Raw genomic sequence first — 144,179 nt, 5'->3', positions numbered from 1 at the left:
TTTTTTCTCTTTTTTAAGAATGTTTCAAGTCCTTAGACACTGTATTATGGTTAAATTTAGTCTCTTGGAAATGCTGCAATCTGGTAAAATTGACACAAATATGCTATTAACACAGAATTTATTGACTCACTTACCAGAAGATAATTAATAAAAATAAATCCTCATTGCATCTTGAGAAGTATTTTGTGAAAGAAAGGGTACATTGTTAGAAAGACTTTAAAGCTAATTGGTATGATTGCAATGATTTCAAAAGGCTGTTTCACAAAATCATTAAGGTTAGAAATTAATCTTTGAGCTATATTAGCTCAGAGTCTTGCACTTTCTTCACACTTTGCAAGCACAACTGAACTGCCATTAAGTTCAAGGTGCCCTCCATGATACTTCATCAGAAAAGTGAATTAATTTAAGAGGTTTTTTTCAGCACTATGTAGCCATAGACAGAATAGTACCCTATCAAGATTGGCAGATTAAGTGGCTTCACAATGGTTGTACATCCACAGAACTCAGAAGATCTGCAAGATAGCAGGGTTCAAGGTCACAACTAACTTTGTTATTGCAGCACTGTGCTTATGTCTGACTTAAATAGTTCCTCTTACATGTTATTAAAATGAATACACATGCCTTAATTGTGCTTTACTTAGGACAAACACCAGTCCTTTGAATTCCTCTTCTGTGTTAGGAATTCTCACACTTCTTATCTGCCTCCTCAGACACATTTTAAGACTTTTTTCCAGGGCCACTGTTTTACCTGTCTCTAACCACTGCTACTTTATCCCCTTCTGTACATATTTCTTTAGAGATGTACAACATTTGCTATAGCACCTCTTCGCATGGCAACTGATAGAGAAATAGGTAGCTGCACTGACTGATCCTTTAGATAGTGGCTTTGTGCTACCACCATTCTGGCATCAAATTATCTAGACTTCCCCTGTTGGTTTTTCTTCACTGGTAAACTAAAAACATATTTGAAATAAATATAAGTAAGTCTGTTAAATAAAATAATGGCAGAACCAGAAGTAGAACTAGAGAGAGGTATGACACAGTCAGAATACTGGGCTAGGAAAATAACACCTGAGCAATGGTAGAAGAGGAGGGTGGTTTAACGATTCTTAGAAATAGACACAATTGCTAAGATTGCCTATTTTAATTTGATTTAGATGTTTTCAAGAATCCTTTTTAGTCCTTAACCACTAGCTTTATTTTTTTCCTTACTGTTACTGTAGGAATATTATTCTGTACTTTCTTCCCCTGTGGGAACAATTTCCCATCTGAAAGAAGCCATCTGATGGTCTGGGGGAGGCTTAGGAATTGAGGGAGCTCTGTGAGCCACCCTCTTTTCATGTCAATAACTTACAATATTAATGCAAAAATGTATTCTTTTCCCTATGCTTTCGGTCCTCTGTGACAGTTGTATAATACTAGGTCAAAGAAGTTTTCTAGGACTTTAGGAAAAGTATGTGTTTTGCCATATGCAAGCCTGCAGAACTACAGTTACCAGTGGTTTTTTCTTCCATGATGTTTTTGCTAGCAAATATTGGCATTTTTCTAATGCTATTAATTTTGAATTTTATTTTATTTTATTTATTTTTTTCTGATTTTTCATATCTAGAATTTCCTCCTGGATGTCTATCCACAAGTCGACAAGTTTCATAGCAAGACGGGAGGGCAGGAAGTATGCACTAGTGCCTTCTCGGTGGCAGTGCTCAGTGAAAAAAGAAGCCAAGGCAAATGGCCCAGAGAAACCACAAGGAATGCTTAATTAAGAGCTCACTACTTAGATGCTAATGGGAGGTGATCTCGATGTCTTTGACTCACAATGACTATTCCTGTAACCAGTGAATGGATCGAACTAAGGAAAATGGCTAGGAGTTTGTAGCCCTTTAACTCGTAGAAGGCAAGGAGGAGAGAAAGGAAAGGTGGAAAGATAGATGAGAAGATAGAACAGATATATCACCACCCTTGGCTCCAGTAAGGTCTTTTCCGGAGTGTTGTCCTGCTCTGCCACCTTCCAACCTCAGGGATGGCAACATACAGTTGAGCTTCTGTACTTGCCCCAGGTCATCATTCTGGAAAGTTCTGGGGTCCACAGCTGCAATCAGACATTCCAGAGAATTCTGGAATGGGGCTGGGCAGAGGAGGTGGGGGCAGCCTTCTTCCAAGTTGAGCTCTTGTGGTCAGCACTTGTGCAGAGCAGCTGCTGGAAAATTACCAGGGGAGGCAAGCTGGAGAGGAACGGGGCAAGGGGGATAGCCTGCCATCCCACCTGCACTGTTCATGCTTGCCTCACACAGGACTCCGTCTTGAGTTGTCTGAGACACATGGTCTTGCTGGTCACCAGACTCTGAAAACACTACTGATGAGACCTTGCATAAGCACACAGTTTGGCCTTTATATTTTCCTTATAGTATCTCACTTAGTATGTGCAAAATGCAATCAATTAATATTGACTGATAACAATAATAAAAATTGCAGATAAAGATTAATACAGATGACATTGGATATACAGATTCAATACAGATTAAGATACAGGTTAATTTTACATAGTAGCTGAACATGGTGATCATAAGACTGGCTCAGGCATGCATGAGTACTAAATTAATTGTCTGACAGACAGTGATGTGAAAAAGGCAAACCTGATAGACAAGCTCAAAATAACCTCACTGAGGACCTTTCTCCATTACACAGTCAGTTATAAGAAGGTTTGTCTTTGAAAAAAAAAAAAAAAAAAAAGTTTGTGTTTTCTAAGTCTTTACAGTGCAATTTAAAGCTTTTGTACATTTTGCTAGTCTGCTGTAAGGTGAATTGGCTCATTTGTTGCTTGGATATAGGTTACCCAGCCAGTAGGGTCCTCTTCATGGGCCTAACATGGAACTGGATTGCTGTGGGTTGGGCCTTACTCTATTCTGCAAGGTTCAAAAGTGGGCTACGCAACCTCAGTATCTGTCAGTAGATTTGTGGGATCAGAAACCTAGAATTCAAATTTATCCTTGCGTTAAGCCTGATACTTGGGGATTTTTGGCTCTTCCCATTTCTAAAATGAGAGGAGAATTTCAGCAAGAATACCTTTTTTCCTTTTTGTAAAACTGCACAGGTATCTCATTCTTGATCAATGTGCCCACTCGCTGTAAGTTTTTCTTTAACAGAGGTGGCAACAAACATATTGTCTCCAGTTGCTTTTAAGATACCAGTCATTACAGCAGAAAATAATGCAAACAAATTCTTCTTAGATGATAAAATAAAAATGTAGGACTAGCATGCATATATGATGATAAATTTTTTAAAGTCATCAAAAATGCATGCTGACACAGAAACTACACCACTTATTAAAAAAAATTAACGGGATAAACTAACTGAAATCTAGTTAAAATCGAGTAATAAAAAGTATATATAAATAGATGTATAAAATAACTATACATCATTGTTATACATATGTGTTATATTGTTAATTTCTCAGTAATTATATTTTTAGGGAAATGCCTGTCATATTAAACTCTCATCTGGGGTTCTGAGATGAACTTTTGGACACAAAACAACTTTGTAATCTTGCTTGGTACTTTCCACTTCTCTGCAATAGCAGTTGTGATTATTTGTCCAGATAGTGTAATTTATTTATTTTTTTCTTTTTCACTACTGAATGCTGGTTAAAAAGAGAAAAAAAAATAAAGTCCTAAGAAACTAGCTTATGTTATAATTCTTTTTATTAAGATGATATTAAAATATATTCTGAAAATTTGTATGATATAGACACTACCTTGATATTTACTTCACTGAATTCTAGATCTAGAAAATGTGAAGCTATGTTTTAACAGACATCTAAGGTTATTCTGGAAAAAAAAATAGACTTATTTATATACCTTTTCAAACTCTAATCTGGAAATTGAATTATTCTGGGAGCAAATACTCTTCTTCTGTTTCCTTAGCTTTAGGTGCTTAATTTTAGACACTACATTTTGGCAGTTTCTGTAAGTCTATCATTGCTGTAAACCTACAGTTTTCTACATGGTCTATAAATAGAAGCACTGGCTGTGTGGATTTTAAAGGCACTCATGCTACTGAGATGAATGTTTTTATGCTGTCTTTTAATCTGATTCCATAGATCTCTATTTGGACTCCTACATGAGTAAGGACTGTTGTATTAGAGTAAATATATAATATACACAGAATTACAGTGTGTTATTAATAATAACTTTGTTTCTCACTGACTCTAATTACAGTCAATGTACGGCAGTGGCATATTCCAAATTACATCACCCAAGAAGGTTAGTGAAAATCTTCCAAAATCTGTGGAGGTGCCTCTGTTTTTGTATGTCCATTTTGATCTACCATAAGGTTCATTGTTTAGGAAGCACTTAATATCTTTCAAACTTCATTTTGTCTCTTCATATGTAAGCATTGCAATGGAGTTTTAAATTACACAGTTGCATGTTATTTTAATGGAACCTCTACCTCGATCTTGCTGTGGTCCAGAAACCCTAGCAATTATTGAAAAGACTTCCTTAGTCAACTGGAAACAGCATAACCTTATGTGATGTTTATTAGCATTTGAGGTTATGCTTGGCAAACACAAATGTTGTTGCTACATATGTAACTTCATCTAAAAATAGGACTCTTTTCCACATTCTTCTATATTTTATGATGGGTGTAAAGATTACAGAGTAGATTACTGATTTTAGTATCAACCTACTTTAGCTTCAAATGGGAGTTTCAGAATGTAAAATTAATTTACATATGATATACTCCGAGTAAAGCCAGTGTTTTGTGGGTTTTTCGGGTTTGTTTGTTTGTTTGTTTGTTTTCTGATGGTAATCTGCTTCTGATCCAAATATTAATTATATTTATTTTCTGTATACAGTCTCAAATTCATACTGTGTTCAAATTTCTGTGTGTTTCAGCATGAAATGGTGCAAATTGAAGACAACTCTCTTGTTATTTTGGAAGGAGAGTAAAAAAATTTGTTTGAGTAAGGATGGTAAGAAGGAAAGATTCTGATTTCAGAGCATGATGATTTGTATTTAATTGGGTTTGAGAGCCGGACAAGTAGTTACTGTGTAGAATTTCACAAACACCGAACAGTCCTAATATTCTCCATGGCAAAAAGGTGCTGTATTGTGACCCAGGCCATAGCCAAACACAGGTATATTGGATGGGTATTTCCAGGTATCCATCAACTCTTTTTTTGATGTTTGCCATTTGATACAACACATGACATACGTACATGACAAAGCTTGCTATAATGGACAAAAATACTTCAAATTATGTGTCTGGAATATATGAGTAGGAGAGTATTTGGCAATTAAACTTTTTTCTGACTGAGGCTGTGGTTTCAGTGGGTAATAGTTATAGCTAAATTCTTACTCTTTAGGGTATATCCATAAACAATAAATTGATTGGGAAAAAAAATTGAGTCAGTTTATAAGAGAGTTCTTGTTATTAAAACTTTTTTTCTAACTGCTACTGAGTTCTATTACTGAGCAATAGGTTATCAATAAAGTGCTTTTCTGTCCTCATTTTATAGAGAAGTACAAATACTGATAACATTCTTATTCTTTGTAATGGAGCAAAGAGGAGAATTAATGGGAAAAGCAAAGGGGTTCACGTCTTACTGGATGCCTTTAAATGCATGAGGATTTTTTTCTTGAAATACAGGTTCTCATAATCTTAATATCATAGGTTATCTCCGCCTAGCTATGGGATTATATGTATACAGTCATCTCAGGAAGTCTAATGTTAATCTCACTTTTTCTTCTGGGATTTGAAATTTAGATCAAAAGTAATGTTAGAGTGATCTACTGACATTCAATTGGAATTCACCTCAACAATATATTTTGTCTAGAATGTTTTAGAAGAGTACCATGATGGTTGATAGATTTACTTGTATAAAAAACAGTGAAGAGAGAATCCCAGATCCCTATCATTAAAATCTTTCCCAATAAAACCTGTCTATTTAGTGTAAAACCTGTCTTTTACACTAAAAACCCTAACACAACCTGGAATTACTGAAAGAGAAGTGCTACAACATAAGGAGGAAAGCTACGTCACTAGTAACCAAGACAATAACATGAAGTGTGAGCTTCTGGATTATTATTTTTTAAAAAATTGAAGTTAACTCTTAATTTACTTTCAGTATTGTATGCACTCAACATATGGAAGGTTTGTGTTGCAAACATGTGAAAACCATCAGGAGAGAGTACTCTGGCCACACACTTCTTCATTTATATGAACTCATTTTTTTTGACAATACAATATAAAATTCCTAGTAATTTGTTCTTTGAGGCTTTGCCCCATTCCCTCAAAACCAGGGAAACAGCATTTGGAATTTTCTGAGTGCTCAGAAACTTTTCAATTAAGTCTGAAAGCTAACCAAATGAAATGCCTATGATAAGGACCAATATATTTGACTTTCCTGTCTTGAACAGTCTTCACAGCAGTAGCCGATTTGGCCCTAGTGAAGTCAGTTTTGTTTGAGATTTATCTGGTAATCGTTCTGTAGAAGAAACATTTAACATGGTATCTCAGCAACAGTGACTCAGTGAGCTGCCAAACAGGAAAGAAATTTCAGTAGCTTTCTTTATGATAGAAAGAGAAAACTGTTTCTGAAGTTATGTGATTTAATTGCTGTTGAAGACTTATGTCTTAAACAGTCTTACTTTCAGCATAATGACTGTTTTCACTCTTAAGTTAAACTCAGTATTTTAGAAATGTCATTAGAAGAGCATGAGAAGGAAAAATATATTTTATTTGTAGCTATATATTTGAACAATGTGGATAGTACAGATTTCCTTAATGTATAGACTTGTTACTTAACTGTATCATAACGTGTGGACAACAGTATTTGGGGAGCTATTTCATCTTCTTTGGTTATTAGCTGGATGAGCTTACAGTCTTGTCAGAAGTCAGTAAATTTTGAGAATTTTTAACAGTTTTTACACATGTGATCACTAGTCTTTCAAAATCTAACAAAATTTAATGAAACTTATTTGTGTATTTTGTCTTTTAAAAATTCTTTCATATATCCTATAAAATTGATTTTATTCTGGAGATATGACAGGGTTTAGCAATATTCTCTGGTTGGGTTAAAGGCTGCTACTAAAAGCATCATTACATCTTTAATAGGAAAATGAACTTTACAGCCTGTCTATTGTAGGTTGGTATAAATGACATAAATAAACACCTGTTTCTTACAGTTTCTAACAGAAAGTTATAGACCAGAAACTAGTAACATCTTAATCACTTCATTTATTTTGAAGAAATTTAAAAACAGGGATGCTGTGTCAATAAATTCTAAAATCTTAAAAGTACGGCAATGTTTAGTCCTTTATTCCAGTATCATGAAACACAACTAAATATAGTTAAATAATTTTACTGGGTTTGCCTAAAATACAATCCACCCCCAAACACAAAGGTCTCAATGTGGTCTCAATAAGAAACTGAGTATGATTTAAAAAAAAAAAAAAATCTTTAGGGCAAAAAACCATGTATTTGACTGCCTCTACCTCCTGGACCATCAGATGCATTTCAGGAAAGAATCATGTGAACAAATGAAAGAGGGATTATAGCAGGCAATCAAGTTTGTGTTGATACAACCATAGTGGAGTAGAATTTTGTTTTGTAGAATAGCTAGCTGATTATAATTAAATTTATTTTTCATTACAAGTGTATGTCTGAACTCTAATCTGTATTTTAACTATGAATTTATATTTCTAGGCTGGAACTTGATCTTAAAAGCTGCTGTTCTTCCACATGCCATGTGCTGAAATCCTCTTTGTTCTTTCTGTAATAAAATGTAGAAAATTCATACATTTCTGCTGCACCTTTTGAATACAAATATCATTGCTACTGTCTGACTACATCTAGCTTTAACCTTTTTTTCCTTTTTTTTTAAAAAAAAAACAAACAAAGCAACAATAGCAAAAGAATAATGTTATCCAAGTAGCTGTTGAATGCACCAAGGTTAACTTACTCAGTGCTGGATATGTAACAAGCTGAATATACGGGTGTCACACTTCACACATACTGGTAACAATTAATTCAGAGCTATGCGCAACTGTGGTTGATCTAAGCTATGGTTATTTTAAAATAGCGAGATTCTGGTAGGCAAGGTAACAGAAAGCACTTTGCTTCCTGAACAGGCCAGCTGCTCACAAACAAGTGCTCCATAGGGAAAATAATTCAATTCATGTAATCATCACTGGCTCAGGAGTGGAAATAAAAGAAGAGAAGAAAAAGGTGATGAAAGTTAGAATTTGGGGGGATCAACAGGAGGTTGGGTGGCTTTGCTAACAGCCACAGAACATTGATGGCACTTGTACATCAGTCTTTTTTTCATTCATTGTTATAAATTTTTAAAGAACCGGTTATATATTTAATTGATAACAGTGAAATGTGCTTTTATATTCACTCTACTATGCTTCCTGTTGCTTTTTACATTTAATCTGCATGTTCACCACATATAGTTATAAATTTGGAAATCATGAAGTTGTTGTCTAAGGTAGCTGAAAATGCCCAAGAGTTTATGAAGCACCTTTGCTTGTCAGAAATGCTGTTTGTATACTCTAGAAGGAAAAAATCAGGGAAAGTGTAGAAATGGAAAGATAAGGAAGGAAACTTGACATAAAAGAGCAAAACTGTCCAAGCAAAGGCTATTGAAGAGTCTGACAGGAGAATAAAATAGTTGAAACCCTTGAGAGTTCCCTCCACATGATTTGGAATGCTGGAACATGTAGAGACAATCTTATAATTTCCTGTGGTTTTATTCCACTTCACACAACTCCAATGTTTCTGGAATCTTTAAAGTTTGACTGCATAACTTTGTATTTTTTCCTTGCTTTGAATATCTTCATACCAAATATAAATCAGGCCATATTTCTCAGCAAGAAGTCTCTGTAGATCATTCAGCTGGGCTTTCCATTTGTTCATCTACTCTAGATGTGATGATTAATGTCTCTCTCTCATCGACATTTTCAATAGGGCAAACATCATCAGTAACAGTAAGGAAACCACAATAATTCAATCTGAATGAATGCTGTCATACTGCAGAAAGAGGCACTATAATTTTGCAGCTTGCACTCTTCTTGATCGTATATTATTTAGATATTGCTCCTAATTCATATCAAATAAGCTATTGGTGTTGTGATACTACAGCCATCAGCTTATGCTACAAATCTTGAACATGTTCTGTCAGAAAAGTCTCTCAGTTAATTTTTGGTTTTCTCATCATAGATAGCTTCTAGTCTATGCAAGAATAAAGACAGGCTAATCCAGCATTCCTGAAAGGCTGATGACACTTTAAATTAAATGTGGGAACTAGAGAACTTGTGTTCCTAGAAGTGCTCCAGGTTATTCTCTGAGTTGACATCAGGTAAAATTCACTAGAATAATGAATAACTGCTTAGTCGTCTATTTAATTTACCTTCACTCATTTCAGTTGCATACATCTTTTTCTCTTTTGCTATTTTCTTCTCTGTAAATGCTAACGATGAATTGGAATTTTTTTTAATTATTATTTCTTATGAATATCTGTGCAACAAGTAAGAAAAAAGCCTTCCATTTACTTGTATTCAAAGAGATAGACTGAACTGGTTATTAATGGAAACAGCAACCAAATGCAAACAAATAAAATGTTTCAGAATGGACATTTAAATAAATTAACATCAGAAAAAGATAGTGGAGACATTGCTAGGATAGGTGACTTCCAGGTTTGCACTGAATGTTTAGCTCCTGTTTTACTGAGGATAAGGTGAGGAACTGAAGGAATAAAGATCCTAGTCTACTTGATTTCCAACACTGTAGGTAGATATGGGAGATGGCTGCAACTCGACCTCTGAAGAGTAGGCTAGAAATTGTCTAAAGATCACAAACACAGTAGAAAATAGCACTGCAGACAGAATTGTTAACACGCTATGCAATGTCAGTATCTTACTTTATACTTCAGGATATGTTTCTACCTGAAAACCTGAATAGATTGTCCTTTCCCAAACCGGCTCACTGTTTTATAGGGGATGATATAATAGGATGTGGGGAAAAAACCCTACATTTTAAACTTATACGTGTGTGTATGCAGATGAGACTCCACGTATCTGGGAGCTTTATTTTATAAAGCAGCTCTCTGAACTTTAGCTGTTTAGGAGCAGTAGAGATCAAAATTGAAAGTAACGTAAGTACCTTCCCTCTCCTTTAATGCTCTTCACTGTTTCTCAAGAGTCTGATGCAAAAAGCAAAACAAAACAAAGCAAAACAAAACAAAGCAAAACAAACCTGAAAAAAAAAACAACAAACACAACAAAAAACCCCTCCAAACAAATTAAAATTAATAAATCAAAATAACTCCAAAACAAATATTGTCCACAATATTTCCCAAAGAATGTATGATAATTGCTTTTTCTGACTACAGCTATGGAGGCAGCAAGGAGTTTTCTAACAGTAATAAAATGCCTGGAACTTTAATGAAATGCCTGCTGAATAAATGCTGTGTTTTAATAATATTTTACATTTGGCTTACTTACTGATAAGCTGAAAATAGGGGTGGGGAACAAAACTAATTAGGATAAAATACTGTTTTGGTTTGTGTTGTTGTTGTGGTTTTTTTTTTCAAATCGTGATGAAATCTGTTCATTTTGGGAAAAACAAAGGAGAAGTTATAAGCTAAAATTTCTACATTTCAACAAAATGAAAAGAACATCTACATTTGAAAAAATGCTGTATCTGCACTTTCTTTAGTTTGGCATAAGAGTGACTATCCAGAGTAGGATAACTCTCCATACTATTTATTTTTAAGGATATTTCAACACCCATCTTGCAATCTTCAGTTTCACTGTATACTGTTATAATTAAGTTGACATTATACTCTGAAATTGTTTTTTGCTTAGCTGATCTTGAAGCCTTTCCATTTTGTATAAATAAATTTGCTTTTATTTAGCTTCCTCTCTCAGTCAATGAAATCACTACATTGCTGATATAATTATGACCTCTAAGTTCTGCCTCAAACCTCACTTAAAAAACAGTCATAATCCAAAGGCACAAGGGGAACCCACCCACTTGCAGGGTGATTGCCCAACAATGCTGATGTGTTGACTGCATTCAGCTGTCATTCAGGAGGTTATGTTTTGGGGAATGTGAACTCTTGCAGCCTCATGAATTGGATAAAGAAGTGATTGAGGTAGATAGCTGGCCACACAGGCTTCTTCTGCATTCAGCCGAGTTGCAACATCATACCTAAAAGTTTGGTTTCTGGGATAAATATATTAGCTGGTTTGCAGCAAAGAACTGTGACCTTCTGTAATACACACAACCATTATTTTTTTCTGATTAAATGCTGTGTTTGATATTTGAATTATTTCTTACGTCTTAGAAACAAGACCTCACAGTTAAAGGGATTTATGCTCTATTTAGTAGTCTGCTCTTACTGTTAAAATAAATAAATAGCTAAAGCTAGGAATCTAATTCTTGCCTAAGTACTGAAAAGATGACCTATTTACAGGACTGTAGAGTGCATATGTCTCTCACTAAAGTAAATAGGTAACTCTTAGTGTTCAACACATGAAATTGTGTCCATCTTCTTGATTTCTGAATGATATCTTTAGACACGTATCATCTCACAAACATAGCCTGAGATAACTTGGTATTGCTGTGATTTCAAAATAAAACAGTAAAAATGAAGTATCTTGTTTTCAGTTACCTTTATTGATATTGATTAAATAATGTATTTTTTCATAGGCTCAGTGAGTTCTAACACTTACTTTGCTGATTGCTCTGCAGGCAGGTATTCCCCTGCATTCAGCCATCTAATTAGGACATACACAGGAGTGTGTGCCTTTTAGGATAAACTGGGTAGTTCATTTTGCAGCTGATTGAGTACACATATACATTGCATAATACTTATAAATTGTTTCTGGTTTTGTTTTGTTTTGTTTTGTTTTCCTTCTCTTAGACCAATCTCCTACTTTGAATTGCAGCTTGCCATTCAGATAGACTTTACAATTAAGTTAACATTTCCTTTTGAGAACAGTTTTTTGCATACTTAGGGTATAAAGAGTAAAGATATTTAAAATGTTTTTGTTCTGAAAGTTGTTTCAGTGTTCTCTCAATGCAATAGAAAGCCATTTCAGAGAACACTGAAACAAATTTGACCATGAAAGCATTTTGCAATAGACCTTATATAGGGATAAGAGTTTTCTCTAGATTGATGAGACCTTAAAGAGCCAAGTTAGAAATCTAGTTACTGAGTAACAAATAAGTTTTTTAAAAAACACAGTTTATCACCTTCTTCCATGTTTCCGGTTGACCTTGTTCTAGCTGCTGATTTGAGTATCAGTCACAGAAACATTTTTTCAGAAATAGCTGTGATGACTAACATGGCATTAGGAGCAGATAAGTAAGTCTCCAAAGGTTGAACTAAACTAGTAAGTATTATATTAATATGTGGGACTTGATCTGAATGGTATAAATGTCACACTGTGGATTATAAAAGAGTGGTAATTCTTAATAAATGTGAACAGTCAAATCAATATTGTGCATAATTTTGAATGGATATTAGTTAAGATAAATTTTAGAAATTATCATTTCAGAGTATTTATAAAAGAAAGAAGGGCAGTGGGCTGAAATCTATGCACAACACGTTTCCTTCGGCTTTTAAGAGTTCCTGTGATTTCTTTGAAACTGTCTGCCAAACCTAGCCACTAGGGGGCAGATATGCAGCACAAACCGCATAGAGGATACATGTAAATATGTCTCACCACTTCAAAAATAACATTTTTCTTTAAATGCTACTAACATTTTGACAGTATTTCAAACTCTGAAAGTATTAGTTCTCAGAAACCAAAACCTTCAAGCTTTCATTCTGTAAGTTAATATTTGAATAGATTTCTATTGTATTCTGTACTTGTTAGCACATACGGTTTCTAAATACCTATTAGACTTAAAGGAAGGGCATGAAAGGTCAGGTGCATTGCATGTAACCTTGTAGTTTAAAATAGTAGTTTTACAATGGTAGTGTTACAAAGTCCGGCCTGAGGAAGAGGATGCTGTAGCACCTTTACTAGTGGAAGCAGGGCCAAGGAATTGTTCAGTGGTTATTGGAAGCAAGAACTAGTAACTAGTGAACCTCCCACCTACAGGCATAATTTTCCTGTAAATCACTCTTTCATACTTACAACTTTTATTTTTTTGTGCATTAACACTGGAAACAAAAGCACTTTTTAATCCTATTGTTTTTAAGATGGGGACATGCTTATTCCTTGATAAAGAACCATTTGTTTTTGGTGCTGCACAAGATAAAATTAGACAGTCATTTGTGCATTGACAAACTCACAGATATCAAACACATTTTTGTAAATTGTAATTTTACTAGAAATAATAAATACTGTCATTGATTCCCAGCAGCACTTTTTTTTTTTTTTTTTTTTTTCCCAAGAAGAAGGGAAACAGTTCCAGTATAAATGCTGTAATTCATTTGCACTGTAGATGTGAAATAAGATGTCTGGCCTTGAGATAAGAATACATATGTTCCTTGACTATTAATCCTTTCCATCAGACATTTTCTTTTGCAGTACATTATCCAAACTGTTCCAGCTTTTTTTTTTTTTTCATCCTAGAACACATCTGTTGCTATTTTAATGCAATGTTATTCCTTCTCTTTCTAACTGCTTTTGTTTTTACAGACCACACTTGCTGCAGTGCTCTTTTCAGCTCCAGTTCTTGTACAATGAACCCAGAAAGGTGCATACTTGCTGTTACATAGACAGCCTGCCTTGATTTGACCTCTGAGTGCCATGCAGTCCTCTTCTCATGAGCCTTCTTTAAGTCTTTCTGCCACCTTGTCTTGTCCTTTTAAGGACACACAGTATTTGAAGTGGGAAAAATAAGAATTTTGTAACTGTCACCGTTTGACTCAGGTTCAACAACAACGCTCTCGATTCCCTCCCGCTCTCACCCAGAGAGGGAAGAAGAGAGAGAATAAGAGAGAGACTTGGCTGGATTGAAAACTAAACTACACAGCTTTAATTAAACGCTAATGGTATAAGAAAATACATACAATTATATACAAATGTGTTCAGGTACATGCAAAAGCCTCTCGCCTCCCCTCACCCCCAGCAGCTCCCACAGCATCTCCTTAGCTGCAAACAGTCCCAAAAAATCCTGGACTGCTGCTGGAGAAAGCACAGAGTGATGAGGGTCAGGAGAGCTTGAGCCTGGGGTTCGACAGTGATGGATGGATGGAGTCCTCCCCAGATGCTGGCCGTGGACGGAAGAGAAGGGAAGAAGAAGCAGGAAGGAAGTTGTCTTCTGTGATCTCTGACCTTCCTCTGAGCTTATGTAGAGGTATGGGATGGAATATCTCTGGCCAGTTTTGCTGTCTGTCTCCCCGTAGTGTCTGAGCTGGCAGAGTGAAGGTGCAACCTTGAAGACCCAGCAGTTAGAAAAACATTTCACTCTTATCAGTCTTAGTTGGAACACACTGCTACTAGTTAAAAGAAAGCTTACTGAAGAAAAAAAAAAATCAGTAGAAGTTAAATTGACTTCATCCTGGCTCAAACCAGGACAATAACTTTCCAAGACCCAGTAACACTGCATTTCAGCCAGCTAATGAAATACACTAAAAAGCCAATGAGCATCTCTTTACACATACTTTACCCCTAATGTCTCTTAGTTTTGCAGATTTAGCAGACATAGCTTTTCTTAGTTTTCCTTCAGCGTGTTTGATATTTGATATTTATTTGTTCTTATAATTAGTCTGCTCTGAAAACATACCTCTTCATTTCCCTTCCCGTGTCATTGTGAACATCCACAGTTTTTTTCAGACTTAGACCCAGGAGTAATGTCTGCTTATGTCTATTTGATTTTGATTTTTGTTTTTTATTTGTTTGAGGTTTTTTTGCCTCTTCTTTTCCTCTCTTTTCAGGAATTCTGTTCCTCTCAGATCCTGCTGAACACTTGAAGAAACCCCTTTTCACATAGGTTTGATCTTGGTGACTATTTTTTTGCTCTGAGGTGTTCATACTTGAATAATATATAGCAAGTTGAGGTGTATGGCCTTGGCAGTGTATGACCCAGCTTATTTTTGCTGAGATCACTTATATCCATACATTATTAAATTACTTGATTGTGCATATTTGGACTGCCAAAAACAAATACGCAGCTGAAAATTTCAAATAGCCAGACATACAACATAAGCATTGTATCAGCTGATGCCAAGAGAAAGTTGTTTTGGTACCCATATGAGAGAAATGCCTGTTAATGACTATGCGATTGCTCAGTAATGGTACTAATGGAGTGATTAAGGTTTTAGGATGGGGTGCTGCATCGTGCAAGCTTTCAGTACTTGCTTTGATTGTGTACTTCTGTTCCCCCGTTGTTGGAGGGAAAATTGGAGTTTAAATTTTTCAACCCCACTGGTTCTTCCAACATAATTGCTGACATCTCACTGAAAAAATCAAGATTATAATCTAGACCTATAATAGCAAAGTCTGGAAAAAGTCATGTAGGGTATGCAAAAACTGTTGTAAAGTTTAAGCTGATTCTTAAGTACTGCAACACTGAAGAAGACTTTGTAAAGAAAGTCACATTATTTTCTGCCCCCTGCAAGGCATCTTTCACTGTAACAATCAGGCCCTGAAACTGAATAGAAAATCAGGTTATTTCATTACAGTGATGCCCATGATCCTAATGTCTAGCCACATTTTTTCCTGCCTCCTTTTTTTGCTCTGATAAAAAGTGATGAGCTGTTGCTTTAAATGTCATAAATATGTTTGGAGTTAACATCCACTGAAATAAAAGAGTTTGTTTTCATAACTATTTTTTGATATCCACAAAGTGATGTAAAATCATTCATTCTTTGTATCACTTTTTTCCAATGTTTTCTTTACAGTCCTGAAGATTAAAATAATAACAAATTTTTTGCTATCCAAATACAACAATCAGTTAACAGACTAATAAACTGGCTTAGTGAAGAATGTTTCTACTGGGAAAGTTATTGTGGAAGGGCTCATGTGCTTGACATTCACCCCTACCATTCTTTCTGTTACACCCATATGTGGCTGGATACAGAGTTTATCCATAGAAATCCTGGAAATGCCTGGATGAGAATGCGGTGTAGAAGAGTTACTCCTACCTTTTAAACTTTCATTGTCTTGAATAGGTCTATAGGGAGGACATAGACATACTCAGAAACCATGTTGGCATATGTAGAAATACTTTATTTTCTGCAGTTTATACATCTCAAATATTCTAGGTTTTTAAAAAATTATAAAATAAAGATGGATAATTTTATCGTGATATTTCAATGTTCAACTTGCAATAATGAATTTTCTGACACTTAAAAGAAAGAAGCCACCTCATGCCCATAAATGAAACAAAACTGGTTACAGTTCAGTTTTGAGATAGAGGAATGTTTTAATCTTTTTTTCCCTCACTGCACTTCACATTTTTCTCAGTTATAAATTGGAATAATCTCAATAAATAATTTGGCACTGATCTTCGGTGTAAGTTTGCTTGTCTGCTTTGTTATAGAAGCCTTTTAATCTTTCTTTCTCTCTATACATATACCTCCCTCCTCACTTTTTAAAAAGATAATTGCGCTGATGTTTGTTGTGAAATGCCTTGTTCAGTGACAGCTTTGGCAGAAAATGTGACTTTCTGTTTGCTTGAGTAATTTAGATTTGGATATCATTCTTTCTTGATCATAAATTAATTTCAAATCCTTATTCTCCACGATTATTTTCATGTTGTTTCTTTCATATCTTTCCCTCCGATCATGTCACAGTTATATGTTACTGACTTATTTTTTTACTTATTATTTTCTAATTTTTTTTTTTTTTTTTTTGTCTGCTTAGGATCTATCCTTACTCAGTCAGTTAAAAACAGCCATAGCATACCTGATAAGGAAAGGACAAATGTTTCTTTTACACGAAAACTGAGAAAAAACAAATCTGTGTCAGGATTACTTCCACTTGGAGTAGATGTTGGCTGAGTGACCGTAGAGTGTTTAACTAAGAATTTATTGGTGTGTCTACAATATCATGTCATGTTTCTTGGAAAGATGCTCTAGTGTTTTTCAGCATTGCTTAAGAAATACATGACTCAAATGTTGTGATTTCACCAAGATTATTTATACTATAGTTCAGTGGTCTCTTTCGTGTATCAATACTACCAACAGAAATTGATTCCTTTCTCTCTTTTATGCTACTTTAGTTGCTCATGACTTTACTAGGGGAATTACCTTGCAGAAATGATTAGAATTGAAATGTAACTTTTAAAAATAACCGAATACCTGAATATAACTTAAATGGCTTTATTGATCTTGTTTACCTTTTTATTTAGTTCTCTGACTGATATTTTTACTTGCATGAAGGAAGCAACAATATAATAGTACAACAGTGAATAAAAAAGAGACAGAGGAAGGGTGTCTTTTTAAACACGTCAATGCCACATTTAAAGACTTTTTATATTATAGGCATATTATCAGACAGGTATTCCTGCTTCATGGTGCCCCGCCAGAGTTTTTTGCATCCATTCACAGGCTATAATTACCATCAGGGTCTGTAGTAGGTTATCTTAATATAACTGAGTAACATACAAGTTCACTGTTGGGACTCATATATTGAAAATTTGTGCCTGTATAGTCCTGATCCAGAGTTTTTCTGTTTACATTTTTACATGCTCCCGGACTGCAGGTTGTAAATGCAAATTAACTCCTCACTCCACCTCCACCCCCACCTCCCCCCTTTCCCCCCCCCTTGAACCCAGGAGCATTTGAGCAAGTAAACACTGTGGCCATGAGGCCTTTGGATAACAGTTCATTCACGTCTGCAGCAGAAACAAACGAGGGAACAGCAGCCCAATCTGTCAGTCACTAATGTACCCTCAGAAACACATTTACTTTAAGCAGTCAATTGACACTTTCATCATTCAAGAAATGAAAAAATGACCCATTGCCAATGGATTCAGAAATGGTGATTTAAGATATAGTCACCAAAAAAACTGTTGGAGGATTTTGGGTTTTGTTACAAATAAAAATAATTACCTTTAAAGGCTGATGTAACTGGAAAGCTAAATACCTCACTGTGAATCTGAACATTTAGCTCTGAATTCTACATTTAGATTAGTGTTAAGTGGTTAAAATGCCCACACTTGAGTTTTCTCAGAAGGAGTTTCTCTCTGTTAGAAAGTTTAACTGTAAGTTCCAGCACCATTCTTCAAATCTCTATAATTAGGCTTCATAGATTTTTAATACAATTCCTCATACTATAGAAAATAAGCTGTTTCTGTAAGATTTTTTTTGTTGTTATGCATTTAGTATCTTAAACTGAAATTAAAAATGCTTTAGACAGGGGGGCGGTGAAGATAATTTATGCTCAGAAAGCAGGAAATATCTGAAAAGCCTGTGTTCCAGACCAAATAATCTGATTTTGCCATGCAGCCATCAACTTAGCAGCTGAGATGGCTTGGAGCAGTTGTTTCGGTATCTTGTTATAGACTGACTTACACAAATATATGAACACATGTATTGTAGTAATAATTCCAACCAGAATTTTGTCTTTACTTTGTATGTTAAAAGGAGAGGTATGCATAGAAAGCATACTCATTGCATGGTGTAAATAACTATAGACTTTAGACTGCAAAAATGTTTCAGCTGTAGGATGACTTTGGTTGAAAATAATTTTTCAAGACTGTCTGGTTCAAGTCCCTACTCAGAACAGGGACAGCTTAGACTAGGTTACTCAGAGCAGTCCCTTACACTGCTTCATTATCTTGCAACCTTTTGTTGCTTGCATGGCTCCTATGTGAAACTACACAACTCTGGCAGTCCCATTGCCACATACTTACATAATATGTTCATTAATTTTGTCTGGCTACACCAATACAGTGTTGCAGAACATTTACATACTGCTGTTTATTATGTCTATATTTGGACTCAAAGCAAGCTAATCTTAGCTACATCCTGATAAATACATTTATAATTTATAGGAATTGTAAGCCTCAGCTTCAGATATAGAACCTTTCTCAATCAAAAATCAGGTATCTCCAAGGATGGAGTTTCCACAACCACTCTGGAAAACCAGTACCAGTGTTTGACCTCCTTCATGGTGAAAAAGACTCTCCTAACACTTGTTCATTGCCACTTGTGCCTTTACTCCAAAGGGCTGCTGAACTTCAAGACTAATGTAATCTTCTTGTATTCATATTAAGACAAAACCTAGAAAGAAAATGCAAAAGTTGTAGTCTTTGTTTATAAAGAAGGGACTCAATCACTGGCATCACACTGTGATATCTGCTATATTGTATGCTCATTCATATGTATAGAAACAATCACTAAAAAAAAAGGGTGAACAGCTTCTGAATGCTTCACAGTTACTCAGGGAAGAATACAAATCCAGTAGTAAGGGGATGCAGCAGGATACTGAGTGGATGGGTCATAGGATGCAGATGGAATCTAGTGTCAGTAAACACGAAGTAATGCTTGTGGACAAAACTACCCAACGAATTTACCTTGATAGAATCCCAAATTAGACATTACCACTCAGGGAAATTATCTCAGTCAGAGCTGGCAAGTTCTATGAAAACATGAGCACAACATTCAGCTACCAGTAAGAAAAAAAGCTAATCAAATAAATATAGAAATTAGGAGGGGAAAAATGGAACACAAAACATAAACAGCAAAATGCCTGTCTGGAAGTCTATGCTGGACCTGTACCTTTGATACTGATGTCACTGCAGTCTACCTTATACATTTGAAAAAAAATAATGGGCAGGGAAAGTAAGAAAGGTAGAAGAGAAACATGTAGAATTATTTCACTACTAGTGGGATTAAATAGGCCATTATGTTAAATAAACAATAAAACAGATCAACAGACACTGCTAGTTACCAGTGCAGAAGACAGAGCAGTGACAATGCTGTTAGACTGAGAGCACAGTAACAGTACCTAGCTGTGTGTTTGCTTGTTTAATTTTGGTTTTCCTTCAGTTTCTGTGTATCTTGACTAGTATTTTTTTTCCCTTTTCCCTTTGTTGATGAGAGGAAAGCTTATGAGGAAGAGCCAAAAGAGGGAAGAAGTAGATGATGTGAGATGGGAAAGGGGTTCACATCAATGGAGAGGATGCTCATTTCTTTGGCTGGTCTGCATAAGGTGGTGTGTGCTGTTTGTGCACAGGTTTAGTAAGATGACAGTCATGGTCATATTGTAAGTGGGAAGTTTTAGGCAAAAGCAGATGAAGTACAGATGAGGAGACAGCCAGCCTACAGCAGACAGAGGTATAGTTAATAGCTGAAGTGGAAAAGACCCTGGTAGATTCTGGTGGAAACAGGTGGACCAAGAAAGGGAAAAATCAGGAAAAAATCTGGACTAAGAAGAAAAAAAAGAGGAAAGTGTTTAGACACAGTATTAAAATATCTACCTATTAAATAGCTGGAGAGGAAAGGATGCTGATTTATTTTGGCAAATTGAAGAGATGTGAGGATGCCGACTAGTGAGACAGAGTGCTCAGATTTGTACAGAAGATGTTGATTCTTCCTTTTCCTCCCTTTACTCCTTCCCCTTCTTTTCTATATTTGATGATAGCAATGTTCACACAAGCAGCCAAAGGCTCAGCAGTTTGTGTGGTATTAATAGCAGAAGCAAGATTTTAGCAGGAGCCAGTCTGCCTAGTCCCTCCAGGCAGCATGAAATAAAGTCAGTAAGCACTTGGCTAGCTCTTCTCAGTAAAAAAAACATGGAAATTTTCTCCTTTACTTCTCATTTTTGGTTTGGTAGATAGACCTTCTGTTTAACCTCATAAAACAAACAGTTTTATGTTCATTAGGAAAGTGTTTGAACTGCAGCATGGAGTACCTACAGGACATTGACTAAACAGATTAAAAAAGCAATTTCAGGGTTTGAACTAGTCTGGCAAACTCAATCTGATAGAAATAAAAATTCTAGACCTGCCTTTGTCCTTTATGTTCATTGTAGCTTGGAATTATCCTTGAAGTGAACTAAAACTGTGATTCATGACAATGTAATCTAAGTGACCAATCTACTTAAAACTGTTTGCAAGTAACCCAAAAAATTTTGTGACAAGTTTTCCAACCTGCACACAGTATTCAGGGATTACTGTTTTCCTGTGTTGTGACAATATGGCAAGTTTTCCAGGTTTACTATGATGAATTATTTCTAAAACTACTGTGATTTTGTTAGAAGGATTTTTGAAAAACATTCATTGAAAAGTAGTACAAAACCTATAAAGTCTCACAGTAATTTCCAGTTTTTTAAAATTAAACTTCTGCCATGTACAGAATAAGGAAAAGCTGAGAGTAGACATTTTAAAAGACATTATGTCAGAGTTTAGTGAAGTCTGTATTACTCCTTGAAATCACTCATCCTACTGAACTACTGTTCAAACAATAGCATTTTGAAAGGCTGAGAGAACTGGGTTTGTTCAGCCTTGAGAAGGCTTAGGGAAGATCTTATTGCCAGGTGCCAGTACATAAAGGGTAGCTACCAAGGAAATGGAAACTCCTTTTTTACAAGGAGCCACATGGAAAAGGCAAGGGTTATTGGGTTCATGTTACCCTACAGAGATTCTGATTGGACTCCGGAATAAGTTTTTTCACGAGAATAGACATTGGAATAGTCTCCCAAGGGAAGTGGTGGATTTCCCTACATTGTACAGTTTTAAGACTCAGCTTGATAAGGTGCTGAGCCATCTATTAAACTATTTATTACCTAGAAAGTTCAGACCAGATGATCCTTGAGGTCCCTTCCAACCTAGCAGTTCATGATTCTATAATTTCTATGATTTCTTTTCACAGAGCAACCATTTTATTATATTCTAATAACTAGGATGATTGAGGTTTGTAAAAATTAAAAACAAAAAACCTTAAAAAACCCAAAAAAGTCTATCATTTAAGTTATTCATTGAAATATATGAAATTAACAACAATACAAAAGTACTTGAGTTTTTGCTCCTCTTAGCATCTATTCTGTAAGTCTCAGGCACTATATAACCCTTAAAAATAAAAATGTACATGAATTGTGCATAGGTTATTTGGCATTGATACTCAGAGTGTCTTGAAACTCTAAAACTCAGAAAGTTGTCAGAGACAGAGATGCTTGGAAATACAGTATTATGACTGTTTTATTTTATTAGCTGCAAAACCACAATTAATAACTATCTTGGCTATTATTTGCCATAGTTATATCTTAGAGTTTGGATTTATAAGAAGTATTATTTAGGAGAACATTATTATTTCTTATAATAAAGGCAGTAAATAAATATAATTAGTTCATATTACTGTGTCTAAAATGAAATTTAGATTACTAAAAATGTTATGGGTAATCTTTTCTAGCTTTGGATCTATCTCCAGCAAGCTAAGTGTGTATAATATCTTCTTTAGATCTGTTTTTTTATGTTTTAACATTCCAGACATTTGCCCACAGTATACATGAAAAGACAGGTATTTACTCCAAGACTGTGGGAAGGAGGCAGGTCCTCTGTGTTTTTATGTACATATTTGTACAAAATATAGAATCATAGAATCATAGAATCATAGAATCTTAGGGGTTGGAAGGGACCTCGAAAGATCATCTAGTCCAACCCCCCTGCCAGAGCAGGGTCACCTAGAGCACATCACACAAGAACGCATCCAGGTGGGTTTTGAATGTCTCCAGTGAAGGAGACTCCACAACCTCCCTGGGCAGCCTGTTCCAGTGCTCTGTCACTCTCACAGTAAAAAATTTTTTTTGTATATTCACCTTGAACCTCCTATGCTCCAATTTCCACCCATTACCCCTTGTCCTATCACTGGTCATCACTGAGAAAAGCCTAACTCCATCTCCCTGACACTCACCCCTTACGTATTTGTAAACATTAATGAGGTCACCCCTCAGTCTCCTTTTCTCCAAGCTAAAGAGACCCAGCTCTCTCAGCCTCTCCTCATAAGGGAGATGTTCTACTCCCTTAATCATCTTTGTAGCTCTGCGCTGGACTCTTTCCAGCAGTTGCCTGTCCTTCTTGAACTGAGGGGCCCAGAACTGGACACAATTCTCCAGATGCGGCCTCACCAATGCAGAATAAAGAGGTAGGAGAACCTCTCTTGACCTACTAACCACACCCTTTCTAATGCACCCCAGGATGCCGTTGGCCTTCTTGGCCACAAGGGCACATTGCTGGCTCATGGTCATCCTCCTGTCTACCAGGATTCCCAGGTCCCTTTCTTCTACACTGCTCTCCAGCAGGTCAGCCCCCAACCTGTACTGGTGCATGGTGTTTTTCTTCCCCAAATGCAGAACTCTACACTTGCCCTTGTTGAACTTCATCATGTTTCTCCCCGCCCAACTCTCCAGCCTGTCTAAGTCCCTCTGAATGGCACCACAGCCTTCTGGTGTGTCAGCCACTCCTCCCAGCTTAGTGTCATCAGCAAACTTGCTGAGGGTACATTCTATACCCTCATCCAGGTCGTTGATGAAGATGTTGAACAACACCGGTCCCAGTACCGACCCCTGAGGGACTCCACTAGTCACACACCTCCAACCAGATTCTGCCCCATTGACTACAACTCTCTGACTCCTTCCTTTCAACCAGTTCTTGATCCATCTCACTACCTGATCACCAAACCCATACCTGATCAACTTATCTACAAGGATGCTGTGGGAGACGGTGTCAAATGCCTTACTGAAATCAAGGTATACCACATCTACCGCTCTACCATCATCTATCCACCTAGTAATTTCCTCATAGAAGGCTATGAGGTTAGTCAAACATGATTTACCCTTGATAAAACCATGCTGACTGCTCCTGATGACCCCCATATCCTTGATATGCCTGGAGATAGTGCCAAAGACAAGTTGTTCCATCACCTTTCCAGGGATGGAGGTGAGGCTGACCGGTCTATAGTTACCCGGGTCCTCCTTCTTGCCCTTCTTGTAGACTGGTGTGACATTTGCTATCCTCCAGTCCTCAGGCACCTCTCCTGTTACCCATGACTTACCGAAGATGATGGAGAGTGGCCTAGCAATGACCTCCGCCAGCTCCCTCAGCACCCTTGGGTGCATTCCATCTGGACCCATCGATTTATGGAAGCATACAGATATCTATGTACATTCCATCTAGGAAGATTAAGCAAGATAAAAATACCACAATGTTATGCTATTAATTATGCACAATTAGCAGTAAGAATTTCTGTTGTTTTAACTTTGGTCTGTTTTGTAGTTTAATCTAGAGTTGTCTTTCTTATGTATTCTCTCTCTCAATAATATTTTGGGTAATGTTTTAGTATTTTCATCTGTAAGGTTAAGGATGGAGAACTGATACATAGTAATGCCAGGTGAGAAGGGAGAAAATGCTTTTTGGCACTTGGGTCTTGCACTGGACCTAGAGCAAGGGACTAGGACTTATAATGACATGAGGCTAAACAGATTTTTTTCTCTTGTCAGTAAATATCAGTGAAACCTGCTGGCAAAATACATACTTTTTTCCCTTCTAGTTACAGTACATCTCGAAGATGGCAATCTCTTGCTCCTGCAGGTTACTGAGTTAGCTCAGGTTAAGTTTGCCTAGGACTTCACTGACAATCTGACAGGAGGTGCTGGAGTTTACGTGGAAGGTCTTCTCATTTTGACTGATTCTTTTTTCTCTTCCCTCCCCCCCCCCTTTTTTTTTTCTTTCTCATTTTGAATCCCAGAAAACCTAGTGAAAAACAGTACGTGGTGGTGTATTTAAGATTCTGTCATATCATTAAAAAAAAATAAAAAATAAAAAATACTAAATTAAGTTTGGAAAGGATTCACTATATTAATATATTTTTTTAAATGGTTATGTAAGCTTTTTTTTTTTTTTTGAAAGACAGTGCTTTTTATATTGTTTTAGAAAGCATGCTGTATTTTGCATTTCATTTAATTTCCCTGGATACATTTTTTCATATATAGGTTTTTTAAATAGGCTAAACTGAAATGTTAATTAAAATGTTATGAAAAGTTGAGTATTTCAGCAAATATTTTTCTGTAATTTGGGTTAGTTGGTTTTTCCCTTAATCTTATAATAAGGATCTGATTTTATAGTCTAATCAGCAAGAAAATTCAAGGGGAAAATTACAACAGAATTTTGTAGAAACTCAAGGGGTTTTAGCTGGACTGTCCTGGTAAACCTAGACACAACTCTATTATCAGTTCCAGTTTGAAGGCATAGTCCTTTTATGTCTGCAGTATTTCTCCTTCATTTGATACTGAAAGAGTGTATTGTGTCCTCATTTGGGATGGAAACAGAACACATCATGTCCAATGAAATCAGGAGTTTTAGTTTCTGCACAGGTCTGATTAGTATGCAGATATGAAACCTTAAAAACAATCCCTGCAGCTTTTTTTTTCTTTGCAGTCACCATACTCTAATGTTAGTAATGAAAACACAACAGAATAAGAAATGCCCAGTTTATCACCAGTAAATGGAATAAACCTTCACATCTGAAGAAACTATAGATTTATTCCCCAGTCAATTAAAGTGACTGACCATGTCAGATTTGCAAAGCATAAAACACTGCACCATAAGATATAGAAATAAAACATTCCCACTTGTTTTTCTGTTATTTTCATACATTTCCTTTCAATTTTTCATGTTTATGTATTTTTAATGTTGATTCTCAAACGACTTATTAGCTGAGAGCAGCCCTAAACCCAAACAGATCTTTTGAATCTTTCTCTATCACTTGCAAGTTCTAATAGCCAGAGATCTAATAATGCCTTATTTGGCTTTATCATCTTAAGAACTGGATATGTTGATAATGAATAACCATTGTCAAGACAGTTCATAACACATCAGAAGACCAAGGTATTAAATCAATTGTTTTATCCTGTGCACAAAATAACAGTCTGTGTTAGGCAGCAACTTTGCCAACTGTTTTGTCTTTGATAGTGGCCAGAGGTGGATGCCTCAGAGGATGTGTGAGAACACAAGACTGTTGGTGCAGAATATCCTTCTGCTTTCAGCAATCTGTTAATTAGGAAATTTACAATTTTCTGAAGAACAGGTTTCTATAATTAAAACTGAAAAACAAACCAAAACAAGCCACTACCAACAACAAACAAATTTAAAAAATCCAGTTTTAAACTATCTTCCATTCATTGTAGATGGCGTGTGGTGTAAATAAGAATGTGAAGAGGATCTGAATTTGCTCTTACTTTTTTGAGGAAGCAGATTCCTTTATGCTGGATTTTTACTTAATTAAGGGCATTTCCAGCTCACAGAAACATGTATAATTTTGTTACAGTGACACCTGACATTAAATTAGAGGAATTATTTTGTTGGTTTTACTATTGTTGCTTTTAATCTTGTGTGTAGATGTGTGTGTTTGTATTTTGTTTTGCTTGTATTGGGATTTAGTTTCCTTCATCTCCCTTCACACTCCTTAGAAATCATTTAGACAAGACATTCCATCCAGACACATGGGATTAAAATCTGCTTCTAACCCAGCTACTGAGTTATCCTCCAATAGAGAAATAGATTTTAGGTAACCAATAAATGCAAAACTATTTAACTTAATACCAAACTATTAAGCTCACATCCATTGTATTTTATGTTAAAATTAATCTGTACTCATAATTATTTCAGTATCTGAGTAAACCGGAAGGTATAACGCAAATGGAAAAACTAGATTTTCTCTTACCTAAATTTACTTAAAAGCAGTTCAGAATATTGACCTGTAGCAGCAATTTATGGAAACAGAACAATGGTCTCTAGGCATTAAAATTATGAAACTATGCCTTTGCCAAGCATGTCATACATATCACCAAAATATGAGCATTGACAACTTCTTCACGGAATGTGATCTGTGAAAAAACAAACAAAAAAAACATCCCAGACCTGCCAGGTTTAATACCAACTACAACAATCTGTTTAAAAATGTATGAGTTTGAACACAATTAATGAAAATGCTTAGGTACTGCTTTGTTCTCTCTGCTCAGAATGCTTTCAAATCTTTCCCCAGTTAATGAAGGACAAGGAACTACTGGAAAGAGTCCAGTATGGAGTCACTAAGATGATTAGGGGACTGGAGCATCTACCATACAAGGAAAGGCTGAGAGAACTGGGTCTGTTTAGCCTGGAGGAGAGGGAGGGGGGAATCTTGTAAATGCTTATAAATATCTAAAGGGTGGGTGTCAGGAGAATGAGACTGGTGGTGGTCAGTGACAGCACAAGGGGCAATGGCCACAAACTGGAACACAGGAGGTTCAAGCTAAACTTTGCTGTGAGGATAACAGAGCAGTGGAACAGGCTACCATGAGAGATTGTCCAGTTTCTGTCTCTGGAAACATTCAAAACCCATCTGTACATGTTCGCATGTTGATTCAAGTGAACATGCAGTGAAAGAGTTTTCAGTTCTTGGAGAAGCAAGAGGGAGAGTCAACAGAACTGCCACCTGGGGCAGATTTCAGAGGGCAGATTTTGGCCTGTTTTGGAGCATGGTTGAGATAGCCTCTCTTGGCTTCTCTGACTTCAAAACTCTGCAGGAATTGCTGTCTTACCAGTTTAGCCTAAAATGTCTTTCTTGCAATTTAGAATCTCACATTATATACTGAGAGGGAGCTGTAAGACCCTTACATAAAATATCTTCCTTTGAGGATGCTGCATATATTGATTGTTGCACTCCTAATGACTTGTGCACTTGGTAGGGGTTGGGGGAGCCAACTCTCACTGGAGTTGGGCTGCAGGCTATTGTTGCAGATGATGTCTGCTCAGGAGTGGAGTAGGAGCAGCAGTGTTTCCATGGGTGAAGAGTCAAGTTGCTGCTCATTAGCTGATGACTAGTGTATTTCCTTCATGCAAGCCATGGATTTCCAGGGGAACTTTACACTATATCCTTCATTTCAGTTTTTTGTTGTTGTTTTTTTTTTAATCTCAAGCACAAAGAAATATATTTGAATTTTCAGCCATTTTGTCAATAGGAATGTCATTAATAGATCTTCAGAAACTGGACAGACTCAAACCATGCTATGAACTATAAAGACTATAAAAAAAGGGGTGAAATAATAATGTCTAGAAAAGGTCTCACAAGACCAAAATTACCATTGACCAAACAAGAAAAAAACTGGATCAGAGGTAACGATGCCCAACTCTTCTAAAAGCTCCTTACTGGAAAATAACGTCCTCATAAGGAAGGAAGGCTATGACATTCCTGAGTGAAACCACAGGCAGCTGCAGGCACCAGTCCGGTTTGGCTCTGGCTCGGGTGTTAGGCTTGGGCAGGCTTAGGCCGGGCAGTTCAAGCCAGGCAGGCTCTGGCGAACAGCGATCCCTCAGGGAGCGGGTACGGGCAGTACCCCCTTCCCTCTCGGCTTCTCCAGGCAGTGGTTACTGGCATTCCAGGCAGCTTCTGGTACTGCAGCAGTGTCTCCCCTTGGGCAGGCAGAGCCCTGGGCCTGCAGAACTTACTCTCTTTTATAGATCAGAAGTCACTGTTTGAGTAAAGTACCACTGTTCAAATTAGCCAGTTAGCACTGGCCAAGTACGTACTCTGCCAGAGGCATCTTTAACCTACTGTCCATTTTTTTTTGCCAGTTATCATAACCCTTATGCTCTTTTCTTGCTGTGGACTTATCTGGTAGACCAAGGGGCCTGTTCCAGTCCGTCCTTGGCTGAATCAGCAAAAAGACGCCACTCTTGTTTTGCTGGCTTGAAAGGCATTTTGTTTAGTCTTATGGGGGGGAGAGAAAATGGACGATTCCCCACACTCTCTTGAATTGAGGTGCCCAAAACTAGACACAATACTCCAGGTGTGGCCTCACCAGTGCTGAGTACAGGGGGACAATCAGCTCTCTACTTCTGCTGATCACACTATTTCTAATAAAAGCCAGGATGCCACTGGCTTTCTTGGCCACCTGGGCACACTGCTGTCTCGTATTCAGCTGCTTGTCAATTAGATCCCCCAGGTCCTTTTCTGCCAGACAGCTTTCCAGCCACACTTCCCCAAGCCTGTAGCGTTGCATGGGGTTGTTGTGGCCCAAGTTCAGGAGCCAGCACTTAGCCTTGTTGAAGCCCAGACCATTAACGTTAGACCAATGATCTAATCTATCCAAGTCTCTCTGTAGAGCCTCCCTATCCTCATGCAGATCAACACTCCTGACAGCTCGGTGTCATCTGCAAACTTACTGATAATACATTCTATGTCCTTATTAAGATTGTAAATAAAGATGTTAAACAGAAATGGTCTCAACACTGAGCCCTGAGGAACACCACTTCTGTCTGGCCCCAGCTGGATTTTACTCCATTGACCACCACTCTTTGGGCCTGACTGTCCAGCCAGTGCTTGATCCAACAGATCGTATGCTCATCCAGGCCATGAGCAGTCAGGTTTTTTATGAGAGTTCTGTGGGGAACCATGTCAAATGCTCTTTGGAGGTGATTGATACCAGGTCAAATATGTTTTAACATCTTCATGTATTACCTTGGGTGATGGACAAGAGTTGTACTTAACTTCAGTAATTTCTCAGTTGATAACCACTGGGAGAAGGGGAAAAGTGGTGGATAGACCAGATGGTTGTGCTGCCCTTCACTGGGAACTTTACAGAGTGGTAAAATAGCTGACAGGAATGTCATTGCCCTGATTTGAGCCAGGAAAAATAGAATTTTATTTTTACTGATTCTTTTTTTTTCTTCACTGAACTCTCTTTTAAGCAGCACACTTGCTGAAAGTAACAGCAAGTTTTCCAGCCAGTGGACTGATAATGCTTGAATGTTTATAGTTACTGCTGAGAGACCAATGACACTTTGCTCCACTTGTTGAATCTGCTGCTTTGGACACTAAAGGAGCAGAAGTGTTGTATCTGCAACCCTCCTGTATGGAGAAGTGGACCAGACAGATGGCAAAATAGGCCAAACAGATTATTCCATCCCATATATACATCCCACTTGGCATAAATTCAGGAATCACAAGTCAAACTCCTTCTTCCTTTCTCTTCCATTCATGGCTGGTGTCTGGGGAGGACTCCGTCTATCCATCTCTTTCAATTCCTAGGCCTGTGCATTTCTGACACCTTGTATCTCTACCCTTAGCTCCTGTGTATTCTGCCACAATCATAGGAAGTGGTCTGGAACCTTCTTGGGACTGTCTGCAACTCAGGGTAAGTGCCATAGGAGCTTCTGGGGCTGGGGGGAAGCAATAGGGGGTTTGAACATTTCTGCATGTATTTGTATATATTTGTACATATTTTATTTTATCACTAGTATTTCATTTAATCTGTCCTGTTTAGTTTTAAATCCAGAAGACTGTCTCCTTATTCTATTATCAGAAAAAAAAAATTTACTGTGAGAGTGACAGAGCACTGGAACAGGCTGCCCAGAGAGGTTGTGGAGTCTCCTTCACTGGAGACATTCAAAACCCACCTGGATGCATTCCTGTGTGATGTGCTCTAGGTGACCCTGCTCTGGCAGGGGGGTTGGACTAGATGATCTTTCGAGGTCCCTTCCAACCCCTAGGATTCTATGATTCTATGATTCTATGATTCTCTTCTCTGTCTCCTTTCCCTAACTGGGTGGGAGAGAAAGGGGATCAAAAAGCATTATTGTCATTCATTTAATTGCTGATCCTGTGCTAAACTAGGACAGTAATTAAGTTAAAAAAAACACAAATGCCAAATCTTCCTGGGAACGAGTAGCCCCCTGTAGCAGTACAGGCTGCAGACCAAGTGGCTGGAAGGCAACTTTGCAGAGGAAGCCCTGGAAGTTCTGGTGGACCTGTACTTGATCATGAGTCAGCACTGAAAATAAATAAAAGAGTGTCATGGAGTACATTAGGAAGAATGTTGTCAGAATGTCAAAGGAGGTGATCCTTCCCCTCTGCTTAACCTTGATGAGACATATCTGGATTGATGGTTCCAATGCTGGGCTCCTCAACACAAAAAAGATAGAGGTATACTGGAGTGTGTCTAGTGAAGAGCCATGAAGATGATTAAGGGCTCCAATCATCTGTCACATGAGGAGAGGCTGAGAGAGCTGGGACAGTTCATTCTGGAACAGAGAAGGTGAAAGATCTTGTGAATGTGTGGGTGTGGCTCTTCAGGGCATGCTCTAGTGGTTTTCTGTGGGTGTTTTTTGGTGGAGTGTGTGTGGGTTGTTTGTTTGGGGTCTTACTGTGTTGATGGTTGGACTCTGTGATCTCAGAGGTCCTTTCAAGCCATGAAGATTCTGTGATTTTGTAAATGTCTCATGGGTGGAGTAAAGTAGGAGAAGGTACTATGCCCTTCTTAGTTGTGTCTAATGAAAGGACAAGGGCAGTGGCACACGCTAAAATACAGAAAATTACATTTAAACACAGTATTTATTTGTTTGTTTGTTTATTTATTACACTATCATGATCGCAGTGATATGTGGTGCACAGTGAAGTTCTGAAGCCTCCATTCTAGGAAATATCCAAAACCCAACTCGTCATGGTCAGGAGCAACCTTGTCTGAGCAGGCAATTGGACTAGAGGATCTCCATATGTGCCTTCCTGCCTCATCAGTTCTGTGATCCTTTGTAATGCATTTACTCATCCCAGGATGAACCATGCTGATCAGTAAAATATGTTTGGAATAACAGCATACAAGGTGGTCAATGTGAACTCAATTTCATTACTTGGTTATATGATTTGTGTAGAAGACAATTATAGATTAAGTAGCTGCAAAAATAAAATTAGGAATTTTTAGAGGTGAAGGTAAAATATCTCAGAAAACCTGGGAGATAAGCAGATTTACAGAATGAATATTAACCTTCCTAGATCTTCTGTCATTGATACAATAGTATTTTCAGTTATATAGACAAAGGAAGAAAAAGTTTTACTCCTTCCAGTTCTACTTACATTATAGCTTTCTAGTTCTAATTGTAATATTTCAGAAATTAGAAAGTTACATTTTTTGGACTGTAAAGGAAAGTACTACTACATAAAACCTGTTAGTAAAGTTGTAGAATGGATGGAGACAATGGAGTTTTTTTCCTGCTAAGGGATTATCTAGCTTTTTAGTCCCTGTCTCCTTGAAATGGCAATCCTATTGTGGGGACAGTGAAGTAACAGAGCAGTGAAATAAAAAAAAACAAACATATTCCACATTACGTTATGGGGTTTAAGGCTAAGGAACATAACCACTTTCAATCATCTCCCTGATGCCCAGTTTGTATAGGGTGAATTTCAGTATAGTGAAACATTTCTGATACCTTGTTTAGAGCTTTTAAAGTTTATTACACCAGATCCCTATAATATTTCACAAATATATTTATTTTCTTTTATAAACTTTTTAAAAGGTCTTCCCATCTGGAAATAAACTTGATTATAACCTTTTCAGGCTAAATTAAGATTAGTTCATTTTGGTAATTTTTTATTTCACTGGTAATGTGCTATTTAGTCACCAGATAATGGGGTTTTTCATAGATGATGAGAACTCATTATCCCAATCTTCTAATAGAAATGCATCTTATCACAGGTGCATGACTGCTATTCTTGATTTCATTTGAGATCATGTCTGACAAAATACATAAAATATGGTGTCTTCTTTGTCCGTGGGGCAGCTTGTTAATAGACACTGTCCAAATCGTTCACTGTGAAGTCCAGATGTGTCCTGTTTGTCCTCTGCTGAGAACATGAAATACAAGTTTAAATATCTAGTCATAATAATGAAGAAGTCAGACCTTATCCCTTACTAATCTTGCTATTACAGGACCAGAGACATTTTGTTGGAGATTTATCTCTAATTGGGGTTATTCTTAATTACCCAGGGCTTTTAGAACTTTTTAGTTATTACTCTGTTTAGAAATAAATGACAGAGAGATGTATCTTTAACTGTGATATGCTGATAGAAGGACTTAAAGCCATTCTAATTTCAGAAAAGGATTTAATGTAGTATGTGAATATACCTGAAAAAAAGGTCTGTCCTCATAAGTTGTACACAAGATAGATCTATTCTACCTGAGCAAAAGCAGCTGTTTTTGTGAAGAAAGCAGATTTTTCTCTAGAATAATAGGAGAATGATATTAGATTATTTTGGGGATAGCTGTAGATAAAGCAACTTTGTTGTGTACTACACGATTTGTATTGCATGCAATATGCAATTCTTAGCATTATGGACTTTCAATAGTTCCTAGAGAACATTTTACATTTCCTAGGTTTATCATGCTGCAGGAAGTAACTGTCGAGACCAGGATAAAATGAGGAATATTGCATTTATAACAGTGAGTGTGCACTGTGGTTTTTGCAGTCTTACTTGTTTTCATGATATTAAAAAAAAAAAAAAAAAAAATCAGGAAAATATTTTTAGAGGCAGTCTTCCTCCTTTATGCTTTGCTTAGACTTTCACTTGCTTGAATTTCAATCAACTCCTCTTCCTTTAAAAGAATTACAAGTATCTTGTCATGACCATTTTCAGTACCATTAACTTATTGTGTCTTTGGCTTACTTGAGTACTGGATTGAAGTTGTACTTGCTCTGTCAGTTGGAGAACATTTCTGAGTCTCCATGCTTAAAATTAAATTCCTCATTTTAAAAACATTTGGTAGATATGAACAAGCAGAGACATATGAAGAACAAATAAAAACTTGGAAGGAGCTGTGATATTTTAGATACATCAGCTGAGTATACATATATTTAATTAAGAAGTTTATTAAGATTTTGAGCTCAGAAAATTGTTTAGTCTAGAGCGCTCATTGTTGTGGGGTTTTGTTTGTGTGTTTGTTCTTTTAAGTGATGGCTTTCTGTTTTTTCTTTGCCACTGTTTCTCAATATGTGTGGTTTTGCCTTTTTATTTTTTTTTTTCTTTTAACTTCTCCAAGAGTCACCTCTACTTTATCCTCAGTGAATATAGGTAATGTATATGGATGTTCACTTCTTGCTAAGCACTTTATCACAGTAAGTGTGTAACAAGTGATGGACTATTTGTAATATTCTTCACATATTTGTCTTTATTTTAGTTAATTATTCTTGCCATATCCCTTTAGTCTTGCAAAAATGGTAACAGATAAATGTACTTACAGGAAGAAATGAGCATTATATTATATACCAAATAGCAAGGAAGGGAGTATATTACTGTGCTCTGGTAATACCGTTGGTATCTCATTTGCTGATTATAAAGCTGTCCCTGCTCTAAGCTGGTCCTGCTCTGAGCAAGTGTTAGGACCACATTACTCTAGAGGTCCTTTTCAGCCTAATTACTCAATTTACTATGAGGGTGATGTCATGTCCCACAAAGTGGGCATGGGTAGAGTTGCCCAGAGATGGGGGTCAACTCATGGAGATTTGGACTGGACCCCCTTGCTTTCTCGACTCCTTCTTGGAGAGGAGCCTAGATGTAGCTGGATTCAATTGTCCTCTCTTAATTAATCTGTTTTACCAACCCAGTCAGAAAGATTAACCTCTAGAATTCTCTGCTTGGTATTCTAACAGTAAGACCATTACCTAGGAGGCTTATATAAAACATTAATTTAAGTTGAGTAAGATTAGAAAGCTGTAAGGGTTCAAAAACAAAACAAGAGCTTTGAGTGGTTAACCCTCCCTCTTTGGCTTTACTTGATACCTGTTGCCCCCTCTCCTCCCCCCTCCCATGGGTAGTATGTATTCTTGCTCAAAAAGGGAATGAGAACACTGAGTGAGGGGTTTATATGTGCTGATACTTCATAAACAGAACAGGGGTGTACAAATGTAAATATAATAAAAACTACTGATAGGGTGCAAAGGATAGAAGGAAGATGGTTATGATAAAAGGAGGTGATTTAGAGTGAGTCACAGTTTCCCCCTGTTGGGGCTGCTGTTGTGCGTGTGAGAATGGGGAGTGAAATTTATAGAAGGAGAGTTTTGCCCTCTGCAACAGAAGCTCATTCGAGAGAGAGTTAAACTCCTTCCCACATATTTTGGTGCAAGGTGTCTCTGCAAAGGCTGTTTCCTTGCAACAGAAATTGTGTGCGTGCAGGTACATATAACGGATAGGATTCCACAAATCTTATATGCCAACAGCATTAATGTAATGTGTCCCATGGGCTGAAACCCATTTACTTGTATTCAGCACAATTTTTAACTCCTTAGAGATTCAAGCTTTTTCACATTTCTACAGTCTTTGCAAGTTTCTCACCCTCATTTTGGAATACAAATCTGAAGTGTTGATTTGGTGCTAATAGAAGGAATGTCTGCTTTTTTTTTTTTTTGCCTTTTTTTTTTCCTGTGTATAGTATGGTTTATTCCATTGAGAGTCTAAAGCATTTTAAATTAAATTGAGAAGACATTGACACCTTTCTTCTAAAACTTCAATATTCTTTATGGTAAGATATGACTTAATAAAGAAGACTCAAAAATAGAGGTGATGAAGCGTAAAGGAACTGGTTACTTCATCAGTTAAGGAGTTGGTTACTTATTTAGCAAAATTAGTGTCCACTTAATGCAAGACAGGAAAAAAACCTAAATGCATGTCTCTAATTTAAGAGGTATTTCACTTCTGTAGATACCCCTATGTTTATTCTTTTCTGGGATATATAAGGGCTATAAGTTCCCAGAATATCCAAAGCAGATAGGAATTTCCAGTGGAAACAAAAAGATTTATGTGGAGTATAAAAGCTAACCATCTGCGTGAGGGTTCACAGTTCTGTAACAGGAACTACAACATACAACAGAGAACACAAAATGGTGTGCTCGGTGCTATTAGTGGCAGATCTAAAGCACCCATGATTTTCTCTGAGCACCTGCATTTACATTCCATAGTATCACAAGCATGTCATAAAACTTGAGAAATACTACATTTCATTTTAGGCTAACTCAAATGTGTGTCTGTAGGAGACAAAAAGAAACTGAAGAGGCTCAACAGTTTTAGGTGAACAAAATTTGTACTTTGTTATTTGCTTCTTGCTGCTAGAAAGCAGCTCCGTGGAGGACCTTGGAGTCCTGGTCGACAAGTTAACCATGGGATAGCAATGTGCCCTTGTGGCAAAGAAGGCCAATGGTATCCTGGGGTGCATTATTGATGACCTGGATGTGGGGATTGAATCCACCCTTAGTAAGTTTGCAGATGAGACCAACCTGGGCGGGGGGGAGTGTCAATCTGCCGGAGGGTAGGAAGAAGCTGTAGGAGGACCTGGACAGTCTGGGTTGATGAGCCAAGACCAATGGCATGAAATTCAACAAGACCAAGTGCAGGGTGCTACACTTTGGCCACAATAACCCAAGGCAGCACTAGAGGCTGGGGGAAAAGTGGCGGGAGAGCAGCCCGGCAGAGAGGGACCTGAAAGCACTGGTTGACAACTGGTTGAACATGAGCCAGCAGTGTGCCCAGGTGGCCTGGAAGGCCAATGCCATCCTGGCTTGTATCAGAAACAGTGTGGCCATCAGGAGTAGGGAGGTAATTCTCCTCCCATACACAGCACTGGTGAGGTCTCACCTTAAGTACTGTGTACAGTTCTGGGCCCCTCGCTTCAAGAAGGAGATTGAAGTGCTGGAGCAGGTCCAGAGGAGAGCAACAAGGCTGGTGAAGGTGACCAGAGGGAAAGTCTTATAGGGATAGGCTGAGGGAGCTGGGGTTGTTTAGCCTGGAGAAAAGGAGACTAAGGGGAGCCCTTATCACTCTCTTCAACTACCTGGAGGAAGGTTGCAGTCAGGTGGGGGCTGGGCTCTTCTCGCAGGCAACCAGCAACAAGACAAGAGGGCATGGCCTGAAGCTGTGCCAGAGGAGGTTTAAGTTGGACATTAGGAAGTACTTCCTCACTGAGAGGGTGATTAGACATTGGAATGGACTTCCCAGGAAAGTGGTGGAGGCACCATCCCTGGATGTATTCAAGGAAAGGCTGCATGTGGCACTTGGTGCCATGGTTTAGCGAATGTGGTGGTGTTAGGTCATAGGCTGGACTTGGTGATCTTAAAGGTACTTTCCAGCCTTGGTGATTCTGTAATTCTGTGAAGAGTGTGTCCAGCAGGGCAAGGGAGGTTCTATTGCCCCTCTACTCTGCCCTAGTGAGATCCCACCTAGAGTACTGTGTCCAGTTCTGGGCTCCCCAGTTTAAGAGGGACAGGGATTTACTTGAGAGAGTCCAACAGAGGGCCATAAGGATGATTAAGATACTGGAACATCTGTCTTATGAAGAAATGCTAAGACACCTGGGACTGTTTAGTCTAGAGAAGACTGAGAAGGGATCTTATTAATGCATCTAAATATCTGAAAGGTGGATGTCAAGAAGGAGGGGCCGATCTCTTTCCAGTCACGCCGTGTGATAGGGCAAGGGACAATGGATACAGGTTAGAGTACAGGAAATTCCACCTCAACGTGAGAAAGAACTTCTTTACTGTAGGGCTGCAGAGCACTAGAACAGGTTCCCCAGAGAGGTTGTGGAGTCTCCTCCTCTGGAGACTTTCAAGACCCATCTGGATGTTTTTCTGAGTGACCTGCCCTAGATTCTGTGATGGTCCTGCTCTGGCAGGGGGCTTGGACTCAGTCTCCAGAGGTCCCTTCCAACCCCTACCATTCTGTGATTCAGCTTTTTCCCCTAAAATTACAAACCTACCTTTTAAATAATTTTTTCAATTCAGTGACAATGCTTTAAAATAGAGGATTAAAAAGCCCACCTTTGAAGTACATTAATTTAATCTCCTATCTATAGGCACATCAGATCTCCACAATTTTTTTCTATTTTTAATATAATTTTTTTTTAATATGTAGAAATGTCCCACAATCAGCAGGATTCTATCATACCTCTAAATTGTAGTTTGACAGCTAATAGCTAATTCCAAAGTCATGATTTCTCTGCATTTACCTAGATAAGCAAACATTTTAATGGCAACACACTATCTTAATTTTTAATTACTTAATTTAAAAATGTAATGTTAATATTATAAGTGAATATATTCTAATTTCTTCTTGAATTCTATGAAACAAAAGGCAAATATAGCCTTTAAAAAAAACAAACAAACTTATCTTTTAAAAATTTAGCTGTGTTTCTATTTGATCCCTGACTCACTCTCTTGCTATCTGTCTTTCAGGTTGCCCAGAAATGTTGTGTAGTCGTCTTTCATGGAGGCATTCAACAGCCATCTGGATATGGTCTGGGAAATCGGCTCTAGACGACTGTGTTTGAACAGTGCATTTAACTAGGTTATCTCCAAAGCTTCCTTCCAGCCTTAACCATTCTGTGATTGTATGTGTGGATCACAGTTACAGTGTTTGGAGTGGTAAGAACTACTTGTGTTTTTATTCTTCAGACATTTCCAAACATTTTTGCCATCTTTTCTATAATTTAGCACTTGATCTTTTCCCAATTCTTTTATATTTATCTAGTTATATAACCTGGTCTATCCATTTAATATTTTTTTCATCTTCAGAGATACTGAGTGAAAAGCACACAGGTTTACCTCAAGGATTGTTACTGTTGCATAGGTTTCTGTAGTTCAGATGTTATGAATATTGGTCATTAGAGATTACAGATTCTTACTGTTTTGCTTTTGGATTATTTTCCGAAGTTACCACTTCTGTAAATAACAAAATGCCTAGTGTTTACTTAATAGGAATTTTGAATTTCCAGATAAAAACATTAATCACAAAAAGAGTGGTTGTAATGTTCAAAACTAATTCAGTCTCCTTAGAGGTACCCTGTATGTTTTATACAAGTGCAGAAATTAGGAGAAAGTTTATTCAATATTTGCCTTCGATATCTAAGTCTTTCTATTTCTGGCTCACAGTCCAAGGCATTCCATATTTTTCCTTCAGGTCTAGTTCTTACAATGTATTCAATAAGTAAGAACAATTGCATTATTTCTTTTTATTCTTGTCTATGAATAATAGATTGTTTTTGCTTGAGAGTGGACAAAGTATGCTGTTTTACCATAGGCTTTCTTTCTCTCTACTGGGAGTAGGTAACAAGATGGTGGTTTCCCACTACCTATTTTTCTGCAAAAATAACGAGATTTTTCAGAATTAGACAGGTTAGTAGTGATTAGTGTATCTTCCTAGGACTCTTCAAAATACTGCATTTTTAAAGTCCTGGCACCTGTGTATTCTTTTCTTACCTTTTTTTCTCTTAGATCTCCTTTGCTGTAATATCAATCTGCTATGAACATTTCCTGGAAGGGACCATAATATTCTGCTAAACTACTTAGTACATTTTGGCTTATCTTCCTGCTGTGGCACTGTGAATTAAGGTTGATGTTTTTGTATTCAGTATTAATGCAGATGCTTAGTAATTTCTTTCATATTCTGCCTGATATTTTGCCCTACTCTTGTAGCTCCCTGCATACTTTTTTGCCAGCTTAAATTGATTCATATGTAGTGGAAGGTCACAAGTAATTAGTGAAGTTTTGGGATTTACTATGAGTACTTGAGTTTAACCCTAGGTTTTATTCTATTCAGACTCTCTTGGATGTTCTCTTACCATCTTTTTAGTTTGTCCTCATTAATTTTTAATTTAAATCCTGTTTAATCTTCTCACACAAAGATTATGTGTCTACATTGCCTTAAAAGTTTTTGAGGATTTGGTAGATAGCTTTAAAATAAATCTTTTTGGACAACATATTCTGCTTTCTTGATTTTGTATTTTTTTTCGTCTGTGTCTGCATCTTGTAATGTCAAGGATATGAAAGTCTTCATTATATTTATGACATAAATGCTATCTGTTGAAAGAATACAAATGGTGTTGCAAGAAAATGAAGGTTCAATTAAAAATATCATGCTCCCAATGGTGACTAGTAAATGTTTTCAGGAATAATAAGTAGGGTGATCTTTTCTCCAGTATTCCAATACAGCAGTCAATTATTTGGAAATTATGGACCAAATGATCCAACTATCACAATTATAACAGCCACTGGTGGCTCTGAATTCACCTAACTCTGCTCTAAGCATATGTTCATTTGGCCTCCATTAAACCTGATGACAATATTTTCTGCAGTTGAATTACACACTGCATAAGAAAGCACTTTGTGTTAAAATACTGACGGGTAATTTCAGTGGTTGTCTCTGAGAGAGGATCAGCTCCTCCCTACTCATATTTCTGCCCTGGTTATGCTGAAGGTGGGCTTATCCCTTGCCTTATGGATTGTCCTTGGATTTTATTTGTTATTTGGCTTTTGCATGATGCTTGCTGGACTAGTATTAGGACCCATTGCAGTCTTTGTAGGGCCTTGCTGGTCTGCCTCTGGTGCTCTGGGTCTCTGTCTTGTCAGTGAGGACATTGCCATCATGGTTGTCTTTGGGTCCAAGCTTGCTTTCCATTAGGTAATATCCTGCTTTTGCTCCCAGACAAGACATACAATTAAATAGTTTGCATTATAGGATTAAACATAATGGTGTGCATTATTTTGTATTGGTACCGTTAGATATTTCCAAGTTACTCAGGAAGAGGATGCTCCACTCATTCTAGTGGCTGTTAAGAGGCTGCCTCTTGCTGATCATCAATTTTCAATTGCTGTTTTTGAGTAAGCTGTCAACAGGCATGCCAAAGGTTCTGGATTTGTGCATGAAGTCAACAGTTTCATATTCAAACAAGCCTATAGAATCAATCATCTTTAAGTGCCATAGTGACCGAGTTATCAGATTTAAACTTAATTTTAATGTCAAGTCAGCTTTGCTTTCTCATCAACCTTAGCATTCCCCATTAAGAAAACACAGATAAAATACATGGCTTTCTGGGACAGAACAGGAGAAAGGAAGTCATACTTAACTGATATTACTCTCTTAATTTAGTATTTATTTGTAAAAGTATATTAAGCACCACAGCAATGATAGTAAGTGATGATAAGGCCTAAAGTGCAAGAGAATGGGAAGAACTATATTACATATTCCCATGAAATTATCGTTAATAAAGGGCAAAGGAAAGTTTTAGTGTTAGATAAGAAGCTGAGGAAATTAAGTGGTGAATAGTATAAAGATATATAAAATCTTCAGAAGAATGAGACTCTCTTAAGTTCATCTACCTTAAAGGATATAGCACTGTCAGGATTCTAAGAGGGTACTGGAGTGGCTAAATTCCCCAAATGAGGGGAATTTTCATTTTCAAACAGTAACATTAAAGTGACAGAAAAGCCAGTTGTGATTTCTGGTTGTCTTTCAAAATGAGAACAGAAATCAGACGGAGACCATATTGCTTTTTTTCTTCTCCCACTTGCTCCACATATTTTTTCCTCCTACTTCTTTAGAGCAAAAGCAAGTGACTATCTAGTTAATGCCTTATAACTCTGTACCAACTGTTCCCTAGTGTCTATTCTCTGGTTCCTCTAATTGTCTACATGACAGCTGCAATCTGTCCTCTTTGAACTATTTAAATAGCACAACTCAAGTAACCATTTTTACCCCTTCAAAAAATATTAAATATGGATGCAGATGCACAGCAATATATGCAGCTAACAAAGAAAAAGATAAACTGTGGGATCTCACAGAAACAAACATTCATATTCAATATTGCATCCCAAATAATTAGAGTAGAATTACATGGAAGTGTGATTTGTCTGTAATAGGTGTCCCTGGGATCACAATCTGAATAAAAATCTGGCCCTGTTAGAGTTGTAAAAAAATAATAATTAATGACTCAAAGTGGTTTTGTCCTGTTAGCTTGGGATGTTTAAGTGATCATAAGCCCAAAAGCCTCATTTCTAATATACAGAAGCAGGAGAAAATACAGTCTTGAGGGGATGAATAATAATACATTAATTCTGGTAATGCAAAACCCTAGAAAGCGTACAGTATATGCTTTTGGCTTTTAAGTTCTGTTACTCAAAGTTTAAGGAGATAGTAAGTCAAAGGTAATATGCGAAAAAGAGTGAAAATGTAAAGAGGCAATAAGGTACAATTACAAGGGTGAAGAAAAGAAGGAAATTAAGGAAGTTAATTAATCTTATTCAAATCCAGCTGTCATTTTTTTCCTTTAGCAATTTCAGTCAATGATTGTTTAATCCCCATTCAATTTTCATGCTTTCTAGATAAAATGGGCATAGTGTGGTAGAGTGGAAGGTTGTTCTAGTAAAGCTCCTAAGATTGTGCTGCCAGTTTTTAGATCAAATTGCTCAAGAAATTTTAATTGTATTCCCATGTTAGGTACATTTCTTTCCTATTAGTAGTTCCCCAAACTTATTTTCTTACTGTAAATAACTAATTTAGCTGAGATTAAGTATTGGAATTTAACCCTAAGTTGTCATCTGGATGCATTATATGCAGCAATAGCTCTACTGGCATTAAAAATCTTATGAAAGTATTTATTTTCCAAAAGTTTTCATTATATTTATAAGTTGTTTGATAGAAAAAATTAAATGTCTTTTCTAGTTAACTTGGTCTTAGGAGATGATAAAAAAATACAGTACATTCTCTCCAATGGCAGCTAAGCCTTGAGAGTTAATAATAAAGTCAATGGAGTGTTTAATCCCTTTGAAGATGATCTTGAAGCTGTGGCAGAAGTACTCTATGATCTCTTGGTCCCTAGTATAACAGATCTGAAATTACTTTCTAATACAAGTAATAACACTGAGGAAGTATTTGTCTAGACAATAGCAGCTCCATTTTTCTGAGCACTGAAAGCGTATGGACATTCAGTAGCCATTGTAACTAGCAAAAAATATTTTCAAGTAGGAAGTTCAGAAAAAAAAAATGTACATAAGTGGTAAACAAATATATCACTCATGATGAAATATTCTGGGGTTTATGATCCTGTCTGGGTCTGATTTGCGTGGTTGTGACAGAATCAAGACAATTAATATTTAAATATTTGTGAAATACTAGATGTGCTATTGCACTCTTCTACACATGTAGTGTCTTCTTCTTCGCTCTTTTATGTTAATGAGTTATTTTATCAATAGAAGTAAGAAGCAGTTGCTGTTTATGAACATGTCTGTCTACACTGATGATTATAATTCACAGTTAAATACATAAACACCGGTGTGGGGAAGGCTCCTCAGAGCTTTAATGTGATGAACATGGAAAAACAATTTATAACCTCTTTTATAGGTGGGATACCAAAAATAAGAAAAGTGTGACTTCACAAACTTACATTCTAAAGTTTAATACCAAAAAGAGAGCATAGGTAGGAACGTAAGCCATCCTGTCTTTCTCAAGACAGAATGTAATATTCAGTAATACCTGACTATATTTGCCTAAATTATGCAGAGGATCCATTAAGGCAAAGTATTTCCCTTTCTGAAACAAATAAGGATATTCAGCTCATTCAGGAGCACTCCCATCACAGTGGTGCTTGACAGGAATATAAATAAATATTAAAGTGAGCTATTTGAAACACCCAGAACTTTGAGATAGAGTTGAGAAAATGAGTTCATGATCCTTCACCCTGTACCTTCTCTAATTTGCAGCCAAGAGTCCCACAATTCAGTATTTCAATGATACACTAATAAATCAGTGAATGGCTACCACATTATAACCAAATTGAAAGTTAGTTACATCAGTGCCAACCCATGAAGGGGTACTACTTGCCTCACAGTAGTTCCACAGTCATAATACAGTGCAGAATTTTTATGAGGGACTGACGTGATAGTTTGTAGAAGACATAAGTCTCTGTTTATTAATGTTTCCTATTCAATTCTCAGTTGTAGTGTTTAGAATCAGAGTATCTGAGACCAGAAGGACTGTTAAATTATATTATCTGACCTCCTCTGATCCTATTCCATAGACAGCAATTTTTTGATGAAAAATAAAAATCAGGAGGTAAAGCACATTTTCAAATGTAGGGAGTACTTGTAGACATTTAAAATATTAAAAAAAACCAAACCAACAACATTTTGACTTTTAATTTCAAAATTGAAAAATCTTGAATTAAGGTAGAAACAGAAGGAAAAATTGAAAGGGTTTACAAAAAGTGAGGCATTTTGCATTGGATTGAGTTTCACCTTTTGCATTTTAACAAATACATGTTTCTCAAAAACAGAGGAGAAAGATGCTGGAGAGAAATTTGTTTTGCTTCTAACAGGAACTCAAATTAAATCACAGACAATTATACTAGATCTCGTTTAATTTAGGTGACAGATTAGAGGAGGACCAATATTTTATTACTCTTCTGGGAGATGTAGTTTGCTTACTCCATATTTGAGACATCAAATGAGAGCATTCACAGTTTCCTTCTAGTTTGTCACAGAGATTAATCATCCTCACTGTGTACCTGACATACTGTTCTTGTTCATTAGAATGTATGTGTATGCATCTATCTAACTACCATAAACATAGTAATTTCCTATGCTTAATTTCTGAGATAACCTAGGCTGTTGTATAGCCTTAAGAATTTTTACCAATCACAAAATAACTTTTATCTATCAGATCTTCATTTGGTTCTTTATAATCTCATTTTAGAATACGTATTCTGTTAGGAATAATTATATTCAAAGAGTTTACACAGTATCCCATTCCCTCCTTATAGTTATCATTCTTATTTTGCTGTATCATGTATCTGTCCAAAACAATAAGACCCTGTCTTCATTTATCCTATATCCAGGCCTAAACTGTACTCTCACCCAATGACCCCTCCCCATGCAAGAAAGGGAATCAGAAGAGGAGAGAAGCCTCATGAGTTGAAACATAAACAGGTGTAATGAACTAACAAGACTCATACCATAGTAAAGTATATAAGCTTATATACTTACATACTTAGCCTAAATATCCAGGATTAAAAGAGGAAGCAGCAGACAATGAAAGAGAAGCTCCAGAAAACAGAAACTTTCTACACTCGGCACACCTCTCCCTCGTGAGCATGAGGTATACACATGATAGCTTGGGTCAGCTGCCCTGACTTAACCTTCCAGCTGACTTGGGGCTACTAATAGCCTGCCCACCATGGCTGGCCATGAGTCTGTCCTGTGAAACCAGGACAGACCCTTAAGATTTTTTCCAGGGTTAAGACTGCTAATTATACCTTGTTTATATCTTCAGAAAGCTCCAAAGCGTACCTCATTTAGTGGTACTCAAATTGATAAAAAAACTGCGTCTGAGTTCCAAATTTTCATTACTCCACCTTCTATCCATTTCCAACTGTTCACAGCCATATTAATTCTTCAGACTTAAATTATACAATGGCATGCTGGCCTGTATTAGAAATAGTATGACAAGCAGGACCAGGGAGGTGATCCTCCCGCTGAACTTGGCACTGGTGAGGCCACAGCTCAAGTACTGTGTCCATTCTTGGACAGCTCAATACCAAAAAAACACGAGATGCTGGAGTGTGTCCAAAGAAGGGCAATGAAGCTGGTAAAGGGCCTTTAGAACAAGGCAAAAATTGGCAAATTGGATTAGATTAGGAATTGTCTGAGGTTTTCATTCACTATACTTCCCAGGCAATGCAAATTCATCAACTGAAATGTTTCATGCAAAGGATGTTTTTGCATACTGTGTGTCCTTCTTTGAGTCAGGATGAAGCCAGTTTTCTTTTTACTTTTTTTTCTTTTCTTCATTTTTTCAATGAGCTCTGTTTTAAACAGCACATATGCTGAAACTAGCAGCAAGTTTTCCATCTAGTGGACTGATAACACCCGAATGTTTACAGCTACTGCTGAGAGACCAAGGACGCTTTGCTCCGCTTATTCAATCTGCTGCTTTGGACACTAAAGGAGTAGAAGAGTCATATCTACAACACTCTCATAGGGAGAAGCAGACTAGACAGATGGCAAAATTGGCCAACCATACTATTCCATTCATGTATATATGTGTGACTTGGTATAAATTCAGGCATCATGGAAGTCAAGCTCTTCCTTCTTCTTCTTCCTTCTGTTCTGTCCATGGCCAGCATCTGGGGACGACTCTGACTATCCATGTCCTTTGATCCCTAGACCCACGCCTTCCTGACCCTCATAACTCTGCCCTCAGCTCCTGTCTGTTCTGCCACTCTTGTCGGCACTGGTCTGGGTCTTCACAGAACTGCTCACAGCTAGAAAGAATGCTGTGGGAGCTGCTAGGGTTAGGGGGAGGTGATAAGGATTTTGCACATTTCTGCACATACTTGTATATATTTGTACATATTTTCTTTTATCATTAGTATTTAATTAAAGCTGTATATTCTAGTTTTCAATCCGGAAAGCCTTTCTCCATATTCTCTCTCTCCTTTTCCTCTCTGGGTGGGAGAGGGAGGGGATAGAGGGCATTGCTGTATCTCCTCAAACCAGGACAGAGGGCAACAGGTAATGGATTAAAACTGGAAGAGGGGAGATTTAGGTTAGACATTAGGAAGCAATTCTTTAGTGTGAGGGTGGTAAGGCATTGTAACAGGTTTCCCAGGGAAGATGTGGAGGCCCTTCCTGGACATGTTCAAGGCGAGTTTGGATGAGGCTCTGAGCGACCTGATCTAGTGGGAGGTGTCCCTGCCTATGCAGGGAGTTGGAACTAGATGACCTTTAAGGTCCCTTCCAACTCAAACCATTCTATGGTATGATTCTAGGATATCCCATTTGGAACCAGAAAAATGAGTTAGGTTATTTCAAGTGAGTTATAGGAAAAACTAATACTTTAACAATTATTAAATAAAAGTTTTGTGACATGGATATGCCAGGGTAGGATGGTCTTTTTGCTCACATTTAGGATATTTCTGAAGTTCAGAAGTCCAAATTTGTAATCTCTAAATGACAATGATGATACATTCAGAGTGATATTCTACAGTTCCTCACAAGATTCATGACAGCTGAAAATGAAGGGGTAATACTATATGTAATATGACACCCCAATTATTGTGCATGTTCCATCTTGAAAACCTAGTACACCTGAAAATAAAGGAAGATTGGTTAACAGAGTGGCTTTAATGCCTTTTATGCCTTTTTTTTGTTGTTTGTTTTTGTTGTTTACAACTGTAAAGGACCAGCCCTCAGGACCTATACTTGTAACCCCTCTCGTTTGCATCCCAAAAGGCCTGCCTGAGAGCATAGAGGTAATGATGATGGCCTGCATATGACCTGTGGCCTGCATGTACAGAGACTGAGATAAGGATGGAGGAGTGGAGGTCTACTTCAGCTGCTCAGTCTTATGACTCGATCATGCTTGTGCATCCTTGTGAAACAAGGAAACTAGGCAGGTAAAAACAGGGGGCTTCAATGGTGGGCTGGGGAAGCCTCACTGACACCAACTCTCTCCCATTGGCTGGCCCAACGCTGGATCCAGGACGGGTGATTTTCTATAATCTGAATTTTTCTTCTACTGTCTCTCTCCTTCTCCCTTTCTAAAATCAATAAGTAATGTAAGGCCTAACCACGATTTTTTTCTCAGGTTGTACAGCTTAAGCATACACGTATTTTACTGTTGTGATTTAAATGCCAGCCTTTATGATCTTGCAGCCTAAGATAATAATTGAAGTATCCATATTCCTTCTATAGTTTTAATTAAACCTAATATTAAAATACAGTCCTTGTGTGTCATTTCACCTTAATCTGATCAAGGGGTGTTGGACAGTCGAGCATTTCCTTGGACCATGACATTTTAATCACTCATCCTGGAAGGGTCAGGTCTGAGACAAAGGTTGGATGCAGCTGCCTCTAGGCTCCTGAGTCTCCCTGGTTTGCCCCACCCGGGTCCTGACAACTTCCCCCCCACAAATAATGGTATGATATTAACAGATATTGATTTTCCTTTTTTATCATTTCAGGATTTTTGTTTGTTTGTTTTTGTTATTCTATTACTTTTCTTTTGTAAATAGTAACAGATAATTTCCAAACCTTGATGTCTTCTGAATAATTGAATAATTTATATTTTACAAAGACAGAATTATGTAGGCTCTGTTGATGATCTGATTAGTGCAGAAAGGTCCATTAAATGTCATTTGTGGTCTGAGCTGTCTAGAAGTCTGACAGCTCTTACCTGGTAACAACATTGCTGTGTGAAAACAACACTGCGATTTCACCAGGGTGCGTTATTGTCGTCACTGTTCAGTCACATATCCATATGGTTTTGAGATTGCAGTAAATGCCACAAAGAATACTTGGGAAATGGTCAAAGGGTGGCTGAGCTTGCCTTTAATAATTTTGTGTTCTTTGACTCTGCACATATCCTTTGCACCAGTACAGAGATGCATCATCCATCTGTTTCCAGATGTACACTTTTTGAAACAGCTTTGTTACTTTTTAGCTAAACCATTCTGTACCATTAAGAAAGTACATATATTCTATTGCTTCCTCTTTAAGCCGACCACCTGCCTCTGAAACGTGCCACTCTTTAGAAATATGGTGTATGGCAGCATTAAATGGGGTATTAGCAGAGTTTCTGCAAGGTACTTGCATCCCACCCCCCTTAGCTCCCAAACTGAAAAAACAGTCACTTCCCATTCGCCCAGTAAAGACAAATATATGGTTTTGACTCCTGTGTTACTTGAAATGACAGAGGGACAGAAACAAACTCTCTTCATGTGTTTCCCTGAGTTTGTAGACATACAGTAAGTACTAGAGTCCCACAGGATCTTGACAGACCAAGTAAGTATTAAATGTTGAGGAATGGTCAAGTACAGAAAAAATGACATTTTCTTCCATGCCTTATAATTTGTGTGTACACCAGCTGTCCTTGAACTATATAAAACCCTCTAGTTTTCAAATTGCCAGCCTGGAAAAACAGTCTCAGTTTTTAGTATCATTGCCTTAAAGAACAGTTGCCATGGTTTAAATCCAGCAGGCAGCTAAGCCCCCATAACTGCTCACTCACTTCCACACAATGGGATGGGGGAGAGCATTAGAAGGGTAGAGATGTGAAAAATTGTGGGTTGAGATAAGACATTTTAATATGCAAAGTAAAAGCCATGCATGCAAATTCTGGACGCTTCCCCCCTTCGTCTGTCTTTGCCAGCTTTCATTACTGAGCATGATGTCATATGGTACAGGACATCCCCTTGGTCAGCTGGGGTCAGCTGTCCCAGCTGTGTCCCCTCCCAACTTCTTGTGCACCTACCGCCTACTCACTGGTGCCGTGAGAAGCACAAAAGTTCTTGACTCTGTGTGAGGATTGCTCAGCAGTAACAAAAATAATCCTGGGTTTTGAACACTGTTTCAAGCACAAATCCAAAACTTAGCCCTGTACAAGGTGCTATGAAGAAAATTAACTCTATCCCAGCCAAAACTATCAAAACAGTGTACTACCAAATTTTAAAGGAATACAAGTTTACAATTGATTTGATCTGAAGGCCATTTTTTTCAGTAATTTAAGAGGAATTTTTGCCTTTCTTTCTCTCTTTTTTTTTTTTTCCTTTAAAGTTTTCTGTGTCCAGTTGTACTTCCATTATTCATATATTTTTTCACCATTCAGCTAATCATCTAATATCTTTGTCATTTATTTTTTAAAATGTTTTAAAGAGATATTTTGAAGTGAAGGTAACAGATGAAGACACCTAATATAAAATGTGTTCTTTAATTGACAAGTATTTTTACTCATCACTGTGAGAAACATTCTTAGGGAGACACACTCATAGGAATATATAATTTCCAGTTAATTGTTAACATTAGCTATGATTCTGTGCTTCATTGTACGAGTTTCTAATCTTTTGAGATCCATGCATAAAATTAAAAGCACCTGAGATGCTCATAAATAAAGTGTAATATAGGGGAAACAGACTGTATTTACTGGGCAGCTTTTTATATATTACTATTTTAATAGTCATGTCAATAATTAAAGTTATCAATACATTTTACCTTTTTCTTGCCTATCTTTCCAAGCAATATATGATAAATGTAAGAAAGAGAAAGCACTTAGCAGATGGTGTGTATCAGAACACTAATGAAATCCAATTTTATTTTTTAGTTTTAATTCCAGCATATTTCTTGTTGCTTTTATGATTTTCTGTACTTTTCCTTTCATTGGAGTGAAATCTTGGAGTTCATTCCTTCACACTGCAATCCATGATTGCCTGCCCATCTGAACCAATACTTTACTTTCTCAAGGGAGTAAGTATTTTAGGAATCTGCCTCATCCCTTGAGATAACTGTGGCTAGAGTCAGTGACTGACAGCTGTCTTGCCAATATACTTATTTAACAGTAGGGAAAAACAATAAAAGAGAAAGGAGAGCTTAAAAATGTTAATATTTATGTGTCTCTATCATACATGAGATATTACGAGCAAAACTGAAACTTACCGTTTTGTGCATGATCCCATGAGTTCTTGTGTCCTGTGCTTTCTTTTTCCTGCTGATTTCCCTCAGGAGAATTTGTGGTTTTAGTAGCTGTGTATGAATTTGTTAATCCACTTAGAAGTATTTTAATCCTGAACTTTTTCTGACTTCCTTCCTCCAGCATATTGAGATAGTTTACAGGCTTCTTAGAAGAGCAGAGCAAACCCCTTAAATTATTTTGTCTGGCAGTGTCTCAGAACAGTCCTAAAGTATTGGCACCAGGTGACTATGAGAAAACCATCCTGCCTAGTAGAGATGTTGCTTCCTTGGTGAATCTCAGTGGCTGGTCTTCTGAACACCTCACTAGTAGCAGCTCTGAATAAACAATAATTCAGAGCTTTCCTTGAGTAACATATTAATAACATGTCTAGGTTGAGTACCTGCTGTTACAACTAATGTAATTAGAACCAAAATTCAGAGGAATGTTAACTATACTGCCATGAGCAACTAATAGTTTTACTTAGTAGTGTTATAAAATAAAACACTGCATAAAATGTCATTGAAAATGTAAATTGTGAATGTTCTCATCTAAAACATTTATGTGCCTACAGTCCAATGTTTGCACCAGCAGACACTTGTCACAACAGCTTCTTCATGTTTAATCCATGAAAGTTGACCTGAATTCCTGCTTGACTCATGGTGAACATGCATAAAGGTTAATTTTATTAGAATTATGAGTAACACATTGCTGTCTGTCTTATTTTTTAGAAATTGAACAAGGTGTTGAAGTTGTTACCAAATATTTCAATACTTTACCTAATAAAAAAAAACCTAATGGGAAGTTCAATGAGCTTCTATTTTAGGATTGTGCATTATGATTAAATAAATCAGCAAATATAAAGCACAAGATGATGATTAATATTGATATATTAATCTACTTTTATGTGACAAACAGCTTATCATAGAGTGTAAGCCTCAAAGTGAGGTCTTTGCCTGGGTAATGTGCATTGATAGTAAAATCTTAATTGTCGGTAATCTGTCAACCCATTCTCATCCAATGTATTGCGAGAAGTCATACCCATAGATAATTATGATAATTTCACATTATTAAGATAAATTACTGTAAATAATTTTTCTAGATAAAAGTAGGGGAAGTACTGAGGTCACTTTGGACAATTAGATAATCCTAATTAGATAATATAATTAGATAATTAGATAATATAATAATAATATATACACACAAGAATTCTGCTTATTAATTTGGAAAGCTGAGGATAGATTTCACTGTGAAAAACAACTAAGCCAAAGGCTTCTATCTCCAAATGTCTTAGAGAAATTGCTGCAGAAAGCTATTGGTCTTGTAAATTTATTCTGAAGTAGTAGGTAAAGGAGAGGAAGGCAAGGAAGGGTCTGTTTTTCAGAGATTGATTGTATGAAGGAAATGGGAAGTTCAGGGGCAACATCTGCAGAAAGCAGAGAATTTTTTATAGAAGTTAAAGTATTGTTACAGCACAAACACCTTTTTACATATTCTGGGCATGAAATGAGGTTATTTCTTTGCACGGTGAAACCTAGAGAAGAAATAATGAAACTCAAACACTTCATAGAATTCAATATACAGGATACAACAACCTATTTGTTATTATCTATTAAAAAAATTCCTTGATCAAAAAAAATAATATCATACAACAGTCTGAGAGCTGATGTTTAGCACAGATAGTCTTAAATATCTGCTTAATGTAGGAGATCTAGAGATTTCAATAAATATCCTAAATATGTCAAGAAAAAAATGTGTAGGAAGAATTTCACCTGATGATGGACCAATACTGCATCAATATGGGAAAGATCTCAAGGGTTACTTAGAATAGAGGTGGAAGGGAAGGGACAGCATGCTAAACTGGAAATATAATCTCTTGTGGAAACAGGCAGGAATTTCCTACTCTGGACTACTTTGCAGATAGCTAGGGTGTTTTTTTTTTGTAAAGGGAATGAGACATGGAACTCCATTTTAGGGATCATAAATTCTGTTATTAAAAAAAAAAAAAAAAGTATTTTTTTGGGTGTGTCTGTGTATGATGAAAATATCTGCAACCTTGACTTCTGAAGGCACCTTAACTTCATTTGCTTTTAAGTCCAGCAGAGCTCAGAAGCCAAACAATAGCATTATAAATCCAACAGATTTGACAGGCTCTTTACAGAGCTCACTTTCTATTGCTGGAATTAATGTTAGCCAAAAAAAACATAAGTGTGCCATGCACCTCTGTCTAGAAAGCCAATCTGAGGATTCTGGATAATTTGCCTTTCTTCGGATGTGCATTGAAAACTTAGACAAAGAGTTGGAGGAGAGTTATTAATTGTTTTGTTGTTACTGTTGGGTTTTTTTTTGTCATTATTCAGGTTCTTTTTTTCTCCCCAAAATAGTAAAATACCATGTGTTTTGAAGAAATATTTCTGGAGAAATTTCTTTATTTGTGGACTAGTTATGATGAAAGTGAAGTCTGAAAGAACAAAAATTATATGCATGATGAGTAGGGGAATGCAGAAATTAATGAAGAATACTGAGGGACTGATCAGTGAATCAGTGATGCACCTGACTGCAAAGGGAAAAGGCGAAAAGGAAAAGTAGGAAGACAACTGCAGACTAAGATTGTTTGGAGGCAGCCTAGCAATTTTACGGCTCATTGATTAAGGATTAAGTATTACTTTATATGTGATTTGGTAGTACATAGTTTGGAGAGTAAGTCTGATGTTTTGTTACTGCTAGCAGCTGTTCACTTGCTTACTAAATGCAAACTAATGATATTTGTATTTTATTTTTTTTAATTAATGAATTAAACACAGATCTGTTTTGTTTATCACTTTATAAAAATAGCTCTGCAGAAATTTTACCTGGGATAATTTCGCTTCCATGAAAACATTCTGACATTCTCAGAGAGTGCTCAGAAAGTAGATGAGAAAAAATTATATAGCTATATGTATATATATAGTGATATACCATATGACAAACCAATTCTTAGGTATACTATGCAGGTAATTACATTGCATGCCTGCAAATTGTTGGAATCACTTCTCATATTGTAAGGGCAACAGATATAAGAATGTACAAAGCTAAGGTACCTACAATAGGAAAAATTGTACAGTAATAATAAAATCAACACATTTTGCATTTTTTTTAAAAACCCTGTTTTTAAAAACCCAGGATGATAAGAACTGATGTGCAAGCACAAATATACATAGTATACAACAGACAAAATTAGTAAAAATACACTTAAAAGTTATTTTAAAATACTGTAATTTTCTATTACTTTTAGAAAATAGTTTTTCTAAGATCCATTTTTCTGAGTGATCACATGTTTTCAAAAAAAGAAATTAAAAATACTTTATCTGAAAAAAAATACTCTACCCTTTTCTTACTCTACCCTTCACCAACTTGAGAAAGAAAGGATTTTTTTCCTTTCTGCTGTTGTGGCATAAAGGTACAATAGAGGGATATATAGCTATATATTGTCAAATTATCTAGTTGAATATCCCATACATAGCTTATATGTACAACATATGTACAGGCAGAAAAAGAAGGAAAACATTGACCCACTGTAAACAGGAGGTGTGATTGTCACCAACAATGCTGAAAAGGCAAAGGTTTTAATCAATTTCTTCACTTCTGTCTTTACCAGCACTGTTGGGCCCCAGGCCTTGGGAACCAAAGGTAGAGGGTGATGCAAACACAAACCCATCATCTGTGAAGGAAGAGTTGGTAGGCAAACTACCGTAGGGGCTTCACGCGAACAAACCAATGGGCCCCGACAATATCCACTCAAGGGTATTAAGAGAGCTTGCTGATGCTGTTGCAAGGCTGCTTTCCATAATCTTTGAGAAGTCATGGAGATCAGAGAACCCCCCAGAGGACTGGAAGAAGGCTAATGTCACCCCCATCTACAAGAAGGGCTTAATGGAGGATCTGGGGTATTACAGACCCATCAGTCTTACTTCAGGCCCTGGAAAAGTTTTGGAACAAGTCCTACTGGGAGCTACCACAAATTAAATGTGGCACATGACTAGGAAAAGACAGCATGGATTCACCAAGAGTAAATCATGCTTGACAATCCTGCTTGCCTTTTATGACAAAGTAACCTGCTCGGTTGATGAGGCAGTCAGTGGTGGACACGGTATACCCGGGATTCTCCAAGGCTTTTGATGAGGTTCCTCATAGTCTTCTCTTAGAGAATCTGATCTCTTATAGTCTAGACAAGTGGAGCGTGCAGTAGGTGGAGAGCTGGCTTACAGGTCACACTCAGAGGTTGGTGGTAAATAGTTCTTTTTTAGTCTGGCCACCTGTCACAAGCAGAATCTCTGGGGATGAATAATGAGCTCAATGCTGCTTAGTATCTTTTTAAGTGACCTGGATGATGGGATCAAGTGCACTCTGATGGGCAATGATACCCAACTGAGTGAGGAAGTGGACACTCCTAAGGGGAGAGCTACCCTGCAGGAAGACCTGGATAGGCTGGAAGAGTAGGCTAATGTCATGGTTTTACACTGGGCAGGCAATTAGTTGAATGACAGATACTATCTGTTAATGCCTCTCCCTTCGCATCTAGGGAAAGAAGAGCGAGTGACTTGTGGGATGGAAATTAAACTATACAGCTTTTATGAAATAGTAAGGATGAAAAGGATAAAAATGAAATATTTACAAATATATACAAAGCCACTATCACATTCCCCTCCTTCTCATCCAGTAGTGCTCACAACACCACCTAGGCTGCAGGGCAGGTCCTAGCGAAGTCCCAGACTGTGCTGCTGGAGTCAGCAGCAGATAGGAAATGGATAGAGGAATGCACAGATTGAGGAATGCATAGATTGGGATCAAACGTAGGCAAATGGACAGAGTCATCTCAGGATACTGACCATGGATGAAAAGAGCTTGACCCTCATGATCCCTCAGATTTATTCTGTGTATTATGTATTCTGTGTATTATGGAATATTTAATTTGGTCAAGTTTTGGTATCCTGTCTGATCATCTTCTCCCCAAAGGAGGGTCACAGATGCAACCCTTTTACTCCATTTTGTTCCCTAAGCATAAGATATTTAGTAAAAGCAAGCAATGGCCTTGGTTCTGCATACCATTCTCAAGCAGTAACTATAAACGTAGAGTGTTAATCAGTCCCAGCAGCAGACACTGACTGGAAAACACATTGTTTATTTCAGCAAGTGCAGCTACTTAGAAAAGACTTAACTAAAAAGTAAAATTACTGTAAGGAAATTGGCTCTATCCTGGCTCAAACCAGGACAGCTAACAAGAAACTGATTAATTTCAACAAGGACAAGTGTAGTCTTGCACCTGGGAAAGCATAGCCCAGCAATACAGAATAGCCTGGGATCCACCTGTCTGGGCAGCAGCTCTGTAGAAAAGAACATGGGGATCCAGGTGGACAGCAAGCTCAATACCAGTGAACAGTGTGCTGCAGCAACAAAGAAAGGCAACAGAATGCTGGGTTGCATAAACAAGGGCATCACCAGCAGAGATAAACAGGTAATCATTCCACTCTACTCAAAGCTTGTCAGGCCACACCTGGAACACTGTGTTTGGTTCTTATCCCCTCTATACAAAAAAGATGTGGACAAGCTGGAGAGGGTCTGGAAAAGGGCCATTTAGATGATCAATGGAGTGGGAATCCTGTCCTATGAGGAAAGGCTGAGAGAACTGGGTTTGTTCAGCCTTGGGAAAAGAAGGCTTAGGGGTGACCTCATCACCATGTCCTAATATCTGAAGAATGATTACAAGGATGATGGAGACAGTTTTTACAATGAGTCACACGGAAAAGATGAGGGGCATAAGCTACTCCTGCAGAGATTACAATTAGACACAAGAGAAAATTTTTTCACAATGAGAACAATCAGCCAGTGGAATAATCTCCCCAGGGAAGTGGTGGATTCCCCAACATTGTACCCCATTAAGATTCAGCTGGACAGGGTACTAGGCCATTTTGCCTACATCATGCTTTTGCCAAGAGAAGTTGGACCAGGTGATTCTTGAGGTGCCTTCCAACCTGGTATTGTATGATTCTATGTTAGCATCATTGTTATTAACATATGGTGCAAAAGCAGAGGCTATCAAGGAACAAGGCATAGAATTTGATATTTTGAACACTATCCAGTGAAATGATGCAATGGTAAAATGGAGAAAAAGGCTGTACAGAGAAATTATGGTCCCTTGTCTTAAACTCTGGGAAGATGTAACTGAGAAAATGTATTGCTTACCCTGAAAAAGCCAGAGGTTCTGTATTTTTCTTCAAGATTGCTGGCATGAACAGAGAGGCGTACAGTATGAGTTATATTCTGAGGAATTTTCTGGACATTGAAGCAGCTAATATTTATCCATATGCTATCCTGGAATTTAAGTTACCCTCAGACATATTGTCTCAACCTGTCATCTCATCCTTATTGGAGCTAACAATGTAAAGTGGGAGATACTTTGAACAGAATGTAAAATCCATCTCAGACAAGCTGGCTGTATTCACTGTGCTGACAGCTTCCAGCTGAGGTGGTATCACTGGAGCAGAAAAATTCTGGTGCTGGTAATAATGACCAGGAACTACCAAAAGAGAGGATTCTAGGCAAGATTCTTACCCTCATGGATGACAGAGATAAAAGAAAAGGAAAAAGGAAAAAAAAAAAAAAAAAAAAAAAAAGGAAAAATATATTGAAAAAAAGCATGTCTTTTATATTTATTTTTAAGAGAGGCAATTTCTGTGTTTTTGAGGGTCAAAACTGACTTCCACACACAAAGAATAAAAAAGAAGAAAGCAATATTTACCTCCTATATATATATGTATGCACACTTTTTAGTGTGGCTTTCTACAGTATTTTTACATTGAAACATAACATCTTTATTCTTTCTATGCAGTAAAACCACAAAACTTTCATTGCACTCTGTACCTGAAGCAGCCATGTACAGAAAAAAAAAAAATAAATATATACACTTTTAGAACAAGTGAAACAGAAATTAAAAAAATAAGTTTCAAAATATTTTGCAGAAAAAAATTTGAAAATTCTAAGATAGGATAATAGCTTATGTTGCATTTATTATGTTTGACTGGTCTTATGTTTCTTTTTGTCTTACATTGAACACTTTTAAAATTTGCTTAGACAAGATTTCCCTGCAGTATTTGAACCTTTTCAGCACTTGTCTTAGTCTTTCTATACATAGTGCAAGACACTGAAATGTCTCTGATTTTCAGAATATACACATTACTTGAGCTGCAAATGAAAGAGTGGTGCATGGTCCCTGCAACAGTTATTTTAAAATAAGTCACCATATCACTAGATTGAAAAGGATAAATATGTATATGTGTGTGCACATATATATATATATATATAAATATTTCAGTAGGAATGCTTAGGAATCTGAAAAACAAATAAGAAAAAAGAAACCACTTGAGAATAAGAATAGTTAGTTTTATGTGCAATCAGCTGGAGAAGAGCTAAGATATGGGAGGTCTGATAAACTAGGAATATCATAGTAATCATGCTTATGGGTGGATTTTATTCTTTTCTTCTGGTTTTGCATGGGGTGAAAAATACCTGCTGGTTTTCATGCTCAGTATTCTGAATTTCAATAAGCAAATAAATAATTAAATAAGAAAAAGGTGGTGTTTCCCCAAGAGCTGCCTTGTCACTAAATGAAACCCATGTTTATCTCTGTCTCAGGTTCTGAGCTGTGTTACAAAGGAAAAGGAGAAGAGCAGAAATATTGCAGAGAAGAACTTACAGCTGAATTGCTAATGTATTTCACTAAAAACCTCAAATTTTAAACAGAATTTCATTGTCATATGTTGAACAACTAATAGACATTGCCTTGGGCATAATTTTAATACTTTTTCATTTGTTCTATATTGTAGGTTGAGTTAGAGACCTAGCTCACTTTGTATAGTACATTTGCAGTAGTGGCATGAGTTATTGACTTTGCTTATTTATTTAGAACATTATGTGCCAGAAAAATCTCAGTATAATGAATGTATATCAATTCTATACCCAGTGTGAGAGGTAACATAATCAGGAGTAGAAAGAATATTACAGATTGCGATTTACAAACAGAGAAATATATATTAACATATATATTAAAAACCATTTAATTTTCCACAATAAAAAAGTGAAATACAAACAAGTAAATAATGTATTAATGAACACAAAGAGTTACGAATAAGCAACCTGTCTTTAAAAATTATTTGTGTCTACACTTGTAGTCTGACTATAGAGTGGCTTATCTGTGTTTTGATTCAGAAACAGAAATTACCCAATGGTATGAACTAACTGCTTTAGCTGGCTTTTGTGGAGAAGGTATGGTGTCAGAGGCTTTCTCATCAGATGTTACCTTCTTTTTTTTCCCACAAAGACACATGAAGCTGTTCTAAATGACAACCCTATTACTTGGCACAGGTAAAAAGAAATGAAAGTTGGTCTGAAATGATCTCACATAAAACGTTTTTGCTAAATATGATCAATTATGGAAAAAAAATATTTTTTTGTGTATCATATATAAAACTTTTACAAACAGAACTTTAGAGAGAATTTCTGGTCAAGGCAGGGTCAACTAGTCACTTCAAAGATGTCAACAGGGGGAATCTTGCCTAGGGTATAAAAAACCCCCTGCCTCTTTGTATGTGAACTACACAAGCATAGGAAGAGAGAACTTAGGTATTGTACCTCGATGTAGCTATTCATGTCTATGGATAATGGAGTAAAAATGTTTGTTTTAATTAATATGTACATGATTAAATATATCAAATCTCACTAGTTAATTTTTTTGAGTGAGACTCCTTTCAATGGGAGAGAAAAAAAATGTATCTTTTTTTTTTTTTTTTTCTTCTGTAGGCTAGTCAAATATCCAGTGGTTAAAGTATTTAGTTATTCTGTATAAGGTACTCAAGATGTGAGCAAAAATGCAGGTTTTTTCTTGATGTGAAGACAGAAGGTTTGACATTCACTTTGTTTCATCAGGACTCTGACAGAAATAACAAAATGAGTTATATAATGTATATTCCTCCCCTCTCCCACCACCTTTTTTAGAAGAATTTTTTAGGAGCTCTTGGTTTTATCCCAGAGAAAACTGAAGGAACAAAATATTGGGATATTCTATAGGATAAGAAAATGTCTTCCACTGGTCTCTAAGAGTAAGTCTTCTGAACTCTTCAAAATGAGTGAAAAGTGTTCTTCTGCAACCTTTGTAGCATTTCCTTACCATTCTTCTATCCAAAAGCATTGCAGGATGACAATGCCAATTTTTTTAATGGGATAGTTTCGTAATTTTGAGGTTGAAAGGAAAGAATGAGACCCATTTTACTTCACACAATCAACATGAAGAAAATGTAAAAGTCAAATAATCAGCTGTTATTGCAGCTTCATGCATTGCAGAACAACAAAATGAATAGTTACTATCAGCTATAGTTAACCTAAGAATGGGCAGTGAAGCAAAGGCAGAAACTAATACAATTAGGAAAAAATTGATCCAATTGTTGTTTTACTCAATGAAGCACATGCATTCAATTAAACAGATAATTTAATGTAATCAGTATTAAGCATCACAGTTTATGGAAGCCTCATTTGTCTATGAGACATTAAGATTATACAGATATAACAAGAGTTGCAAATCTTCTATATACAGTTGTATAATAGAGGCATCAGATTTCTTATTAAAAAACCCTCATACTTTTGAAACACTCATCTCAAATAGATCAGACTCATTAAGTACTGTCTATACTAACGATTTTTTATGTTTCTGGTACTACAGAGTCAACATCAAATTTCTATGTTTCTATGCATTTCAGAAGTCTTTCTAGCACTCGGAGCTCATTACTTTAAATAAATCTTTTCAGTATCTTCCATCACACCCATAGAAACAAAAAATAATACTTCCCTTGGAAATGTAAGTCCTGTTCTTTAGGTTTACTTAATGATATATTTCCAAATAGATTTCTATTATTCTGCTATTCTTCTGCTTTCTTCACTTCATTCATTTAATATTTTTTTACGTACCAGAAAGATGGAGTAGGAATAAAAGACATGTCTCATAATTGATGAATATCTCTATCAGAGTTCCAAAGGAGTTTGTTGTGGGAGACATTCATAAATAGTCAGGGAAAAAGGTGAGCAATAAAGTGGCAAAATTTGCTGATGATATTAAGTTATTGTCTAAGGACAAATGCTGCTGATGAAAAATTGTCAAGACGCCTTATAATACAGAGCAGCTGAGCAGTAAATGGCAGATGAAATTCGGTGTGTGGGAATGTGATACACATGGGGAAGAGCAATCCTAATTTTACTTATGAATGCTATGTAAAGCTCTAAGCTGACTGTTACTATTCAGAAGAAAGATCTTTATGTTAAAGAATACAATTCTATGAAAATGTCAACTCAGTGCACAGAAGCAGTGAAAAAATAAAACAAAGTATTATGACTTACCAATGCTTTATAAAGGAAAATTCATTGTCACTGAACTGTAGAATTCCTAGTTTGCCCATACCTAGAATACGAAAGTATGGTAATTCCCCTTATCCTGATTCCTTCACCTCTAAACCAGAATAATTAAACAGGAAATATTCAGAGGAAGCTGACAAAGATACATCATGAAAAGTAAAGAATGTCTTTTGTATGAACAAAGGCTGAATAGGCAAGGACTGTACAAGAGATGACTTGGAGGACAAAATAAAGGTCTACAATGTATGAGATATTAGGAAACAAAATTTAGTTGTTCACATCCCTTTCCAATGTGAGCAGCAAGACTCAAAATAAACTAGTCAGAGTTGATTCAAAATATACAACAAGTGGTTCTTCATGTACCAGAAAACAGGACTGTACAACTCATTAAAACAATGTAACATAGAGATTTAAATTAATGAAGATTGCTGGTAAGACTGGAAAAAAAAGCATAAAAAAAAAAATTCCAGAAAGACTTGCTGAATGAGTAAGACTACTCCTCATCTGGGAGAATTTACTAAAATGAAAATTATTGGAAGCAAATAACATTTTTACCAGAAACATTAAGTATTCCTGTCTACACTTTTCTTTCCCTTGGTATCTTTGGTTAGGTATGACTGGGGAAACACATGGGACGGGATAGACCCTTTATCTGATCCGGTGTATTTTTTAACTTTCTCTTAAGAACATTGAAGCATATTGTTTAATATTTTGTGCCATCCTTGAATTTTGAGTTAAGCCTGGTAAACAGGTATTTTTAGGTAGTTTTTGGCTGCAAACCTTTCCTCAGCTTCCAAAAACCTAATGAGGAGGTGTCTGGCTGTGGCAGGTAATGTTTAGGCTATTCAAGACATCTAGGTTTAACAGGAATTAGATTATCAATGCTAAGCTGACTAAACACTGTGGAACATATCCTGGAGCAGCTAATATTTCTCTGTCTCTCACACCTATGAAGTCTGGGAGTATTACTGATGGTAGAGCACATTCTGAAAACTGTCGTTGCATCCTGACTCTGTGTGTGTGCACATATTTCATGATGTTTTGGTTTCTAAGGGAGAGAAACCTTAGGTATACAGATTAAAGGGTCAGTAAAAGAGAATATAAGGAGGTACCTTTTCATACACTTGCTGCACAATCAATGCATAGCTTTGGTCTATACTTTATTTTCCAACAGATATCTAGGAAGCTTCAGGACCATTAAAACCATATTCTGCTCTTTTGTTGATTGGTTATAATGAAATAATATAAAAGTTTTCCATCCACTCAGCAGATATATGCAATCAATGTCTGACAGAACTAGTCATTAAAGAATGATTTTTTGTCCTCAGTACTTTCAAATTGACAGAATAATGGGGAGAGAACTGATTTAAGTTGTAGAAGTATGAGATACTGAAAAAAGTTCCGTTACGCTGGAGGCACCTCACATTTGGCTTAGAAAACACATGAACAGCTATTGCAAATATGAGGAGTTAATACAACCTGTCTCATCAAGAATGTTTGCCTGTCTATTTTATGTTTAGAATTTCTAATCCAGCATTTGTTAATCTTCTCAGAGATCATTTATTTGGAACAACTGTGACATGCTTGTGTTCAGTGTTTAGTTCATAAAACTGTTTCTGTACCAAGCTGTTGATACAGGGTCTAGGAATTTATGTCTTGTTGTCAGTTTTGTGTTTCAGGCTACACAGAGCATCTGTCAAAGACTTCTACACATTTTAATGCATGTAGTAATTCTGCTACGTTTTTAAATTTAGTTAAGTTTGACTGTATTGTGTCAACACATTCAGAGGTGAAATAACAGGTTGACATGCAATCCCTTCAAAGTGCTCTTATTTCTTGCCATAGGAAGAGCTCCCATAGCATTCCTGTATTAGTTATAGAATCATAGAATCGTAGAATCATAGAATGCATTAGGTTGGAAGGGACCTTGAAGGTATGCTGGAGAGGGTGCAGAGAAGGGCAACTAAGCTGGTTAGGGGTCTGGAGAACAGGTCTTATGAGTAGAGGTGGAGGGAGCTGGGGCGGTTCAGCTTGGAGAAAAGGAGGCTGAAGGGAGACCTCATTGAGATCTCTACAACTACGTGAAAGGAGGTTGCAGTGAGGGGGGTGATGGCCTCTCCTGCCTAGTGACTAGCAATAGAACAAGAGGAAATGGGGTCAAATTGTGCCAGGGGAGGTTCAGACTGGAGATTTGGAAAAATTTCTTCACAGAAACAGTGGTGAGGCATTGGAACAGGCTGCCCTGGGAGGTGGAGGAGGCACCATCACCAGAGGTGTTGAAAAAACAGGTGGACATGGTGTTTCATGAGGTGGTTTAGTGGTGAGGGGTTGTAGGGCAGATTGTTGGACTTGATGATCTTGAAGGTCTTCTCCAACCTTGATGATTCTATGATTCTATGAATACAGAAAAGTTATGTTTAAACAGCAATTATTTCTAGGCTAATATTCCTAGTTGACTGCTTGGGCTAATATATTGAATTGCATGGTGATGCAGATAGTAGCAGTCAAGTGGGCAAGAAGAGCTCTGTTGCACCTTGGTGGAGGCTGATCCTCAGTCCAACCATGTTGCTGTCTCCCATTTTCCTGCACTTTTATTGGGACTTTTCACTTTCATCTGAAGTCTTTGACTATTGCTCAGTCTAACCTTTAGTTTATGCAATTTCTTATAGTTTGTCATTTGTCTCAGATGTCAAGGAAAACATCTACCTGTTCAATAAAATTGTTGCAGAAATGTGTATGTAGTCTCTATCTGCATAAAAGACAAAACCTGTGAAGTCTGTATAAATACGTTTTTTAACTCTGTATCCTGCAAACATTAATGAAACATTAATTAATCATCTTTCATTATCATCTCAGTTAATACCTGGACATCTCACCACACCTGGGAGGATTGAAAAAATGAGTACTTGTCTAAACTCTCAGCTGATGATAGCTGAGCATATGACTGCATATTCTAGACTATGTTATGGTTGTCTTCAAGTTTTGGATTAATGTGAGGATTTTTTTGTAAAATGGCTGGAAATTTGAATTCCATGCTATGTGTTAAAATTTCTTGGAAGTTTTTTTCACACTGTCATCAGAAGCACATTAGCTAAGAATACAACTTTATAACTTGTGGCAATTTTCCAGTGTACATAAATACTTCAGTTTTGATCTTAAGATGAGCTGGGTACTATTAGTTTAAGAAATTGCTTCCTTTTCCCTGCCATTCTACTGAAAATGCTGCTATATAGAACATCTCTATTAAATAGTGTTGCGATGAAGCCAAAAGTGTTTATTGTGTTTGCTATGAGTAGTTTTGGAATTTGAGAGGATTATTTTTTGTCCAACAGTCCACATCTGCAACATACATGACAAGCTTTATAGTTACACTAGTGTTGCAAATAAGAATGAGAAATGCTGGTATTCCAGTTTGCTGAGGTATTAGAAATGTTTTCTTTATTATTATTTGTTTAAAGAATGTAGAAGTATCGTTATATCTGTAAATTCTTGGTAGATCCTTCATTTCTAAAAATCTGATAGAATAGTGAAATAAAATGTAGTCTTTTAAATTACTTCATATTTTTGCTTACAGAATCACACACAAAATTGCCATGGTTGGAAAAGAAAAAGATCTTCAAGATCACCTAGTCCAACTGTTCACCCAGAGGAAAAAAAACACAGGAAAAAAAAAAAAAAGCACCCCACAAAACCAACAGCACATAACCCGCAAAAAACCTACTATGCCCACTAGAGCATGCCGAGGAGAACAGCTCCAGTGCAGGTAAACCCTCATTGAGGGAGGAATTTGTGGCAAAAAAGGCCAGCAAGGGGCTCTTTTTGGGGCATTTTGAAGACTGGAGAGCAGCTAGCTTGTGCCTAGTGCCAGCAGCTATTGGGTGGGCTGCTGTGTTGCTGCAGGTGGAGCCAGCACCACCCACGGTCTCTCACACTCTCATAAAAAGCTGCTTGAGGGAGCATGAGAGACCCAGAGGGCAACGAACAAGATGGGCAAACAGACCGTGGTGCAGTAGAGTTCACATAGGCAGGGTGAGCGAGGAAGGCACTGAAAGCCTGCTAACTATGGGCCAAGCAGCAATGGCATCCACCCAGCAGAAGATAATGGCATCTCTCAGCTCTGCACACTCCAGGGCTGACACAACTTCCCAGACTGAGCTCTCCTGGGAAAACACCACCACCTAGGTGTCAGGCTGCAGGGTGTGCCCAATTCACACCTTTGTTGGATGGTAGAGGTGAGCATGCCTGTGGAAGGTGTGCCCAGGTGGAGGAACTCCTCAACCTAGTAATAGAGGTCTTGGAGAAGGTAGGCAGGCTGAGGGCCATTAGGAAATGTGAGAGGGAAACATGCTTGGAGTTGCACCCTACCTCCCATGATAAAAACCCAGCAGGCAGAGAGACGCTGCTACAGCAGACTCCTTGTCCTCTTTCTCTCTCTGCCTCACTCAATGTGATACCTTAGAAGACAGGGGGCAATGGCAAGATGTTCCTGCCTAGTGCAAGAGGTGCCACAAAGGCGTTTGCCTAACAAATGCACCACTAAGTAGCAGGTACAGTGTTTTGCAAGTGGAACAGAATAATGGTGAGAACAAAAATTCTTCCAACTTGGAGGTGTCATCGAGGTCTAGTTGGACCACCCCACTGATCAAAACATCTTCAGTAAACAAGTAAAGACATGTCCTCGTCCTAGGGGATTAGATTCTGAAGGGACCAGAAGGCCCAATATGCAGACCAGACCTGCTACATAGGGAGGTTTGCTGCCTCCTTGGGGCCAAGGTCAAGGATGTACAGAAAAAAATCCCTACCCTAGTTCAACCCTGAAACTACTACCCATTAGTGATTTTTCAGGTACGCAGTGACGAAATTGCTACAAGAAGTCTAAGGGCAATGAAGAGAGACTTTAGGGCCTTGGGACAGCTTGTTAGAGCACAAGTAATGTTTGCCTCTATTCTACCTGTTGCAAGGATGGATGAGGGGATAACCAGGAAGAGACTACAGATCAACACCTGGCTACGTGACTCCTGTCATCAGCAGGACTTTGGGTTCTATGGCTACAGGCTGCTGGCTACAAGATGCCAGGGCTGCTGGCAAAAGAGGGGGCATATCTCCCCCAAAGGATGAAAAGGATCCTGGATCAGGAGCAAGAAGCACTCATAGAAAGGTCTTTAAATTAGATTCAAAGGGGGATAGGGATAAAACCAGGCTTACTAGAGAGAAGCCTGGGAGCAGCAAGTCAGTACCAGTGGGAAAGTGTAGTAGAAAGGTCCTACTATCTACTGCCTCAGGGTAGATGAGGGACAATAGGCTAGCAGCTATGGAAGCATCTGCAAACTGTCAGGTGGGAACTGGGGCTTCTCACTTCAAAAAGGTGGCAGGACCATTAACCTAGCTGAATTCCATTTATACCCATGTACACACTGTGGAGAACAACACAATGAACTAGAGATCTGTGTGCGGTCACAGGGCCATGATCTCATTGCAATTACTGAGACATGGTGGGATAGCTCAGATGATTGGAGTGCTGTCATGGATGGCTACATACTCTTTAGGAAAGATAGGTCATCAAAGTGGGGTGGTTGAGTGGCTCTTTATGTGAAAGAGGTCCTGGAATGTATTGAGCTCTGCCTAGGACATAAGGAAGAATGTCTCGAGAGCTTATGGATGAGAGTTACAGGGCAGGCTAATGTGAGTGATACTGTTGTGGGTGTTTACTACAGGCCACCTGACCAGGTTGAGGAGGTTGATGAGGCCTTTAAGAGGCAGCTGAAAGTATCCTCAGGATTGCAGGCCCTTGTTCTCATGTGGGACTTCAATCACCCCAATATTTGCTGGAAGGGCAACTCAGCCAAGCATGCATAATCCAGGTTCAACAAGGCCAAATTGGTTGGCCCTGGGTTGGGGCAACCTGTGGTAACAATATGGGATTGGGGATAAATGTATTGAGAGCAGCCCTGTGGAGAAGGACTTCAGGGTACTGGTGGATGAAAAGCTGGACATGAGTCATCAGTGTGCTCTTGCATCCCAGGTAGCCAAGCATGTCCTGGACTGCATCAAAAGAAATGTCATCAGGAGGTTGAGGGTGGTGATTCTTCCCCTCTACTCCACTCTTGTGATACCTCACCTAGAGTACTGTGTCCAGTTCTGAAGTCCTCAATGTAAGAAAGACATGGATCTGTTCAACTAGATCCAGAGCAGGGCCACAAAAATGATGAGGGGGCTGGAGCACGTCTCCTACGAAGACAGAGTGAGAGAGTTGGGGTTGTTCAGCCTGGAGAGGAGAACACTCCAGGTACACCTTACAGCAGCTTTCCAGTACCTGAAGGGGGCTTTTAAGAAAGATTGCAACAAAATTTTTAGCAGGGCTTGTTGCAATAGAATGATAGAACGGCACGTCAGAAGGGATCTCAAGGATCACCTGGTCTAACCTTTCTAGGTAACAACACAGTTCAGGTGTGATGGCCCAGCACCTTGTAAAGCTCAGTCTGAAAAGTGTTCATAGGCAACAGTGTATCTAATAGGACAGGTGATATTGGTTTTAAACCAAAAGAGGGTAAGTTTTGACTGGATGTAAGGAAGAATTCTTCTACAATCATTGTGGTGTGATACTGGAACAGCTTGCTGTGAAAGGTGGTAAATAACCCATTCCTGGAAATGTTAAAATTGAGGTTGGATGGGGCTCTGAGCAACCTGATCTATTTGAAGATGTCCCTGCTTGTTGGACTAGATGACATTTAAAGGTCCTTTCCAACCCAAACTATTCTATGAAAAAGGATCTTGTCTTAAGCTCTGAGCTTGGACAAACTTGTTCTTAGTGGAGAAATGTTACACAGAAATAATGACATATTTTCTTTATACCTTAAAGGCTGCTTCTAGTGGTAAGTCAGAGTAACAGTTAATACAAATATATTCAAATATATGTGTGTATAATTAAAGAAAAAAAATAAATCTGCCTACACTTCCTTCTATTGCAACGGTTTATGTCTGGTTTTCTTTGCATCTGATAGAACAGACTGAAAGGAACTCTGAGGAAATGTTCTGCAGTATTATTTTTCTTATAAATGCAGAGGGGAAGGTAAATGCTGCAATTATCATGCGCTGTAATGAATGTTAGTGATCATTTTAATGGAATTTCAAGCCTGGAAGAAGTGGAGCAAGCTCTGGTAAACAAATTTCGGATAGAGATACCAGAAATTGTAAAGAGAAACGGCTTTTGGAGGGAATACCTCCAAAATACAATTAAGAGTGCATATGGACTAAAATAAGGTGAATGGTCCACTATTTTACTTTACTTGCAGTCTTGAGACTGTTTCTATGTCTGGGGGTTTTGAGATTTAGAGGTTATATATGTTTCTTAAAATAAAATTCAATTGCTGTTCTAACACTAGCATTTAGATTTGAGATCTCTTGACACTTAAGTGCTGGTCTTATGACAATATTCATAAATCTTCCATCTTCTTTTTTTTATTTTTTTTTTTATTTTTTTATTAGGTAATACTAATTGACTCCTTACAATATCAGAATTTGACCGTAAACTGTTGCATTGTTATTTTTTTTGACACTACCAGCCAAGAATGGTGGAGATTAGTAAAATAAGACTTACCTATTAATTGCCCAATTATGAACCTAGTTATTCCTTTTGAACCCTGTATATTTGCTTCTGGTGTGTATTTTACTCTTTTCAGCCCTGTTTGATCACTGTGGAACTTGCAGCTATAGCATAGGAAAATTTACAGCTGAGCTTGAAACACAGAAATAGAAAATTTCATGGACGCAGAACCCATTGAAGGGTATTAAACTATTAAAAAAAATATAACACACCTGAGTCAGGAAATGAGTAAGACTCAATGTAGCTGAAGATACAACTTACTGCAATAAATGCTTTCTCTTTCTTGCACTCGTCTTTAAATATGCATCACTGACCATGTGGTTAGACTTTGAACCCTGTGTGTCTATTAAAAAATAGACAAAAATCACTTCAACATGAAGTATCAGCTGACAAAACTGCTGTGGAGTTACTGAAGGTGAACTTTACAGACCTGGGGGCTTAGGAAGAGGCAAAATTATTTGCTGCAATTTTCCTTCTGATTGCAGTGCTTTTGAATAAATAAAAATACACTCTCTGTGAAAAGCATTTTATTATTTTTTTTTGCAGTGAGTGTCTGACACTGTTTTCACCACATAGTAAGATCTTTCACCAGCAGTGCCATTGAATGTATGTAATACAAAGGAAAACCAATTTTGTGCACTTTGAGTCACTCTGGGCTACATTTTATTAGAAAAAAACCTACTCAAAAAATATTTTATCCACAGATGTGACTTACTTCAATTTATTTTATTAATCAATTGAATATTAGAAAAAAACCAACAGCTTCCCAATCCGAAACAAAATGGACACTAGCCAAAACAAAAACATCAACAACAAAGAAAAGAAAAATGGTAGGTCTTTAAGCAAAATCTCAAAACTCATTCTGGAACATTTGGATTTGCATTTTCAATTGCAGACTAAGCAGAATCACAGCTGTTTTGAAAGATGGGCTTTATAATCAGCACTATCTTGCTAAATTAGATAAATGAATTGAATTACGAGAAATGAGCAGATGTGCATAAGAAAGTGAGATGGTGTAAGTAATAAGTTCGTGTCAAATGCACAAAGGTAGAAGAGAGAAGCTGTTGAGATAGTTTTATCACAGAGTAGCATTCAGGGATTAAAATGAATTAAGATGACATTTATTCAGATATGCTGCATTAGAATTATCACATAAGAAATTGAAGGAAGATTGCTCTGAGCTGTTACTGGCTGTGCCAGAAGTTAGGTCTTTGATGTAAGTTTTCTGAAAGAAAAAACATAAATTACATACAGTTCAGAAGGCAGCTAAAATATTAGAAGTCTTGGAAAATAAAACCATCTTTGTGATTAATTTATGCCACAAAACAAACCCTGGATCTAAATCTACATTTACATCAAGAATGTAAATTTATCTGTAGATTTCAACTTTATTTGGATCAAAAAAGTAAGAGACAGACCAAATTGAATTTAATATGGCAAAAACAAGACCAAAAATGAGAAAGCAATTTTATTTTATTTTTTTTCAATAGCAAGTGTCTATTAAAATAGAAACTATACTTGAAACTATAGTTTTGGGTACCTCACAAGAACATATAGATGAACACTGAAATAAAATATTTTAAATGCAATAAATGGTGATTTTGTATTTAAAAAGATATTGACTTGAAAAAAATAAATTAAAATTGAGAGACAATATGATTTCAAAAGGTATGAAAAGTGAATACTGAGTTCTGATTTTGTTGAAATACCTGATAAGTCTGAAAATGCAAGACTTCTTCAGAAATTAAGGACTTTGCTATTTTGCAATTGCTTTGTCTGGATGATAGTAACAACAGTATGATTCTCTCTTTTCTTTTGAATTGCATGTTTAACAAAAGCTAGTGTGGGAGGTAGAAGGCCAATGAATTAGAGACAATACTGTAATCTTTCCCTTGGTGTCTCATCTTTCATATCTCTTTGAATTGAAATTTTTTTTTTTTTACAGTTTTTGATCAAACAAAACTTTTTTGTGGCCTAAACTCTCCTGGGTGAATCAACGGAAAATCAACATTCTGCTGGATTTTACAAATTATTTAAACAGATTTAATGGGATTCTCTTATGTAACAACAAAGAATATAAACATGAAATAAAATTAGGTGAAGATACTGTACAACATCATTAAATAGAAAGAATACTTAATCAGGAGAATTACATTGCTATGATGGCTATTTGTTCTGAAGTAATACATTCTGAAAACAAACTGGACTGTATGAGTTTTTCTCTGCAGCCTTTTGAGCATCTTGACAAATTAATATCAGAAATTAATTTGTATTGGAAGTGTACCCCTTAACACTTTTGTGGCATAAAATACACACTTTTTAAAGAGCAAGTACTTAGCTAATAAGGTTCATGGTCTTTTGAAGCCAGCTTTATGATGTTCTTTCTCTAAAGAAAAATTAGATATCAAAATGTCACCTGCAGTGAATAAAATCCCTAAATCCTGAAGTTAGAGATGTGTGTTAGCTGCCAAACTGAAAGGCAGTGACACTTCTATTTTACCCTGTTGCTTTAGATGCTAAGAGGAGAAGTCACAATACCTGTTTGCTATCAGAAGAAACCTGGTGTCTAACTTAAGAACTTAGTCATTAACCACTCATGGAAGAATTTCCATGAACTTCACTGAATTTTTTACATCATTTCAGGGATTTTGTTTTAGTAGAAAATGTGGAATAATGTTCAGCAATCGATGTTATAAATGATTACTAAAGATTAACATTATTAAAGGAATTTATAAAACTCTGCTGAAAATTACTTTGAATATACCTGAAGTTTTTTTATCAGCCAATCACAATATTCCCCCCTCTCCCTCCTCCCCCTGGTAGGAGAGTGTTCTGGTTTGGTTTGGTGGGGTTTTTGGTAGCGGGTAAGGGCCCCAGGGGTGGCTCCGATAAGAAGCTGAGAATCTCCCTCTGCTCTAAACCCAGCCAAGAATCCATTAGAGGGACAATAGATGCACCTCAGCGATTAACATATGAAAGAACTGATACAACACCTGAGCAGAGAAGCACTTGGGGAAGAAGAGCTGTGCTGGAGGAGGGGAGCTGTGCTGGTGGTTGGTGAGGAAGCAGATGAAGAAGGTGCCTGAGCAGAAGTTTCCCTGTAACCCATGGCAAGATGGCAGCTGTCTCCCTGAACTCATGGAGGAACATGGTGGAACATTCCCTGAAGGAGCCAGGAGGGGTGAACTTGGCCGGTGGACTTGGATTTTGTGGCCAGAGGATTTTCTGCCAGTGGACTCTGATTGCGCAGCTTTGGAAGACCCCGGCACCAGGGGAGGTGGCTCTTCCTGAAGCAGCCCCTGACTCTGTGGGAAGCCCAGGCTGGACCCAGGCTGGAGCAGCTCTGGACCTCCTGGGAAGGACTCATGAAGGAGAGGTTCATGGAGGACTGTCTCCCATGAAAGGGACTCCAATGGGGAAGCAGGGAATGACTGTAAAGAATTCTTCTTCCTGAGGAGGAAGGAGCAGCAGGAGCCACCAGCCTGTGAACTGACTCTAAACCCCATCCCCTGTCCCCCTGTGCCACTGGGGGGAAGGAGGGAGAGAAACCGGGAACAAAGAGATTTGAGCCCGGGAAGAAGGGAGGGGTGGGGTAGCATATGCAAGCACAGCTCTGGGTGTTGTCTGTGTCCTGTGTGTGTTTGATTAGTGTGAAATTAAATTATTATTTTTCCCCAAGTTGAGTCTGTTTTGCCTGGGACCTTAATCAGTGAAGAACCCTCCCTGTCCCTTGTCTTGACCCATGAGCTTTGTCCTCCTCATCCCAGAGTGTGTGTGTGGGGGGCAGGAGTTCAGTGAGCAGCTATTTGGCTGTTCCTTTATTGTTGTGTAGTCCCAAGCCACGACATTAATGGCTAGCCAGGCAGGAGAGACACATGGAACCACGACAGAGGGGAAGACAGTTATTTCTCTATTAACTCTTTCTGTTAGTATTAGTTTGGTGGTGGTTTTTTTTTTCTTATTACAGTTAAATAGTCAACACTAAAGTCTCTTACTGGACATTGCACACAAACTGCATGAAATCAAATAGTTGTGCAGGATACTAGTGTCAATGTAGTTCTACAGTAAACCTGTAGAAAAAACTATTCAAACAGTGGAAGTAGTGAACTAACATGTTTTATCTTATGCTTTAAAAAAATTAAGCCTGAAATCTGCCTTTATTCACCAAGGACACACACAGCAATAAATCCAGATATAATTTCACAGAGGGCAGTAGTCTCATTATGCATGCCCAGTAAATAAACCATAGCATCACCTCCCCCAATTATTTAGTACAGAGAAGGCAACTGACTAAGGGTTGTTGAATCATTTAAATACTTTAGAAACAAGCCCATCACTGTTTGCTGTTTTCTTTTTGATAGTTAACTCTTTGTTATGAATTACAAAAGAAGTCAATAGTTCCCGGACATGTATGCAAAATATTTAAAATGAACCCACACAACTTGTCTTTTTAATTGATATTCTTTTCCCTACATCAGTTTTGGCTTTTTTTTTTTTTTGCAAATCCTCTGTAGAAGCCCAACATTAATAATTGTTTCAAAAGAGCTACCTAGGCAAACTGGACATTGTATTTGGGTGGGGTCTTCATTTGCCGAACCACCTGAATCCTGTTGCAAGGATATTTGCCCCTCCTTTGGTAGCCATCCTGATAAACAGGACACTGTCTTTTTTTGATAAGTAACAGTGGCCAGCAAGAGGAGCCCCGTGGAGGTACAGTGCCATCTTGTGAAAGACAGCTTTCCTGTTTAAGGACAGAGCTCATGCATGAAAACAAAGGTCATTGCTCAGTCAACCAAGATGGGGGGGTTTAAGCGATCGCCTGGACCCCCATGTCCTAATGACTCATTTCCAGAACATTCCCAAATCCAACACTGAGCCTGTGCAAAGTAGGCTGAGCCTCACCAGGAGAGAGGGGGCCAGGTGCCATAAAAGAGGCAGACTCAAAATGCTCGGGACTTGTGCACGCAATCCAAGGACGACAACATCATACCAAGATGCCTCTGGATCCAAGGATGGTGATATCTTTCCTCCTTCATCTCTCTCTGTCTCCATCTCTCTCTGTCCCTCTTCATCGCTCTCTTCCCCTCTCTCTGTTTCTAACCTTATTCTTGGCACATAAGGGTAACATATTTTCTAATGTGTTAAGTTTTTCCAATTGTAACCTGTAGTTTTGAGAGTACCATTTTGCAAAATTTCGCTAGTTTTCATCTGTTGCTTTGAGAGTGATATTTTTGTGTGTTTCCTTTTGACAAGATTTATGATCTTACTCAATTTTAAGTAAGATAAGGTTTTGTATAAGCCTCCTGGATAATGGTCTTATTCTTAGAATACTGTGCAGAGAATTCCAGAGGTTAATCTCACTGGATGGGTTGCTAGAAGAAATTAATTAATGGAGGAGGATTGGATTCAGCCGCATCTAGGCTCCTCTCTGAGAAGGAGTTTAGAAAGCAAAGGGGTCCAATCCAAATCTCCCTCACTTGACTTCTACCTCTGGTGAACTCTAACCACGCCCAATTTGTGGGACATGCCACCGCACCTACCTCGTGGGGTGTGATATTTAATTTGGACCCTCACCTCTGGGGTGCTGTGCCCACCTTGTGAGTCATGACATCCTTTAACTGTCAATATTTTAATGAGGATGCTTATAGCTAAAAGAAAGCATACATTAGATCAGATACCACAGGGAGTTTGTAAGATCAAAGCTTACCCTTTCACAAGTCTAATATTGTTAGGTTGTGCTGAAAACTAGAGATCCAGTGAAACAAAAAATATTGATACATTTTAAAACCACAATATTTCCTATCTATTTTACATAAAACTGTTAACCATTATCTGTAATGTATATTATATTGATTTCCATAAAAGATATCATGGACACATTTTGGTGAAAATTTTTTTCTACGTTTTTTTTTAATTGACAAAGAGCTAACAACAGTCTCTGGCTGAGAGTACACTGTTTAAAAGCATGATGAAATGTGTACTTGGAGTAGATTAATAGAGCTTCTTGATATTTTCAGAAGTGAAGTAGTAAATGAAATATTTAATAATTTTAATTCTTATCAGTGTCGGTGTGTTTTTTGGAAGGTTTAATCTGCCTCTTCTTGAAAGTAACCTGACACGGTCCTCAGTTCTTATAACTAATTCAAAATATACACTGAAAGAATCATACAAAATTGTCTTGTATTGTAAAAAGTTCGGTTTTCTTAGATGGATTTTTGCAATCACATTCTTTAAACAAGTTATTTGAAAATTTAGGATTATCTATCTATGACCATGAAAAAGTAATTTGGTAAGGTGCAGAAAATTCTCAGAGCTACTCAAACTGTGAAATGCAGATGTTCTTTCATAGTATAAAAGTCTATTACAACTTCAATAAAATCTGCTGCAAGTAAAAATATGAAAAAATAATTACAAGTTTTACAGGTAGGGGATGTAGTAACACTGAAATGTAATTGAAACACAATTGTATTATATCAGTCTGTGGTACTTAAATAAAATGTAGAGACAGAATAGAGTATTAAAAAAGGATGCAGAAAAGGGGAAGACATAGTAAAAGAAAAATCCTCTTCTTTCTGTCTTTTTACAGTGTATTTCCAATTTATTCTCTACCTTTCCGTTCTTTATTTGAAATTAGTTTTTTTTGTTGTACAAAGCTAGCCTTAAAAGGTAAAATAGTCTTTCTGCAGGCAAGAAAACAGACCATTTTTGTCAAATTCATTAAATAAACATGGTACAAAAGGCTGTGCTTGTGGAAAACATTTTGCATTTCACAATGCATCTTTTGAAGAGTTCCAATGCCAAAGCAGAATAAAAAAAATCAGGATCTGAAGTAAGATAATCACAGAATGTTAGGGGTCCAAAGGGACCTCCAAAGATCATTGAGTCCAAATCTTTAATTCATTTTAATATGCAGAATATTTTAAAATTATTTTTTCTTGTTTGAAATCTATGAAAAGTGTTAGTTATTGTCAGTGTAACCACCTTATGCTTTGGGTTTGGTTTTTATTTATGTTTTTGTTGGGTTTTTTTCTTAATCAAAATTCTTATAAAATCTGTCTGAAGAGTGTTTCTTTCTAGAAGTGCCATAGTTAATTACCTGTAAAAATAGTGAAATTGTAGATTAATTAGGGAAATTGGCTAGGCTGGATCCCAGAAACGACCGTATTCCATTAATCTCCTGTAGGGATTCAGCAGGGACCATCTCAATGCAACATTTCTCAGATCTGCTTTAAAAGTATCATGTTTGATTTATTACTTTGATCAACAATTGTAGCAGTAGGTCAACAGCAAAATGGGTGTTTGAAAATTTTAATATTACAGATGTTACTAGTGTATTTCATGCAGACTGTAAATTGATTATAGTAATTTTTAGCCTTCACTGAAACCGCAAAAATCAAACAATGCATAATAGAAGTATATGTAATTTAAGACATTTTTCACATAAGCCATCCTTCTAGCTGAGTGAATGCCTTCACTATTCCAAATATTTCATTTCATCTAAGAAAGTGATAACAAAGCATGAAATCATGTGTCAAATCAATAGTCCAGGGGTAGATTCCACTTTTTTTTTTTTTTTTCTTCTTCAAACTCTGTGTAATGCATAGCTAAGGCAAAAGTCCTAAGATGCTTTTACAAAGTCATTAAAAAAACCTTTTACATTTTTTTTTTTGAGGGGAATTGTTAATGGCAACCAAATATTTAATGAGTAAGTAGGAAAAAAAATTATCCTTATGATTACCTAATTTTCCTTCAGTTTGTTTCAAATTGATTGTATGTGTAATGTGTTCATTCACTGTTGTGGGTTTTTTTTTGTCTTTTTATGGTCAAGTTCAGTGTTAAATGGCAGAGGTCACTCACCAATGTTTTTTAAACATTTTTTTTAAAACTACAGTTTAAAAATGTAGCTTTATCAAGCTCCTTGAAGGATCAATTCTGTGATGCATGTAGCTTGACAGAATTAATCCCTTACTCTAATACCAAAGGTTTAACTTCTCCCTTTTATAAATTCAAACTCACAAAAAAGGACAACTTGTTTCAATATTCTGAATCGATAATGGTGTACTGAGGACCTTTGTCCTTAGTGATTGTGACAAGAAAATGAAAGACATTGCATCTTATAAGACACTTAATCTAAGTCCAACCTAGTAGTCTGGAAATAAAAATAGTTACCCTCTGCTTACTTTTCGGAGATCTCAAGTCTCTGTAACATCAATGTGGATTGGGTAAAGCATTAAAACATTGATTTAATGCAGTAAGTGGTAGATCTGGGTAGAAGGAACAGAAGAGCCCTCTCTATGTATCAGGTTTGAGACCAACTAAGGAACCTGAAGGTGCACAAGATCATGGGACCTCATGAGATACATCTGTGAGTCCTGAGAGGACTGGTGGATGAAATTGCTGAGACACTGCACATCACATTTGTGAAACAGTGGCAGTCTGGTGAATTTCCCACTGACTGGAAAAGAGGAAACATAACCTCAGTTTTTAAAAGGGAGAAAAGATGAAGCCCATGGAACTACAGGCCAGTCAGTCTCACCTCTGTGCTTGGCAAGATTATGGTGCAGATCCTCCTGGAAACTATGCTAATGCCCATGGAAAAGTGAGGACCACCAAAAAGACTCAACTAAGGGAAAGTTGTTCTTGACATATTTGGTGGCCTTCTATGGTGGAACTACAGTGTTTGTTGATAAGGAAAGAGCAATTGACGTAATCTACCTGGACTTGTGTTAAGCATTTGGCATTGTCCCTCACGACATAGAATCACAGAATCAGAATTTTCCTGGTTGGAGAAGACCTTTAAGATCATCAAGTTCAACCATAACATAATTCTACCAACCACTAACCTAATGCTACCAAGACCAATGCTTAAACCATGTTTCTAAGCACCGCATTTCTACGTTTCTTAAATACTTACAGGGATGGTGATGCAACCACCTACCTTGGCAGCCTATTACAGTGTTTAATTACCCTTTCAGAGAAGAAATTTTTTCCTAATATCTGATCTAAACCCCAACTGGCACAACTTGAGAGCATTTCCTCTTGTCTTATTACTTGTTACCAACTCCCACCTTGCTACAACCACCTTTCAGGCAGTTATAGAGAGCAATAAGGTTTCCCCTCAGCCTCCTTTTCTCCAGATTAAAAAAAACACAGTTGCCTCAGATGCTTGTCATAATTCTTGTGCTCCAGACACTTTACCAGCTTCATCGCCCTTCTCTGGACTCGCTCCAGCACCTTGATGTCTTTTTGTAGTGAGGGGCCAAAAACTGAACACAGTATTTGAGGTGAGGCCTCAAATGTGCTAACCTACAACCAACCATTGCCCATACAGGGGGGTAATCACTTCCCTAATCCTGCTGGTCACAGTATGTCTGATGCAAGCCAGGATGTCATTCACCTTCTTGGCCACCTGGGCACACTGCTGGCTTATTTTCAGATGGCTGTTGATCAAGACTCCGAGGTCTTTTTCTCTGGACAGCTTTCCCGACAATTTCTCCAAGTCTGTATCAGTGCAAGGGGTTGTTGTGACCCAAGTACAGGACCTGGCATTTGGCTTTATTGAACCTCATACAATTGGCCTTGACCCATTGATCCAGCCAGTCCAGGTCCCACTGGTCCCACTCTCAGACAGGTTAACACTTCCTCCCAACTTATTATCTACAAAAGTACTGAGAGTGTACTCAATCCCCTCATGCAGATTCTTGATGAAGATACTAAGCACAGCTGGACCAAATACTGAGCCTTGGGGAACACCGCTTGTGACTAGCTGCCAGCTGCATTGAAATCCATTCACTGTAACTCTTGGGCCCAGTGATCCAGTCAGTTTTTTGCCCAGTGAAGTATACACTGGTCTAAGCCATATTTAGTCAGGAGAATGCTGTGGGAAACAGCATTGGAGGCCTTATTAAGGTCCAGGTAAACAAAATCCACAGCCCTTCCCTCATCAGCTAAATGGGTCACCTTTGTCATAGAAGGATAACAGGTATGCCAAGGAGGACCTGCCTTTCATGAACCTATGATGACTGGGCCTGCTCATCCAGTTATACTGCACGTGCTGCATAATGACACTCAGGATGGTCTGCTCCATAACCTTTCCATGCACTGAGGTCAGATTGACAAGCCTGTAGTTCTCTGGGTTCATCTTTTGGCCTTTCTTGTAGAGGTCTTGTAGATGGTGTTCATATTTGCCAATGTCCACCCTTCTGGGACCTCTCTGTTTAGCCAAGGCTGCTGGTCAATGATAGAAAGAGGCCTGATGAGCACTTCTGTGAGCTCCCTCAATGCCCTTGGGTGTATCCAGTCTGACCCTATAGACTTCAGTATGTCCAAGTGATGCAGCAGGTAGCTAACCTTCTCCTTTTGTATTATAGGGGCTTCAGACTACTCCCCATCCCTGTCTTTCAGCTCAGGGGACTGGGTACCCAGGGAACAACTGGTCCTGCTACTGAAGACTGAGGCAAAGAAGTCATAAAGTACCTCAGCCTTCTACTTATCCCTGATCACTGTTTCCCCTTGCATTTGATAAGGGATGGAGGTTCTCTTTTAGTCTTTCTTTCATTCTCAATATATTTATAGAAGCATTTCTTGTTGTCTTTAACAGCTGCAACCAGGTTCATTTCAAGTTGGGCTTTTGGCCCTTCTGTGCCCCTGCACAGCCTCTTGGCATCGCTGTAGTTATCCTGTGGCCTGTCCCTTCTTCCAAAGGCTATATACTCTCCTTTTCTCCCTGAGCAGCAGCCACATATCTTTATTCAGTCACACTGGTCATCTTCCCCATCGCTTCAATTTAGGAGATGGAGAGGGGCTGGCCTGTTCCTGTGCTTTTAAGACTTCTTTCTTGGACAGTGTCCAGCCTTCTTGGACTCCTTTGACCCCCAGTACTTCCTCCCAAGGGACTCTATCAACTGGTCTCCAAAACAGGTCAAAGTTTGTCCACTGGAAGTCCAAGGCTGCAGTTCTGCTGACCTTCCTCCTTCTCCAAGAATACAGAACTTTACCACTTCATAGATGCTATACCCAAGATGGCCTTTGACCACCACATCCATCGCAAGCCAATCTCTGTTGACAAACAGCAGGTCCAACAAGGCTCCTTCCCTACTTGGCTCCCCGACCAGCTGTGTCAAGAAGTTATCCTCTATACACTATAAGAACCTCCAGGATTGTTCCCTTTCTGCTGTATTCTGTTTCCATAATAAGAAGTTGAAGTCCCAGATGACGGCAAAGGCCAAAAATCAAGACACTCCTCACTGCTTTGTTGACTTTTCCTCTGATTGTTACCTGTAAACATTCAATACTATTGTCAGCATCATTAACTCTAGGCATTCATAGCACTCCCTAACATACAGGGCGACGCCACCACCTCTCCTTCCTTGCCTATCCCTTCTAAAGAGCGTGTAGCCATTGAGTACACCACTCAAGTCATGTGACTCATCCCACCATGTTTCTGTGATAACAATAATATTATAGTTTTCCTGCAGCACAATAGCTTCCAACTCCTCTTGTTTGTTGTGATGCTGCATGTGTTCATGTAGATCACTTTCTCTGGGCTGATGGTCCCATCATCTTATTGCAGGAGAAGTCCTAATTCCTAGCTGGCTGTTCTCAGGCACTTTGCTGGTAATCAACTGACCAGTTTCCCATACATTTTTTTTGCCACATGAATCTCCATCCCCTTTCCTCCTCAAATGTAGTTTAAAGACCTCTTGAAAAGCCCGGCCAGCTCTTGCTCCAGGATCTGCTGTCCCTTTTGAGACAAGTGTACCCCATCTGTTGACAGCAGGCCTGGTGTCACATAAATCAATCTGTGGTCAAAGAACCCAGAGTCCTGTCAGTAACCTCAGTCCTGGAGACAGGTGTTGATCTGCTGGCTCCCCCTGTATATTCCCTCATCGATCTTCACAACTGGAGGGACAGTGGAAAATACCACGTGTGCTCCTGGTCCCTTAACCCAGTCATGCAGAGGCCCAGAAGTCTTTCTTCATTGCCTTTGGACTTCTTGTTATTACTGTCTCTACCCACCTGAAAGATTAACAGCAGATAATAACCTGAGGATTTTACTAGGAAAGGGAGATTTCTATGAACATCTTTAAATTGGGCCCCAGGGAGGCAGCAGACTTCCCCATGAAGTGGGTCTGATCTGCATGTTGGGCCTTCTGGTCCCTTCAGAATTGAGTCACCTATGACAATGTTGCACCTTTTTTCCGTTACTGGAGTGGTTTTGATGGTTGTAGTTCAATTCAGTCTTGTTGACACCTCCAATTAGGTGAACCATCATTTTGTCAGCTTTCAGTTCATCTAGAAAGGCATTGTGCCCATTATAAATCTTGTCTCCAAATTGGAGAAACATGGATTTGATGGATGCATTACTTGGTGGATAAGGAATTGGGTGTATGGCAGCAATCAAAGAGTTGTGCACAGCTTGATGTCCAAGTGGGAATCAATGATAAGTTGCATTCCTCAGGGGTCGATATTGGGATTGTAATTGTTTAACATCTTTGTTGGCAATCTGGATAGTGGAATTGAGTGCACAAGTTCACTGATGACACCAAGCTGTGTAGTGTGGTCAACAGTCTGGAGGGAAGGGATGGCATCCAGAGGAACCTTGACAGGCTTGAGAGGTGGGCCCATGGCAACCTCATGAAGTTCAATAATGACAAGTGCAAGGTCCTGCAACTGGGTCAGGGCAATCCCAAGCACAAATGCAGGCTGGGTAGAGAATGGGTTGATAACGGCCCTGGGGAGAAGGACTTGGGGGTGTTGGTTGATGAAAAGCTCAACATGATCTGCCAATGTGCACTCACAGCCCAGAAAGCCAGCTGTACCCTGGGCTGCATCAAAAGGTTGAGGGAGGTGATTCTCCTCCTCTGCTCCACTCTCTTGAGACCCTATCTGGAGTACCATGTAGATTTCTGGAGTCCCCAACACAAGAAAGACACAGAGCTGCTGGAGGAAGTCCAGAGAAGGGCCACAAAGATGACCAAAGAGCTGGAGTACCACTCCAATGAAGACAGGCTTAGAGAGGAGGGGGAGAGGGAAAGACTCCGGGGAGGCCTTATACCAGCCATCCAGTACCTGAATGGAGTCTATGAGAAAGCTAGAGAGGGACTTTTTATGTAAGGGCACATAGTGATAGGTGAGAGAGAATTTTTTCAAACTGGGAGAAGGTAAATTTGGATTGGAGGAAAGAAAATCTTTACTATGAGGGTGGTGAGATACTAGAACAAGTCAACGAGGGGAGTTGTGGATGCCCTCTCCTTAGAAGTATTCAAGACCAAACTGGGTGGGTCTTTGAGCAATCTGGTCTGTGGAAGGTGTCCCTGCCCATGGCAGGAGGGTTGGAACTAGATGATGCTTAAGACGCTTTATATCCCAAACCATTCTATAATTCTGTGATTTGTGCTTTTGACGAAGCAAGAAGTAAGGTGAAAGATTCCTGATAAATTGAGCTGTACAGCTACTACAAATATAGGGTTAAGTGAATATTTCTTTCAGTTCTACACAGCTGTTTCTGAATATAATTTTCCTGCTTCTTAATATTCATTGCTAGCAAATACTTATGCAGAGAAGTTTTTCTTCTGCATGAATATTTAGGAATTTACTTTTCTCTGTATGAATATTTAGTTTTGCTTGCAAAACCACCAGCATTCATGGACAATTTTATGCATTTATTACTCACCATTTACTGTTCATCTCAGTCACAAGTTTCATTCCTTTAGTCAAAAAATAACAAAACTATATATTTTGGGCAGTCACATGCCAAAAAGAAAAAAAAAAAGCATTAGATTAATCTTTGTTTAATTTCATCAAAATATTGCTTACAACAAACTAAGTTACGAACCAAAGATTTTCAAAGCAAATGGTTGAAAAATACAAAGTTTCATTTGAATTAATTCAATACATTGAAACTGAATGACATGCACAACAAATATATGAAAATGAGGATTTTTTTTTTTTTTTTTAGAACTTACAAGGCCAAAGGTTTAGACTTAATATGAAGAAAATTCTTAAAGTTCAGACATGAATGTTAACTACTGATTGAGAAAGTTACCAGATTTTTCTCCCAGGGAAGTGGGAATTTTCATGAAAAATAACTAGGAGATAATGTAGAGAATTATTGTGCCACTTGATATCAGTAGATGTAAAAAATAACCTCTTTCTTTCCTCCCTCTGTAAAGAATATAATACAAAGGTAATTTTTCCATGGTCTTTAGACTGGGCTATTGGACACCTAATACTCATAATTTCAGCCTATTTATTTTCCAAGGTCATCTCTAAATTTAAGAACAGTCCATCCCCATGTGCAAGAAGCCAAACAAAGGTAACAGGAGTCTGGCTTGGATGAACAAGTTGCTCCTGACAAAACTCAAACACAGAAAGGAAGCATACAAGAAGTGGAAGCAGGGAATGGTGATCCAGGAGAAATATAGGGACAATATCCAGCTATGCAGGAATGGGACTAGGAAAGCTAAAGCCTACCTTGGTTTGAATCTGATGAAAGATGTTGAAGGCAAACAGAAGGGCTGATGGGGCAAATAAACCTGGCAAACATCTTCAAACATATGAAGGACAAAAAAGGTGACAAGGAATAGACAGCATAGGTTTATTAAAGAGAAATAATTCCTGACAAACTTCAGAGCCTTCTATGATATGACTGGTTTCGTAAAGGAGGGAAGAGCAAACTAATTTTTTTATTTTTACTTTAACAAGGCTTTTGGCACTGTCCTCTGTAACATCCTCAGATACAGATTGATGAAGTAAGAACTAGATAAACAGTGAGGTGGTCTTAAAAACTGGGCAGCTTCCCTGATAGTGGTGAGCACTGGTAGATCTTGAGATCATGCAACTCACAGTAAGGTTTATCTACATGTCTTTTTTAACAAATATTTGCAAAAAGTCTCAATTCCTCTCCCAGATTTTACACAGTATAAGAAGTTCAGATTTTAGATGAGCAAAATTAGTGACTTAGTTTGGTATTCACATCAGAGAAACATTTTTTTAATATAATTTACATCATAGATGACCATGAAAGTATGTGTACATGAAAGGGGTTTGCGTATGTACACATACACTTGGTATGTCTTTCTAAATTAATTTTTAGAGAAGAAAACCCATACAAATTTAGCATTTCAAATTAAAGACATAGTCTTGCAGTGTGTGTGTTTAAAGAATCATGTAATAGTATCAGTAATGTTAACTTGTTTGATTTACTGGTTACTCCATTCTCTTAGCTCTGAACCCTGAGAGTTACTGTAGCCTGACCAGTGAATGCAGCAAGGTGGTCACTGTTATCTTTCAGGAACTAGTGGCTTTCACATCCTGTTTTGATCATAGAATTGTTCAGATTGGAAAAGACCTGCAAGATCATCCAGTCCAACCTTTGAATAGAGGGTATTGATAAACCACTTTGATAAACCACTCTAAAAAAAAATAATTAAAAAAAAAAAACCCAAACCAGGTAATCTTGAAAAATAACTGGTTAAAAAAGTATAGAAAATGGAATGACATGAATATATCCTTCATATAAAAATAAAACCAAGAGACAAGAATTAAACATAAGAATTCCAATTTTGCAACAGTTTCTAGTTGAAGTGTGAATGATCTATTTTCCCCCCACCTCTGGTTTAATGTTCCATATGAAGGCTGGATCCCATAAATAGAATATGTTTCGTGCTCTATAACATTTATAAATAATGAAAAATAACTCGACAAGAATTATTAAGCAAATAAAATAAAATAAGCAGAAATAACAAGGGATCAACCTTCTTCCTGAACAGTTGTTACCATGAATTATGCTGGTATAGCTCACTACATCTCTACTTAATTACAGGTAGAGTCTAATAAAGTATCTGTTTGAGCTTTTTCTAAATGGTTTCTCGGATAGAACAAGAGTGACAAAATTATAAGAAGAATAATAGAAAATCCCACTGTTATTTTTCCTTAAATTGAAATTCTCTCTCTTCATGACATTCTGAAATATGTCTTTAGTTGACTTCAATGTATGATATGAAAATATATTTCAGAATTTTACTACAACATTCAATTTCTTTAAATAGTAGTTCAAATTAAAACTTTAAGCAAGAGAGGATTCTAATCCCCTCTGAAATCAAAGGTGCAGCAAAATCTTAGAACTAAAAAAAACAAAAAAATATTGTCATCCCTCTAAAAAACATGGAAGAAAATAAATTGCATGCAGAAATGTTAAAGTAAATTTGCCAACTTTTTTCCACAGCAGTGTGAATGAAAGAAATCTCCTGGAGTATGTAGTCCATTTGTCTGTTGATGTGCTTTCTTAGCCCATTCTTTTTCTTTAGGTAGCTGTGTCATAGCTTATGGTGACACTTTCTCAACATGTAACTCTTGATTAAATGTGTCTATTCTATCTCATGTTCCATCTCTGTATTTCATGTTCACAATCCACTGCACACTTTCCCCTCCCCCCCATCCTTCACAAACAGCTGTCACAGTGACAGTGCAGTCCCTCTCTCTGGAGGTAAACAATCAGGCCACCTAGAAAGTCCTTATAGTTAGGCTTGGATCAAGATTAGGTGTAGCAGATGGGCAGAGCCAGTACTCCAGAAGTGTCGTTGAAGGTTTACTACCAGTACAAAATGAAGAACACCACACATACTTGTCTTTACCCTTCAGTAATAAACAGTAGGAGAGAGGTATGTGACTAAAAAGACCATTAGAATGTGTCCCTACTAACTTTGTATCAGGTGAAAGGAGGAGGCAGGCATATAGGCTTGAAAGGGTAAGCTCAGTTGTGTAGGGATCAAAAGGACCCAATGGGAATACAAAGCCAGCAAGCAATCACAGCAGACAGAGCAAGAGTAGGGTGTCACAGATGGATTTGTTGCACCAGTTAGCATGCTTGCTGCAATTCTCTCCATAGCATGTTGGTAGTGAACATGTGAGAAAAGTGGAAGAAATCCTACAGTAACCGCTTTGTGTACGAGCTTTCAGCGTTCTGCATGAGTTATGTTTAATGCAACATAGCTGTCATGCAACATTAGTATGATCTCTTGTTAGAGAGTTTAATCCCAGCTCATGTCATAAGTTCATAGCATCATAGAATCATAGAACTATTCAGGTAGGGAAAGACCCTTAGAATCACCAAGTTCAACGATCATCCCTACTCTACAAAGTTATCCCCTAAACCATATCCACCAACACCACATCCGAATGACTCTTAAACACATCCAAGGATGGTGACACAACCACCACCCTGGGCAGCCTATTCCAGTGTCTAACCACTCTCTCTGTGAAGAAATTTTTCCTAAAGTCCAGTCTAAACCTCCCCTGTTGCAGCATGAAGCCATTCCCTCTTGTTCTGTGGCTAAATACCTGTGAAGAGACCAGCACCAACCTCTCTACAATGACCTTTCAGATAGTTGTAGAGACTGATGAGGTCTCCCCTCAGCCTCCTCTTCCTCAGACTAAACATTCCCAGCTCCTTCAAGTGATCTTCATAAGATTTATTCTCTAGGCCCTTCACCAGCTTAGTTGCCCTCCTCTGTACTCTCTCCAGCACCTCAATATCTCTCTTGAATTGAGGTGCCCAAAACTGGATGCAATACTGCAGATGTGGCCTCACCAGTGCTGAGTACAGGGGACAATCACCTCTCTACTTCTGCTGGTCACACTATTTCTAATACAGGCCAGGATGCCACTGGCTTTCTTGGCTACCTGGGCACACTGCTAGGTCATATTCAGCCGCTTGTCAATTAGAACCTCCAGGTCCTTTTCTGCCAGAAAGGCAGTTTCATTACTAAGTCACACTGCTGTTGGCAGCTGTGTCCCCGATTCCTCACAGAAATGTCAGCAGATTACTGAAACCAGCCAGGCTACCTTTCCACAATCCTAGGAGACTGATCAACTCTCTCTTAAAAAAGATGTAAAAATTAACTAACTTTTTGGTGGTGATGTAAGCCTTTATGCTACCTTCCTCACTCATAGGGCCATCAATTGCCATTGTTATTTCAACTTCTAGCATTTAAATTCTGGCATTGTTGGTATGGTTTGTATAAATATTATCCAATTTCCTCTACATGCATTCTTAGTTCCCAGGTTTCTGGAAATTTTATTTTTATTGCCATTCTCTTAGTGATATCTTTTCCTGCTAAGGTACAAGTGATGCACACAGAAACAATGCATACCATCTCAAAAATAATCCAGTTTACACTTGCTAGGGGAACCTTCACCTCTTAATCCAAGACCTTGTGTCATCAGACCATGCAATCTCATGCGTACATCCTAGTGGATGCAGACCAAGAGATTTACAGAAGAATCACTCCTGAAGTGCACATTTCCACATCTGATAATCCATTCCCTGTTTTCAGTTCTGGATTCTTTGGTGGCTGACAGTATGGAAGCACTAGTGACAACCTTTAGGTAAAATAAAATAAGTTTATTTTAATAAAATACAAATACTGGGAAAAGAAAAAAGAAATTGCTATATTTTGAGACAGACAAAGAAAAAAAATAGTATTCATTCTTCTTTAGCTCTCATTCTAGCTTGGTTTTTATATGTTTTCTCTGTTGTCTGCTAGTAGAATAGCAAGTCACCTATCTTGAAATTCAATTCAGACATCTCCAGGAAATAAACAGCAATATCAGATAAATTTCAGTCTTTTCTTGTTGAGAAGTGTACTTCTTTAAGCTAAAGAATCTCATCTTTTTTTTCTTTAATAACTTCTACTAAAAAGATGTTTAGCACTGGTTGTTCCTGTAATCTCAAATAATTATTTGACAGGGCATTATCTGTGCTGCTGCAGTTACAGTTTCAATCACTTGCCATCATCAGAAAGTGTATTCCTTTCTTAAAAGAGCCAGGTAGGTTTAACTGTTAATTGACTGCCAAGAGTGCAAATTAATTTCTCACTGACAGAAAGGTAAGTGAGGAACATTTCCAACATCTCTGAATATAAACTAGGTTAAGTACATTTTTAATAGTTGTAACTTCAGAACACTTGAGATAAGCCTTGATATCATTAACATAAATACCTTGAAGATAGCTGTGCTTGGAATAGATGACTTCTAAACATAGCTTCAGATGCAGTGAGAAGTTTGTTAGGATCTCTAAAACACAAAGTATAGGTTTTGGAAATACTTTTTTAAAGATTTGCATCAAAGCATAGGTAACAAAGATGTTTATTATCTTCTGAAGATGTGCTATTAGCTGTATATCTGATCATTCAGAGCATATAATTACAAATCAGGTCATGTTATTTTATTACATTATTACTGATAAAAGATTGGTACCACTTTTGAAGGCATAGTCTCAGAGGTATAAGAAGATGTATGATAGAAAAAATAAAAGATCAGAATAGTACATTCACTTCCTGGATCATTCAAATCAGATTCTGTATTTAATACTGTCACGAGCCAGTACCAGGGGGCTACCGGGGGTCAGGATGCTGCTGCGACTCCCGCTCCCGATGTGGAGTGGTTTGTGAATAAGCCCGAGGGTCACACGCGGCGCTGCCTCTCACGGAGGAACGGCCACCGCGGGACCGTATTTCAGGGTGGTAGTTAGAAAGCATCCCCACCCCACCCCGCTCAGAAATTGCCTCTAAAGCCAAGTTTTACTCCACAAACTAATCGGTTTATTAAGAGTTAACACAAACCGAGGGATGATGTTCAGGGACAATGCAGGTGTGAATGGCTACCAGGGATATAAATATGTATGTAGTGAGAAAGTGTCCTTTAGGGAGGTAATGCAAAGGTGCTTTTAAGGGAGAGGATTAAGGACCAAAGGGAGGAGGGAAGGAGGGAAGGAAACCCGAAGGCAGAGGTCGCGCTGTGTGTGTGAGTATGAGGAAAGGAGTATGTGTGTGTGTCTGTGTGTCTGTGTGTCTGTGTGTGTGTGTGAGGTGATGTTACCCTCTGGCGGCTTGTCCAGCGTGGGTCGGTGGCAGGAAGGCAGGACGGCAGGTCCGTGGTGTCGGAGGGGCAGCCTCTCGGCAGCGGGTGCAGCCGCCGCTGGTTTCCCCTCAAGCGGCAGGAACACGGGGAGGGGGCTCCGGCCCCGACCCCAGGGCCCGGGACCCTGGCACGCTCGGCGCTGAGGCTCAGGCTGGACCCGGGGCAGGCAGGCAGGGTCCCAGCACCAGTGTCCGCAGCAGGGGGGTGTCCCAGGCAGAAAGCGTCCGAACGGGCCTCGGGGGGAGGGAAGGGCCCACCTGCTGCACTCGCTGCCTTTGATACCCCCTGACCCACCTGTCCAGGCAGTGTCACTGTCCAGAGCCAGTGAGAGTCCATGAGCCCCAGGTTAGGGCGGTGACTGCCAGGGGCACAGGATGGCTTGTCGCCCATCCTTTCTGTCCCGGAACACATCTGTTGTTTTGGGTTCAGTTGTCCTTGAGAAGCAAGCCTGTTTTAGTCCATTAGCTGGGGATAATCAGGAGAGGCCTTCGCTGGCTTAAAAGGCATTTTGTTTAGACTTATGTGGGGAAGAAAAGAACAGTTTCCCACAAATACAAAGATAGCTCCCATCTAAAACAGTTCTAATGAGTTCATCTGTTTGTCCCACTGAAAAATCTGGGTATCTACTTATGTCCTGGTTTGAGCCAGGATGAAGGCAATTTTCTTTTTACTGATTTTTTTCCCTTCAGTAAGCTCTCTTTTAACGAGCAGGAAGTTTTCCAGCTAGTGGACTGATAACTCTGGAATGTTTATGTTACTTCTGACACACCAAGGATATTTTGCTCTACTTTTTGAATCTGCTTAGGATAGTAAATGAGCAGAAGGATAGTATCTGCAACCCTTCTGTAGGGAGGAGCGGACTAGGTGGACAGCAAATTTGGCCAGATGTATTGTATACATATGTATGTGTATATATATATATATATATATATACATATACACGTAAGGATCAGTATTAGGTCAGGGAACATAGAAGTCAAGCCCTTCTTTCTTCTTCCCTTCTCTTCCATCCATGGCTGGCATCCAGGGAGGACTCTGTCTACCCATCACCATTGATCCCCAGGCTTGTGCATTCCTGACCCTCATAACTCTCCCCTCAGCTCCTGTCTGCTCTGCCACTCTCTCCGGCAGCACTCTGGGATATTTCAGGACCGTTCACAGTTAAGAAGAGTGCTGGGGAGTTGTTGGGGGTGGGGGGAGGCAATAAGGTTTTTCACATTCCTGAACACATTTGTATATAATTGTACATATTTTCTTTTATCATTAGTATTTAATTAAAGCTGTCCAGTTTAGTTTTCAATCTGGAAAGTCTCTCTCTCATTCTTCTCTCTCCTTTCCCAACCTCAGGTGGGAGTGCAAGGTGATTGAGAGCATTTCTATATCTCCTCAAACAAAGACAGAGGACAAGGGGAAATGGATTTAAACTGGAAGAGTTTGTCAATGGTTTAATCGCTGGTCCTGAGCCAAACTGTGACAATTTATTTTTTGTATATTTACTTGATTTAAAAAAATTCATACCTGAGGTAAGTTCTGTTAATGGAATAAACTCATGGAAAATGGCATCCTTATTTCACACAGAAGTATCAGGCCAGAATTAACTTGAATGGATCTGGTACACAATTTCAAATGCTTGCTCGCATTTTTTGTTTGCTTTGAATTTTTATGAAGTTAATGCTAATAGGTTTCAGCATTAAGACATACAATTTCAGCTGAAAGTTCATAAAAATCTGGGATTTCACAGATTGTTCATAAAACTTAAAGAAAATGACAAATTTACTTTACATCTTTCTCACTTAATGGCGACATTTCTGGCCCAAATAACTCTTGTCAGAGCATGTGGAACAGGCAGAATTTGCCAGAATGAGCTGAGAGCAACAAAATTGCTTTCCTTTTCAGTCATCATAATATTCAATCCCTTTAACACATCTTGTTAAGCCCACAGTTTATGAACCAGTATTTATCAGGAAATTAGGATGCCTTGACCCCTTGATACTGTCTCTTCCAATTGCTACTGCTTTTTATACTGTACCCATAAAATATGCAGGACATACATGTTTCAAAGAAGGTAAACACAAACTTCTGAGCATAAGAAACAGTATATCAATAGGTATCAGAAATTACAAATTGCTTGTTAATTAGAAGGACTTTACAAATTCTCATACTAAAGAAAAAAAAATAGGCATTTCGGTTGTCTCATTCAAAATGAGGAGAGTGAATAGAATATCTGCGTACTAAATATTAGATAGGTACCTCTTTCAGGCATTCAGCTGTAAACACCCATAAAACCTGTTGTATCAGTGCTCCAGCATAGTTGCACTGGGTGCTGCATGTTGAGAGTAGAAAATGCGTGAAGGTTCTCATGCTACTGTATCAATGGGAACAGTGTGATTAAGACATGAACTAGTACTTAGGGGTTGGGACTATGATCTCCTGTTTCATGTCCTTAACAATTAATATACTGTCTGTAATGAAATATAACATGAGAGGGTAAATGGCCAAAATATATCTATTTCATTTTTTTTTTAACTGGGTTTGTAGGAGTAATAACATCCTTGCTTTTGAAGTAATTTATTTCAGTGCAGGTCAGAAATCTCTGTTTCTTACTAAGTAATAAATACTGTCAAGTAAATAATGCTGGTAAGGATGTAAACAATGGCATTTGCTATTTGACCTTAATAAGCCCACAAGTTCAATGAAAAAATAGTTGCAAGATACATAATTTATGATTTACTACTAGGAAATAACAAACTAAACCATCCAAACAAAAAGGAATGCAATAAAAACGAAAGAAGATAATTATAATATCTTATAATTTATTTTTAAATTAATAGAATCATAGAATCATTAAGGTTGGAAGGGACCCTAAAGATCACCAAGTTCCAACCCCCCTGCCATGAGCAGGGAATCCCTACCACTACATCAGGTTGCACAAAACCTTGTCCAACCTGGCCTTAAAAACCTCCATGGATGGGGCATCAACAATTGGAACATCTATTGTGATATTGTTTTGAGTCAATGGTTACAAATGAAAAGAAACAGAGTCAGTGTGGTATCTGGTTAGCTTTTTTTTTTATTTTTATTTTTTTTATTCTCAAAGTAATTTTTGTTTTGGAGCCCAGATTGGTTTTATTTCATATTTTTATTCTGTCTTGCTTCTAGTTAAAAAATATCTATGTAGCTACATCAAAATTAGAATAATAGTTTTAGATGAGTAAGCAAAAATACAATACTTTGGTCCATAGTTATAAAAATAAAATTTTAGAATATTAAAAAAAAAATATAAATAATTAATTAAATTTTCAGTGATGTCCAGTGATAGCACAAGGGGCAATGAATGCAAACTGGAGCATAGGAGGTTCCATGTGAATATCAGGAAGAACTTTTTTACTATGAGAGTGGCAGAGCGCTGGAACTGGCTGCCCAGAGAAGTTGTGGAGTCTCTTTCGCTGGAGACATTCAAAACCCGCCTGGACGCCTTCCTGTGTGATGTGCTCTAGGTGACCCTGCTCTGGCAGGGGGGTTGGACTAGATGATCTTTTGAGGTCCCTTCCAACCCCTAGGATTCTGTGATTCTGTGAAATACTCTAACTATCAAATCTGTGTAATACTCGTAGAGAATAATTTACTGTAAATGTATATACATGCCCACCTGCAAATACTCTATATGTATGTATCTAGTATTTATAAGAACACCATCATTAAGAGAATACTGAAGTTACACTATTAGACAAATTCAATAAAGAATTTATGTATTGTAACTTTATTAACAGTGGTAAACTATTCACCTGCTTTCATTCACATGATAAAGTGTGGCCTGATGTGTGCACAGAACTTATACATTTTCACAGCTTTGGGCAGGGTAGGTAAATCTTATTACTGAAATTGAAAAAGACTTAGTTCTGCATACGTAAGGCAGCATCATATGCAGATACTGTAACAATTTTTAACTATACGTTGGACAGATACCTTTACCTGCAGATAAAAATATTTGCACATACCTAATATACACTACAGTAATTTTGTATGGCTTTCGATGCACCATTGTCCTGTTTGCTAGCATACTCAACCTTGCATCTACCATCCATTTTCCTAGGGATGACATGAAGTGATAATATGAGGGGTAATGTTTTAAAATTGGAAGAGGGTTGATTCAACATTAGGAAGAAATTCTTCATTATGTGAGTAGTGAGACACTGGTACAGGTTGCCCAGGGAAGTTGTGAAATGTTCCATGCCTGGAAGTGTTCAAGGCCAGACTGGATGGGGCTTTGAGCAACCTGGTCTGGTGAAAGATACTCCTGCTCATGCAGAGGGCTTGGAACTAGATGATGTTTAAGGTTCCTTCCATCACAACCCATTCTAGGATTCTAGGATTCTATGATTCTATGATTCTATGCAAATACAAATAAATTCATGCAAAATAATAATAAAAAAATAATAAGTAGCTATGTATGAAATGTATTGTAGACATGTAGCAGGTGTCAGTGGAGGTTACTTATGAGATTGTTATGATTTTTCACTGGGTTTTTCCTTCATTTTTGCTTTTAAAAATTTATGCATTATAATTAATCTTGTAGAGAAAGCTGGTATCTCTCATTTTATATATTTGATTATATTTTTTGAATTAGAAAGAAATTTGAGGCCCTCTGAAAGCATGCTAGAATGGACCAGTGCCAGTTACTAATTCTAATATCTATGTTACAGTTAACCATAATGCTGAAAAAGAAAAAAGTAGGGCCTAAATGATATATAAGAGTAACTGGTCAAACATGTAATGGCTTTTAAATTTTGAATCTTTACTTCTTTTATTGGTACAAGTCTATCACTTGCATTTTTGGTTGGCCTAAGCCATTATAACAAAAAATCTCAGACCTTATATGAGTTTCTCAGCATGTGAGGAAATATTCAGAAGCGAGACAGCAGAAGGGGAAAGGTACCCAAAACAATAATCAAGACTAAGAATATTTCTTTATTTATTTTTAGCACTTAAATGGTGTTTTTTATTGCATAGATCATCTTATGTGGCAGTTCTTATGCCATTTGGCTGACTTGAAACTAAGAATAAGCCATACTGTATGTGTGGGGGATTTTTTTCCTCCTTCTGAAAATGTTGTTCAATTTTAAAACTGAGAGTGACTTGACTTCAAGACTAACATGTTTGAAAGTAGTCTTGCAATCAATATAGAAAAAAATTGGCCTCCTGCAAGAAAATATCACCTTGATGATAATTAATATGTTGTTCTAACGTGGCTTTAGCTCACACAGAGAGATTCAGCACTTTATCAAAAAGGAACCCATGTACTCTTTCCCTAATCAATGCTTCTTTTCAAGCATTAATGTAATTTATCAGCTGGAAACTGCAGAGCAATGTTATTAGGGAATTATAGTAATAAACCCTTGAGAATGTTATTTCTATGTTCTTACTCTGATTTATAATTAAACCACCTGCAAGTATGTAGAAGTAATACAAAATGTCAGGCTTAGAACTAAAAAGATAATTTGTTTCTTAAAAAAACTGTCTCTTTCAGAAGTAAGGGAAACTGTATAACCTCTTCTCTGTGTTTACAAAAGAGTGAAAAAGTGGTTTATATAAATTTAAAGATCTTTTTAAATCTAGGGATGTATGTGTACATGTATACTTATTCATAGGAGAATGAAGGAGAACTAATGGGTAATTGAAAAAAGTCTGATTTTTTTTGTTTAGAAAATTGAAAATGAGCTGCTGGGAAAAAACTGTATCCAACAACTTAATCTTTTAAAAAGCACTATAATCAACCTACATTTAGGAGTACAAGAAATTTAAAATATCTTGTGCAGAAATATTTCCCAGTTCCAAAGCTTTTTCAGTTAATAGCTTACCAGAAAACTAATTTTTCTGTGAAGTAGTTTTGGGTTTGTCAAAAGAATGTGGCAGGGTAACACCAGGGAAATGGAGTGACACACCGGGAGCTGGCAGCTCTCGCGAGAGCTGTTGACAAGATCTGAGCATTGCCAGAGCAATGGATGCCACCCCCATGTCTATAAAAAGCAGCCTGGGCAATGCTAGTGATCAGGAGTGCTGTGAACAGAGTGGGAAAACAGATTGTGGGGCATCAGCCAGAGCAGGGCACAACAGTCTGTGCTCTACTCACACACCATTATCAGATGGCAGCAGTGGGCCTGCCTGTGGGAGGTGTGCCTGGGTGGAGGAACTCCTCTGCCTAGTGGTGGAGCTCCTTGAGGAGGTGAGTAGGTTAAGAAGCATCAGGGAATGACAAAAAGGAATAGACTGGTAGAGCCACAACTTGCCCTTGCTGAAACACACCCAATAGGCTGACAGGGATCATGACACAGAGAAATCCCTATCCTCTCCTTGCCTGCATTATCATGGTGACTTAGGATATAAGTGGAAATGGCAGCAAGTTCCTGTCTGGCACAGCAGCTGCCACAGGCATGTCTTTCTAGCAACTGCCACGCCTTTCCATATGCTCTTGCAAACCAGATACAATGCTTTTCAAGAGGAACGTAATGCTAATGAAGATGATGGTTCACCTAACTTGGACGAGTCAAAAAGTTGAATAGGGTTACATCCTGCATTAAAGCCACTTCAGTAAAGTAAAAAAAAAAAAAAAAAAAAAAAAAAAAAAAAAAAAAAGTGAGTCATTGTCATAGGCTACTCAATTCTAAAGTGAGCAGAAGGCTCAATATGCAGACCAGACCCTCTTCCTGGAGAAGTCTGCTGCCTCCCTGGCGCCTGGGTTAAAGTTCTTCAGAGAAAACTCCCTTCCCTAGTAAAGCCCTTGGATTCTACATGAATGCGTGCCATGTGGGCAACAAGCAAGTGAAGTTGGAAGCCACTGTGCAGAAGGAAAACTATGATACTGTTACCATCACAAAACATGATGGGATGACTCACATGACTAGAGTGGTGCAATCAGTGACTGTAAGCTCTTCAGAAAGGACAGGCAAGGAAGGAGAGGCTGTGGGGTGGCCCTGCATGTTAGGGAGTATTATGAATGCCCGGAACTCATTGATAGTAACAATAGGGTTCAGTGTTTATGGGTAAGAATAAGGGGGAAGGCAAAAAAAGCAGACATCTTGGCAGGAGTCTGGTATAGACCACCTGACCATGATGAAGAGAGAGATAAAATATCCTACAGACATCTGAGAGAAGTCTCTCAATAACTTGCTTTTGCCCTTATCTGGAACTTCAACTTCCCAGATGTCTGCTGGAAACATAATACAGCAAAGAGGGAACAGTCGTGGAGATTCCTAAAGTATGTAGGGGATAACTACCTGAGACAGCTCGTGAGGGAGTCAACTAGGGAAGGTACTCTGCTGGACCTGTTGTTTTTCAACAGAGAAGGATTTGTGGAGGATGGGATTGGTTGGAGGCTGTCTTGGGCATAGTGACCACTAAATTATCAAGTTCTCTATTCTTGGAGAAGTAAGAATGAGGGTCAGCAGAACTGCAGCCTTGAACTTCCAGCAGGCCAACTTTGACCTGTTTCAGAGACTGGTTGACAGAGTCCCTTGGGAGACAACTCTGAAGGGCAAAGGAGAGGCCCAAAACTGATATATTTGTAGAGCATTTCTTTTTATTTTCGACAGCTGCAGCCAGATTAATTTCAAGTTTGGCTTTGGCCCTTCTGATTGTCTAACTGCATAGTCTCACAACATCTTTGTAGTCATCCTTAGTGGCCTGCTGCTTCTTTCAAAGGCCATAAACTCTTCTTTTTTTCTGATTCGCAACCACATCTCTCTTCACCCAGGCTTGTCTTCTTGCCTCATCTCTCATCTCTCATCTTTCCTGTGCCTTTAAGATTTCTATTGTGAAGAAATTCCATCCTTCCTGGACTCCTTTGCCCCTCAGGAAGCTGAGGGGAAACCTTATTGCTCTCTACAACTACCTGAAAGGGGGTTATAGTGAGGTGGGGGATGGTCTCTCCTTTGTAGTAACCAGAAACAAGACAAGAGGAAGTGGTCTCAAGTTGCACCAGGGGAAATTTAAATTAGATATTAAAAGAAACTTCTTCACTGAAAGGGTTATTAAACATTGAATTAACTGCCCTGGGTGGTCTTGGAATCATAGTCCCTGGAGGTGTTTAATAGATGTGTATAGATGGTGCTTAGTAATACGTTTTAGCACTGGACTTGGTAGAGTTAGGTTAATAGTTGGACTCAGTGTTCTTAAAGGTCTTTTCCATCCAGAATGATTCTGTGATTCTTTGACTCCGTGATTCTATGATACATGGATGACATATTTACATCTATACATTATATATATATATATATATATATATATATATATATAAGAAATAAAACTAATGGAAGTGAAGATGTCCTGACCATCCTTAGTTGTGCTTTTTATGATGTTGAACATCTGACTAATATGCTTTTAGCACGACATCTGAGTAAAACTGTTTTAGCTCTGTTAGAGTCTATTAAGAGCAATTTTAAAATGAGGTGCTGACCTTGCTAGTAGTTGGTTTGGTAGCTGTCCTGGTTTGAGCCAGGATGATGCCAATTTTCTTTTTACTGATTTTTTTTTCCTTCAGTAAGCTTTATTTTAATTAGTAGCAGAGTGTTCCAATTAAGGCTAGTAACGTTGGAATTTTTTTGTAACTGCTGGGTCTTCAAGGTCACATCTTTGGTCTGTCAGCTCAGACACTACGGGGAGATTTGTGATCCCCCCACCGAAGGAGGCTGAGTTAGACAGACAGCAAAATTGGCCAGAGATATTCCATTCCATATATCTACATAAGCTCAGAAGAAGGTCAGAGATCACAAAAGACAACTTCCTTCCTGCTTCTTCTTCCCTTCTTTTCCATCCATGGCAGGCATCCAGGAAGGATGCCATCCATCCATCACCATCGACCTGCAGGCTCAAGCTCTCCTGACCCTCATCACTCTATGCTTTCTCCAGCAGCAGCTCCAGGATTTTTCAGGACTGTTCGCAGCTAAGGAGAGTGCTGCAGGGGTTGTTGAGGGTGGGGTGAGGCGAGAGGCTTTTACTCATATCTGAACATATCTGTATATAATTGTATATATTTTCTTATGTCATTAGTGTTTAATTAAAGCTGTGTAGTTTGGTTTTCAATCCAGCCAAGTCCCTCTCTTTTTCTCTCTCTCTTTCCTTATCTGAGTGGGAGAGGGAGGGGATTGAGAACACTGTTGTCGAACCTGAGTCAAATGGAGACAGTAGCATACACTGATTTTATATTAGTACAAGATATTCTAAGAACTCTGTATTACTCAAGCAGAAAACATGTTTTTACCATGTTTAGATAGCTAAACAGTCTTCAAAACATGAATTATTATGCTGTTGTTGTCTTTTTAAAAATGACTTTAAAGTTTCTAATTTAATAGCAACTTTTCCCTAATTTTTTAAAATACCTTTTTGGCAGGGTGAGTATGCATGCTGTAAGTCACTGTATCAAATTAATCATGCCATATTGATCTTGCAAATATTGCATTATAGAGTGGACAAATTGAAACCAGTACAACTGATAGCAAGTTTTAATATTTGAAATATGACTTAATGACAACCTTAATTAAAGGTTTTCTTTCATATTAGAAAATCTGTGCTATAGTAGTATAACCTTTGAAAAGAAAGAAAAAAATCAATATTGTGCAGCTACAAGTCTGTTCACAACAGACTAAATTTGAAGCTTAACTTAAGCTTAAAAATTATTATTGTGTGACTTTATTGAAAGTTAAAATTCGAATAATTTGGTAAGGAATTTAGTTGATATTAATTAAGAGCTAGTTACAATTCCACTGTAAAAAAAATCTTCTTAGTATTCATCACCATCAGATTTGCATTATCTTAATACAGATAAGGGACATAATTTATTTTCCATATAGCTATTATTTTTTTTTTTTTCTTTTGCAATTCCTATTGAAACTGCTGCTTTGGAAAGAGGTAAAAAATAGAAAAGATAAGTAGATTCAGGTAGAGGAAAGTCATATTTATTAGTGTTTTTGAAAGTCATATTTATTAGTGTTTTTCTTTTAAGAGAAATATTCAAACCATTTATGAGTTGATTGCAGCTTTTGCAGCTTTTGCAGCTTAATTTTCAAATAGGACAGTGATCTTTGATGTTCCATTTGATGTCTTCAAAATGAAAATGTTTCTAAGGTAATAAATTGTTTCATTGCACAACATACAGAAAAAAAAAAGAAGATTGAAGTCGCAACATCTATTTTCATGCTTCCAAAGTGAATTTTTCAGAAAGACTGAGAGGTCACAGAATTACACCTTTTTTTTTTTTTTTTTTTTTTTTTTGTCTAAACATTTTCAAATGGATTTAAAATCTTGATACTCAAAGGGAATAGTAATGTGGTAATAATACACGTGGTTATAGACAGGAGGAGAAGACACTCTGATTCTTTATCACTAAATACTAGGCCTAACCAGGTAGCTAGATTTGTCTTAGTGCAGTTACTTGCTAGACTGTCTATTGTGTTAAAACAAATAAGCAAAGATGCAGTCAAGAGTATGTCAGAATCCTTTAGCTATGAATTTGTAGTAGTGATGCATGTAGTTTGTTGCTTCCTGTATTTTTAGCAACTGGATGAGAGATGAGAAGTTGATTAATCAAGGTACGCTTCTTTTCCTTTCATGTTACCACTTCGATTAAATATTAATTACCAAGCTCTTTCCTGCCTTTATTACCTCCTTTGTGTATACTGTCAGATTTGGACAACTTTTGAGCTATGTGACTTATTATGTCAGACCACATTCTTATTCTTTCTTAAATAGGTAAGCCCGTGGCATCATGTATTGCAAATATGTCAGAGATCTTTGTTTATGAGAACAGACAATTTGATTTAATATATGTTAAGGTTATATATATGTATTATATGTATATCTTTTTACGTATAGTTAATGTTCAAAACCATGAACTTCAGATGATGAGATGCAGCATACAAAGAAATGCTAGAGTTTTCTAAGAAATGAAAGCAAAAGAAAAACATAATAATTTGTTTAAAAGACTGCAATTAAAATGCTGCAGCAATCTGAAATTAACATTTTCTGAAGATTGGTCAGGTCTAGCTTACTATAAAGCAAATGCTAGAAATATTTTAATAGTTATTAAAATTTTGTCAAATATTATATTATGTTTATTCCAGGATAATTCCATAGCTATTTATATATTAAATATAGTAATGCTTTAAGTCTTTTTTTTTCTAAGAAAGGAGTAAAAGTTATTGAAGCCAAAATGGCAAAAAATTAATAGAATTAGTTTGCCTATACTGTACCTCATTTCAAAACATCAGGTGAATGAAAATACATTCTCATATTACATTAATAGACTCACACGCAAATTGAATAGCATCCCTTACAATAAATTAATTGCGAAGATAACAGTTTTATATATCTGCTAAGTTGTTTCTTTTTTGCTGGGGGTAATTTCACTACAGCACAATTTTCTGACAAAGAAACAGTATGTATCTGTTTTAAAAGCACAAAATATCTAAAACCACAAATTCAAACTGACTTTTGCCTTAAAGCTGGTTTATCACCTCCTTTCAGTACTAGAGTGGGGTAATTTTTGGAACATCTGGCTTAAGAAACAAATTACTTATAAGTAGAAACATTTAAAAGTAAGAGGTTGTGTTTTCAATGTTCAGCTGAAAAATTATGAATGTATCTTAAAAGCCAGGGAACTGTAGGACAAAATAATAGTATGCAAGCTCAGACCCAATGAGACAAGACACTGCTTGGTAGCTTTTAGGTCTTTTTGTGTTTTTGTAAACCTATGAAGAGGTCATAAACTTTTTATAGAATCATAGAATGGTTGAGGTTGGAAGGCACCTTAAAGATCATCCGTGTCCTGATGAGCCTGCCATGAACAGGGACACCTCACACTAGACCAGGCTGCACAAAGCCTCATCCAACCTGTCTTTGAACATCTCCAGGGAAGGGACACCCACAATCTCCCTGAGAAACCCATTCCAGTGCCCTACTACCCTCATGGTGAAGAATTTCTTCCTAATAACTAACCTACATCTTCCCTCTTTTAGTTTGAAACCATTACCCCTTGTCCTGTCACTACACTTTCTAGTGAAAAGTTTCTCCTCATCTTTCCTGTAGGCTCCCTGTAGGTATTGTAAGGCTGCTATAAGATCTTCCTGAAGCCTTCTTTTCTGCAGGCTGAATACCCCCAACTCTCTCAGCATGTCTTCATATGAGAGGTGCTCCAGCCCTTTGATCATCTTTATGGCCCTCCTTTGAACCCAATCCAACAGGTCTATGTCTTCCCTGTGCTGAGGGCTCCGGAGCTGTACACAGTAATCCAGGTGTGACCTCACCAGAGCAGAGGGGCAGAATTACCTCTCAACCTGCTGGCTATGCCTTTTTTGATGCAGCCCAGGATGCAGTTGACCCTCTGGGCTGTGAGACCACACTGGCAGCTCATGTTGAGCTTCTCATCTTACCATCGTGCCCAAGTCCTTTACCTCGGGACTGCTCTACAGACGTTTTCCCCGCAGCCTGTATTTATGCCTGAGGTTGTGCTGATCCAGGTGCAGGACCTTGAAGTTGGCCTTGTTAATCTTCATGAGGTTGGCAATGGCCCACCTCTCCAGCTTGTCAAGGTCCCTCTGGATGGCATCCTTTCCCTCTAGGATGTCAACTACTCCACACAGCTCAGTATCTGCAGCAAACTTGATGAGGATACACTCAGTCCCAATGGCCATGTCTCAGCAAAGATGTTAGACAGCACTGGTCCCAGTACTGACCCCTGTGGAACACCACTTGTCTCTTGCCTCCACTTGGACACTGAACCGCTAACCATAACTCTCTGGGTGCAGCCATCCAGCCAATTACTTATTCACTGGGTAGTCCATCTGTCAAATACATGTCTTGTCAATTTGGAGACCAGGATGTCGTGTGGGACAGTATCAAATGCCATGCACAAATCTAGGTAGATAATGTCAACTGCTCAGCCACTATCCACCATCTTTGTAGCTCCAAAGTAGGCCACCAAATTGGTCAGGCACAATTTGCCCTTAATGAAGCCATATTGACTGTCACCAATCACCTCCTTATTTTCCATGTGCCTTAGGAGAGTTTCTAGAAAGGTCTCTTCCATGATCTTGCTAGGCACAGAGGTGAGACTGACTGGCCTGTAGTTTCCCAGGTCTTCCTTTTTCACCTTTTTAAAAATGGGGGCTAAGTTTCCTTTTTTCCCCATCAGCAGGAACCTCACCAGACTGCCATGACCTCTCACATACGATGGACAGAGGCTTAACAGCTGCATCTGGTGGCTCCCTCAGGACCCATGGATGGACCCCATCAGGTCCCATAGGCTTGTAAACCTTGAGGTTCCTTAGATGGTAGTGAACATGTTCTTCCCCTACAACAGGGAGTATTTAATTCTCCTAGTCCCTGCTTTCACCTGCTTTGACCTTTGCAATGAGTCTGGAGCACTTGCCAGTAAAGACTGATGCAAAGTCACTGAGAACCTCAGCCTTCTCAATGCTTTGTGTAGCTAAGTTCCTCATTTTCTTAAGAAGTGAGCCTACAGTTTCCTTGGTTGTCCTTTTTTCCCCAAGATACATATAAAAGATTTAATTCTGTCTGCAATCTTACTTTCCTGGAAAAACTAAAAGAAAATCCTATGACTTTTTCAGTGATGTTTACATAAATCTTATGTAAATACATGCACTTTGTGAAAGACAATATAAGAATGCTTGATTATATGTAGGTGATCTGTGCACATCTGTGGATGTCAGTTGTTCAAGCAATTAGAAAGAAAGGTAGTTTCAGAGTAGAGTGACTTTGCTTGAACCCTTTACTGTTAAACACTGTAGTTATTACTAGCAAATGACAGACCCTGACACAGAACCAGCAGCTTTGTTAGAATGCTGAATTTATTCTGGTTAAAAATATTAGTATCTCCTTCTTTAAGGAAAAAAACAAACAAACAAAAGGTATATTTTTTCCTATGATTTTCCTTTTAAAAACAACTTAATCAAACATTCCCCAATTTTGAATGCAAATATATATAGACTTATGTTAAGGGTGTCCTGAATCAAGTGTTTCACTCAGTCATTTTTCAGTAGAATAATTACAAGATACAGTGGTAATACTGAGGTTTATGACAGATTTATCATTTATACATTTTAAAGGACTTTATTAAGTGGAAAATATTATTATATTTTTTTTTCAGAAAGAAAAACTGAAAGAAAATTAAGGCATGACTGACTCAAATTCAGCCAGCACATTGACAAAATTTGAAAATGAATCCTTACCCATAATACTTTTCGGAGGGTTAATTTATTATAACACAAGGAAGCAGAAACAATTACTTTTCTGCTGAAACTGTGAACATCTGAAAGGGTGCTTGAAGTCTTGATAAAGAAAAGTGAGTGGCAACAGTGATCTGTGAATGCTACTTTGGCCCTGATTCAGGTTTATCCAGTGGGAGGTAGACTGGGCTGCTGTGGACATGACCAGAAGAAATCTATGGGGAAGCTTGAACAAATACTTTCTGATGTATGAATGAAGATGTGGAAGCTCAGAATATTTTTATCTACTTGGCTGAGAAATTTCTCCCTATTCAGTTGCAAATAAAACATGTTAGAGATAAAAGAGAATAGGTAATAACATTTTCTAGACACCATTTCAGGGGACTTGGTGGCAACAAATGAACATACAATTTAACCTGTTTAGACTGATGTCCAAGGATAGCTGTATTTTCTGTAATGAGCTAATTAATAACTCTAGGTCAAAGATACACATTTTAAAACCTTTCCAAATAGATATAGTACTTAGTAAATTAATATAACAAACCTGATATGCTTAATTTAAGAAAAAAATATGTTTAATTGTGTTTATTCAAATTAATTTAAAATGTCTGTAAATTTATACATTGATCGTCTTTAGTTGATGTGAAAGTGTTTCACTCTTACGTCATCCTCAAGTGTCAAACATATTTCTATTTAAAATTAGGTTGTTTTAAATCCATCTTTTTGTCTGAAGAGAGTTAATCCACTATTAGAGATGTTTTCATAAACCTACAAAATTAAAATAAATGCTTTGTTGGCCTGCCTTTTGACAAGAGTATCAAATCCATCAGGGGTTAACTTTTAAAGAAAACCCTGTATGTTTCATTCTGCAAGTTTGCTTCTCATATGTTGTTGAATAAATGCAATTAGGTGAAAATCTAATGTTGAAAATCAAGTTAACCTTCAGTTAAGAATCAGTGACTCACAAAAGGTGCTTGGCTAGTTAATACTACAGAAGTTAAAATTTAATTAATACAGTGTAGTTTAAAATGTTCATACATGCTTGAATTTTGTAAAACAACAACTGATTAACAGAATATTGGGGAAAATAAAAAAAGAAATTAAGAAGTAGGGTGTCTCAGAGGGTAAAATACTTTTATCTCTTCTTTGATTCTATGTGCAATCATCCACTGAAGAAACAGTCTAGATCACAAATCCATACATAATCTATCAGCATGAGCATGATCCCCACCTCTGCTCTCAAAGTTTCTAACTAATTTATGATGGAGTTTTAATAGCCTCCAGCAGAAGAAAGAATTCTGGCAGGTCAGCACTGTGGTCAGTATGCAATAATAAAGATCCATTGCCTATGGACAGAAATATTGTCACCTTTACACCTCTGAAGTACATATGGCTTTGAACAATTTTCAGATGAGTGCATCCTCAACCTCACTTCACATGTAATCCATATCTTGAAAAGCTCTCAATAATATTTTCCACTTTATTTGTCTCCAGGGAAAAAGTTCTGAAATCTGACTTGCAGAGGACTAAAAATTTTCAGTGGTCACAATGGTATAGTAATATTATATCTGCTGTTCCTTTTCACATAAATAAATCAGTCTTTGTTTACCTGTTCACAGAACCTTAAAATCTGTGAGTACTTGACTTTTAAGGACTTGACATCTGACCATTGCTCTTAAACATCCTGTAACAGAAGGTACTGTGAAGGAGCAAATAATAATAATGTTTCTTCATAAATTGTTATACCCCAATGCAATTATTGCAATTTTCAATATTATCAAGTTTATTCTTCAAAAGGCTTCTGCTATTACTAATTTGATCCCATAAATGCTTATGATTTAATAAGCAAACAGAGTTTCAACAGGCCAACTGTTTCATTAAGTACCATCACTTAATGTATTTGTTTGGATAGTCTACAAATAAATTCAGTAAAATGTTGAAAGATAGGGGATAATTAGATTTTTATCAAGAAAGGCAAAATGAAAATTCATATGTCAACAATCAGGTCTTTTCTTCTGAGATGTGCGAATTCAGAAACAAAAATATAATATTCTACTTACTGTAACAATAACTGCACTTAAAATTTGACTCAGTAAGAGATACACTAAATTTCTTGTAAAGATCTAATTTCTCAGAAAAAAAAATGCTTGATATATATCCCTGAAGACCTCATTTGTCTGCTTAGTTGAAAAAATAAGAGGAATGTGAGTAAAATTTCTCAAGCCATGGCGTATTTCTGAAAAGAGGCAGAAAAGGTCTAGCTTCTTGACCATTCAGTACCTGGCGAGTGCACTGACATTGTGTGCTAGTGCACTAATTAATCTCAGCTGAGGTCATGGTTTTATTGATGTGGACACTTGGCTTCTGGCAGTAGGATTGAGGTTACAAAACTCATTGCATGTAGTTCTTGAACTTTGAGTTAAAGGTGTGTGTGTACAAGTGTTATTTGTAACTTATTACTCTGCTAACCCAGCACTAAGTCAGTACAGTACTAAGGCAATTTGGTGCCACTGTTTATATGCTAACCATCCTCTTAATACATGTGTAATAACCCTGCAGATCTGAAGGATTGTCTTGTCACTCCCTCACTCTCTAAGCAGCACCTTAAAAAGGTGTTATTTCTAAGAATGACATCTTGGAGTCAGCAAAATACTAGAGTTACATGCCGTGTCATTACTAAAAGTATTGTCTTCAAAGAAAAGTCTTACTGAAAATCAATGGAAGACTGTAAATTAAAATTTTGATGTTATTTGGGTCATTATAGTCACCATAGATTTCAGCCAGGAAAATTGCCACATTGTCATTTTCTCCTGATCTCATTTCCCTAATACTGACTGCAGTTAAGTTTATTGTTCTACATATGTAGACTACAATATAATTTGTATTATTTAGCACTTAATATATACTAGTTCATTGTTTATTTCCCATTCTTGGTTTGAATCCTATTCAATAGAATCCTGTTTTTGTTTGTTTGTTTCTTTGCACCTTCTTATCCTTCACTGTTTTCTGTTATTTATTATCCTATTTTTCTGTTTCTTTTTATGCAGTGCTTTTGTCTAAGCCCAGGCTGTTCATTCCCATCTTTGTAGGAACATGAATAAGGTGTTACGCTCATATCTCTGCTGGTCTGGGATAACCTTATTTCCATATTTATATGGACAGCTAGTCTTTTCTCTGTTCTTTTCAGCTTCAGTTATGGCTTCCTCTGCATCTAGTTCACTGTGAGATGGTAGACTGGCTAGGATGGATTAGAGGACTTCTGACACTATTAAGACTTCCTGAAACATTTGTAGAAAATCTGAGGAAACCAGAATTCATGAAATTAAGCTAAAATTCAGGTGTGAGTAGAATGTGATGGGTCTAGAAGGCCTTTGGTTGGTTTCCATTTTTGTTGTCACAAACGAAGCATGCTTTGAATGCATGGATTTTTTTTTTTTTTTTTTGTGATCTCTTTTGAGTAATGCATGTCTTTCTTGGTTTAAGTTGTGAGCTCTTCCAAATTTTCAACAAGGGCAGAACTGAATAGGAAAAAGAAATAAATAATAAAACGTAATTAAATAAGGACATTCAGGCTTCAGAGGGTAAAAAAAAAAGAGAACTGAGTTCTAGAAACAAACCTTGGGAAAAAAATAGTTTTACATCTATAGATCACGTAGCAGATGCATAGGAAAATAGATCCATGTAAGCAAAAGATGTGGAAATTCTAGTTATGACAAGATTTCTTTTGCTTGGAAAAATTGACTCGTAAAATGGAGTTTTAACTCATCTTTCTTTAAATGTCCACAATGCCATTATGAATTGACCATCTAAATTCTTGTATGGTCAATGAAGAGAGACGGATGTTTTTGGCATGCAATTAATCTGTCTTACATTATATGTTTTAGGATGAGATCATAGATGTGCTTGTTTTTCTCCTACTGACTATAAAGGCAACCTAAAAGAGTCAGATGCAGATATTGTGTCAGTACTCTTAAAATGAGGTGATATGCCTCCTCAGCCACAAAAATAACAGGAAAACAAATCAAAATCCCAACCAGTCTTTGGTAGTAATGCTCTAAAATAGATATTTATAAGTGTTTCTTAACGACCATATTTTGATATGTGTGACATATCCTGACACCTTTGAAATCCTGAAAATAACTTAAATTCTTAAAATGTTATGGTCGTATCAGTGAATCTAGAATAATAAATAATGTCTCCCAAGCTGCCTGTAAAATTGATTCTCCCAATTTTGATCCGCCGAAATCCAGAAATCTTCAGTATCCAGTCAGAATGTCATTGGTGAAAGTCCAGCATGCTTTATCTGTGTTTAAATAATTAGTTTCATCAGAAAGATACTGGCAAGTGTTTCCTGTGTAATGCCCCACTCTCCTTCTGTGAGATGCCCTTGTGCTGGACCTGTATTCTAGAGCTTATGAGGAGAGATGACAGAGTGCAAAGCACACTGCTTTGTGCAGAACAAATTATATAACACTATTAAACAGAGTTAGTTATACAACTTCTTTTAAAACCTGTAGAAATAAATAGAGTGTATAAATAGCATGAATTATTGTGAATGTACAACACAGCTGCTCTTGTACTCCTCATAATAATTTTGTAATGATACTCTGTAATGATACCATTACATTATTACTCTGAATCATTACAGAATATGAAGAAAAAATAATAATAAAAAAAATCCAGGAAAATTTCCTCAAGTTTTTTTTTTCTTTCTTGTGCAAATATAAATATGAATTTCCCATTTTTCAATGAGATTAGTCTGTCTTAATCAACTTCCTTCCTGCTTCTTCTTCCCTCTCTTCCGTCCATGGCCGTGTCCAGGGAGAACTCCGTCTATCCATCACTGCTGATCCGCCAGCTCGTGCATTGCTGACTCTCATGACTCCCCCCTCAGTTCCTGTCTGCTCTTCTGCTTTCTCCGGCAGTGCTCTGGGACATGTTGGGACTGTTCACAGCCAAGGAGAGTGCCATGGGAGTTGCTGGGGGTGTGGGAGGCAATAGGTTTGCACATTAATGAACAAATTTGTATATAATTGTACACATTTTCTTAGTATTTAATTAAAGCTGTCTAGTTTAGTTTTCAATCTAGAAAGTCTCTCTCCTTCATTTTCTCTCTCCTTTCCTTACCCGGGTGGAAGGGGATCGAGAGCATTATTGTTGCTGGTTTAATTGCCTACCTTGAGTCAAACCATGCCACACTGACAACTTAACTTAATGATAAAATATCTAATAACTGATAGTCAAAGCCTTATACTACTTATTTTACAAGTATTTAAAACCTAAAACAGGAACATCTGACAAGAATAAATATTTTTGTTACTCCATAACTAAAAATAACTTACTAACCCTTACACCAATACAAGACTTTACATGCTTATTTCCAAGGGTTTATTTATCTCCAACACCAAGTACTCTCACACATTAGGTATTGGAAAGTAACAAAGTTTTAATCAGGGAAATCTAAATCTCAGTAGTTTTCTGTTATTTATATGTTAAAAATATATTGCTTAAAGTTTCAATAAACAGCAAACACCATAACAACCAATAACCATTACTACTAAAGGTAGGATTGAACTCTTTTTCCAATACTTGCTAAATTTGTGAGTAATGCAATTGTGGTCTGGAGGATTATCCATATGCATGAGTTAGGCTTGTACAAAAACATCAAAAAGATCAAGGTCATAACTTATTGAGTGAGGCTTTTCCTCAGTTATATTTGGATCACAAACACATCCTGTTAAAGCTTGAGTTGTGTCAGCTATATTTGCTGACTACCTTCAAGAGAAATTTTGCTAAACCTACAGAAATAGGCTTAGGTTGGCCTAATACGTTTAGCTAGGGGAAAGTCTGCAATGGTTCTTAGTTTATCTGAAAAGAATGCCTGTCCTTAATACAGGGATTAAAGTAACATGCTTTGTTGTAAAATTTGCAGTATTGTGTTTGAAATCTCTGTAGGATCACCTGAGCATAATTTGAGAACCTATTTGTACCATTAAAAATAGATGTTCTATTGATTATTCTGCCAAGTTGCCATTACAACAAATGACAAGGAGCATCCTCTAGGGCTACCCTAAAATGTCTGATCTCTGTCCCAGTGTACATCAAATCTATGCTGAGTTGAGTTCAAATCCATTCTTTTATTTGACCTTCATAATGTGAACAAGTAGATAAAGTTGATGAACTATACTGAATGAATTATATTTTGACAAGTTCCTAGATCTAGGAAACACTTAATTCTCCTTGGATTTTATGACTATGGTTCTGTACTTTTTATGCTTATAATTCACAACAGTTTTGAGAAATAAGTGTATGTGCCACCATATTTTTTAATTATACAGCTCATCTGACTGAGGATAGAAATGCATCAGGACCTAAGAGGCAGGAAAGATATTTCTACAGAAGCAGTGTTTCACTGAAATCTTAACTTTTCCCTCCTTTCCTTATGTTATTGCCGTAGGAGTACAGCTATGCTGGAAGAAGGACTCCATAACATTGTTTTACTCCAGCCCATACACCTAGGATGAATTGTGCCAGACTTGCAGAAGATAGCTGTGACTCATATTCTCAGAGGGCCTTCAGAGAGATCTCTTCTGAGAGCCTCCCACTTAGAATAATACTGCCCAGAAAGTACAAGGTATTTACACTTCAGTGAATCAACAGTTTAGAGGATAAATTAGGTAACATCGCAAAGCCTGTTCCCTGATACTACATTTTGTGTGGCTGCTACTGTTCTCCAGGTAGAATTTTGTCAGATTATAGATGTTTGAGCTCCAAATTTGGATTCTTAACATTGCCAGTTTCTCACAACTCTCCTGAAGTCCTGAATTTTGGTGATCATATTTCATCATCTAAATTTCCTTTTTTTGGACGTGTGTGGTAGAGCCCTAGTGTTGAAATGGCTAAACAGCTCATTTCCTTCAGTGTGTTAAGCCTTGTGGTATGAGCAAAAGGAGGACTCAATGACCAAGCCACCAGTTTGGTTGAGTGAGGACCTCAGCCATGCCCTGTGGGGGTTGATTTGAACCAGCTGGAAACAGCTGTGTCCAGCATGGGGTGGCCCCAGCCACTCTGCACAGGGCCCCTGACAAACACTAGGGCACCTGCACCCAGTAGAGTACTTTTTTTCTGAAACCTATTTGTGTTTAAATCAATGTGTTAAATTTATATACTACAACTCAAGTTGTTGTACTGTACTTAAAACTATCATAAAGTTTTATTAAAATAGGAATATAGGAGGTTGTAGAGTGGTTAATCAGTGAATGACTTACAATTAACTTGTTTGTGGTATTTTGCAGTATTTGTATGAATGTATATATACAGGAGAAATAATTTCCAGTATTCTGTGGGTACACTTATTTTTTACCCTGAACTTCTTAACATATTATATTCTAAAATATTAACATATTTTATTTTTAAGTAGGTTTGTAAACTTACACAAATGAAATATAATATTTCATATGTTTTAAAACATAATGTTACTATTCTTATCTGTGTCTGAGGTCTGTACTGCTAGCTTTATCACACTTGTGTAAGTGCTGACTCATCCTTACTTGTTATGATAGCATTAGGGGTTTTTTTCAGATCACTGAGGTATGTGTATTCGTGCCTGGCAAACTGCAAGTGCTTTTGCATATGAATTTTTGTTTGCCTTTTTTTCCCCCCTAAAAATACATAGATAGAAAGGAAATATTTTATCACTAATGTAAGATGTAGCAACATCTATATGGCTATATTTCTTGAAGCTTCTTATCTGCTATGCTGTCTTAATTATCACCCTTTCATCCAGAATTAGCTCTGTGATGCAAAATCACAACCAGCTCTTTAGTTAGGCAGTAAATTTACCCATTGTTCTTGCATTTTTCTGTGTACCTTAAAAGTTGATTGTGATTTTACAGTTCTGGATTGGTTGTCTCCCTTGTAAGACTTTTCTTTGTTTTTTGGAAGTCCTATTAATCATTTTATCCTTGCCTGTGATAAATAGATGTATATTTTATCTTCATGTATAAATAATGTGCTTTTTGGAATATTCCAAACAAAATGTGATGCATGCTAGGACCATTTTCAGTCTCTTCCTTAGATTTCCTTGTGATGCTAGCAGACAGAAGCAGAACTGAGTCTCAGTCCCTAGGGATGTGTTCCCATTGTAATGGAATTCATAGAGCTTAAAAAAGTGATAATTCATGATGCAATATCTCTTGACAAATCTTCTCAAAAGGGTGCAGTACTGTCACCGTTTGACTCAGGTTCAACAACAACACTCTTGATCCCCTCCCATTCTCACCCAGGTAGGGAAAAAGAGAGAGAAAAAGAGAGAGACTTGGCTGGATTGAAAACTAAATTACACAGCTTTAATTAAACACTAATGATAAAAGAAAATATATACAACTATATACAAATGTGTTCAGATATCTGCAAAAGCCTCTTGTCTTGCCCCACCCCCAGCAACTCCCACAGCACTCTCTTTAGCTGTGAACAGTCCTGAAAAATCCCAGACTGCTGCTGGAGAAAACACAGAAGAGTTATGTGGGTCAGAACTCGAGCCTGGGGGTCGATGGTGGCGGATGGACAGAGTCCTCCCTGAATGCTGGCCATGGAAGAGAAGGGAAGAAGAAGAAGGAAGGAAGTTGTCTTCTGTGATCTCTGACCTTCTTCTGAGCTTGTGTAGATATATGGAATGGAATATCTCCGGCCAATTTTGCTGTCTGTCTAACTCAGCCTCCTATGGGTGGGTCATAGATCTCCCTGCAGTGTCTGAGCTGGCAGAGTAAAGACCTGACCTTGGAGACAGTTACAAAAACATTCCAGCTGTTATCAGTCTTGGTTGGAACACTTTGCGACTAATTAAAAGAAAGCTTACTGAAGGAAAAAAAAATCAGTAAAAGGAAAATTGGCTTAATCTTGACTCAAACCAGGACAAGTACAGACTGGCTAACTTCTGGTTAGGAACTGACAATTGTTGCCCTACCGTTTTTTGTTGTGGTTTTTTTTCCTCCACTTAAGTACTGTTATTAATTATATAATAATTAATTAATAATAATATATATAATAATAATATATAATAATTAATTAATTATATAATAATTAATAACAACTGTCCTATGTCCTCCACTTTAACAAAATATAACTAAGAAGGGATTGTGGGGTCAAAACAAAACAAAAGAAAATACCGAAGAAAAGCTTGTTGTAAGAAAAATAATTCAAGTTTCTTATTGAAAAGATCTTACTTTTTCCAGGGATCTGAAATATATGTATGTGTATTTCCTTTACTCAGCACATAAGTGATATACTCTAGGGACCTCTCATTCAAGACCATTTGTAGTAGTAGCGCCTACATGCTTCTTAACCATTGCAACTGTATCTACTCCCAGCACTCTAAATATAATCTATCCAGGACTCAGTCATGTTTTAACAACAAGATTAATTACCAGTGCATTTGGGTTCCTCAGGGCCGTGAAACACAGGTGCTTCTGGGTAGACGATAAACCCTTTTTGTTTTCAACCAAGAAAATCGACGGCAGAGAGTGAGGAAAAGGTAAATCATTGCTTCTTTCTTAAGATTAAGATCTATCTCTCTAACTCAGTTCAACAATAATTTATTACTTTATATAATCTACCAACATAACATTCTCCTTCTGAAGAATTGTTGAATCAGTCAGAGAAAAAAAAAAATAAGACAACGGTGTACTCCTCTCAAGCATAAGAATGCCACACAGCGTTCTGGTGAATCAGCCAATCCTCCCAGTTCATGTCACTAGCTAATTGCTGAGGATGCACTTTGTCCCCTCATCCAGGATGTTGATAAAGATGTTGAACAGTACTGGACCCAGCACTTAGGCCTGTGGAACTCCACTGGACTCTGCACCAGTGATCATGACCCTCTGGGCTCTAATACAGCATTTTAGATCAAAGGCATTAGATACATTAGATACCTTAAATTATACTGGCAAGTATACATCTAGGTAATGCCTGAATTAGAAAAATATACCATTCTGGACCACTTCATCTAATTAGGAAAATTTCCTTTATACAGTATAGAGCTAATGAAAGACATGAAGGTGGAGTTATATCTCCCTTAAGCCATCTGGTCAATTTAAGTGTGTTCTTAACATTACTGTTCTGCTAGTTTATCCAAAAAAGGTTAAAAAAAGTAATTCCAGCAATTGAAAAGATTTCTTATAGAACAGAACACAAGAATTAACCAGACCAAAGATGAACAAGGTTCAGTGACTGAAATTCAAACCTACAAAAATTAAGACTGGAAAAAGGACATACAATATTAACAGTGAAGATAAGAAAAAACTGGAATAATTTGCAGGGACAAGGGAGCCACTTCCAGTCTTTTAACTAGGATTGTATACTTTTTTTACAGTAAATGCCTTAGCTCACGATTATCCATTAGTCACCAGAAAAGCTGAAGTTGTGACAGATTTGTTCTATATAGGGTTTACAGTTTTATTAACAATAAACAAAATTAAATATTTTGAAATGTTAATTGTATGAAATAAAGATATTTATTTTAAAATTGGCTGAAGTGGTGCCACATATTCCACCAAACTCAAAAATATATTTACTACCAATAATCCTAGTAAGAGACTTTCTACCTCTTCTTCTGTGCTTGACAAAGAGTTGGTATGTAGGTTTGCTTCATTATTCTCTTGCTGTCCACCTTCATGTAGTCACAGCCAAGGCCGAATTCCTACAAGTCTTATAATCAGGTATTTATTCCCTCTGTCCCCTCTTGCAGAGAAGTTTGATCTAATTTGATCATGCTTTTGCTAACAGTCACATGGATTCTTAGGCATGATGGAGTTGTGTCAATTAATTAAAATGGATTCAGTGTAAGTACAATCACAGACTTGTAGAATATTTTGAGTTGAAAGAGACCTTTAAAGGTCATCCAGGCCAAACCTCCTGCATTAAGCAGGGACATGGTCAACTATGGCCTGTTGCTCAGGGACCCATCACAAAAGTACTTCTGATTTGTACATTGTTTTTGTATTCTTCTTGACACACAGTAACAAAAAAAAACCAACAGAAAACCAACATGAAATGGTATGGATTTTTTTTTTCCTGCTAGCAATTAGGTAACCATGAAAAAGTAGAGTACCTCTGATATAAACTGTGTGAAAGAGTGAATCTATTTTAACTGATGTATCATCCCAGCAGTGATATGAAACAATTTCTGCCTTTGTGTATGTTTGAAGCATTCTGATAATCATAGATGTTATCCTTTAAATGCAATTTTATAACTGTTGGGAAGGAGCATATATTAATTTTTTTATCAAAATAAAGACCTTCAAGTCTCAATACTTTATCTTTTTGGTTTTTAAGAGGGATGCTTCTAGTTGAACACTTTTGATGTTAATGTTATTGCTCCATTGCCAACAGTGGTAGCAGATAAATAAACACCAGCAGAATTAAGACATTAAGCTTAAAATTGGCATTTATATCTCAGTCCTGAACATGCAGAGAAAAATCATCAGTGATGTTTGTTGTTAGATCTATACTGTTTTCAAGGGCATTAAAGCTCATTACATGTATGAAAAAATTTAGCAAAAAACCTCCTCATTTTTAAAGCCAGATCAGCACCAGGATGCAAAATAACTGCCGTTCTGTTGAAGTAGAATTTAATTTCAAAAGTTTTTTTTTTGCTTTTCTGGTTTTGTTTTTGTTTGTTTGTTTGTTTTTATCCTTTGCATTTTATTGTAAATTTTTTTATGTTACTTATTAGGTTTTAAGCTCTTTGGAGCTGGGACAGTGGTCAAATGTTCTGTATCTATTATTAACTTTTACAATACTCTACTTAAATGACATCATCTTGTTGTAATCTTTGAATAATGATGTAATTTAATGGTGTTGCTATTTGAGGAGCTTTATTCTGTAAAAATTACATTGTGTAGGAAAAAAAAGGAATCTACATCTTGCAATGTGAAGAGCTTCCTATCCTGTCTTCTACAGAGTTGGATAAAATATTTCTATTTTCCTCTTTTCAGAAGTTTTTAAAGCATTTGAAGATTGTTTTCCTCATCATCCTCTTCTGAAGAGTAAGGGACTAAAATTTTCTCAACATTTTTAAGCGAGCTTCTGTAATTTGCATGAATATTCTGAGCAACGAACTGTCTTCACACCTCTTGTAATTCTTGCCTAAGAGCTTGCACCTGCCAAAGGAGATTTCTTTCCAGTATTATCCTATCTATCTTTAAACCAGTTGGTGGAAAGCATGTACTCCAGCTCTGAATGCTATTTTTAGTAATAACCATTATAGCTCATCATCTATTGCTCTTGTAGGAACATCATAGCTAGTCTTTCTCAAATAACTTCAGGATCAGGACAACTATATGACTTTTAAAACAAGGAGTAACTAGTTTTTTCTCTCAGAGTAAACATTTGATTAAGGATTCTGTTAAATGAGGCACAAAAAGCAACAAAACATATTGTCAGTAGTGTCCTGAAACTTACCTCTGTCGCCAGGTTTTACTTGAAAATCTCAACAGTTGCTTCTCCCAAGATGAGTGTCTTATAGATATCTACCCTGGAGAGAAAAGCCTGAGATATTGCCACTGCTCTAGATGTATTATTGTTACAGTTTGACTCAGGATTGGAGATTAAACCAATGACAACTCTCATTTATACTCTTGAGATACCTGGTGAGTATAGAAGCAACAGTTTTTTGTAGATTCATTCCATCACTCTCATGAAAAGAAATGTTTTCATCCAAACATATTGTATATTAGGTTTCTTTGCAACGAAAACAAGAAACAAAATAGTGCCCTTTGGGACAGGTTTGTAGAATACCCACCATAAGAGCTAAAAGAGAATAAAAAGTATGAAAAAAGAAATTTCAAAACTCAGATTTACTTTTTAGTCTTCAGAATTGTTTCATTTAACACTAATAAATATAAATGGGAAGTGAGAGATTTTCTCTTATCCTTAGGGGCTAGCTGACTATCTTTCCCTTAGCTGCACACACTGCTACTCAGTCTCTCTAGGTCAGATAACCTTCCTGCAAGTTAGAATATTTCATAAACAATATATTCCAGGAAAAAAAATTATGCCTTTCTTATAAACACTGCAAACACATGTTGGTGTTTCACATTCACAGGAAATAAGCAAAGCATAGAGATGTAACAAAAAGTGAGTTTGGGAATGACATTATTTCCCCACCACAGTTGTTGTAATGACATGCAGTTTTATTTGGTAGATGGTGCCTTAATTTTGTTCAGAATGGCTCTTGTGCAGTGTTGAGGCAAAATCTGACTTTGTTTAAGTACAGAAATGATGTTTACTTCTATTATAATGCATAGGATTAGAATCCCCAGCATAGCACCCTATAGCTCTGGATGTCTCCAGAGATCCCCTTGTCTTGCTCTTTGGCTGCTCATTCAAAGATCACCTTTCACTGTCCTTTCTCCTCATGACACAGCAGTTGTCATCTATCCTCAAATGACACAAGTGAATATCCTCAGAGAGGTTGTAAAATAGGGCATTATTCATCACATTTCATGGCAGAGATAGAGTAAAAGCTGCAGAATTTACTACTAAATGAAGAACAATAGATGAGGTAGCAGTGACAGCTATAATTTAAGTGAGTGAGAAGTGACACTGAAGAGTACAAAAAGCATCAGCAGCTTCTGAGTCTCTGCAGGAGTACACCACTCCCCTGCAACACTGGAGGAGATGCTGTCAGTCAAGCTGTCTGAAAATCTTATCCCTTAGATCTTGAACATTACCAAAGCTGGATTTTCTCAGTGTAATCTATGTGAGAGGGCAGGATCTCAAATGATGATAGTCTAACCTGACAGGGTGTCTTAGCTTGGACCCACAGCTTCTATGGCCCTGAAACAATGAAACTTTATTTTTTTGCCTGAAACCAGGAAGTCAATCAATAAATCAAACTATTTAGCCTTGACCTACTTTCTGCTAAGATGAATACTTTGGGTATAAATATATAAATAAATAAATACCTGGCACCTATTTCACAAGTCTTATATTCTCATAGAATAACAGACATTATCTAAATACTTTCAGTAAAACTTTTCCTCTTTGCTTCACTCTGCCTAGATAACTAAAAGATTTTATTATATTTTTCAGGGAGATGATTGGGAGGACAAAGGACTTCTTAAAGAACTCATATTGTCCTTCAGTGAGACAATTAATCTCTAAAATTCTTTACTGTTTTTCTCAGTTGGACCACGAAATATCTACTGTATTGCAGTGGAAGAAAAGGAACAGTAACAGAATCAGAAGTGTGCTGAGTACAGTATGAATGAAAAAATAAATAATAAAACCTCAGCAACTGCTACTGTCTGGGTGGGAAACACACTGAGAAACTTGTAATCACTCTTGCTAGCAAGGAAATACAGAAATCTTGGTATTTAAATCAGTGACTATGTGTCATGTCCAGGTACACGTAAAGATACAGAGATGTATAGTGTTGAGCTTAAGATGATGGAGAAGGTTATAATCACTAACAATTCTATATAGGGCTGGAATTTTGTTTTGCCAGCTCCTGCTCAAATATATAGTGTTTTCATTGTCCCAAAGATCTGCTGACCTGCTGCAGTCTAGGCACAAGTTTGCAGCTAACTGCATTGAGAATAGGATCCAATAGATTTGGCTAAGTGAAATTTCCATAGAGAAAACTCATCAAGTTTAAGACAATAATTCTTTCAATTGAGACTGTGTCATTGTTTCAATTTCTGAATATTCAGGTTTTCCTTTCTTCTTCCCATTGCTGAAATAATAGTCCTTATGGCATGGCTTCTCTCCTTCTTGGAGAGTCTCCTGGCTGTGTTTATTCACATTCTGACACCACTTCCATTAAGAGTGTCTGATGAAAGTGCATTTCTACTTCTCGAGTCTGCCTTATATCAGCTACAGATTCTCCTTTTCTGCCTGATGCTTTCATATACTCTCTCCTCTCAAACTCCATTCATGGGCACTATTCTGGACTTGGGGCACAGCCACAGACCAAGCCAATGCAAGCAAGGTAGTGGCCATGAATAACAGAGGAGACGGCAGCATCACCTAAAGCATATTGAGTAACATCTTTGGATCAGAGTACTTCCTGGATTATGACTGCTTTAGCAGTAAGCTGTTTTCCAGGAACTGCCTTCAGCAAAGCTCAGTGCTGGGTAAATAGCGATTGTAATTGTATCTGGATTTTTATCAAGTGAATATTAAGTTAGTTTCATTAGCTTTTTCTAGTTCTCAGAGCATCAACCAATGATGATTTAGAAGCAAGAAGGAAAAAAGGTGAAATGAAAAAAAAAACAATCATTAATTCAAACTAGTTTGTGTTTTTCAGTGTATAGGGATTGTTGGTTGCAGAGTTGTCTAGAGAGGTGCTGTTTTTTTTAGTTCACAGTAAAAATACTACTATCGGTGCTGTGACTTCTGTAAGAAAGAAGACATAAGAAACATATAGAGTGGCACATTTGATCTATTGACTAAAACTGCAAACATACAAAACTCTAGGTACATGTTTTCCAGAGGGTTTTTGATTGATGGAGTTATGCAGTTTCAGAGGGGAGACAATTTCTGAACTGAAGCTGCATTTCTATTATTAATTTAAATCTGCAGTTGATCTGTCAGAATAAAAAGAAGAAATGTACTCTTCAAAAGAGTATCTATTTGATGTATTTGGAATTGAAAAGTAAGAAAACTTTTAAAAATAGAATTCAATATTAAAGCAGATTACCTTGTAAACAATTTTTCTGTTTTCTTAATTCATAATATCTGTGATTTTTAAAAAGTTTTTTTGTTTTGTTGTTTTAATTTTGAAATGAAGAGTGGATTTGTGAAGCTATTGATCTTGAAACCCTAATTTAGGTTACAGAGTTGCATTAGTGAGAACCTAGGCAAAGTTCACAAGAAAACTTGTTCCTTTACACAATGGGTTTGAAAGGATATAAAAAAATTACAAGCAACTATGGAGCTTTTTGACATAAAGTCCTGTGCTTCTTCCTTTCACTGTGGTCCAATATTAGATAGTATAGCAACTTTTACTATACTATCTTTTTACTTTTTATATCCATTTTCACTGGATTTTGTTTTCTGATGACTTAAGGCCCATTTTTGTGTGTCTTCAAGTGAAGACAACTAAACCAAAGACAGAAATATTTCTTATATTTCTCTCTGATCTCACAGTATGCCTACAGTGTTTTTTGTTTCCTGCCTATCTCTCTTCCTGTCTTTCTCCCTCTCTCTTTTTTGGACATCTACAATTTCACAAGATAGTTTAAGAATAATACTTATAAATGAAACCACTTCAGCAATAGGCAGGTTTTCCTTACTTACACCATGATAGTAGTGAAACTGTGTAGGCTTAGCTCAAAGTACACTATACATGTAATAAATTTCTTGTCCCCTTGTTTCCAGTAGGTAGAGGTCAGAAAAGCACACAAGAAATAAATTCAAAACTTGAGACATCAGAAGTGACTTAGAGTTCTAGTTCAAGAGCAATCAATTTCAACAAGCTCCTTACTGTTCATTCTCATATTCTTTAGTCCAGGGAGAAATAATAAAATATGAGTACAGGGTCACATGAAGATAACATTGCTTGCATTATGCTGATACTAAAGATCTGAAATAAATTTTACAGCCTTTTTAGCATGAACCATGGGTTTAAGGAGTACATTTTGTAATAAAATGTTTCGTCCTCGGAGTTTAGGTAGGCCTATATTTCATTATAAAAAAGGACATTTACATCTATGTAAGAGAAAGAAGCTTAACAGAAGGAGGCATTTCAACAGAGGAGAGGATACTTCAATAAAAATCTGGAGTAACTGTAATTTGGAGGGTTTTTTTCATCTAGGGGACAGAATCTGCTAAAAAAGAATGAGTGTTTCATTAAAAACAGTTTTCATATAGCAACATAACAGAGTTGCGGGCCCAGTCCTAGTGTGACTGAATGCAGAGGCTAAGTAGGTATTGATTTAAGCTTCTAATAAGGTCAAGATCAGAGTAGAGGAAGAACATATTTTTATGATCGTGTAGCATTGTGAATAGGTAAAAGCAGGGAAGCAAAGAAGTAGGACAAAAAGCTTGCCTTCATCATTCAATACACTGTAATTTGTTAAAAAGGTAATGAACTGTATGAACTGTATGAACTTTTTTACATTGATGATGCTTTCAGCAGCTACTGTAGGGACTTTATGATAGCAGAATTGAGCCTTCAGTCAGCTGGAATTTCAATTCTCATCAATACTTCATAGAAAATAAAACAAACTAGGAAAATATTGGAGAAATTTAACAGAACAAAATTCTGGTGAACCAACATACTCTTTTAATAGCAATTTTTCTTGAGAACTTCAAGCAACCTCTATTAACAAAATACTTGTGCTGTTTTCCACAGGTGTGTTTAATATGTTTTTACAGAACTGAGTAGTAGCTTTGCCTTGTTGGAACCATGGCATCTATAAAAAAAAATAATAAAAAAAATCCTGCAACATTTTATGATGGAGTAGATATTTTACACACTTGGAATGGTGTCTGAACTAAAAAATATGTGGAAATGAAAGAGATCAACTATGCAAATATTTAGTTAGCTTTATTTACAGCTATATTATAGTGTGAGAACTATTACTGGTCCTCTCTGAGTACTATTGACACTAAATCAGTTAGGAAATAACAAGCAAAGTGGCAGTGTAATTTTCTAACATGCCTAAGTCTGCAGAACAACTGACGCAAATGATGCAGGACTCCATATTTGCCCAAATACAAGGATCTTTTGAAATAATACCACAGAGAGCTCATTTTGCAGAGCAAGGACTTCGCTTTTACTTATTAAAAGAAATTGTCAAGAACCTGATTTACAGTAGTAGGGCAAGACTTTGGCCCTTACAGACAATTTGATCAAAAAGAACTTGCAAATGAAAACTTGGAAAACATATTATTCTTTCCTTACATCAGGGAGATGCCTTTTACTGTCATACGTAAAAGCAAGATGAAACCTTCATATTTCATATTTTATCTCAGCTTGATAATGCCATTTAAATGGATTATATAATTGATATTTTCATTGTGTCACGTCCCACAAGTTGGGCACAGCATTATCACATCCCATTAGTTGAGCACAGCTCCCCTAAGGTGGAGACTCCAATCAAATATCATGTCTGACTAGGTGGGTGCAGTGGTATGTGCCACAAAGTGGGCACAGCTCCCCAGTGGTGAGAGTCCAAACTAAATATCACATCCCACAAAGTGGGTATGGCATTACATCACAAAAAGTGGGCATGGGTAGGGTTCCCCAGAGATGGGGGTCGACCCAAGGAGATTTGGACCCAATCCTCCTCTCTTTATTAATCTCGTCTAGCTACCCCTTTGGTGAGACTAACCTCCGGAATTCTCTGCATCGCATTCTAAGAGTAAGACCATTACCCAGGAGGCTTATACAAAACAATACTTAAATTGAGTAAAAAAAAAAAAGAAAAAAAAAGCTTGTCAAAAGGAAACACACAACAATATCACTCTCAAAGCAACAGATTAAAACTAGCAGAACTGAGAAAAATGGTACTCTCAAAACAGTAAGTTACAACTGGAAAAGCTTACCAAAATTAGAAATGTTATTAGCCTTATGTGTCAAGTATAAGGTTAGAGACAGAGTGAGAGAGAGAGAGAGAGATGAAGAGAGACAGAGATGAAGAAAGAGGGGACTGGAAATATATCACCGCTCTTGGATCCAGAGACAATCTTGCCATGATGTTGTGGTCCTTGGATGGTGAGCGTGTGCTTAGCATTTTAAGTCTGCCTCTTTTATGCCACCTGGTACCACCTCTCCTGGTGAAGTTCAGTCTACCTTATGCAGACCCGGTGCTGGATTCAGGAATGTTCTGGAAATGAGTCAGTGGGCCACAGAGGTCCAGGTGATCACTTGGACCCCCATCCAGGTTGACTGAGCAATGACCTTTATTTTCAAGCACGTGCTCTGTGCTTTATCAGGAAAGTGGTCTTTCACAAGATGGCACTGTGCCTCCATGGGGCTTCTCTTGCTGGCCACTGTTCCTTATCAAGTAAAAACAGAGTCCCATTTATCAGGTGGCTGCCAAAGGAGGGGTTGCCCTTTTAGGGACAGTGTCTACTTTGTCAGGGTGGTTACTGAACTAAGGGCTCTCCTTGCGAGAACAGGGTCTGGATGGTCATCGAATGAAGACCCCACCAGAGCACAATGTCCAGTTTGTCAGGGTGCCTGTTTTGAGACAATTATATTTTTGGAGACTCTACACATTGCTTGTTTAATGTCAAGTCAAATAATAAGTAAATAGACTACTGTATAACATCAGCTTTATGGAAGAGTAGCCTGCAGTCATTCTTGTAGGTACAGCAAGAACACAGTCAGACAGAAACATTATTGGATTCATGCCTTGCAAACATGCCCCTGTTCCATCCCCAAAGACTCAATCAATATATGTATAATTTTAATTATCAACAGACCATATTCCACTTGATCTGGGATCTAATCTTTAACAAGTCACTATAAGTGTTTTGATTAGTTCTAATTCCTATCTGAGGTACTCAGCAAGGTTAATAATCACCTGTGCAAAGCCTTCAACACTGTACCGCATGACATCCTGGTATCCAAACTGGAACAATACAGATTTGATGGATGGACTACTTATTGGATAACGAACCAGCTGGATGGTCACATTCAAAGAGTGGTGATCAATGCCTCAGTGTCCAGATAGAGGCCTGTGATGACGGGTGTTCCCCAAAGGTTGGTGCTTGGACCGGTGCTATTTAACATCTTTGTCGACGACATGGACAGTGGCATTGAGTGCACCATCAGCAAGTTTGCTGATGACACCAAAGTGTGTGGTGAGGTTGATATACTGGAAGGGAGGGATGCCATCCAGAGGCACCTTGACAGTGTTGAGAAGTGGGCTCATACAAACTGCATAAAATTAAAAAACGCCAAGTGCAAAGTTCTGCACCTGGGTTGAAGCAACGCCAATCACAAATGCAGACTGGGTGGAGAACATATTGAAAACAGCCTTGAGAAGAAGGACCTGGAAGTGACAGTGGACAAGTAGCTCGACATGAACCAGCAATGTGCACCTGCAGCCCAGAAAGCCAACTGTCACCTGAGCTGCATCAAAAGAAGTATGGCCAGAAGGTCGAGGGAGGTGGTTCTCCCCCTCTACTCTTCTCTCGTAAGACCCCACCTGGAGTACTGTGTCCAGTTCTGGAGACCCCAACATAAGAAGGGCATGGAGCTCCTGGAGAGAATCCAAAGGAGGGTCACAAAGAGGATCAGAAGGGTGGTGCACCTCTCCACTGAAGACAGGCTGAGAGAGTGGGGGTTGTTCAGCCTAGAGCTGTTTTTTTTCCTGTTCTGTTGTCCACTGCTTAGCCTAACAGGCTACTATAGGATCCAACAGTGCTGCAGGATTCCTGTGGAGCCCTTTGGAGGTCTGGTGTCCCACAGGAGCTCCCTCCACAAACCCAACACTTGTGGGTGATGCTGCTGTTCATCCGTCCTGGGGCATCCTTGTACCTCCCTTCATGCTGTCCCTGATTCTCTAGCTTGTCCCAGCCAGTCAGGATCAGTCTGGCTAATCATTGGGTATGGTTTCCAGGCAGATGCTTCATGGTTTTCCTCAGTATTGTCTAAACAATGAGATGATTTTGTCACATATAGCTATGTGCTGGTGTCAGACTGGCTAGCCTTCCAACAGCATATGTGAGGACGGGAAATTTCCACAGTGAGAACCCAATATATAAAAAGAGTAATTTCCTGAAACTGACTGACTGATAAGATCAATATACATCTTAGGCTAGTCAATATTAATTTAACAGTTTGCATAATTTACTCTTCATTTCTGCTCCATTAGTTTGTTTCCACTCCAAATAACATTTTAGTAATTTGTTTGTTTTAGTTCCGTCATTTGTCCTCAAAATTTCCCATCAAAATTGACATAAAAGTAGTAGATAAAAGCATAAAAGCCAAATAGTGATGTGAAATTTGCACAAACATTAAGATTTCACAGAAAAAAGACCAAACCAAACCAAACCACAGAATTTATGAACTCCACATAGATTCGTGCACTTGTTAAGTGTGATTTGATTGCTGTTGATAGAAAATAATATAAGGATAAGGATCTCACCAGAAACTGCAGAATGAATTATAGAATACGGAAGTAATGGATAGACCTAGCTAGATTAGAAATAATTCACATTTTAAAATATTTGAACAATTTATATTCCAGTTCAGCCACAGAAATTAATTCAGGAAGGTTCTATGGTCTATGTAATAGAAGCAGTCAGATGATTTGATTGTAATGGTCCCCTGTCTGGTCTGAAAATTCTGTGAATCTATTAGACAAATGAAGTAGATATTGGAACTTTTTGTCATTTTATCTGTCTCATCAATAATGTAAAGAATAATTTACCAAGAATTGATGTTTTATTAACCCTAGTGTCAGCAGAAATAAACCATCACCAAAATTACCAACTCACCGCATTCTCTCCATCTCCAATTTGCATTCATAATCCCTGAGACGTGCAAATGGAACCATTCAGTTTTGAAAAGATAATGAGATTAAATCATGTATATGTAATCAATATAAATTTCCTTTTGATAAGTAAATAACTTTGCTTTAATATTAAAAATTATTTGTAACTGTGTTAGAATAATTTGCGTTGATTTTCAGCCTCTTTCTTATACTTGTATGGCACAAAATGCAGAAAATAGAGATCAAAACGCAACAACTTGATGATATATTAATTAAAATGAAAAAAAAAAGAAAAAAATAGCTTAGTAAGCATGCAAATTAAGATTGAATTCATACTTTATACTGACTATAATGAAGAGGTTTTTTACTCCACTACCCTTCTGAAGGTTCACTGTGTTCTGTGGGATTGATTTGGGTAACGGATATGACGGTGGTCCTTCATATACTTAATAATGGGGAATTAAGATCTCTGGTTCTTTCAGTATCTAGTTTTACTTAGTGAAACTCAAAGAAGTCTCTTTAGATTTTCATGTTTTCTTGCGTTTATTGCACAGCAAAATTTTCCTCACTCTTTTAATTATGCAGATAATATTCCCATTTCGAAGACACCAAAGGAAACTATCTCTAACTTATGTAGAGAAGACCCTCTATAACTGTATTATTCTGGACATCTGTTGGCTTCATAAGGCATCTGTTCATTGTAAGCCCATAACTACCTTTAGCTAAGTGCCCTAAGTCCTCACTGACCTTACGATTTAAAAATTGCACTAAGCCTAACTTTGGAGATCCTACATAATGCCATTTTGGCTCTATTCTCCGTGAATATGGAAAACAGATTATTCTTTCCCTCTTTGCAGTAGACTTTTATGTATATGAAGCTTGTTATCTCCCTCTTCACTCTTCCCTCCCATTAGTTAGACTAACCAATCATTATTAATTATTTTTCTTTTATAGGTCATATTTGCAAATCTCTGACTTTTCTATTTGCACCCACTTGGACTCTTTAGTTGGCTTACATCTTCTTTGAAGTGACATCACCAGAGCAGAAGTCTTATACTCTTGTATATGTTTCCCATTAAGTAACCATGACTGCTTAAATTCTTGCACAAAATGTATTAAATCAAATTAAGCACATGCATTTGCTTTTATAAATTATTAAAAGCTCCTTTTTTTTTTTTTTTTTTTTTTTTTTCCTATTGAACGCAGCCGGAGTAACTAATTTTTATTTACGTTTATGGCAAAATATGTCTCAATATCTTGAGGACTGCATTACAGCAAGCAACCAATTCTAATTTTATTACTTTGTATAGTTCTAGAAATTCAAGTCAGAGCTATTTAAAATATAAATTGTTCTGTTCCTAGCTGAATTGTCTTTTTCCTAGAATACCTTTCTATTCAGCACAAATTAAAATTTTCTATACACTTTTGAACTCAAAGAAAAATAAGACCAATATATAGAATTATGATTATATCATGCATAATAATTACAAAAATTGTATTTAAAAAGATATTTAAATTTGTTTCTTTTCTTATATTATTCTTCAGACTTTTTACATCCTTCATGACAAGAGCCATTATTTCATAATATAACATAAAATAATAGGTTGAACTACACACCATTTTATTTCTTTATTAAAATTAACCTGTAGCTTACTACTCTTCCAACCACCTCATATTCTCACATCTTATCCTTTTGTTTAACAATGAAATAATTTGTTGTGTGGAAAAGAATCTCGTGATTTTGACACAATGTTACAGTGATATAAAAATACTATAAAATAAAAAAAATACATAAATGTGTAAAGTGAAAAGTCACTGAAAATTTTTTAAAAGAAAAATCATTTTATTATGGAAATTCTCCAGATGTCTAACAGATGTTGCCAGTTGTGTTTCTCAAGACAGTGTTCCTGTGCAATTTTTGAATTTCCATTTCTCTCTCATAGAACTTTTGCTTTCAAAGACAAAAGCTCTCCCACCTCAAAACCTCCCTTCTAAAACATTCCCTCCTTCCTTTGGGGTTTTACAAGTGTTCAGGGCAACTCTGCTTATACCTCTGAAACTCTGAAGTCAGTACTTGCCCAATTCACTGAATTCTTTGCACCGAGCTGCAGGAATTCCTCACCCTCATGTCAGCAGCAGCAGCAGCAGCAGGAGAGAGGGTCATCCTTTGCCTGAGCATTGGTCTGTTTTATACTGTGCTGTAGCTTTTCTTTTGCCAAAAGCAATAACCACTAATCCATGTCTTTGATATGAAACCCAAAAACTTAAGAAATACTCCAGTAACCCTCTGGGAATAAATGCTTCTCTAGAAAGCAAGTGCCAAACAGGGATCTGCTAATGAAGTCTCATACAGAAAGCAAGAGAACTTTCAGACTTCCCTCCTGTCTTACAAAGCTTTTAGTTCTGCTTGCCTTGAGCTGCAGAATGATTGGCTATAGCTCCTGTGCTGGTTTAAAAGTTCTCGCTTTCATCTGTCAACAATATGTGATCACAACCCTCCAAGAGGTGTTTCTTTCCCTAAGCTGTTTCCATGGAAAATCATGTTTGGGGGACAGGAATTGGCAAAATGCTTAGAAATATTAAAAGAGTTCTTGTAGTAAAATGCTTAAAAAAATGCTTAGCACCCTCTAGACATTTTATTTAAAAGTAAAAACATACATTCTAAATAGATTCTATACCTTAATAAAAGGATATACAAAGAATTCATGTTTTTTTCCTACGCTTATTTAATTTTGCTGATAGATTATCTCCATAATCATGCAACCGAAATAAGCAGGAAAGCCAGAGCATTAAATAAAACCAGTGAAGAGCCTTATCTTACTCAGCTAAAATAATTTCAAGTTTTTTTTTTTCTTTCATTTTAAAGTTTCTGTCAGAAATAAAATAACCTAATGCAACTCAGTGCTGCCAATAGAACCAAGACTTTAGACCTTTACTTTGTAAAAATATTCTAGGAAACATCCAGATGTCTAGAGACTTAAGCATGCCTACCGAATTAAAAACCTGCCTACCTTTTTTTTTTCTTTTTTAGTGTTTTTTTTTCCCCTGCATAATTAAACAAAGGATTCAACCTTTTCTAATTTTCAACCCACTTGCAAGGCACACATTGATTTAGACCTGTGTTTGGGCTTCACTTGCTTTTCAAACCTCAGTTGGAATCCTTTTAGTCAGTTGCTAAGAATGATTAAATTACAGAATCTTAGCATACTGAAATATGTTAAATTAGAATGAAGAACACAACTGTCATTGCTAAACAGACAACCTGTGAGTTGTGTGGCACCCTTTTATTTATGGACTTCGTTGCTCAGAGTATGACTGTAAAATTCAAAAAGGGTTTTCTCTAAAGACTGAATTTCAAAGATGTAGCTGTGATGTATCATTATGTATCTGTGACTTTAAAAAAGCATTTCTTCTCCCCAGGCACACATTCCTGAGGAAGATTAATAAAGCTAGAGAAAAGATCATCTTCATCAGGAATCACACAGTAGGCATCATCTGTGTGTATCACAATGTTGTGCATCAGAGTAATTGGAAAGAAACAAAATCCTGTGTGTAGAAATCAATGTATAAACAGTAGCTGTCGAGAGTCCCGAGAAGCATAAATAAATGCTTGTCTTTGTTGGAGTTAGTGGCACTGTATCAGTTTAAGTCCACTGTGGATCTGATAGCATAGCACAGAAATAATAGAGCTCTGGTAACTGAAGAGAAGTCTAAGGATCTATCCACGGAAAATATTCCTTTGATCTCTCTGTGTAGCTCTTGTGAATACCCTTTTCAGCTCTATGAAAATTGTTTATGATGTTTAAGTATATTGATTTTTGAAAGTATATATTTAGCATTATTCTTCCATGTGGTAGAGTCAAAGTCCATTTGACACATCAGATAACAAAACCTCAGCAACTATGAAACTGTGACAGAGCTGCTAGAAAAAGTATTTTGTATATGAGTTAATGCCTCTAGTCTCATAACATTTCACTAAAATGATCATTAAAATATGCTTTTATGGTTAATTTTTAAAAGTTTTTATTGCTACTTGATAGCATTCCACATGAATAGTCTCCTGGCACCGCATTCTCTTTTGTATGTGTATGCACTTGAAAAAAAATATCCTAGGAAAACCTCCATTTTGGGCTTAGGTCAACATGAAACAAATATTTGTTCTGTTTTTCTTTTCAATTGTTTGTTTGCTTTACCAGAAAACATGTAACCGAGTGAGCATTCTAGCTGTTTAAGAATTTTTTTAAAAACACAATAAAGCAAATCTTCCCAAAAAACCTAGGTCTGTAGATAAATATTAGTTCTTAAAAAAGAGGTTCAGGAAAAATACCCAAATGTAAAATCCTGATCCCGCTCTTCATATGCTATCTAAATGTAAAGCTAATCAGATCTTTTTGAGGCCTTGGCTCTTTTTGGTCATTGTTCCAGAAATAACTAAAACTGTGCTATTAATATGTTTGGAGCCACACCTGTATTGTCAGGGCTAAGACACTTGCTGTAAATTTCTGAGTCAGAATCCATAAACCAAGTATTCTTCAGTCCATATCCCCTGCAGGAGCTGACCCAATCAGCAGTCTCAGGACATACCCTTGTCACACAACACTAGAAATGGGAAAGGATGTCTTGCTGTATAAAATGAGTAGTGGGCTGCTTTCTTTTCAGACAAGATTTTTATACTTCCTTTCTGTACAACAGCTCATAATGGCTTGTTGAGAAAGTAGGTAACCAGAACCCAGAAAAAGGGTGAGGGCAGGGAACTGTTGCTTATTAAAAACACTATATGCCAGTTTTCAAAATCTGTGGAATCGCTGTAAGAGTCCATGGATTTGCCACAAATACATTAATTATGATGAAAAAACATCTCACCATTGTTAACAATAATATATTATTACTGCTACTACTACTGATGGGTATCTTAAGGCACAGGAAATATGTTTTTTCCCTCTGTTCAGCATTACTCAATACTGACTGTAGATTCAGTCTGTTCTCCCAGACAGAACCTTAATCCCAGTTTATATTGCATGTGTGTATGTATGTGTGTGTGTCCTCTGTGTATGCATTTTTACTAGTTCTGTTGACTTGGCTGTGTTCCTGGAAATGTATTTGACAAAGGGGGAACAAAGAAAGAATGAAAAGACAACTTTACTGCAAATTGTAGTACTGACCTAAGGGAGCTCTGAGTCATGCTGAAGTGTTTCACCCAATGAAAACTCAGCATAAAATAAAAAAATGCTAGGAATAGAACCAAGAGTCATATTCCTTTTTGTGCACATTTTTTACTGGCTCAGATAACTTTAAATACCTTTCTGCACTAAGGCACAGCTTTTGAAGAATGAAGGCTTTGTTTCACTTGGCCTCCTTTGGCTTTGCAGCTGCTAAGGCCCTCATTTCAGAAGGGCTTCCATTAATGGCTGATTTTGAAAAGATGTACGTGATGAGGTACAAACACTAACCTCAAGTGGGTAATGCTCAGGGGACAATTGTATGCTGTTCTTAGTTTAAACAGAGGTGATCTATTTTGCACTAACTTTATGACGTTTCTACTGTAGTGGCAGAAATGTATAACTAGGAGAAGTATTAATGTACCAGGGACGATAATTTCTTAAATTACTAAAGTTAAATGTGAAAGAGGGCATTTGATAACGTCCTCATGGTCCAGTAAGGAAACAGGAAAAATTATCAAAAGATTAATGAACTGATACTTAATTCAAACACATATAGTGCACAACTAACAACATTCAAAGTTGCATTTTTTTCACTTAACACCTTAAGTATGTCATTTACACTTGAGCTGTTTAAGGATGCAATATTAAGAAGCTCATGTAAAATATACTCTTAGCCATTTTATTTAATGTGTTTTAAATGCGTTTTACAACTTGAAAACAGATTTTTCAGTTTCCATTATGTCATTTAAGCCACAAACTAAAAAGACAATAATGTACATACAGCTTCTTCTTCCTTTCTTTTTTTCTCCTACTTCTCACTTTGAAGCATTTATCGGTTTCGGTCTGACTACTGATGTCTTCATCCACATCAATGGATGTGATGGAGCTGAAATTGGATCACGCCATGTGTAATATGCCTATCCCCATACAGAGACTATCTGCAGGACTATGTCTCAGGCTGTTTAGTGGCATCTCAGTCAGGCTTACTTGGAAGGATAAGCAGCCTTAAAGAGTGACCCGATTGGCTATGGGTTTGCTGCATTGTCAACTTGCCTGATCTTGAAAAACCTCAGGGCATTTCTCCTTATTGTGTTATATGCCTTCTGGCATGAGTGTGATGACCTGACACATAACAAAATTTTATAGTGTGGTCCATTAAGGAAACAGTGGACACTGTCAATCCACTTAAACTGAAACCACCTCAAAATAGCTAAGGTGACTTTGGCAGCAAACCAAATAACAGCAATTTTCTCATTTTTCTCATTTTCTGACTTTTCGTTCTGTTGCTATCCAGTAAGGTTTACATGGGCAGCGGAGCACAGTAGGAAGACACCAGTTGAGCAACACTTTTGAGGTGTAATTAACATTGACTGGAATCACTCAAATTAAAGAGTATACTTGAAGGTAAGGAATTGCTTTGCCTGAAGACATAAAATTTCAGAATGTTACTTGGTTGGCACTTTGCCTTTTTCCTTTTTGGTCATCTGCTCTTTTGAACATAAACTAAATCTTCATTGAGACATGCATATAGGATGCATTGCAAGCTTCCTTAGACCAGAAGTCTTCAAGAGGTGTATCAGTAAAGGGTAGACAGGCTTTGTACTGACTCTCTACAGCAGGGTGAAATTCAGACAGACTCTCCTCTCCTAAGCTTTACTGAATGTGTTTTAAAAAAAACACACTTGATTGCAGAGGCACTGTTAGTCTGTCACTGAAGCCACAGGAGACCATTCTCTCTCTGCATAGCAGGAATAGAATGGAAAGATCACCATATAAATACCATACCATTATCTGATACTATTATGCAGACCCTTCTGTCTTGAGGTGTTCTCCCTAGGTGTCAGGTCAGCTTACACACTCTGAATATATTTAAGGTTTTTACAAGTATTATCAGAGTTTTCTTCAAATTCTACTCATGCAGCTGACCATAAAAATTCATTCCTAAAGTCCGTGAAGTGTTGATAAGAGCATACATTCATGAAAATGAAAGAGCACTTTTGTCTGAAATGGCTCCTTATTGCTTCTTCGTGTCTATGAACTAAAACTGCTACAATTTGCTTCTTGTTACAGTTGATTAAATCCAGTTAAGAACTCTTTAGTTCTAGTTTTTCATCAAAGATTTTTACCCTAAGGAAGATAAACAGTCATTTTAGCCAGGCCACAGATTTCACTAGGATGGGCATATCTTTGAAGATATGATATTTGGGAAGAGCTTGTTTAAAATTGCTGCCCAAATTAATGACCATTGAAGAAAAGATGCAATAACACTAAGATAGACAGATGAGATGTTTATCTAAGATGAAGTAGTTTTATTTGTTCTCCTGGGGGACTTCATCTTACTGGATGTCTGCTGGAATTACAACACAGCAGTGGCGTTTCTGGAGTGTGTGGATCACAACCTCCTGTTGCAGCTTGTAAGCGAGCCTACCAGGGGTAGTGCCCATGTAGGCCTGCTGTTTACAAATAGAGAAGGGCTGGTGGGAGATGTGATGATCAGAGGCCATCTCGGGCACAGTGACCATGATATGATAGAATTTTCAAATTGTGATGAAGTTAGGAGGGTCATCAACAAAACCTCTACCTTGTACGTCCAGAGAGCTGACTTTGGTCTATTGAGGATGCTGGTCCAGACAGTCCCTTGGGAAGAAGTCCTCAAACACAAAGGGACCCAGGAAGGCTGAGCATACTTTAAGAATGAAATTATGAAACTGCAGGCTGTCCCTGAGTGCTGAAAAATGAGCTGGCAGGGAAGAAGACAAGCCTGGTTGAGCAAGAACTCAGAAAAAAAAATAAATGAGTGTATCAACTTTGAAAAAAGGGGCAGGTGAATGAGGAAGTGTTTAAGGATATTGTAAAGTCATGTAGAAAGAGAACTGGAGATGTGAAAGCTCAGTTAGAACTTAATCTGGGCATTTCTGTTAAGGATAAGAAAAGGTGTTTTTATTAGTACACTAATAACAAAAGGAGGGCCAGGGAAAATCTCCATTTTTTATAGGGTGAGGGGGGGAACATAGTAATGAAAGTCAAAGAAAAGGCCTAGAAACTTAACACCTTCTTTGCCTCAGTCTTTAACAAAAAGACAGTTATCCTCAGGGCACCTGAGTTCCTGAGGTGGTAGACAGGGATGGGGAGGGAAACACCCCTTGTGTAATCCAGGAGCAAATAATTTGTGACCTGCTGTGCCACTTAGATCCTAATAAGCCTATGGGACCAGATGGGATTCACTCTAGGGTGCTGAGGGTGCTGGCAGAACTGGCTAAGCTGCTCTTCATTTATCATTGGTCCTGGCTAACTGGGGAGGTCCTAGATGACTGGAGGTTGGCCAAAGTGATGCCCATCCACAAAAAGAGCCAGAAGGAGGATCCAGGGAACTATAGGCCTGTGAGTCTGACCTGACCTGGCAAGATTATGGAGCAGATCATCCTGAGTGCCATTAAGTGGCATGTACAAGATAACTAGGGGATCAGGCCCAGCCAACATGGGTTTAGGAAACAAAGGTCCTGCCTGACCAATCTCATCTCCTCCTATGACTGGGTGACCTGCCTAGTGGAGAAAGGGAAGGCTGTGGAGCAAAGCCTTTGACACAGTCTCCCACAGCATCCTCCTGGAAAAGCCGGCAGCCCATGGCTTGGACAAGTGCATCCTTTGCTGGATTAAAAACTGGCTAGATGACTGGGCCCAGAGAGTGATGGTGAATGGTGCTGCATCCAGTTGGTGTCTACTACCAGTCGTGTCCCCCAGGGATCAATACTGGGCCCAGTCCTATTCAATATCTTTATTAACAAGCTGGATGAGAGGATAAAGTCTACCCTTAGTAAGTTCACAGATGACATCAAGCTGGGGGGCAGTGTCTATCTGCTGGAGGGTAGAAAGACTCTGCAGAGGGACCTGGACAGGCTGGATCAGTGGACCAAGGCCAACAGTATGATGTTCAACAAGACCAAGTGCCAGTTCCTACACTTTGGCCACAATAACCCCAGGCAGCACTACAGACTGGGGGAACAGCGGCTGGTGAGTGGCTGGGCAGAGAGGGACCTGGGAGTGCTGGTTGACAACTGGTTTAACATGAGCCAGCAGTGTGCCCAGGTGGCCTGGAAGGCCAGTGGCCTCCTGGCTTGTATCAGGAATAGTGTGGCCAGCAGGAGTAGGGATGTGATTCTCCTCCTGTACTCAGTACTGATGAGACCTCACTTCAAGTATTGTGTCCTCTTCTGGGCCCTTCACTTCAAGGAAATTTATTGAGGTGCTGGAGTGGGACCAGAGGAGGGCAGTGGGGCTGGTGAAGGAACTAGAGGAAAAGTCTTATGAAAGGGGCTGAGGGAGCTGGGGTTGTTTAGCCTGGGGAGATGCAGGGGGGACCTTATCACTCTCTTCAACTACCTGGAGGAAGGTTGTAGTCAGGTGTGGTCAGGCTCTTCTCCCAGGTAACTATTGACAGGACGAGAGGGCATGGCCTGAAGCTGTGCCAGAGGAGGTTTAGGTTGGATATTAGGAAGCACTTCCTCACAGAAAGGGTGATCAGACAGTGAAATGGACTTCCCAGTGAAGTGGTGGAGTCACCGTTCTTGAAGGTGTTTAAGGAAAGACTGGATGTGGCACTTAGTGCCATGGTCTAGCCAATGTGGTGGTGTTAGGTCATGGGTTGGACTCGATTATTTCAAAGGTCTTTTCCAGCCAGTTCTGTGATTCTGTGTTTCTGTGATTTGTGTCTTGCTTAAGTGATGGTTCTGCCCAAGGTAAATTTTGATTGATAAAATTAGGATGTTTGAATTTCAGTCTCTAAACATTCCTCTCCACAGTATTCATCTTTGGCTAGGAGACCGGATGTACAGTATTTATTGTATAATATAAGCCCATCTAATTTCAAGAAGAACTGAACTTCATTGCTGTATGTTGACAATGTATTGGTTTAATGTGTTATGCTATTGTCGGGGTACCAAGAAGTTTAGCCATCCACTTTTTGATATTTTAGTGAAAAAATTAAATAGAATTTAAATGACAAAACCTTTTTCTTCTTATAGCTGCTTTCTCCAAGTCAAAATCAATTAAATGTGGCAGAGATAGCATATTTGGTTTAAGTGTCAATGTTTTGGTAGCAGAAGCAATGCAGGATTGGCTTCTGTGAGAAGGTGCTAGGGGCTCCCCAGTGTTGGGCAAAGCCAGTGCCAGCTGGCTCCAATATGCCTCTGGCCAAAATTGAGCCCATCAGTGATGCTGGTGGTCCCTCTGTGGAAACATATTTAGGCAAGTGTAAAACATCAGTGTGCAACCTCTTTGAGAGAGAAATTACTGGCTGTAGTCCGCATTCCCCATCACCTGGTGCCACCTGGGGGGGATAGTAGGAGGTAGACCTGGGAAGAAGAGGGGTTTGAGGGAAAGGTGATTTTAGTTTTGTGGGTTTGTTTTTGTTGGGTTTTTTTGTTTGGTTGGTTGGTTTGGAGGGGGGGGGTTGTGTGTTTTTTTGTTTGGTTGATTTGGGTTTTGTTTGTTTGTTTGTTCTCTAACTACCCTGCTCTGGTTTTAACTGGCATTAAATTATTTTGATTTCCCCAAGTGACATTTGGTTTGCCTGTGACAGTACCTGATGAATGATCTTCCTTTCTGTATTTTACCCATGAGCTTTTTCATTGTTTTTTGTTCTCTAGTCCTGCTGACAAGGAAGAGTGAGACAATGGCTTGGCTGGTACCCGCCAGCCTGATGAGTTTAACCCACCACAGTTAATACTGGGAATTTTGCCTATATTATAAATATTTTAAAATAGTAGACATTACACTTCAGGAATCTATCACAAGATTTTACACACATACACATATAGGTATGTGTGTGGACATAGAAAGAGCCAGACAGTGATATAAACACAGTGATTTCAAAAGGTCAGAACTACTTAGGTGCAACCACACAAAATTGACAGGGTAAGAGAATTGGGGCTGTTCAACCTAGAGAAGAGAAGGGTCCGGGGAGACCTTACAGTAGCCTTCCGGCACTTGGAGGGGGCCTACAGGAAAGCTGGGGAGGGGATCTTAATCAGAGAAAATAGTGATAGGACAAGAGGTAGTGGTTTTAAACTGAGAGAGGGGAGATTTAGGTTATATATTAAGAATAAATTCTTCACTATAAGGGTGGTGAGGAACTGGAATGGGTTGCCCAGGGAGGTTGTTGATGCTTCATCCCTGAAGGTTTTTAAGACCAGGTTGGACGAGGTTTTGTGCAACCTGATTTAGTGGTAAGGTTCCCTACTCACGGCAGGGTTAAAACTTGATGATCTTCAAGGTCCCTTCCAACCTTAATGTTCCTATGATTCTATGAAAATTAATATACCCCAGAATAACAGAAAAAATCTTAACAGCATAGTGTGTCTCACTAGTTAAATGTTATGTCACTTCATACAAGGAATACACAGGACTATAACACTTCCTGGTTAATGTGTTAAGACTTGTGTCAACACATACCATGTTATTTCCAAAAGCAGAGAACTTACTAAAAGAAAAAGATATCACTATGTTGTGACATTCTTGATGTTCTCCTAGTGCTCCTCCAGTGATCTCTGAATTCCTGCAGCACTGAATTGTACCCAGCATTGGAAATACCCTTGTTCAACTCGACTCAACAGCATTTTTAACATCAAAATGCTTTTATTTTGAGGCACCGGATATCTCAGGAGCTGGTTGAAAGGGGAAATGGAGGTTTTGAAACGAAGGAAATTGCAAGAAATAGTTTGGGAATTTGAAGTCTAGATGGCAATAGGGATGTTTATCAATGGGGACAGAGCAAACTCCAACAACGTTGACATTGGCAAAAGTGAAAAACAAACTTAAATATTTGAGTCAAGCTAGAATTTTTCCTTTTTCATCGTGCTACAAAATGCTGCTGTGCTGTCCACTGCTACATTAAAAATTAATGTAAAAATTAATTACGTTAAACACCTGGATAATTCTAAAATATGAAACATAAATAATTTGTGATTATGTCGATTTTTGCATCATGGAAATTCTGATTCTGTGTGATATTCTTATGCAATTATCTGATGACTTTCTATGCTTGTTCACATCTATACATTTGGTAAGTAGTCATAATATTTTAACAAGAGAAAACAGAGGTATATACTGGTACTTTAATTTGACTTTGGAAATCCTTAAATCATTAGGAATATTCAGTCTGCCTAACATGATTTTCTTTACTGCCTCTCAAAAATAGTAGAGATAACAGTTTGTCCCTTTTATTTCACTCAATTCAACTAAATGGCCTTCCTAGGATTAAATTGTCATGCGTTACTTTGAAAAGAAGGCACAGATTTATCCTTCTTTGCTCCAACATGGTGTTTACCCTGCCAAAAAAAGCATAAAGACAGCTGTAGGTGTGTTTTTTTTAGCATTGGGCAGTGCCATATTCTAGTCATCTCCATCTGCCTGAACGACTGATGCATGTTGGTCCTGGAACAACCTATTCACAAATCAATTTCATTCTCCTTCAACTTGCTTTTAGGATCTATCATTCAATATGAAATATCTTCTACATGTTTTACCTCCAAAAAATTCAGGCTGGTTCCATCAATACTGATCTAAACCACATATCCATTACACAGATAATTTATTTACCAGGCACAAATATATAAAGTTTTTCTTCTGTCACTCCTTAAAAGCCATTAACTATCAAAGCTGGCCAGACACGGGTTATGGTCTTTTCTAAGTTCATCACCTCTCTTTGTAGGCCACAACGAAGATTAGACTTTTCTTGAAGCCATTTAATCCAAACTGTGTTGGACACTTGTCTCTCCATTGATTTTATGGGTACTTAGTAGAATGGTTTAAACCAGGTGTATATCTTTTAATTATCTTGACGTCAGTTACAGGGATCTTCCTTAAATAATAAGAAAAACATGGTAAGTTGTTAAAGAAGTTACCCTGGCATAGTCTGCCTTATCATTATATTTACTGTCAGCAGTTTTTATGGCAAAACAATTTATAGACTAATTTAAAAATTTTGATTCTCTGAAATAATCAATCTTCAAAAACTATGAGGAATTAATATATCTGTGCTGCTATAATTTGCTTGGTTTTTTTCTTATAACAATGCGCATTTAGGAAAATGGGCAGGTTACTAGTCACAAATAGATACCTGGAACAAAAACCAGCTTTTATCCAGTGACTTCTTGTTGTAAAGTACATAAGCAACTGCAATTCTATTGAGATACTTCATATGATCACATTTTTAGAACAGCAATCAGTCAACATATTAAAAACCATCCTGTCAGAATATTTAAATGAATTGATTATTTAATCTGGCAGTGCTTTGAGTGGGAAGAGTGCATTATGACTGCTCAGTCTCACTTGTTTAGTCTTTAGCTGTAAGTGATGTCAGTGAAGTACCTTCCTGCAATTTAATGAGACAAAAGTAATAACATAAAGAGGGTTATTTTGGTTATTTTTTTTCTTTACTCGCCTCAGTGAAAATGTGACCTTGTATTTAATTACATTTTCATTGCTAAAGTTTTTTCATTAAAAAATAATGATGAAGCAGATGTTCTATTCAGTCCAAGAGATGGCAAGTGTTGTTTTTATTTTAATTTTATTTTTTATTATTATTTATCTCCAAAAGAGTTTTGGAAGGGTAAGATTAACAGCACCTTTTCCCCATAGAAGCTAGTTGTTGATATCTGCTGCTGGCATGCCTATGCCAGGCTCAAGGAGAATGATAGGAGGAATGCTTGCTCTGGTTGTGTTTGGCAGAAATTTTGTACCATAAAATACAGTATGATTTCTAACTTTTCCCCTCTTATTTTTAATTAATCAAACAATGAAACCAGCCTCGTGTTTAGACTGCCTTTTGGTCTATTCCAGTATATTGTTCCTTATTCAGACTAGTGTCACACTCTGCTCCCAAGAAACCCTCTTCTGAAGGGGAGAGAGGAAGCAGCAAATGAGTTGGTAACAGCCGCAGCTGGTTGCGTGATGAGTGGGAGTTTCCTGCCTTTTATCAAAGCCATTGGCAGTCATTCAATTCATTCTGATTCATATTTTAAAAATGCTGTGAACACTCAGTTGCTTCCTACAGATGTCAAGAAACAACTTTTCATGTGCACACACTCTCACAAACACATGAAGCTTTAGTATCTACTTGACCAATGATTCACTGTAACTGAGTTTGCATGGTTCTCTGTTTTCATGGAACACAAAATATAATTTACTAATCTTAGTTTAACAGGAATATTTTGAGGAGCTCTCCTAACTCAAGGACAACCACTTGTCCCAGATGTTTGAAGTACTCACTGATGAACATTAACTGCTGCTTGTGTGATAGAAGGTTATTCCTGTCTTTACCTACAAATATGTCTGTTCTTGAGATGGAAGGGTGAGAAGACCTCACTATGACAGACATTACTGGTCAAAGAAACTCCTGATTCACCGGTATTGTTGCATAAAGTAGCAACAAGATGTATTAGGTCTTGTAATGGGAGAGGAATCCCTTTTACTTGCATTAAAAACTGTATTAGAGTTACTTTTGTTGTTGGCTTAGAGTTGTTTTCCCTTTGCCATTGATCATGGAGGGATAAACCAAATGATTTGTGAGATGCAGTTGAATTCTAATAGAAAAAGAAAAGTGCTTTTACAGCTAAATTTTAAGTGCAGTGTAATCATCAAAAGGAAAGGAGACTCGTGCTTCTGCCACTTTTTCCTTCCAGCAACACTGTCCCTAAAATATTAGCACTAATCATGAGTTGTGAAGAGTGGCTTAAATTTCATTTTTCCTAATTCTAGAATGTATTTTTTGCATTTAGTTGATGCATGTTACAACAGCTCTAAACTCACAAGGGACTTGTGATAAGGCTACATGCTTTTCTATCCCATGAATTTAAATAATGAAGCTGGAGTTCATAAATTATACCTATCTATGTTCGCAAATTTTCTTTAAATCAGATGTTTAGCATCAGAAATCTGGGGAAAGGTCATGTTCCGTTTATCTCTGGATGAAAAATCTATCCTCAGCTGATAAATTAGTTCATCTGAAGAACTAAGACCTGTGAATAAAGAATAATATCTAAATCTCATGCATTATTCTCATTATAGTGCATTATTTAAATGGATGCAATAGCAATTTGCTTTAAAAAGAGACAGCCTCCACAAACTGACTAGCTGGGATTCAATCATGAAACTTGTTAGTCTCCACATAACTCCATGTGTGAGTGCATGTTTTTATAAATAGCCAAAATCTCAGAGTAGTTTCATGTAAAGAGTCCTATATAAAATTAATGACAATGCTTGTCAGAGTATTTTTTACATGTTGTTTGTACACATTTTTTCTGTCATGATTTGACTAAGGATTGGCAATTGAACCAGCAACAATAATGCTCTCGATCCCCTCCCCCTTCCACCTAGGTAGGAAAAGGAGAGAGAATAAGAAGAAAGAGACTTTTGGGTTGAAAACTAAATTAGACAGATTTAATTAAATACTAACGATAAAATAAAAAAATCTACAATTAAATACAAATATGTTCAGGAATGTGCAAAACCTATTGCCTCCCCCAGCCCCCAGCAACTCCCACAGCATCTCCTGAGCTGTGAGCAGTTCCGAAATGTCCCAGAGCTCTGCTAGAGATAGTGGCAGAGCAGACAAGAGCTGAGGGGAGAATTATGAGAGCCAGGAATGCACGAGCTTGGGGCTGAAGGTGATGGATAGATATAATCCTCCCTGGACACCAGCCATGTACAGAAGGGAAAGGAAGAATTAAAAAAGAAGGGCCTTGACTTCTGTGATCCCTGACCTTATAACGAGCTTAAGTAGATATATGGAATAGAATACTTTGGTCAATTTTGCTGTCTGTCTAGTCCACTCCTCCCTGTGGAAGAGCTGCAGATACAACTCTTCTGCTCCCTGTAGCATCTGAGGTCACAGATTCAACAAGCAGAGCAAAGCATTCTTGACATCTCAGCAGTAACATAAACATTCCAGTGCTATTAGTTCACTAGCTGGAAGACTTGCTGCTAGTTAAAAGAGAGCTCACTGAAGAAAAAAAACAAAAAATCAGTAAAAGGAAAATCGGCTTCATCCTGGCTCAAAGCTGGACATTACATAACCTATATCTTTGAAACAAATTCACTTAAATGTTCCCAAATTATCAGAGTGTTGCTACCTTTTCTCCACCCAAATATAAAGTCTTACCCTTTTATAGTTTTTTACATTGGTCATTCTAAGGTGCACTTTGCTTTGACGTTATGGCAACAAGTGTTTTAGATATGTTTAGAGAGATTAGATTACATAAGAAAGAGCTGAAACCATCTTTGAGTATCTTTCTCACCTTTCTTCTTCACCAACTTTTACTTGCTTTGAAAAAAAAAGAAACACGTATCTGACGGTCCTTTTGAGGTGGTTTTATTCCCTTGTCTTTCAGATCTAATTGTTAATGTGGAGAAAAAAGAATATTCGTCTTTCTATAAAGAGATATCACCCTTTTTGCCCAATGGAATTAAATCATGTCACATTCACAAGCATGGCTCTCAGCTTTCTTTCATTTGTTAATTTTAATACAGTTATGTTGCAACATTTGCAACATACAATTTACTGTGCAGAAAACATACTCCTTTAGTGCTTCCTTTTTCCTAATATTTTGATTCTTTGTCTGTGGTGTACGACACACCTAGTCATCTATTGCTCACATTATTCAGAATTCATACCGTCACCATAGATTCACAGAATGGTTTGGGTTGAAAGCGACCTTAAAGATCATCTAGTTCAAACTCCCTTGCATTTGTAGAGACACCTTCCACTAGACCAAGTTGCTCAAAGCCCCATCCAGTCTAACCTTGAACATTTCCAGGGGGGAACATCCACAGCTTCTCTGGGCAACCTGTTCTAGTGTATCATCACCCTTACACTAAAGAATTTATTCTTAATGTTTAATTTGAATCTACCTTCTTCCAGTTTAGAGCCATTACCCTTTATACTATCACTACATACCCTTGTAAAACATCCCTCTACAGCTTTCTTGTAGGGGCCCTTCAGGTATCGAAAAGCTGGTGTAAGGTTTTCCTGAAACCTTCTCTTCTCCAGGCTGAGCAGCCCCAACTCTCTCGGCTTGTCCTCATAGGAGGAGTGCTCCAGCCCTCTGATCATCTTCATGGCCCTCTTTTTACAAGCAGAGTCCACAAACACTGTCAGGAGGTTTTAACAAAACAATACTTTACTCAAAATCCTTGACAACTAACAAGGAACACAGCTGGCAAAAGAGGCAGAATAATAACAATCCCAACAGAACTTCTAAGAACCTTTCCCTCAGATTAACTGTTAATGATGAACAAATTGATTGGCAAACTTATTGTGGTGTTACATTATACCAGTGTGAGCCTGGAGTGAAATATGAAATAAGAGGAAAAGAAAGGGAGAACCAGGAGGTGTATGTGTGTGTGAGAGAGAGAGAGAGGGAGAGAAAGAGAGAGAGAGCAATAACCACCCTTAGGATCACATTCTGGTGGTCTCGGGGTCTTTCTGATTATATTCCTCAGGTGGTGGGCAAGAGTGAAAGAGAGAGAGGAAGAGAGAGAGAGAAAGACAGAGCAGAGTGAGTGAAAGAGGAAAGTGGAGAGAAATTCAGGGGCTTGGTCCATTTTATACTTTTACTGACTACCCCTCCAAGCAAGTGGTGGAGCATGCACAAAGAACGGTTTGTCTTCTCTTGCCACTAAGGTTACTTGAGCAGGGAAGATTTTCTAACTGCATGTGTGCAAGAAACCCCTGACCCTAGAGACAGAGGAGCACCCCCTGACGCAACACCCCATCCAATGTCCATTTGAGGCATTAACCTATGCAATGCCAGTACCAGGGTTCCACACAGCTCCATTTTATTCTTGTATTGGGGGCTCCAGTACTCCAGGTGGGGTCTCAGAGAAGCCAAGTAAAGGGGAAGAATCAGGTTCCTTGGTCTCCTGGCCACGCTTCTTTTGATGTAGTCCAGGATACAGTTGGCTGTCTGGCCTGCAAGCAGACATTGCCAGCTCATGCTGAGATTCTCATCAACCAGCACCCCCAAGTCCATTTCCTCAGGACTGCTCACAATCCATTCTCTGCTCAAGCTATATTTGTGCTTGGGATTGCCCCCATGCAGGAGCAAGACCTTGCACTTGGCCTTATTGAACTTCATGAGGTTGCTGTGGGCCCACCTTTCAAGCCTGTCAAGGTCCCTCGGCATGGCATCCCTTCCCTCCAGAGTGTTGACCACACCACACAGCTTGGTGTCATCTGTGAATTTGCTGAGGGTGCACTCAATTCCACTATCCAGATCACCAACAAAGATGTTAAACAATTCCAATCCCAATACCGACCCCTGAAGAACTCAGCTCCCCACTTGGACATCAAGCTGTTCGCAAGTCTTTGATTGTTACCATCCAGCCAACTCCTTATGCACCAAGTAGTCCATCCATCAAGTCCATGTCTCTCCAGTTAAGAGACAAGTTGTAAATGAGTACCATGGCTTTCTAGTGGAACTGAATGCTGACAGAGATGATGGTTCACCTAACTTGGAGGAGTCACCAAGACTGAATCAGATTACAACCATCAAAACTTGCAGAAGGTGCACTCAATCCCAACTTCCATGTTGTCAACAGAAATGTTAAATAACACCAGTCCCAGTACTGACCCTTGAGGAGTACTACTCATCACTGACTTCCATTTAGACACTGAGCCACTGACCACTACACTTTGAGTGTGACCAGCTAGCCAGTTCCTTATCCACTGAGTGGTCTATCCATTGAATCCATATCTTTCAAATTCCTTCAAGTGGGTGATAAAAATTTGTGGCAAGAGAAAAAGACAGTCAGTGACCTTGTATATAGTGGTGATTCAATCTTCCAGTCCTTTTTTTACTGCATCTTTCAATCAATTTGGACACATATACATGCCTTAACTAAGTGCATTGATTATTTTAAAAAAACCATCAACCTCTTGCTATTTCGCATTTATATACAGAACAAATTCTATACTAAAACTTTGCTTCTGGCTTCATTGTAATGATGTCCTGGTTTGAGCCAGGATGAAGCCAGTTTTTCTTTTGCTGATTTTTTTTTTATTTCAGTGAGCTTTCTTCAACTAGCAACTGCGTGTTCTGCTAGGTTGATAAGACACTGGAATGTTTTTGTAATTGCTGGGCTCTCAAGGTCATGCCTATGCTCTGCCGGCTCAGACACTACGGGGGGATCTGTGGTCCCCCCCGTGGGAGGCTGGGTTAGACGAACAGCAAAACTGGCCAGAGATATTCCATTCCATATATCTACGTAGGCTTGGGGGAAGGTCGGAGATGACAGAAGAAAACTTCCTTCCTTCCTGCTTCGCTCTCTCGCCGCTTCGCCTTGCCTGTCTATCTGCCTTCCTTCTTCTCTCTTTTTCTCTTTCTTTTGTTCGTGGCCGGCGTCTGGGAAAACACCATCTGCCCATCATCGTCGAACCATCGACCTCAAGCCCTCCTGACCCTCATAACTCTCTGCCTTCTCCAGGAGCAGCTTCGGGATTCCTCGGAATTGTCTCATCTGAGGGAAGTGCTGTGGGAGTTGCTGGGGGTGGGGGGAGGCGAGAGGCTTCTGCCACACTTTTGTATAATCACTATATATATATATACACTCTAACATCACGTATTAATATTCTAAATAAAGTTGCACTGTTCAGTTTTCAATCTAGACAAGTCTCTTTTTTTTTTTCTTCTCTCTCTCCTTCCCTACCTGGGTAGGAGGGGGAGGGGATCGAGAGCATTGTTGTCCAACTGGGTCAAACGTTGACAAATGAATCTTACATTTTTGTTCCACACAAATTTTATGAACTTTGATAAATGGGACACATGTGACCTAAACATGGTGGAAGACTTTTGCCGAAAGAGAAAAAAAAAATGGCATGAAAGTTTGCACAGCTGAGTAAAGTAACTAATTTCTAAACATCAAATACGCTTGTATGGGAACTTTTCTAATAAAGTATGGGAAGTAGAAGCTATTTTCACCAAGATACTAGGCTGACAATCAGACACACATGAAATAATATTTTTATTCTAGGTAAAGGGGTGAAAAAGTTAATTCAGGACAGCTGCATTAGCATGGATTTGCATTTTTACATAGTTCTGAATATTTTTTGGCTGCTTTCATTAGTATTTTTCCAGGTTTTCATTATATACATGACAACAGATTATGATTGTCACTATATTAATGAAAAGATGCCAGAATTTTTACTGTGGAGTCCATGAGTCATATGCTCGCTTTACAGTTTGTGCATTGGTTTGCAGAAAAAAATCAAAGTTATTTGAAAAACCCCAGACAATTAAAAGGAGGATTTAAGAGAGCATGGACTTTATCCTAGGGAGTAAGAAGCAAGTCAAAGGGTCCCTCCTATTTTGCTCTATTTTCACTTGGTTGATTCT

General features: G+C 37.7%; 1 pseudogene; it reads left to right on the top strand.

The window, feature by feature from the left end:
* Nucleotides 1-80,988: 80,988 nt before the first annotated feature.
* On the top strand, nt 80,989-133,406 carry LOC127382333 (uncharacterized; annotated as a pseudogene).
* Nucleotides 133,407-144,179: the final 10,773 nt, after the last annotated feature.

This window comes from Apus apus, chromosome 1 (assembly GCF_020740795.1).
Source record: "Apus apus isolate bApuApu2 chromosome 1, bApuApu2.pri.cur, whole genome shotgun sequence".
Classification (NCBI taxonomy): domain Eukaryota; kingdom Metazoa; phylum Chordata; class Aves; order Apodiformes; family Apodidae; genus Apus; species Apus apus.
This window is presented reverse-complemented; position numbering and strand designations above follow the sequence as displayed.